At 47.8% G+C, this 127,865-nt stretch overlaps 2 protein-coding genes across 22 annotated transcripts; both read right to left on the bottom strand.

Annotated features, from left to right (window-relative positions):
• Nucleotides 1–9,602: 9,602 nt before the first annotated feature.
• On the bottom strand, nucleotides 9,603–90,689 carry EIF4G1 (eukaryotic translation initiation factor 4 gamma 1). Of its 21 annotated transcripts, none has more exons than XM_082223854.1 (35): nucleotides 90,535–90,621; nucleotides 84,613–84,656; nucleotides 71,112–71,220; nucleotides 70,601–70,690; nucleotides 70,140–70,172; nucleotides 64,077–64,097; nucleotides 62,611–62,784; nucleotides 59,516–59,615; nucleotides 50,509–50,609; nucleotides 40,369–40,461; nucleotides 39,354–39,420; nucleotides 34,283–35,155; nucleotides 33,300–33,385; nucleotides 31,855–32,026; nucleotides 30,289–30,422; nucleotides 29,302–29,421; nucleotides 28,822–28,995; nucleotides 25,622–25,819; nucleotides 24,548–24,694; nucleotides 24,134–24,370; nucleotides 23,453–23,557; nucleotides 21,627–21,786; nucleotides 20,680–20,780; nucleotides 19,844–19,946; nucleotides 19,640–19,742; nucleotides 17,741–18,006; nucleotides 17,517–17,632; nucleotides 16,454–16,626; nucleotides 16,186–16,311; nucleotides 16,009–16,090; nucleotides 14,819–14,917; nucleotides 14,517–14,651; nucleotides 13,124–13,205; nucleotides 12,239–12,379; nucleotides 9,603–10,943 (listed from the first exon to the last, which is right to left on the bottom strand). In XM_082223854.1, exons 3-35 carry the CDS (start codon nucleotides 71,184–71,186, stop codon nucleotides 10,762–10,764), a joined length of 4,869 nt encoding a protein of 1,622 aa, XP_082079980.1. In that variant the 5' UTR covers nucleotides 71,187–71,220; nucleotides 84,613–84,656; nucleotides 90,535–90,621; the 3' UTR covers nucleotides 9,603–10,761. The 21 variants fall into 21 exon arrangements, with proteins under 21 accessions (XP_082079980.1, XP_082079989.1, XP_082079983.1 ...); XM_082223863.1 differs by having other exon boundaries at nucleotides 70,601–70,687; XM_082223857.1 differs by lacking the exon at nucleotides 90,535–90,621 and adding an exon at nucleotides 82,566–82,633 and having other exon boundaries at nucleotides 84,613–84,632.
• Nucleotides 90,690–95,607: 4,918 nt separating this feature from the next.
• Nucleotides 95,608–118,153, bottom strand: PSMD2 (proteasome 26S subunit ubiquitin receptor, non-ATPase 2). The gene is made up of 21 exons (XM_082224047.1): nucleotides 117,962–118,153; nucleotides 116,297–116,353; nucleotides 115,547–115,711; nucleotides 114,972–115,093; nucleotides 113,772–113,996; nucleotides 112,066–112,224; nucleotides 111,304–111,448; nucleotides 107,835–107,895; nucleotides 106,177–106,323; nucleotides 104,961–105,067; nucleotides 104,486–104,613; nucleotides 104,316–104,403; nucleotides 102,913–103,075; nucleotides 102,688–102,789; nucleotides 102,448–102,593; nucleotides 100,971–101,054; nucleotides 99,658–99,826; nucleotides 98,624–98,718; nucleotides 97,139–97,265; nucleotides 96,134–96,252; nucleotides 95,608–95,919 (listed from the first exon to the last, which is right to left on the bottom strand). Exons 1-21 carry the CDS (start codon nucleotides 118,118–118,120, stop codon nucleotides 95,737–95,739), a joined length of 2,751 nt encoding a protein of 916 aa, XP_082080173.1. The 5' UTR covers nucleotides 118,121–118,153; the 3' UTR covers nucleotides 95,608–95,736.
• Between the last annotated feature and the right edge of the window lie 9,712 nt (nucleotides 118,154–127,865).

Genomic DNA, 127,865 nt, shown 5'->3' with positions numbered 1-127,865 from the left:
CAGTGGTTAGAAAGGGCCCCCATATCAATTCTACCTTCAGTCCCCCCGCCCCAGTGTAGGCACGCCAAGGCTGCTGGAGCTGGGCTGTCAGCCCTAAAATGGCCTTTGTCAAAAACTAGTTGCAACCTCGAAGCCTATGCACTTTCCCCTGAAATGTGGCACCCTGAACCGAAAGCAAAACAGGCCTTTGTGGCGCTGCAAAGAGAGGCACTGTTTGTTCCCGACCCTTCTGGGTACAAGCCTTCTGTTAATATGAGCGAAAAATAGTGCTGGCCTTTCCTAACACTTTGTCGCTTTGTTGACTCATGTTCAGCCTGCTAGCCAGTCTTAACCCCCTAAATGCTTCTCAGGCGAGGGATCTTGCTGCTCCACCTCTGCTGGATGCTGTGGAAAAATACAGGCTGTGGGACCCAGGCAGAAGGCTGCTAGAAACACACTCAGAATGGGAAACACTTTTTGTATGGCTGGGTGGTTAACCTGAGGCTCCCTAGAGCATGGGTAGGCAAACTAAGGCTCAGGGGCCGGATCTGGCCCAATCGCCTTCTAATTCCGGCCTGCGGACAGTCTGGGAATCAGCGTGTTTTTACATGAGTAGAATGTGCCCTTTTATTTAAAATGCATCTCTGGGTTATTTGTGGGGCCTGCCTGGTTTTTTACATGAGTAGAATGTATGCTTTTTTAAAAAATGAATCTCTGGGTTATTTGTGGGGCATAGGAATTCATTCATTCATTCATTTATTTTCAAAATATAGTCTGGCCCCCCACAAGGTCTGAGGGGCAGTGGACCGGCCCCCTGCTGAAAAAGTTTGCTGACCCCAGCCCTAGAGATTACTGAGCTACAGTTCTCATCCACCCCAGACAGCCTGGCCAGAGAAGCTGGGAGTTGTAGTTCATCAATACCCAGAGGGCCACATGTTAGCTGCCTGTGATATATGGGGCAGTGGAGGTGATGGAGGAAAGAGGGCAGGGCACCCACCCGATAGTGCGCGCACACGGCTTCAGCTCTATTCCTTAATTTAGTCCAACACTTCCCCTTTCCTCTAAAGAGCTCAAGGTGGTGATGGTTTTATTTATGCCCCAACTGAGCAAATATAATAAAATGTTACACTTTAAGATGTTTCCCTATACAGGGACTCAGCTACATTAGTAAAGAAAAAGTGTTATAACACTGTGACCCCAGTTCCATCTTTCAGCAACGCGATCTCCCATTATGAGGTTTACAATGTGTTTTCCTGAAACTTTTTTTTTTTTAATGTATCTAGATCCAGCTCAGGGTTGCCTTCAAATGACTTCTAAAGGTTATATAGTTACTCATCTCCTTGACATCTGATGGGAGGGCGTTTCACTAGGAGGGTGCCACTACTGAGAAGGCCCTCTGCCTGGTTTCTTGTAACCTCACTTCTCGCAGTGAGAGAAGCGCAAGAAGGCCCTCGGAGCTGGACCTCAGAGTCTGGGCTGAATGATGGGGGTGGAGATGCTCCTTCAGGTATGCAGAGCCAGCGGCGTGGGGGGGGTGGAGGGGCGGGCTGCCCCCAGTGCCACTCTGGGAGGGGTGACAAGATGGCCATCTGTACGCATGCCGTCTGTACGGGCTGCCTCTCGCACGGCGACCATACGGGCTGCCGCACGTGCACAGTCCGTACGGGATGCTGCCGGCACAATAATAATAATAATAGCATTCTGTATGGAGTGCGCACATGTGGGATGCCGCACATGCGCAGTCTGTACGGGCTGCGCCAGCCTGTGTGCCAGAGAGGGTTCCTCTGCCACTGTGCAGAGCCAAAGCCATTTAGGGCTTTAAAGGTCAGCACTAACCCTTTGAATTGTGCTCAGAAACGTACTGGGAGCCAATGTAGGTCTTTCAGGACCGGTGTTATATGGTTAGAACATCAGACTAGGACCTGGGAGGCCAGGGTTCAAAGCTGTACTCAGACATGTAACTCACTGCCTCTCAGCCTAACCCACCTCACAGCTTTGTTGTGGGTATGAAATGAGGGGGACTATTGCGCCTTCTTGAGCTCCTTGGAGAAATATATGAAATAACTAAATAAGTGCATGGGCCAGCCACTACAACCCTGCGAGGTAATCTAGGCTCAGGGTGAGTAGTTGGCACAAGGCAGTAAAGTGGCACATGCAACTCAAAGTAAACAAGTGTATAGCGATGCATATTAGGGCAAAATTTCCTAATTTCGCATATATACTCCTGAGGTCTGAACTACTGGCGACTGACCAGGAATGAGACCTTGCTTCTTAGTGGACAGCTCCATGAAGAAGTCAACTGACTGTGCAGCAGCAAATTCCATACTTGGAAATGTTAGGAAAGGGATTGAAAAGAAAATATGGGGTTGTGGCGCTCCTCTCACTTTTCAGGCCGAGGGAGCCGGTGTTTGTCCACAATGTGGCCAGCATGACTAAACCACTTCTGGCGGAACAGAACACCGTGACGGAAACCAGAGTGCACGGAAACACTGTTTACCTTCCCACCGTAGCTGTACCTATTTATCTACTTGCTTTTGAACTTTTAGGTTCCAGCAGGAGCTGGAACAGAGCAATGGGAGCTCACCCTGTCACACAGATTTGACCCGCCAACCTTCTGATCGGCAAGCCCAAGAGGCTCAGTGGTTTAGACCACAGCACCACCCGCGTCTAGGAAACCACCCACTAACAGTGCTTATTTCTTGTCTGGCGTAAGCTGCAGTTTACTAGCTCTCATCCAGTCCATTACCAAGAGAAGACATTGCTTCAGCTCGCGTGCAGATGCAAGGAAGCAGAGCCATTGCTGACAACGTATTCCAGAACTATGAACGACTCCATGCTGAGGTTTCATGTAGGTGCTAAACAGCATGGGGGATAAGATTGGAGTGGAACCCCATGCTAGAGCCAAACAAAGTTCCCAGGCAACCACCTGAAATTGGAAATCTAAGCAGGATGGGAACCCTACAATGGCACCCCCAGCATAGCTTTGACGCTCTTCAGCCTCGCACATAAAATGATGTTTTGGAATCTCTTATTTCACTCAGAAGCCTATTTGAATGCAACCTTTTTATTTGGCTAATTGCTAGTATGATGTCAATAGGAATGTTGCAACCAAAGAACAGTTAATTTAGGTTTAGGTTATTAATCATTCAAGTTTGCGTTGATTTCCTTGCGTAATCCCATTTTACCTCCTTTCCTCCCCCCGCCCTGGTTTCCCGTTAGGTTAAAAGTGATTCACAGGAACTTTTGTTATGTCCCAACACTCAGTTTCTTGTACCTGGAACTGCTGCTGATGCCAATTATCTTCCTTTGAAGTTCACCTTTGTAACCAATTACCTTCCTTTGAATTTACTTGCGTGCTTTGAAACCCCATCAAAGTTCTTGGAATTCTAAATGAGCCTAATTTATGACTCAAAGACCTGTTGCCATAGCTCTGGGGGCTGAGCCAGCTGTGGGGCATTCCTCTGACGCCTTGCGATGGAAGCTAAATGAGTCATGCACCTTGAGCAGGATTTGGCCCACTGGCTGCTAGTGGCAGGCAACCGAACTGGACACAGCCCAATAAAGTTTCATGGAACTGTAGGGTTGGAAGGGACCCCCAATGGACATCTAGTCCAACCCCCTGCAATGCAGGAATCTCAACTACATCATCTATGACAGATGACCATCCAACCTATGCGTAAAAGCCTCCAATGAAAGAGAGTCCACCACGTCCTGAGGAAGACTGTTCCACTGCTGAATAGCTCTTGCTGTCAGAAAATTTCTTCCTGATGTTTTGTCAGAATCTCCTCCTTTGTAACTTGAGGCCATTGGTTTGAGTTCTGCCCTCCAGAGCTGGAGAAAACAAGCTTGTTCCCTCCTCCATGTGACAGCCCTTGAGATATTTGAAGATGGCTATCCTGTCTCTTTGCAGCCTCCTCTTTTCCAAGCTAAACATATCCAGTTCCTTCAACCATTCCTCATAAGGCTTGGTTTCCAGGCCCTTGATCATCTTGGTCACCCTCCTCTGTACACCTTCCAGCTTGTCAACATTCTTCTTAAATTGGGTTGCTGAGAATGGACACAATATTCCAGATGTAGTCTGACCAAGCCATAACAGACTAGCACTATAACTTCCCTTGATCAAGACACTAACATTGAACAAGACTCCTTGAGTGGTGAGAAATGACTCCCAATAATAATAATAATTTATTATTTGTACCCCTCCCATCTGGCTGGGCTTCCCCAGCCACTCTGGGCGGCTTCCAACAAAGGTAAAAAATACATTAAAATGTCACATATTAAAAACTTCCCTGAACAGGGCTGCCTTCAGATGTCTTCTAAATGTCACGTAGTTGTTTATCTCTTTGACATCTGATGGGAGGGCGTTCCACAGGGCGGGCGCCACTACCGAAAAGGCCCTCTGCCTGGTTCCCTATAGCTTTGCTTCTTGCTGTGAGGGCAATGGGGGCAGTCTGGTGGTCTGCGTGGAAACACCTGTCAGCAGACATCCCCCCCCCGACTCCAAAGGTCCGGGGGGTCAGCAGCATGGATGCCACAATGAAATTGGGCTTGAAACAGGCACTCTGTTGTAGCCAATAAACTAGGTTGTAGGCAGGGGTGGGAGGCAAAGACAATTCTGCTCACATGTGAGGTGAATCTGCACTTCCTGAAACAATACGCAAAGCCAAGTGGCAGCCAGCTTTCAACTTTCACAATTCCCCAAATATTGCAATGCAATTCTCCAAGTAATATGTCCAAAAATGCCTACGTCGGGCAAAGCATACATTAAAAATGTATACATTACCAACAACATACCAAAATGCATTATTATTAGGGGGAATTGCTGGCCAAATTTGTACATTAAGCAGAATCACTTCCAAAAGCATGTACATTAGGAGAAATCTGATTTAAGATGCTGATGAATTCTCATGAGGACTATGAAAAAAGAATTTGCATATCGTGAAAATGTGGAGAACTTAAGGCTGGAGAAATGAGAAATCGAGATTAACAGAATCATCCACCTTTACTTGTGGGATGTGCTTGGTATTAAGAATCTTTGTGTGTGTGCCTAGGACTGTTTAGCCAGTTTGTGAATGTTCCCCAGCCACAAGCCAAAGGAACTTCTAAAGTGCGTCTAAGTTGCATTAAGAACTGGTCCTCTGCTGCTCCCTGGTGGCACCAGGTGCAAACTGCATTCTCACACGAATCTACATGCGCATCTGTGAGAGATGTTGCTAACTGCATATACCCATCATCCCAATGTCATAAAGACATACAGAGGGGAAATGGACTCTTGGCTCTCCTGAGGGAATTCAAACCATGCACCCTTCATCCACACACACACCCCATTTATGCGCAAGAATATCTATGTGCACATTGCAATACCATAGGACTGCAGGAAAGAGAGAACGGGCTTAAGGATAGGGCAGACACTGGATGCGGCAGAGCTGAGCTTCTTCCCAAGATTATGTCATACACCACAAAATAAGCTGCTAGTCCTTATTAAGGCTGTGTATACATGCTTAAATGTGGCAATACCTGACAAAATCAGGATAGCTGTTGGTGCAGATAATGCAAAGGTTGCAGGTTCAATCCCCACAAGGGAGAGCTGCATATTCCAGCACTGCAGCGGGGTGGACTAGATGACCCTCGGGGTCCTTTTCCAGCCCTACAATACCAAAGGCTTCTGATGGGCAAGGACAGGCAGTGTGGCGGCTCCTTGCTCTGCTCCATGGCCAGCTAAAATGATGCAGATGGGCTTAATTTGCCTAATCACTTGCACCAGTGACTCCAGCCTGCCAAGGCTGCACTGAACACCTTTGCTTCCCACTTTGTGTGCATCTAATGAAGCTCTTTCTTATAAAAGCTGAGGCTCAAAAGAGGCTTCAAGGGGCTGCAACTTTCTGACAGCAGCTCACCCATGAGGAATTGCTGCTCTTCTAGTCAGCAGGAATCCGCACAGACAGAATGATGTAAATGTGTTCTAGTAACTGTTAACATGAAGAACTTGCGGTTTGAACCTGCCCCCCCTTTCCTTTTTCCTCATGTGTTATATGACTTTTGAGACTCTGATCCCAAGGGCAAGGCTTGTTCGAAAAGTGAAATTTTTTGAAGCTGCTCTGTCTTCTTTTTGCTAAAATGCTGCAAATAAACAAACTTCCATAAGCGTCAGCCACTGAGCCAGCTGTGAGGTTCTTGCATTAACCTACAAAGCCTGGAACTGCCCCAAAGTACCTTGAGGACAGTAGAGTCCTTATGCTCCACCTCCATCACCCAAATCCTCCAATAATGCACTTCTGGTGGTCCCCGTCCCCCCGCCTCCCCATCTCACCTGTGGTTTGCTTGGCCCTCACCAGGGACTAAGTCTTTAGTGTGGCAGGCCTGGCCCTGTGGAACTCCCTGCCACCAGAAGTTTGGAAGGAACCAGCCTTTCTTCAGGTGCCTTTCGAAAACTATATTGTTTATGGACAGGAGCAACAGGCAGTATTCATTATCTTTTTAACCTATCAGCATTTGCAGATGGTTTAACAATGGCATCGCTGGAGCTATGGTTCTTCTTACCCAGGAGGAGCAAGGTGGGCTGCTTAGTACATTACAAGTCCTTATCATGGGCAGAGAAAGACAGAAAGATCTCCAGCTTAATACATAGGCCTATTTTTAGTTTGTGTAAATACCAGGGAAGACCATTACTCAACGTATTTCAGTAATTACAAGCCCTGCCTGGAGACTTCAGGGAATGAACCCGAAACCGTCTGCATTTAAAGCAGCCTCATGCATTTAGGAAGAATGAAAACCTGAAATGAAACCAGCAAGGAAGCCAGAACTGGAATTCCTAATCTGCTACCACTGCCCCTTTAAGATCTAAGAAGAGGCCAAAGGCTTGTCTAGTCCAGCACCCCATTCCCCAAAGATCTCAACCAGATGACACTGGGAAGCCCCCAAGTAGAAGACCACAGCCCCCTCTCTGCCACCGATATTCCCTAATACACGATAACAATCTTAGATTTGTCAAACCTTTTAGTAAGCTGTCCAAATTTTTACATCTTGTGGGAGAGAGTTCCATAGTTTAACTATAGTCATACCTCGGGTTGAAGTAGCTTCAGGATAAGTAAGGATAAGCTTCGGGATGAGTATTTTTGGGTTGCACGCTGCGGCGACCCGGAAGTAACTGAGCACGTTACCTCCGGGTTTCGCCGCTCGTGCATGCGCAGAAGCGGCAAATCACAACCCGCGGGTGTGGGTTGCGTTCGCTTCTGGATGTGAATGGGGCTCCGGAACGGAACCCGTTCGCATCCAGAGGTGCCACTGTATGTGCTGTGTGAAGCACGTTCTTTTGCCTGGCCTGAATCTCTTCACTCTCCTCCCAGGAAGTGACGTGGATGGTGCTGTGGTCTAAACCACTGGGCCTCTTGGGCTTGCCCATCAGGTTGACAGTTCGAATCCCCGTGACAGGGTGAGCTCCTGCCTCTCTGTTCCAGCTCCTGCCAACCTAGCAGCTTGAAAGCATGCCAGTGCAAGTAAATAGGTACCACTGCGGCGGCAAGGTAAATTGTGTTTCCATGTGCTCTGGTTTCCGTCACGGTGTTCCATTGCGCCAGAAGTGGTTTAGTTATGCTGACCACATGACCCAGAAAGCTGTGGACAAACGCTGGCTCCCTCGGCCTGAAAGCGAGAGGAGCGCCGCAACCCCAATCGCCTTTAACTGGACCTAACCATCCAGGGGTCCTTTACCTTTACTCTCCACTCCCAACTCACAATCGTCTTCAGAGGACAACTCTGGACAGCCTGTTTGCTCTTTTCTTCCTGAACAACAAAAAAAGCCCCCAATATTTCCTTGTGGAGGAACATCCTTCCGCAGCTGTTTCCAAACACTCGTTTTTACTTTGAGTCAGTGGGCAGACCTGTTCCAGTTTCTGCCATTTCTTGTTTTGTCCCCTTCCTGGGGAGCTCGAATGAGCTAGAAGTCAACAGCCCATGGAAATCCCTCCTTGATCCTATCCCTGGTTAAACTAGAATATGCAAATATTATATATATATATATAAAATCTGAGAGGGTGATGTTATTTCTTCTAGCATAAGTTTTCATGGACCACATCCCATGTCACTGGGCATCATCCTTGACTGGAAAGTATCCTGACATATACATTAGTCTTCATGTGCCACAATATTATTTTGTTATCAATAAATAAATATATTGTATGGTTTTATGCATACTGCTTAGAGGTTTTAATTAAGTGGTACATATTTCTTGTTAAATAAATGAGCATGTCCCTGCTCTCTTTCTCCATATTCTGCAGTCTTGAGATGCTACTCTCCAGAATTCTACAATGGTGTCTACCACCTTGTAGTGTCTTGTGAACAGATCAGCTCACAATCTGGTGATATTAAGGGTGCCAGATAATTCTACATCCCATCAGATTTCTGGAGAAGGGTTAACAAGAATTTTTAATTTAGGTACCAGAAGTCATGCAGGGCAAAAATAACCCTCATTTCCTGAGCAAGGGGTTTACTTGGTAAAGTTCCTAACTCTGGCAGTTCTTGCTCATACGCACTTTAAAAATCTTATCTGCCAGGACAAAGTGCAGAAAACTTGCCTTTTGCCCAGAAGAGGGGGTGGCAATGCCTGGAGCAAGTGGGACACTCCGTTCATGATACACCCTCCGGCACTGAAGGTGAAAACAACAGGCATCGCTTTGGGACACACAGCGGTTCAACATTTGCAAAGAAGATCCACAATGCCCCCAACACCACCGTTTCAAGAGAAGAGATGGAAGTTGCAGGAGGAAGCAGCTGTTCTGCCGTCTCCCCCATTCCAGCCCTGGAGAACTGTAGAGCAGGAAACCCTGCGAGTGGCAACACTGGATTGCAGGTCCAGCGTTTGGCTTCTTGGGAATCTCAGTTCATGCAAAGTTTCTGCCTCAGTGTGGAAAACCATGAGGGCTCAGTCACAAGAACAACGCCATGATGCTCTGCCGTTCCCCATCTCCTCCAGCGCCTCAAGGAGTCCATGAATCCTCACCGTTCCACCCACAGCAAACCCCTTTCCCTGCTAACACTGCCCATGCTTAAAAAGCATATTGAGAAATTCCAAACGCTGAATTAAGGATTCAAATTCATTCCTGGGGAAGTGAAGGTGAACCCTAGGCAAGAATTCTGTCACTGGACCACACTCTGCCACCAGATAAATGCAGCCAGCTGTTAAACGCTCCCAACTCCCATCAGCCCAGGCAGCCTGACCAATGATTAGGAGTTGTAGCCCAACATTTTCGGGGAGGGGAGGGGACACAGGTGTATTTTGTGCAGGCTCTCCAGGGCCTCAAGACTGCCTTTTGTCCCCTCTCTTCTCCCAAATCAAATTTCCTGCATTTTACAAAGCCCGCAAGGCAACAAACCCTGGAGAGCCTGCTTGCACACTTCACCCAAAGATTTGCACTAGCCCATCACCAGTGTTTGAAACACCCTCTCCTCGCAATAACCTCTCCCCCCCCTCCCCAGAGCAAATGTTTTCTGCTAAGGAAACTTCCCTGCCCCTTTTCCACAGGGTCAGGTTGGAGCAGGGGCACAGGAACTCTGGGTTCTCTCACTCTCCCGACAAGACCTGCCGAGGCGGGAGGCAGGGACGCGACAGCAGCCAACACGTCACCTTTTTTAAGCAATGTTCTTTTTTTTATTTCCAGTTTACGGTGAAAAGATGCTTTTTTGAACCTTCAATTAAATACTCCATAAAGAAAAAAAGAAAAAGAAAAGAAAAAAGTATTTACAAATTCATGTGACCGATAATTCCGAATCCTCGTTTCATTTTCGCTTTCGTTTTTTTGTTTTGTTTTCTTTCTCGCTCTCTCTCTCTCAATCACAAGAGCAGCTCCTTCTAACCATCCATCGCAGGCGAAGCAGGTCGCAAAACCGTGGCCTCAGTGTGGGCGTGGGGGGGGAGGAGACGTGAGAGGGCCCTCCCAAAGAAGGAAGCCTCCCCCCACCTCAAAACTGAAGAGCTGCAAACACATCACCCACCCCCATATTATTCCCTCTGCCAGCAACTCTCCAGCAGCTCCCAAGCAAGGCGGATGTTTGAAATGATCCCCCCCTTTATTTTAAAAAAGCAACAACATCCGTCAAGAGGCTTTTGTGTTAATTCCAGGCGGTGATCCGAGGGTGCGAGGGGGGGGGCAGTGGGATGGGGGGGCGGATGGGAACAGGAGGGCAAAGTTTGCGGACAGCAGAGTCCTATCCTCTCAAACCTCAAAAGATTTAATAAGTCTATATTTATATTTTATATATATATTTATATAATCTCTCTATATTTCAGCAATAACTGGGGAGGAGGAGGAGGAGATGGGAGGGGGGGAGCAGCAGAGGCATCAGGCTCTCCCAACCCCCAACCCCTTTCCACAGACATGTGTTTCGGGTGCTTTGCACCTGCCAAAGATTCGAGGGAGGGCCCCCGCTCATTAAAATCATCATCCTAGGTGCGCCCCGGGGCAATTGGCCTCGGGAGCTGAGCGGAGCAGCAACACTTACCGCCTCCTTCAGCATCAATTTATTATCGTCAGACACAAACCAATACAGGCTGTTAAAACAGAAACAAAAGAACAAAAAAAAAATCCCAACCAAAAAAAAAAATAATAATAAGGGGGGGAAAGAAGTCCTGTGTGGGAGGAAGGTACGGAGAGCGGCGCCCAGTTCCTGTGTATTCTTAACCCGCCACGCTGCCACCCCCACGGGAGTCCAAGGCTCTGAGGAGGGGTCAGAGCAGGCAGGCAGGCTCCGTCCGTCCATCCGCCCCACCTCCCACAACGTGGGTGCTCAGTTGTTGTCCGACTCGTCCTCCGCTTCGCGCAGCCAAGTGTAGAAGGCTGTAACGGACTTGAGCGCGACTCCCTTCCCTTGCTGTTCGGCCGGGTCTTTGCTCGACTCCCACTTGTAGAAGGCTTCCTCTTTAATCACGTCCTCATCGTACAAGGCATCAAAGAACATTCGGAGCAGATCTGGAAGCGGCAGGAGAGAGGGTGGGGGAAGGAGAGTCAAATAAAGCAGGGAGAAAAATGCAGGTCGCCAGCCGACTCGACTCGCCCCTCTTACGACCAAGCATACTTCAGAAGTGTGCATGCACACGAATGCTCATACCAAGAACTAACTTAGTTGGTCTTTAAGGTGCTACTGGAAGGATTTTTTTTATTTTGACCAACATCATATCATTGATTCCTCTCTACTCCTACGGGCAGGATCCATCCAGGAGGCACAAGAAAGCACTCCTCACCAGCCCCCCATCTCGCTGCTCCTCAAACTTGGGTCTCCACTTGTTTTTGGATGACAAATTCCACTGCCAGTTCCCTAGCTAGCAGCGATAATGGCAATTTTAGTCCAAAAACAGCTGGAGACCCAAGTTTGAGAAACACTGCTGTAACTGGCTGAGCCCAAGTTCTATTATCTATGATCAAGGGAACCAGAGAATTGTAGAGTAATCCAACCCCCTAAAATGCAGGAATCTTTTGCTCAATGTGGGGCTCGAACCCACAACCCTGAAATTGAGAGTCTCATGCTCTACCGACTGAGCTACCCCAGCTATAAGCTCAGAGCATCTGTGTTACATGCTGGACGTTCTGAGCTCTATCCCTGGCATCTCCCCGTGGAGCTGAAAGATGCTCCCAGTGGTGACAAGGCTGAGTCAGATGAGCCAGTGGTCTGACTCCGTGTAAGGCAGTGCCCTAGATGATGAAAGGAAGAACAATGCCTCTATCCACTGATATCAGCCACTGGTAACAGATGATCCTCCATGAATCTGCCTGACCCTCTTTTTAAATCAATCCAATAGAGAGGGAGTGAATGTCACAGTTTAACTATGCTCTGTGTGACAAAGTACTTTGTCTATCCCGAACAGTCCCATGTTTATCTTTCTCGGATAACTGTGGATATTACACCATGTTGTCATCCCCCACCCCACCCCCTCTTATTTGCCATTTTTCTGAACTGAAAAGCCCCCAAATGTTACAATTTTTGCTCATGGGGGAGTTCCTTCAGCCATTTTGACTGCGCTTTCCCTGAACCTATTGCACCTCTTGCCTCTCTTGATTTTACAGCAGTGTTTCCCAAACATGGGTCTCCAGCTGTTTTCTGACTACAACTCCATAGCTAGCAGGACTAGTGGTCATGGAAGATGGGAATTGCAGTCCAAAACAGCTGAAGACCCAAGCTTGGGAAACACTGATGTACAGGCAGGTCATCTCTATTGCGGCTTGGGCGTACAAGGCTAGGGGGTCGCCTTTCCAGGCAAAACACTCACTTGCTGGCTGGTCCAGCTTTACCACAAGGGCCTGTAAAGCATAGAGGGCCTGCAGCTCCTTATTTTCATCGCTCAGGTATTTCTGCAGCAGTTTGGCTCGGCTCTTGATCACGGGACTGTCCATCCGGTAAGGATTCTCGACTGCAGCGGAAGGAAGAGGGGAGGGGGGCAGGGAAGAAGGATGTTCAGAGTTAAGGATGTTGTGCAAAGACTCACTGCACCCCTAAAACAGCCAATAAGAGCCTCCTGGTCCCCTGCCTGTTGCCTCATCCGAATCCTAGAGGGTAGTTTACTCCAAGGTGGAGTTGGCCTCTGCCACAGGTCCCATTCCTCAGAAGACATCCCAGTGGCGGCCACCAAGCTCCCCCAAATAAGGAAATGGAAGGAAGGAAGATTGAATACCTGCCCTTAATCCTAAAGCCTCAGGGTGGGTTACAACAAGGTAAATAAAACAGATTAAATCCCAAATAAACTAGACTGGGAGGGGAGGAGTCTATAAAAACAGACAAACCACCAGGCCTGAATGTAATAAACAATGCTCCTATTTATCCACTGTAATCAACTAATGAGAGCTAGAAAGCTGAACAACGCCCACCACGCACGGCCTGCTCCCTGTTTGATAGGTTGTTTTCACTTGGTTTTTGTGTTTCCACACAGGTGTCACAAACGAGTTCACAGAGAAACCTTGCAATGTTGTGGGGCTGTTTTTTTGGTTTGGCAGGTCACTTACAATGGTGGGCCAAAGGCATTTTTAGGCTCTGCTCTCATCTGAGACATCAGCCCCCAGACCCAGCTCACAGGAGAGACACCCACTTCCCACTAAACCGCCACACAAATACGCAGCCACCCCCCACCCTGCCATTCCAGGCTTGCACCAATGCTTACAGACAACAGCGGAATGGCATGCCGACGTCATCAGGGCTCTGACAAACATATTGGATGAGACTTGCTGCTCACTCAGGTTTGCCTGGTGGGAAAGAAGAGGCCATGAATCAGAGGTTGGAAGCGCTTGCAGTTGCCAACCTAAGTTCAGAGGTACCTCGGGTTAAGTACTTAATTCATTCCGGAGGTCCATTCTTAACCTGAAACTGTTCTTAACCTGAAGCACCACTTTAGCTAATGGGGCCTCCTGCTGCCGCCGCGCCGCCGGAGCACAATTTCTGTTCTCACCCTGAAGAAAGGACTTAACCCGAGGTACTATTTCTGGGTTAGCGGAGTCTGTAACCTGAAGCGTATGTAACCCGAAGTGCCACTGTATCTGGGAATCCACTTAAAAAACATCCATACCAACCACACACGGAGCCTGAACTCCATCTGCAGATTTTCCCTCCTGACTGAAGCTGCTCCTTGTATGTGCCAGCAAGGGAGCCAACCCCACAGAGGCCTGACAGTTTAGCGATATACCCAGATTTCCCCAACCACCATCTAATCAATAAAGGGGGACGGGGAGGCAGCAATCCCATTCTCCGAGCAAACTCCTAGAGAAGAGGGACAAAGCTTCCTAAGAATATAAAACGGTGTGCTTCACGGAGCATCTGATGGCACGCTCAGTTCAAAGAAGCTGCTGTCAAGTCCTAAGTGGAATGGACTTTTATGACTGTGGGGCACAACTCTCCAGACAAGTCAGGAGTAGCTTGGAAGCAAGACTCCCAGTTCAGGAAGCTGCAACGTCCAGTGTGGTGGAGCGGCTAGTGTGTCAGACTAAGGGGCTGAGAAACCAGGGTTCAAATCTCCACTTGGCCATGAAGCTCACTGGGGGGCCTGAGGCCAATCACTGCCTCTCAGCCTAACCCAGCTCACAGGGTTGTTGTGGGGATTAAATGGGGGGGGGACCACCTTGAGCTCCTTGGGAGAAAAAAGTGGGATATAAAATGCAATAAAAGTGGGAGTGGGGGATCCACTCGGCAGGCCTCTTTTCTCCAGGGATTCCTATTAAGAACCTAAGAAGAGTCTGGCCCCTCTAGTCAAACATCCTTTCCTCAGCATAGCCAATCAGATGCCCATGGGAAGCCCAGAAGCAGGACCTGACAGCAACAGCACTCTCCCCAATAACTGACATGCAGAGGCATACAGCCTGCAACACAAGAGGGAGACCACAGCCACTGTGGTTAGGAGACGCCAACAGCCTTGTGCACCATGGATTTGTCTGGGCCCTTTTCCAAACCATCCAAGTTGCTGAAAGAACTTGCCCCTCCAATTATCTCCTCTTCCTCCTGGTACCTCCCAGTCCCACCTCCCACGCTCATCTGCACAGCAGCACTCGCCCTTCCCAACTCACCTCAATCCAGTCATATATTCTTTGGTTATTTGCATTTTCTTTCAATAATTTGTCTAGCTGCTTGCACAGCTCTTCCGACGTGAGCTCCTTGCGGCTGGGTGCGTCAGAGTTGTCACCCATTGTGTACTCCACTTTCTGAGGAGGAGAGAAATGGGGAGGCGAGAGTCAGGGCCAGAGGCAATGGCAATGGCAAAAGCAGGCATCCCGCTGCCTCTGCGGAGGATGCTTTGTGGGGTCAAGCCGAAGCCCCTTCCAGCTCCAGGAGCTGCCCCAACCTCCCCCACAAAGCTCATTGTGCTCACCTGCTCTGTGATGAACTTATTGACATCCTGGTCCTCGGGCAGGAATTCCTTCCAGCTAAGGCCACCTTCTCTCCACAGAGTCCCTGCCTTCTTGTGGCTCTACAGGGGAACAGGGACCACCTTAGGAACATTTCATCCAAGACACTTGAAAGCCCGGCTTCACCACTACGTCTACCCTCAATAGGGAGCTATTATTGTTTATAAAATTTGTATACCGCCCTATACCTTCAGGTGCCTGGGTGGTCACAACGTAAATTCACAATATAAAAACACAAAACAAGAAGAACCCCTCCAGCTTGTGCTTGCCATACATGGGTTTTTTTAGATGCATAATTATAACAATACAAGCGCACCTCCAGGGGTGATATGAAACTGCTCCGTTAGCAGCACCGAAGTGACCTCCCCAGGGCGCAAGACTGGGCAGTGTGCATGGAGGTTCTGGCAAGACCCCCATTCTCAGCCTCAAGCAAAGAAGAAACCACTCATTAACACATCCCTTCCAAAAGGCTGATTCAGCAATTCAATAGACATGCCAACGAACAGGAAGGAACTAATTAAAGGGGTAGCAGTTACTTAAACAAGCAAAGCCAAAGGAGGGCTGGGTGCTGCTTTGTGGTGCCTCTATCTAAAGTCATCCTGGATCTTTTTTTTTTACTTTGAAATGCTTGTTGATGTTGGAACTCTAATTGCAATTAACTACTTGATTCCCACAAACCCTTGAGTGTGTGTGTGTGTGTGTGTGTGTGTGTGATAGCAAACTACTCCTTGTGGGTGGCTATTTTTTGCACCTAAAAAATACATGATGTGCAAGTTTTCCTCTGGCCACATTTGGAAGTGAGTGTGAAGAGGAGAAGAAACAGAGGAGGCAAATTCCCTTAGCTCCAGCAGACCAGTCGCCTGCTTTTTGCTTGGCTGAGAGGCAAAGTGTCTCCATCACTCAGACCCAGAGCAGAGACCCCCACGGAATTTCTGCATCTTTGCCTTCAAGGCAACAGGAGCCAATTGCTCCAGTCCACAGCTGAGCTCCCCTGATCATGGTGGGAGACGGAATTAGCTTGTTTTTCCGTAAACAAGCAGAACCAAACATGGAAAGGCACCAATAACATTTTACGGCTGCTCACCAATCACAACATGCACTCCCTGAGGACCAACGGACAAGGTTAACCAGGGCATGAAGGAGAGCAACTTACCATCCCTTTGCAAAGCAGGCCCAGGATCTCCAGCAGCAGAGTCGTGGCCTTGCCAATAGGTACCAAAGGCTTGGCAATCTCCCTGAAAAGACCACAGGAAGGTCATTCACTGGTGGGGGGAGAGGAAAAGAGAGGAAAGCCCATGGGGAGGGAAGGAAAGATGCTCCAGCTCCTCACCTGAACAGCTCCTCCATGGGGATGCCACCTTCTCTCAGAATGGGAGTTATGATCTCTGCCAGGTACAGCCATATGTGTGGGATATCAATCTCCATGTCTTCACCAATCTCCAGGATCTCATGCAGCCTAGGGGTGGAAAAGGGAGGGAGGGGGCAGTCAGTGTGTGCAAAGGACCGAGACAGGATAGTGCAGCTGTCAGAGACCACCTTTGCGTTGTGCATGCCCGACCCCCCCCCCTCAGAAAAAAACCATAGCGGGGCTCCATTACCCTTTGTAGTACTGTTCCTTGGAGAGAATGCCTCCTTTGACCAAGTGGTAGAGCAGCAGCCCCATGTGCTCGCGGGCAATCGTGCTCCGCTCCAGCGTGGACTCGATTCCGTTCCGCACAAAGATGTAGAGCTGGGAGGGGCAGTTCAGTTCCTGGACACACTGCTGAGCCTCCTGCAAGAAGCGGGCAGAGAAGGGGGAGAGCTTAGCGCAAACATCTCATAGCAAAGGCTGCACCTTGGGCTGGTGAGATCAGGCCCAAGCCCACCCTGTTGCAGGGAGGAATCCAAGGACCTGTTAAGAGAGTTTCGGCTCATGCAGTATTTCAGGGCAACACCCCAAAACAGGAGCCGCTCTCCTTAAGAGAATGTCATGCAGAATACTGCTCCTTTGATTGAAGCGCGTGCTTATTGCAGTGATATATTACTACGCCCTTAGCTCTCCCTCTCCATCTGCCCTAATTTTACCCATGGGCTATGCTGGACTAGTAAAACACCCTCAGCCTATGATAGCTCAGTGAGCTTCATGATAAGCAGCATTTCAACCCAAGCTTCCCTTGGTCCAAGACTGACCCCCTCCAACGAACCAATCCCTTAACTTGTGAATCTGAACAGGCCCTTCCAGGGGCCTCTCTGTTAACAGGAGGCATCAATGCAGCCTGTTAGGCCCAGTGGACGGTGCTCAGCACTCCCTTCTGCCATGGCTGTGCATCCATGTTGCCCTCCAAGCATCAATGAACCACTGGTAAGCTTCCAGGAGTTAATGCGGGGGGCACAGCAGCAGTTTTGGAATTGAAAAGGCAAATGATTTGCCACCTGAAAGTTCTTTAATCTGCTATGCTTCCTATCTAAGAAAATTGCTCAATAGACAAGACTCTTAGCAGCTGAGCAGGGATTCCAACCTGCTCTTCAGAATCCTCCCCCCCCCCATCCTAGTGCCAAACCACAAACCCATATTTATCTACTGCCCTCTCATAAAATGTCAAGTATAATATCCATGTCCTGCATCCTATTCCGCAGTTTCCATTAAATGCCCTGCTCCTGCCACTTCTCTGCAGCACAAACCTTCATGTCGTTGATGTGCAGGTATTCCTCAGTGATGGCCTTTGCTTTCTTCTCCAGCTCCTCCTCGGACAAGGCAGGCTTGGCGGGGGGCTCGGGGGCCACTGGCTCACGCTTTGCTGCAAAGACGGAGGGAGCGAGAGGTCAGCACTGGCCCTGGACCAAATGGGAAAGCGGCGGGGGGAGGCCACCGCCTACTAAACCCCGCACACCTTCCCGCCACTCACCAGGTTCCCTGCTTCGGTCCCGCTCCTCAGTCATGCTGGCCACTTTGCGCACTGTCTCGAGGACCCCTTGCCGCTCTCGTTCTCGCTCCCGGCTCCTGTCATCCATCTCCTTGCTGAAGCTACGCTTGGTGACAGGGGTCCTGTTCCGGTCCGACCGCTCCGGCCTCTCTGACCGCTCGAGGCGATCGCCCCTCTCTGGCCGCTCACGCTCCAAGCGTTCCCCGCGTTCACCGCCCTTTTCTGAGCGGTCGCGGCTACTGCTGCTTCTGCAAGGAGACCACGCAAGAGTTCAGGTGAAACTGCACTGAATGCCAGACAAACACTTGCCGGGCGGCTGGGGTCTCACTCAGGACCAGCACAGAAGGAAAAACAGAAAGATGGGAAGGGAAGAAAAGGGCAAAGTTCTGTAATACCCTCCCTCAACCTAGTGCCCTCGTGATGGAGTGGATTAAAAGTTCCAGCTAGCACAGCTGGAAATTGCAGGTTGTAGCAGCTGGAGGGCAGCAGGTTAGGGAAGGCTGCCCTATGCTGACTATTGGTCTAATCCAGCCTGGTTCTGCCTACTCAAGAGGTCTTAGGTAGAAGCTCTTGCCAGGCCTATGATTCTCTGGAAACCAAGCCTGATGAGGAATGGATGAAGGAGCTGGCCATGCTTAGCTTGGAAAAGAGGGGACTGGGAGGAGATACGATATCAGGTATCTCAAGGGCTGTCACATGGAAGAGGGAACAAGCTTGTTTTCTCTTGCTCCGGAGGGTAGGACTTGCACCAATGGTTTCAAGTTACAAGAAAGGAGATTCCGACTAAACATCAGGAGGAAGTTTCTGACAGTAAGAGCTGTTGAACTCTTACTGGACTCCATTGGGAGGCTGTGGATCTCCTTCCTTGGAGGTTTTTAAGCAGAGGTTGGATGGCCATTTGTCATGACTGCTTTAGTTGAGATTTCTGCCTTGCAGGGGGTTGGATTAAATGACTCTTGGGGTTCCTCCCAACTCTATGATTCTTTAACCAGAAATGGGCAGAGTTGAGCCTGTGACCCTCTGTTTGGAGAGCACTCTAGCAGATTTATGGTCCTTCCCATAATGCCATCAATGTGTCCCAAGACTACAAAGGAAGGATGGGGAGTCTGTGGCCCTTCAGGCATTGTTGGGCTACAACTCCCATCATCCCTGACCACTGGCACTGCTGGCGGCAGAGGGTGATGAGGCAAGTGGCAGAGAGGCTGGAAGGTTGCAGGAAGAAACCTCCACATCAATTTCTATCTTGCTTCCCTGCATTCTCTCTGGATGCTCAAGTGTCCCATGTAGTTCCAAATTACATAAAATGGGGAGGCAGGAGGGAAAGTCAGAATAAAGTACATGTATCAAACTACGCAAACTTATTAGAATACTTGTATTCAAGTTGCAAGATGGGGATTTATTCCCCCATTCTGATCTACAGTGGTACCTCAGGTTAAGTACTTAATTCATTCTGGAGGTCCGTTCTTAACCTGAAACTGTTCTTAATCTGAAGCACCACTTTAGCTAATGGGGCCTTCTGCTGCGCCACCGGAGCACAATTTCTGTTCTCATCCTGAAGCAAAGTTCTTAACCCGAGGTACTATTTCTTGGTTAGCAGAGTCTGTAACCTGAAGCGTCTGTAACCTGAAGCGTATGTAACCCAAGGTACCACTGTATCTGTTTTTGGTATTCCTACCCAACATCTGCAGCCAGCCATGCCCTATTCGCACGTGAGGAGGTTTAGGAGCTCATGCGTTGGCAAAAGCCAAATACTTTCCTCCCCTTGAGCAAATGCAAAATCCAAAAATGCACCTAAGGTGCTTGGAACAGCAGGATGGACCTGGCAGGCCTGAGGAGCAAGAGTGGGGGGGGGATCTAAGTAAGAGTGGGAATGAGACGGACCTTTGCACCACACGCCGCACATCCTGGCTCTCTGCAGAAGCAGACTGCTGTAAGGCTGAGAAGCGATTCAAGGTACTTGTGGCTGGCCGGTTGGAGTCAGGCGCTGGGCAAAGAAAGGATAGGTAAGACGGCGGGTTAGAGGACCAGGGAGCTGCAAAAGAACCACTCACTTTGCAAACCCTTCGTTGTGCCAGCAGCACTTACCTGGTTCGGCAGGCTTGGCACCCGAACCACCACTGCTGCCCTTCCCCCAGCTCAGACGCCCGCCGGGTGCAAAAAGCTGGTTGCTGGAGTCGATTGAACCTGGCTGGGAGGCGGCAAGGAGAGAGGAGGAGGCAATTCATTCACCATCAGAGGCAGCCAAAGAAGCACCCAACCCATCTACTTAACAATGACAGAATGCTTTCTGAATTGCCCGACCCCTACTAGATGTCTGCCCCCATATGTATTCCTCCTTCCCTATCCCTCCATGTCAACAATAGCGCCATCAACCACCCCAGAAGTCATAAAAAAAACCTCAAATTTGCAGGGATAAACAAGGTGCTTCCATACAAAGTTAGTTAGTACAGGCTTGTAAATCAGCCCACAAATGCCACTAGCCTGATGCGGGGCTGGTAGGAGAGGTACAGGATTCCACCCCACATCTGGTAACCTGTTTGCTTTCTATGCCAGATATAGTGCACAACAATCTGCTGCTCCTCAGCCAGCCAGTCCACCCACTCATGTGTGCAATTCTATGTGCTTGCCTGCATTCAATCCTTTGTTGCCCAGAGCTTAAATACAGTCTTCCCCCAACCTGCTGCCCTACAGATATTTTAGACTATGATTCCCATCAGCCCTAGAGAGGGACACAGATCAAGCACATGAACTGAGCTGACACAGGCAGGTAGCCTTATCCCAAGTGGGTTTTTAAAATTCTCTCGTCTTTCGCAACCAATAGAAACTGTCGCTTTAAATTGAGAAAGGCCACAATTCCCTAATGCACAAAAAACAAGCACCCTCCCCTACCCCAAAAAACCCACTCCAGCCCAGCAGCTTACCTTGGTGATTTTTGTTAACCTACTGGTGTCAATCGGCCTGTTGCCCTTGCTGATGGGGACGGTGTTCCAGCCGTCATCCGAAACTTGGCTGCCCCGCCCACCTGCAGAGACAGCCGAGTCAAGGTCTATCATTTGCAACAGCCTATCCGTGGCAAACTAGCTGTGAATGCGTACACATGTCTACTGTTCCTATTGGAACAAGAGAGCCTATCAAAGGCCAGAAAGGTGTGGCAGCTTGGGGCTGGCTAAGAAAAAAAGAGAAAAAAGTCTGGCAGGATCAGCCCAAAAGCCTATTCAGTTCAGCAAGGACTGTTACACCGAGGATGGAACAAGCTTGTTTTCTCCTGATCTGGAGGGCAGGACTCAAGCCAATGGCTTCACGTTACAAGAAAGGAGATTCCAACTAAACACCAGCAAGAACTTTCTGACAGCAAGAGCTGTTTGACAGTGGAATGGTTTCCCTTGGGAGGTGGTGGGCAGAGGTTGGATGGGCAACTGTCACGGATGCTGTAGTTGTTGAGATTCCTGCATTGCAGGGGGGGTTGGACTAGATGACCTTTGGGTTCCCTTCAAAACTCCATGATTCTATGATGTTCAGTAGCATATTGCTTCTAAACTGGGAAGCTCTGTTTAACCACCACCATGGATCCGAAGTCCATAAATTTTGTTATTTCATCTTTTTGTACACCACTCTGACTTTTCTTTTTCCAATCAAGTGGTGTATAAATTTTATGAAAATGAATAAAATTAATAATTTCGCCTAATTTTTAAGGACGAGCTATGCCAGGAGCACATCTTTTGGTGGTGCCCGGCTGCTTCACGCACATAGACACACAATTAACTTGGGGCGTCCCAAAGCTGCTCTCTCTTCCAGGGGCATTAAAAGCGGGTGGCCTCCACAAGGCAGCAATGGATCCAGAAACTGGGAAGGCAACCAACCCACCCACCTGCGGACGATGGGCCTGGAGGCCCTCTCCTCTTATCTGATCCCTTGGACATCAGCTGCTGAACTTTGATGTGTTCACGGTGCTCCTCCATCTCAGCTTCTTTGTGGATCTGGTCAATGGTCTTGGGGCCCTGGTCCCCTCTCCTTGGCACCCAACTGTTCTGCAAGAGGCAAAGAGGAAAGCAAGGGGAGAGGTTACAGCACCCAGAACGCTTGGGAGGAGAGAGAGACAGTCAGCACCAGCTTCTCTGTTGGTCTAGCCAGGACCAGCCTCTGGGCTTAGGTTCCCTTCCAGAGCCAACAGCACCAGCGGCCAGTCCACCTGGTCGCTGTTCTTGCAACTGACCTCTAAACATACACCCTTTGTTCTTCCCTCCAACATCTCTTAATCTGGCCAGATGAAGGTGTTGTTAAAAACCACAGCCTCCATCATCTCCAGCCAGCGGGAGTGATGGCACTTGGCAGTCCCAGCAACATTGTAAGAAGACAAGAAGATGCCTTTTACAAAGTCAGACCATCAAGCTCCGGGGGCCTTCTGGCGGTTCCCTCCCTGTGAGAAGTGAGGTTACAGGGAACCAGGCAGAGGGCCTTCTCGGTAGTGGCGCCCGCCCTGTGGAACGCCCTCTCACCAGATGTCAAGGGGATAAACAACTACACAAATTTTAGAAGACATCTGAAAGCAGTGCTGTATCGGGAAGTTTTTAATGTTTGAGGCTTTATTTTAATGTTTTGTTGGGAGATGGCTGGGACAACCAAATCAGATGGGCAGTGGCATAATCACGATGATGATGATGATGATGCAGCAGCTCAGGGTTGTCTACGCAGACTTGCAGATGCTCCTCATGGTTTCAGGCAGGGAATCTTTCCCAGTTCTACTTGGGGATGCCAGCAATTGACCTTGGGACCTTCTGCTTTCAAAGCACATTGCTCTACCAACTAAGCGATAGCACCACCCCAAACATCTGGGGAAGGCTGCCCTGTTTCTCACGTGTTATGTCTCTGAAGATCTATGCCTGACAAGGGCAGCTCTATTTCAAACCTCTGGAAAGAGCACTTGTCCAGTAATTGCAGCAAGAGAGAATGGAACGGAAGCGAGTCCTGAGCTATCCAGGCATCAAAGTATTGTTTGGCAGGAGGCCCATGCAAGGGGAATGCTCAGCAGCCCAACATGCAAGGGGGGCTTTTCGTGTGACCCCTTCCAAGCAGGCAGCCCTTCCCCTTGCAACAGTTGAGAGCCCCTGCAGCACTTCCAATAGCCTGTCCCCTCACCCCTATAGCTTCTGTAATTCACATGCTGGAAGCAAAGCAGCCATTTGTGTGTGACACTTGGAGCTGCAATCTTAAGGCCGCTGGGTGTGAGTCAGGATTAGAGAATCTGTGACCCTCCAGGCATTGTTGGACTCCCAACTCCCAAGCCAGCATAGTCAATGGCCAGGTATAATGGGAGTCCAACAATGCCTGAACACAGGCGAGCAGCTCCTGGGCAGCACCTTCTTCCGGGGTGCAATTGAGCACATAGCACCCTTTGGTGTAGAAAAGGGCCAGCGCTGGAAACCTCCCTTCACCAAACACAGCTGCTTGCAGTATTGTCAGCCCATTGCCTAAGCCGCACAAGCCAAGGGCTGCAGGCTGCAACAGTGTCTAAGGCGCTGGGGGAGAGAGAAGTGTGTGTTGGCTCGTGCTGCCATCGTTCCCACTCAGGTTGCCCTGGGATGGAAAGGCGGGTCTTGCACCTTACCCGGAGTCAGGCCGGCCTATCCCAGGAAGGGGGCAGGGCTCTCATCTAGCCCGGAGGGGGCCATAAGGGAACAACAGTCTGCACCTTACCCGTCTGAGGTCAATCACATCCTGCAGCATGAAGCGGATACGTGAGGACGTTTTCTTCTCCTTGATTATCTTCTCCATCTGGTTGAAGTACTGATCCATCCGAGGCTGGGTGGGGAAGAGGAGAAAAGGAGAGAAGTGACGACGAACGAACAGAGACAGCAATGTGCCTACGTGCTGTGGGAGGGATGGGAGCAACCAAGGCAAGATGTTCTCCTTGAGGGCTTCCAACTCATGGTGGAAGGTGAGGTTCAAGAAAGGAAACAAGCAGCCACTGTACAAGTTCCCTGTTGAAGCCAGGGCTGGGGTAGCACGGTTCCTTGAATGTTTGTGGGCTGGGGAGAAGAGACATATTTTCCTCAGCCCATCTGTCTGGCCTCTGTCTGTCTGGGAAATATCTAGTCCTGGGCACAGCTCTCTCCACCCTGCAAAGTAGCTTGGCTGGGGGAGGCTGCTCCCTCGAAACTCTCCAAAGCTGGCACCAAAGCATGGAGACAGAACCCTGTAGGCTCTAAGCAAGAGCTGTAAAGCCAGCATCTCAACAGGGGAAGGCCAGGGGAGAAGCAGCAGCAGAGAAACCACTCTGCTGGTGCCCAACATGAAGCGAAAGGGCAGTGCAATCTGGGATGTGTATTCTTGTGTGCTATGAAAAGCTGCATTTCTGAACACTGGGCAAGTCCATACCTTGGCCTTTTCAAAGTCCAGGTCCTTGCCAATGGTGGTGAGCAGCCGGCATAAGCACTCGAGCGATTCCTCGTCGTGGTTCTTGAGCAGCTTCACCACACAGTCATGCATGATGGCTTCGGTCAACATCTTTAGCTTAAAGAGCTCCCCGATGAACTTGATGTTGCCCAGGGAGCGCCGGCGGGCCTTGTCCCGGGCGTCATCCAGCTCCTCCTTCAGACGAGCCCTCTCCTCGGGCTGCGGACGGAACAGGGGTAGAGGTCAGGAGGATCCGAGAGCTGAACTTGATTACCTCTATCTCTGTATTTGTGCATACGTATTTCACAGTTGTTACTTCCATAAATCACTGGAACCCAGGGGTGGGGAACCTTTTTCTCATACACACACCCTGCCCAAGTTTCAAGCTCAACTCACACCAGCTGTGTCATCCATCTCCTTTTGCTTCTTTTCAAAAATCTCGTCGTCGTCCTTGTCTTTCTCAAACTCTTTCTGGCACCGGTTCAGGAGTACCTTGCGGAAGTTGACCATCACGGTCGGCTTGTCAGTAGTGGGGACTTTCAGCTAGAGCAGGGACAGACACGAGTCACAATGGGAAGCGGTTTCAGACAGTTTCCAACTGGCCCTCTACTGCCAGCAGAGTGGGCTGGAAGCCCCAGTTCTGATCTCCCCCACCTCAACCCACAAGTCATAGCTCATCTTTCAACATGCACTGAGGAAACGCACAGGATCGAAAGGAAAATACATGAACAAAATGCATAGTAAGCAAATAGAAATAACTGTATCAATGCATTGCAGCCATGTAATTGTGGATAAAGGAGTGAATTCCAGACTCTTCGCATCTTTACGGCAACGAGCCAAAGGGAGAGAACAGAAACTTGAAACTGAAATCTACACCCAGGCACCTCTTTTGACACAGATTTAACAAAATCACAGATAAAGTACTGCTCAAATGGTAAGCTATGCAACCACTATTTGCAAGCGGCCCCTTGGGCCAATTTCTGACCCTACCTTGTACATATATAAAATCAAGGTGTGCTACTTTGGCTACAATTTCTTTCCATGGGAAATGAAATAGTTCAAACGTAGTAAGAAACAGAGCTATCCCAGCTTTCTAATGCTACAGCTCTGTTTCATATTCGCATGCAACCTGTAAATTCATGTGTCTGCAGCAGTTAGAGATGAGCTCATGCGCTCTAAACCAGCAAACTCCTGTGGGGCCCATCCGATTCGTAACCGGAGATCTGACTGCCCCCCGACCGCAGGCAACCATTCTTGGAGATTGGATGCAAGATCTGCCTGACAGTGTCCTCTAGCCTGGTGCTTTTCGGCCACACTGCCAGCCTCTCTCCAAAGGTCCTTTAAGGGCGGTGAGGATACAGGCTTGATAGCCAAGCCGTGGTCCTGAACGAACAGCATTTCCATGCCTCTTCCCATCCCAAGCAGGAAAACGAGGCCCTCTGCAGCCCAGAGAGAGGTGGGAGCACTCACCCCCATAAGGCAACGGCACATGTTGGCATAGGCAACAGAGAAGTTTGGCTCAGAGATGGCCTTCTCGAAGATGAGGTCGATGACGCCCTTGAGGCGCTCCTCGGTGTCGATGGACAGCTCGGTGACTTGCTTCATCAGCTGCTGGAACATCTGCGGCGTCAGCTTGTTCAGAATGCTGCGCACACGCCGGAACAGCTCCTGTGGGGAGGAAACGCCCAGGCGCCGTCAGCAAGGTAAGCTTGGCATAAACACACACAGAGACACCTGTCCTGCTCCACCCGTTCCTTCCTTCTGCAGGTGTGGACGTGGGAGCTCAGAAACCTGCCAGCCCAGCAAGCTGGTAGGGAGGGCAAGCAGCTCCTGGCTGCTCTGCTCTGCCCAGGGCTGAGTTTGCTGGAATGAACTGGGCAAGCGAAGGAGAGCACACACGAGCCCATCCCAAGCCAAGAGGAAAGCAAATCCACAGGGGCTGGAAGGTGGCAACCATCTTTCCTTTCCCCACGAGTCTCCCCGCAAGTGCTGAGGGCAGGAAAACACATGCACCCCTTCTGAATCTTGGCCACCATATCGTTTTCCTTTACCTTCTACGTTTTAATCTCGGGAGCAGCCACGTGGGTTTTCCAATAATTCTGAATTTGGGTTCTTTAAGATTTCCCCCCGATGCTCTAGAGCAGGGTTTCCTAAGCTTGGGGTCTCCAGCTGCTTTTGGACTACAATTCCTATCATCCCTAACCACTGGTGGTGCTAGCTAGGGATGATGGGCGTTGTAGTCCAAAAAATAGTCCAAGGCCCAAGTTTCAGAAACCCTGCTCTAGAGCAGTGGGTCCATAAAAAATTTGGGCCACCACCCCCTGGGTGCAATAAACACATCCCCAGTACCCCCTACCCTATAAAAGGCATTATTCAGAATAGCGATCTACACAACCCACTAAGGAAGATACTGACACATAACATTCCAAACAGTAACAATTACTTGCACATGTATTCAAAATCCAATTAGAACTATTTGCAACAAGACTGATTAACTTGTTCCTGTTGATACCAGCTTTTCGGAGTCCGAGAGTCATTTACGCCTCCAGCATCCCCGATTTCTATTACTGCTACCCCCTGTTACAGATAGGTAGCCGTGTTGGTCTGCCATAGCCAAAATAAAAAAATTCCTTCCAGTAGCACCTTAAAGACCAACTAAGTTAGTTCTTGGTATGAGCTTTTGTGTGCATGCACACTTCTTCAGATACACTGAAACAGAAGTTGCCAGATCCTTCTATATAGAGAGAAGGTGGGGAGGGGTATTACTCAGAAGGGTGGTGGGAATGAGAGATTGCCAGATAGCTGAGATGAGCCTGTTGTCGACTCTTAACGACTGTAATAGGTCTTACAGGAAAAGGCAAGGGGTGAGAAGGTGAAAAATGGCTTAAAACCATGGAGAGACCTGGTCTGAACAGAGACATTGGATTCTTATCTCATTATACATGACTAAGCCATTTCTCACCTTCTCACCCCTTGCCTTTTCCTGTAAGACCTATTGCAGTCGTTAAGAGTCGTCAACAGGCTCATCTCAGCTATCTGGCAATCTCTCATTCCCACCACCCTTCTGAGTAATACCCCTCCCCACCTTCTCACTATATAGAAGGATCTGGCAACTTCTGTTTCAGTGTATCTGAAGAAGTGTGCATGCACACAAAAGCTCATACCAAAAACTAACTTAGTTGGTCTTTAAGGTGCTACTGGAAGGAATTTTTTTATTTTGCTACCCCCTGTGTAATCCCACTGCTCCCTAGGGGCATTCACAACCACTTCTCTACAGAGTGTGCCAATTTAGCATGTTTAGTAAGCAAATCAAAGCTAAACCCTTTCAAACTGCCACACTTGCCTAAAGACTGTATTTGAAATTGCTATCTATTCATTGTTCCTTCATGAACTTAAGAAATGGACTATTTTCCACAGAAAAATAAAATGCATTGGAAATGCCTCCCAATTTCTTTTCAGGGTTTTTTTTTTTGGGGGGGGGAGCTTTTGAAATCTCTGCCACCTCAAAGGAAGAGTTCACACCCCAAAGGAAGTACAGTGGTGCCCCGCAAGACGAATGCCTCGCAAAACGAAAAACTCGCTAGACGAAAGGGTTTTTCGGTTTTTGCGTTGCTTCGCTAGACGAATTTCCCTATGGGCTTGCTTCGCAAGACGAAAACGCCTTGCGAGTTTGTTCGCTTTTTTCTTAAAGCCGCTTGAAGAGGCACAGTTGCGACGGACCGTGCTTTGCAAGACGAAAAACATCGCAAGACGAAAAGACTCGCGGAACTAATTAATTTCGTCTTGCGAGGCACCACTGCAAAGGAGACTGGAACTCCAGCAGGAACGAACCCTGTCCCAGAGGTTCAGGGAAAGGAGCCTGGAAGAAAACCACGGAGGGCATGGCTTTCTTCCCTCCAGGGAGCCAAAGCAGGCACTCACATTTTCCTCTGATGCAAGCACAGAGACTGGAGCAGGAATGTCTTCCAAAATACCAGTATCCAGATGAAGTTGTTGGTGAGCTAAAATGCAAATTACTGAATGACATCCACCACCACCCAGCTGTTTTTCACCACTTTTGTGGGGGGGTACCCTTCAGAAATAAAATGCAAAATGTAAAATGCAAAATTATTTCCCCACCTCTTTGTACCCTGGTGGTCTATTTCAGATGTAAAATTCACAGTCTCAACCACATAAATTACGGAGACACGAGCCCTTTATACAGCCTGCTGTTACCCTCATTTAGTGGTACAGTGGAACCTCGGTTTTCGAGTGTCTTGGAAACCGAACATTTCAGGACCCAAACGGCGAACTAGCCCTTTGAGCCTCAGCTGCCAAACGTTTCGGAAGTCCAACGGTCTTCCGGAATGGATTATGTTCGACAACCAAGGTTCCACTGTACATCAGCATTGGGACCAATTATAGTTATAGCTAACTACAATTGTTTAAAGCTGAGGTTTAAAACGTTGGTTAAAAATTGGTGCATGCAAATCAGGGCTTCAAGTAATTGACTTCAGCTCTGATCAGCTGGTGGGTGGCCACACCAAGCTAGGGTTTGAGCAAATCACGGAAGGAAAAAGGGGAACTTTACATATGAGAAGTGAGAGAGCATGTGAATCTATAAGCAGCTAGTAAGAGACTCACCAATCAGGAAAGTGTGAGGGTACAGATGAGGTCATGCAGGTCCTTACCTGCGTTTTTAAATTTTCAGGATCCTCTGGCTCACTTGCCCGCTTGCTGCTGGGCTTCCAGGCCTTCTCAGCCTTGTTGAGCTTGACATCTTCGTTCAGGGACGCTACAGCGATAATCTTCCGAGGCTCCTTCCTCAGGCTTTGCTGGGATCGGCGCTGCCCTGGCCCTGCAGGCTGTGGAAGCAAAGGGGGAGAAGTGATGCCAGCACTTTTCAGATGCCACCTAACCTGCCCCCCCCCCCCGCACAAAGAAGCACTGGCGTAGAGGTGGCACTGCCAGCATGATGCTAGCCTGCCTCCTAGTATGCTCGGCTCCAACAGATAGGGGAGCCAGCAGATGTGCCTGCCTGCTCAGATACTCAGTTCCATCACAGAGCATCAGTGGCCCAGACACGATGGCACTAACTTGGAGTTCATCATGCAGACAAAGCTGGCAGGGGATACATGCCAGAAGACAAGACACCGTGTGATGGTACATACCGGTCCACGGTTAGGTGGCGTTGGGCGGCCCAGGTTGGCAAAGGAGGGTGTGAAATCTGGTCCACAATTCATGGTGCTCAGGCGCACGGGGTCCAGAGGTCGCAAGGGCATCTTATTTGCCTGTTATGTCAAGGGGCAGGGAGAAAAACACACAAAAGGTAAGACAGGTTCTGAAAGTCTTACGGTTGTGCAGCTTAAAATCTTCAAAATTTTGCCTCCGAACATGCCTAAAACTCTACTTTTCAGAAATCACCACAGGTCTTGGCCTAACATGAGCTGATGCCAATGAGATTCATTCATTCATTCATTCATTGAATTTCTATACTGCCCTATACCCAGAGATATATAATATAAAAATCACAATATATAAAATAAAAAATAAAAATAATCCAATACCCCAAAGAGCCACCTTTTAAAGGGTGTAAGATGTTGATCGGTTAAGCAAAGGCCTGATTAAAAAGGAACACTTCTGCCTGGTGGCTAAAGGTGTATAGGTTGGCAGGAGCTGAGACAGAGCAACAGAAGCTCACCCCGTGGTACAGATTCGAAATGCCAACCTTCTGATTGGCAAGCCCAAGAGGATCAGTGGTTTAGACCACAGCACCACCCGCATCAACTTTGACATCAACTTTGTTGGACTGGTCATGTTGTGCAGTTGTCCAGAGAGGGCCAGTGTGGTGTAGTGGTTAAGAGCGGTGGACTCGTAATCTGGCGAACCAGGTTCGCCTCTCCGCTCTTCCACATGCAGCTGCTGGGTGACCTTGGGCCAGTCACACTTCTTTGAAGTCTCTCAGCCCCACTCACCTCACAGAGTGTTTGTTGTGGGGGAGGAAGGGGAAGGAGAATGTTTTGAGACTCCTAAAGGGGAGTGAAAGGCAGGAGATCAAATCCAAACTCTTCTTCTTCTCTGGGCACACCATGCAAAGAAAAGCAAAAGGAAGCATCTGCGGGACATCTGGTGACCCCAGCTGGAAATGGAGGACTGACCTTTTCCAAGACCACATCGCTGATATGGGGCAAACCCTCGGGTTTCTGCATGCTGGCAAAGATGAACTGGAAACCCAATAGGAACTCCCGGTCGTATCTCTTCTTCTCTTCTGGGTTCAATGGCTTCCACTGCTCTGTTAAGGAAAGGAAGGTGGAAAGCACCAAATTGAAATCACACTCACAATAGGTGAGTTCCCAGCAACAGTAGGGCAAGAAGCACCTGCATTTTCAAAGGGTGATGGTGCATCCGCAAGAATCGAGTGGGGCTCATAAATCTTGGCCAACCAAAAATGAGTTGTTGCCAAGATCACCCCTTCCACAAGGACTTGGGTCTTGCTCCTACGTCACAATGCACTTTACAGTGAGGCTAGGGACAATTCCTTGCTCCACTTCCCCTGCTGTAAGCCTGGAGCTCGGAAGGAGTAATTCTCAGCCCTCCTCTTCAACTGGGGGGGGGGGCATACCCCAGAACTGAGCTGCACTCTGGAGGGCTTCAGAAGCCCAGACACTTGCTATGGCATGCAAAATTGTGCCTCCCACCATGGTGCCTGGCAAATGCTCCTACTCAAATTTTCTTGCATCTTTCACTGTCTTCTTACCCAGAGTTCCCAATCTTCTAACACCCCCCCTCCCCGTTATCTAAATGCTGACTGCCAAATCTCTAATTTGGGACTGCCTTGCATCTCCTTTGTTGCAGTTGCTCTTTTACATTATGAGATGTTACTGTTGTTAATGGAGCAATGACATTTTCCTCCCATTCAGTAACTTTGCAGAACTGCTGTTGTTTTAAGATTAAGCTCTTAAAGATACTGCAACATTTGCATGCAAAAGGTGGAGGGGGAAGAGGGGGTGCTCTCTGTGCCCATGCTTGCTTCTGGTTCCAAGAGTCAGCACATGCCTTCCAAGGTCTTCTGGCTCACATCTCATCCTACATAATTAGCAAAGAGCTAGTTCAAAGGCACTGCACTTCAGTTTCCAAGCAGACCCAGCTCTTCCTTGCCAGAGAAAACAAGCAAGTCAGTGTAAGAGCTGCAGCTATTTCTGTGTGCTGGTGATCTGCATCTCCGTTCGTCCCATTCTAGTACAAAGCAAAAGGAACAAACCACCCAGTTATTTGCATGATCTCTTCAGCAAGGAAAAGCTGGGGGCTGCTCTGCAGGGGAGCGGCTTGCTGTGAATTAGGAGGGGGCTGCATAGCCACGAGTGCCTGTGCCTGCTGCTGGAACCATTACAGTCAGAGAAAGGCTTCTGTAAACACAGTGACTTAGCACGAAAGGGGAATGAGTGATTCGGCCCCTGCTGAGAGCAACTATTGCTTAATACTGAAGTGACTGGACACCCAGTGGAGGGGAATTCCTGCAAAGTCTTTCCCCAACAGCCCAAGACAAGCCAGCAGTTCACGGGGTCACAAGCCTGCTCAGATGCTCAGCTCCATCACAGTGTGTCAGTGGCCCAGACACGATGGCTCAAAAACGAGATCATCACAGAAGGCTCCAATAGGTAGCAGCCGCGGGGGGGGGGGGGAGAGAGAACAGAACAGAGAAAGTCATTTGGCACAAGCCTCACCTGCTGTGTAGCTGTACTTCTGGTCAGCCTGCTTGACCTTCTCAGGGTCTAGCTTATCCTCTTTCTCTTCCCACGTCTCCTCGGGCTCCTCCTGGCGAACGGGGGCAGGCTCCTCGGGCTCTGGGGCTGGCACGGGGGGCTTGTTCTCTATCTCTGAGCCACCCTCACTGGGCTAAGAGGGCAAGAAAAAAGCAAGAGCTGCAGCTCTGAGCAGAAAACATTTACAAAGGATACCACCTGGGAGGTTCTTTGGGGAAGGGTAAAACCAGAAAAAGTTGCTTTGGGGAGGGCACAGTTAACTACCACTAGTCTAGTCTGTAAAAGGTAGCTGAGATGTTATACTACGTTTTCATGCTGGACTGGCTAGTCGACAATCAATTATTGTTCTGTTCTATTTCAATCTGAGCAAACTCTTTTGAGCCCCAGTGAAGGAATCATTTTACTGTCAATGGCTTATTTGTGGTGCCATAATAGTTTATCACAGCTAAGGAGGTAGTTGTTGTGACAAAATAACAATTACGGTGATTAAGCAAGAAAAGGAGAACAAAGAGAGATTTAAGTAACAACCCAAAAGGGATATATAAATAACAATGGGGGAAGTGGAAACACATTTGCAGTCTTGTATAGATTTCTTCAAATTACTATATTAGTTTGCAGCCAATATGCATGTTGAAGTGATCAACGAAGATGAGCACAGCCTATTCCATGTGGAATGTTGATGGATTTCCTTTGGGAGAAACCACTTTTTAGTTGTTTTCAAATGGTGTCATTTTGTATTGACTTTTTTGGGATTTGCACAATGGGTTCAATACTGCTGTGCTTTCTTTTCTCCTCTTTTTTGGGGGAAGGGGTAGGGGGGAATAAATCAGTTCAACTTAAACCTCTTCTCCCTGATCACTCTGCTCTGCACCCACTGCTAGGATTTGGAGATCCCACTGGGGATCAGCAGGGTCTCAAGCCCTCCTTAGCAGCCTTTCGAACAAGCGGTTTTCAAGGTGCTGAAATCTTAAGGCTATGCCAATCTGCGCTATTCATGGTCACATTGCAGAATCCACCCTTCACTCCTTATTACTTGGTACAGTGGGACAGTGCTAAGCAGGTATGAGGACACCTGTGGGCAATATTCCTGCATTGTAGGGGACTGGACTAACAATCCTCAGGGTCCCTTCCAACACTACAATTCTATGATTCCACAATGCCACCTGCCCCAAGCCATAGTTCACAAAACACTTATTTAAGTATTATCTGTGCAAGACTGATGCTGCTACTTGCAGAGTTAACAGTTCCCCAGGTTTCCATGGGATTGCAAGGGGAAGAATCGTCAAACTATTTTAACCTGCGGGATATAGTCAGTGATGGGAAGAAGTGGTACCCAGCTAGGTGACTCTGGGTAATGGCTCAGGCTATGTTTCTCAGCTCCTGACTAGACCGTGGGGGCCACCCACCTTGAATGCATCCAGCAGGTCTCCAACAGCTTCCTTCTTGTTTAGGTCCTTCATCTTCCGCTTCTTCTTTGGCACCGATACAGCCACTAGAGAGTTGCAAAGAGGGTTGGGGAGGATGAGCCACACTAGCCAGGGACTCAGAGGAGAGCAGCCCCTGCCACAGAGTGACAGTCACCCCTGCTCCAAGGTGGCGGCGGGAGGAGGTTAACACAGAACAAGTTCCAATTAATCTTACGAAGCAAATTAAGTGATTTGCTGCAGGATGTTAACGCTTGTGACAAAACACGTTTGCTGTTACCTGCCAGGTAAATGTCCTGGCTTCTTTGCCACTTGCAGATATACTATGCTGTTGGTAGGAAAGAATCCTAGAATAATACGGCTGGGACAATCCAAGGCATCATCAAAGGCAGAAGGCTCCAAAGAAGCAGAGGAGAAAATGCTTCAGGAGACTCCAGGTCCTTTAAATGTACTGAAACTACAACCCAGAAGCCTTTGCTGTTTTCCCACCAATGCAATGAACCTAACCAGAGAATGGCATTCTGGAACTGACTGCTGGTGCCTGTTGAAGGCTCCTGAAAGGAACATGGGTCTTTTCCCAAAGGACACACAGTTCAACAGGGAACACAGAGCAAGCTCACACCTAGTTATCGGGAGCCTAGGGTTTTCTCTTACCATTTCACTGTCATCTAAATGCAGACAAAAATCCATAATCCACCAACCAGACATTTTTTTTTACTACCTAGGGCCACAGACTGACTGACTCAAAAGGAATTTCTGGAGAGAAAGAGCTACAGAGAGCTGGCTACTAAACACGGCCCTCTCTCTCTGGGAAAAACCAAAGCTGATTCCTAAAGGAAGAAAGCTGCACTGAAGAGCTACAAACAAGCAGTCAAGGCTTGCTGCACACCACTGACCTCCCCATCTCACAGATGGAGATTTGCTTGCATTTTCCCACTGGGCTCCCTCTGAAATGCCGCACTCACCTTGTGTGGCCACCTCTGCGGCCTCCAAGGGCGCAGCTGCTGGCTGGGCGCTCTGCTCTGCGGTCTCGGCCGGCTCCTCACATTCCTCCTCTTCTTCCTCCTCCTCCTCCTCCTCCGGCTCCTCCTCCTCCTCTTCGGCAGGAGGTGTGGCCAGTGGGGCCAGGGGCTCCTCGGCTTTCACCTCCTCGGGCTCGGAGATGGGGCTCATGTCTGACTCAGGCTGATCCTCGGATTCTTCGGCTGCCAGCTTCCCTGGGGTATCCAGACCATGGGACATCGCTGCCAGCTCCTCCGGCTGAGCGATGGGAGACTCAACGGTGGAATCTGGCTGGCATGTGGCAGCCTCGGGCACGGGCTCCGGCGTCTCCTCCTCCAGCACCCCGTTAGACTCCACAGCCCCCTCGGATACCTCCTCCAGGGAAGGCGGTGGGGTCGGGGGAGCCCCTGGCGGAGCCGCAGGAAGCGGTTCCTCTGGCTGAGGGGTCTCCTGCTGGACAGTCACTGTCTCCGCCGGCACCGTCTCTTCGGCCACCGGCATTTCTGCAGGAACCGGCTGGGGGGGAGGCTCCAAAATTGGGCTAGCAGCAGCCTCCTCCTGTGACTCTGTGTCCAAGACGGGGGCTTCCTGGGGGAGCACGGGGCCCCCTGGCACTGTAGTGGTGGCGCTAACGGGTTCAAATATATCGGCGGGGACCTCAGGCGGCTCCTCTGTAGTGTCCACTGCAATGGGGCTCCCTGGGCGCACCAGCGGCACGACTGGCAGCACGGACTCGGCTTCTGCTATGAGGGGCGGAGGGGGAGACGGGGAAGCCGATTTGCTCGCCTCCGAGGAAACAGGTTTAGTTACTACTGGGCCAGCCTTGGGACGATCGTCTGCACACAGAAACAAGAGGAAGAGAAGGCAGAATTTAGCACTTCGGTGAATGAGGAAAGGAATGTTTCTAACACCTGGGAGGGCAACAGAAACCACAAGACGGGCCTGCAAATAACCACGTGGCTGGTCACACATAAGGAGAAAAACTTCCCAGGGGGACCTTTTATCTGCTCACAGCAACTTTTCTGGACCTGTAAAGTTGCTCTTTAAACAAAGAGGCAAATAACCAATTCTGAAGAAAGGAAGATTTCTTTTTTGAAGCGTTCCACACACCATAGGACTGTGGTTGAACCAGGGCCTTGGCTCCAGCAAATCCCTATATACGAATCTATTCAGGCCAGGGCTCTCCAACTTGGCACCCATGAAGACCTTCACTGGTCCATCCAGGCAGGGCCCCCGAATGCTAAGCCTTCATTTTTCAAAAAAGTACTTCTCTAGCCCTCCTAGAAAGTAAGAAAGCCAGGAAGTCAACTCTGTAAGTACCTTTCTAGGTGATCTGTGTGAAATGAGCCAACCTGGCTGTTTCCACCTGTCAATGTTTTTAGCCAATGAGTAAAATCACAGCTGTTGTCATTAAGTGAGTTATATGGACACCAAGTGACAAGAATCCCATATGCCCTAAAGAGTGGTTGTTTTCTCCTCCGCTTTAGTGCACTTTTACTGATTTTCATTTATTTTCTAGTCCTAAAACCCCCTGTAGTTTCCCCCTACTTTCCCCCCTGAGCAACCAGGATGCATCTTTCCTGTGGTGGGTTCATCTGAGATCTTATGCTCTGCAAACACAACTACAAATACTATACAGAGGTACCTTGGGTTACAGACGCTTCAGGTTACAGACTCCGCTAACCCAGAAATAGTACCTTGGGTTAAGAACTTTGCTTCAGGATGAGAACAGAAATCGTGCGGTGGCAGCATGGCAGCAACGGGGGGGCCCATTAGCTTAAGAACAGTTTCAGGTTAAGAACGGACCTCCAAAACAAATTAAGTTCTTAACCAGAGGTACCACTGTAGTCCAACAACAGCTGGGGACACAAGTGTGAGAATCACTGATCTATAAACTGCATTTGTTATGCAACCTGCCCTGGGACGTTTTACAGGTAATAAATGTGCATAATTAATAAAGTATGTGAAGCTGCAAAAAACCCCGGCTTAGTCACAATTTACAACTGTAAGGGAGCACACTGAAAATGGCAAAATAATTGGATTGCACAACAGCTGCATATTAAGGAAGGGATTTGGGGGCAAGGGGTGGAGTTCTACTGATGACTTGGTTTGAAATATGGAAATCAAGAAAGAAACAAAAGCAAAATCAACCTCTGGCCTCCTAAAACATCCAGATGTACCTGGTCCTAAGAATCGAAGCTCATACTCAAACCCATCTACTCTTCTGTTGAAAGATCCTGCCTCCTAGTGCCCAGAACAGAGGATACTTAGCATCTGAGGCCATTACCTGGCAAAACTGTGAGCTATTTTTTGAGATCTTGATGGAAGGTGCTAAGTGAGGGATGGGAACTCTCCAACCCTATAGATGTTTTCGGACTACAATGCTCCTCAGCCCCGATCAGCATGGCCAGGGATGGCAGTGGCTAGGAGTCTAGCAACACATGAAAGGCCACAACATCTCCAGTGCTGATGTACGATAACCCTCTATCCCAGGTTTAGCCAATGTGCAGGGACGCGGACTTATAAAAAATATTGGGGGGGCCCGGAGAAGCTCATGAATAATAAATAAGCTCATGAATATGCAAATAAAGTGGTGCCGCCTCCTCGTGAGCGAATAGGGGAGAGCGTGCTGCGCCTATTAATCAGCTCCGGAACAGCTGATATGCGGAAAACGTGGGGCTAGCCGGAGAAGAGAGGGCGAGCCCCCTCCGCTCCGGCCCTAAACCGCTGAAACCGCCAGGAGGAAGGAAATTCCCCCCGGCAGTGCCTTGGCAGTGGTGGTGGTGCTGCGAAGCAGCGAGGCAGGAGCCCCCGCCCCCGGGGATTCCCTAATCCCGTGGGGGACGGCCGGGGCTCTCCGACTAGGGCGCGCGGCTGGCTGGCTGGCTGGCGAGGGAGCAGGTGGGGAGGAGGCGGGGGACGGCGGCGGCGCTCTGCTGGAAGGGCGCCCGAGATTATTGGGGGGGCTGAGCCCCCCCAAAAAATTTTTTGAGGGGGCTCGAGCCCCCTCAGGCCCCATTGAGTCGGCGCCTATGCCAATGTGTAACTGCTGGACTGCGAATCCCATCATTCCTGAACACTGACCATGCCTGGCTGGGCGGGATGGGAGTTGTAGTCCAATGACATCTGCTGGCCACCACATTGGCTGCTGCTTCAGCCCCAAGACACAAAGAACCGTATCATGAAATTCCAGCCTCAAAGATCAATCAACGCACAATGATTAATTGCTTGGCCTACTGATTAAGGACAATTAAAGCTTTCAGTGCTGCTAGAAGGTGGACAGTGAGCTTAAGTCCCTGAATATTATTGTTATTGTTGTTGCTGTTGTTATTATTTTTAATTTGTAGCTCTAATCATGGGTATCTTCATCCGAAGGAACAGCCTGCACAATTCCAAACCAGAAGGTTTTTCTGCTAAGTAAGGCAAGACTCTGAATGAACTAATTCAGTGACAGGCTCAACAGAGTACAGTTGTACCTCAGAAGTCTAACAGAATCCGTTCCGGCAGTCCATTTGACTTCCGAAACAGTCAACTTCCGAAGCACGACTTCTGATTGGCTGCAGGAAGCTCCTACGGCCAATCAGAAGCCCCGTCAGACATTCAGCCTCCAAAAGAACGTTCAGGAGCCAGAAAGTTTGACTCCCAAGGTGTCCGGGAGCCGAGGTATGGCTGTACAGTACTGGCTTCAATACTGAACTTGCTCAGTGACTGATTTACTCATTTTTGCAATGAACTCAGTACCTATGGAGATATCTACATCTGCTGTGAATCCACTTTTGACTTCTGTAATTGCTGAAAGGGGTGTGCAAAGGACAGGGAAGAAGTGACGCTTGCATTGCTGTTGGGACTCGAGCTGTCATCAGTCCTAGCCAGCACAGCCCACGTTCAGAGATTATTAGGAACTGCAGCCCAAGAACACCAGGAGGGCAACAGCAAAACACAGACTCTTGCACACAGAGTTAAAAGATTTAATTTGCTAATGGTGCAAATGGGACCACGCAAGAGCATTTGCTCGGTTTAAGGCAGGCCCCACTGGCTGGCCAAACGAACGGATGATGCTTAGATTTTTCAAAACCTTGAATAATTCCATCACAGAAGCAGAACAAAATTGGCAGAGCCAGGAAGGTTCTCAAAGAACCAGCTGTCGGGCCAACTGCACAGTTATCGTTTCTGAGGCCGTCTGCCAAGATTCAAAGATGTACATTTTAAGCTCCGCTTTTCTCAGATGCTGGTCTGAAAACTGAATGCCATTTGGCATCAGTCCAGCATGGCATCAAAATTATATACCCAAAGAAAAAGCTGAATTTAGCCACCTGTAGGAAATGTGCTAAGGAAGCACTTTTCATGCATCAGGCTATGCTGCATAATAAACGTAGCTCAATGCGGCCGACAAATCTGCCCCGCTTCAAAATTTCATTATAGCCACCTCAGATGAGAATTCCTAATCCTATACAGGTCAGCTCAGACATAAACCCTGCTGGGTTTGATGGGGTTACTCTCAAAACAATTATGCAGGAAGGTTATTATTTTTTAAGACCAATACAGCTACTGTTATGGAAAAGCAAGTGAAAATAATTGCTTTCTGACTTTAGTGTGCTATAGATAAGGCAAGGCATAAATGGCAGGTGACCAGTTTTGCTCTCAGACAAACTTTACCTACCCTCCAAATCAGGAAAAGAGTAAAAAATGAACAAGCAAAACTAATAGATAAAATAGTTCCCCTTCACCTCATTATAAAGTCACACACAAACAGAGTAAAGCATATTTAAAAAGCGGAAAATCAGAAGGAAACAAAACAGGAAGGCATTCTAATGGAGCAAGGCAGCTTCAAGTGGTGCTGGGAGCCACGTTAAATGAGGCTGGACCTCAGGTTGTCTTATCTGGGCTGAAAGCAAACTGAACCCCCCCCCCTGCATGACCACTCATTGTGTCCACCTCACATTAGTGAGACAGAGAGACACACACAGAAAGAGAAACCTCAGCATTCCCTTTGTCTGATTTAGCCAAACCCAAACCCTGAATTGGATTTCATACCTGGCCGGACAATAACTGCTACATGTGATGTCTCTCCGTTGGCTTGTGGTTCTGGACCACTTCCAGCCTGTAAGAGAGGGGAGGGGCGACAAAAAGTAGAACAATTTTATTATAGGATTACCTCCCCAAGTTTGCTTCAACTGACTATATTTTAGCTTAAGTTTTGGTTCCAATGTAAAGCGTTAGCTGCAAAGCCTTTCCCACAAAACTGAGGGGTTGAATTATTAAAGTTTCCCTTTCCCCTTCCCAATTATATCTTTCTCAAATATCAGCTCAGAACTGATACATAGATTTCAACATTTCATCAAATAGATGAAAGACTGACATATATAAAGAGATGGAAATAAATAAATGGCTTGTGCCATCATCACTGTGCCATGACCTTGTTTTCTTCTAAGGAAAGGAGTCTTAAAAAACTGAGTTCAGATATGTCACGTTTTCTTCACGCAATGCAACCCAGTCAACGCAGAGAGAACCTCTAACGCAAGACCCAACACCTCTACAAATATAGCTTGTGGAATTCATTTCTGCAATTCCAGGAGACAAAATTATTCCCATCCCTCCTTCAGAAAAGATTTCCAAGGCACTGTGGTTGCATTCATGAGGGAGACTAGTTATGTATGAGATTCAAAATTAGCTTTAGATCGTTTGGTAGACGATCGTTTGGTATGCTTGGAGTTCTCCTTACAATCAAACGGCATATAAACTTTGTTTGTCTGTGGAAATACTGGCATGAACCAGCATGTACTGGGAATGGCCGGTAGCTGCTTTCTGTGCTTGCAGCAATTCCCCTCGCCGCCAGCCACCACAATCACAGGAATCGCGAAGGCTGTGTGCAAACGTGTTCACATCCTCTTCCTGCACAAACTTCACTCTGAGGAGGGGGCCAGAACTGCTCACCTGCAGAGGAAATTGGTCGCGTGAACTGGCCCCAGATTTGTTGCTTCTTACATTCCTTCCCAGGGTACAAGGGCAGATGAAGAGGAATAAAGCTAAAAAAGCAGATCAACATTACCTGTGGAGGAGTGGGGGTAGAGGAAGTTCTAGCGCCAGACATTATTTCCTCTGTGATATCCTTGCCGCCTTGATTTGGATCTCGTATTCGGATCTGCCAGACAGGAAGAAAAGAGGCACTTGCTGTTAGCACTGTAAGTATAAAGATTGTGTATGTTCTGCTGCTGGAGAGAGGGCATTCCACTGTCACTTTCCTTAGGCGCTAATGACCGCCGAACCATGCCTGGTTCCCCACCCTCAAGATAACCCCAGAAGGACATCTACAATTCATTTTGGAGTCGAGTGCATGGTCTGGCCCAGCACACCCAAGCAATGCACACAACTAGGTTAACAACGTAAAATAACTGTCCTGTGCTGGATCAAAAAAAACTTGTCTACCTCGTTCTATTTCCTGTTTCCAACAGGGCCAGCCAGCTCACATGCAGGACATGAAGGCAGCAGCCTCCTGCCTTGCAAGATCAGACAGAGCTCCATCAAATTCTGCTTCCAAGACTGGCCAACGGAAGCTCCTAAGTAGCTGATGATCATCTCCTGTTGTCAGTGTTTGAAACGCCCATTACTCTAGCAGCATTTCACGACGGAATTTCATTAACGCAAGCAGTTTCTAAGCTCTAGGCCTAAGATTTCATATTAAAATTGCAGAGTGGAAAGGAACGGAAGACCTTTTTCTGCCTCCCCACTTCCAGCTACTCTCTGAAGACTGGTGATTGAGACCCTCTTAAGAATATTAGGGGTGTGAAAATGAACATAATATTTTAGCTGCAGTTCATTCATTTTCAGCCTTGTATTCTTTTTATAAAAAAGTGCGTCTAGACTTGTTGTGCCCATAACTTAGGTTTAAGGTGCCATTTAGCTCCTAGCTTTAATTTTTCAGTTTCTTTGACCCCAGCATCTGGTACTCGGAGATACGTTGCCGCTGAGCATCCATTAAGCTTTGTTAAATGACACTCGATGTAAACCTCCACCTATTTGTCTAATCTCAGAATTTCTAGCCAACTTCACACCTTATAGATCCCTGGCCCATCCAAAACCTCGCAGGTGCAGGGAACCTCAAAGGCAGAGAGCCAGAAAAGGGTCAGTCCAGCTTCCAGAGGTCTACGCGGAGGCCTAAAGTCACCCTGCAAAAACTCGTGCGTGGCAAGGACCTCAGACCACCCATATCAGGGGGGCAACTTCGCTAAAGCCAGCTGCCATGCCGTTCAAAGATTGGCGCATATCCCTTCCGACCTCCCGACCACAGGGCTGAGGCCAGGAGGAAGCCGGCTCCTCCTCCTGGCCCTGAGCGCCCAGGGTGGGTGGCTGCTGGAGGGAGCAAAGGGAAGACAGGTCCTTAGCAGCAGCTGATGAGGTCATAAGCAAGCTCTGTTTGGCAGCTCTGGACACAGCAGCTGAGCAAGGGCAAGGCTTGGGCACTAGCCCCTCTTCCAGAGTGGCCTGAGCTTGCAGCCAAGGCAGAGGCAACCCAGAGCAGCAAAATGGAGCACTGGGGGAGAACAAGACATGGGCCCTTCCCCCTCTGCCCTCTCCCCAATGCGACAGCGCCCCCCCACCCTCTACACCCCTTTCCCAATAGGACAGTCCATGCATTCTGACGTGACCTGAGTCATGTCACAATGCTCTGAGAAAGGTGCGCACTCATTGGCTAGCTCTGCCCTTAGATGCAGCAGCTACGTAATACTTCCCTCTTGTGGCTATGAGTATATTCGCAGAAGCACCACAAGCACATAGGCTCAGTCAGTGTTGAAGCTGTTAAAAATGTGCCATAGTTCACAGCTAGAGAAAATGCTTCAAATCGGGGGGGGGGCCTTCAGTCCTCCAGATGTTGTTTGACCCCAGCTCCCAACATCCCTGACTACTGGCCATGGTGATGGGGGCTAATGGGAGTTGAGATTCCAACACCTGGAGACCCAGAGCTTAACCACCTTTGTTCTACATGCACAAGCCTCACAAGTTCTGCCCTTTGCACCTCAGAAAGCAAGCCTGAGCAGCCACTACCAGATAAAGTAGACAAGAACTCATCCACCTGGGAAGGTAGCCCCTCTAGGAGAAGGAGAACTGGTCTTAAACCTCTGCTGCCTTGCAGGGTATCTTCGGGAGAAGAAAAAGCTACGGAATAAACCCTACACAAATCCAGAGTGGAGTCCCTAAGGCAATTGAGTGGTGCCTGGTATGCCTCTTCCTGCAACCAAGCTGGTCCCAAACATATTGCTCTGCTTTCCTTTGGACCACATCAGCGAGGCCAAAGGGGGGGGGTCTTGTCGCCTGGGCACCCCAGGACCTCCATACACACTGCCCACAGTCTGAACCCCAGTGAGGTCACTTTAGAGAGGCTAATGCAATGGCCTGACTTCACTCCCGAAGGCATACTCCATTCTCTCTCAAAACAGACAGATGACAATGACAACAATGGAAACAACAGAGTTTGGTTTACTAATGGTTCAGTGCAGTAGGAAGACGGTCACTTAGGCTTCATATGAACCAAAGGTCTGTTAAGGCTCAGGGAAGAGGGGTGGGAAATTAGTAGCTCCCATGCAGAAAAATAAAAATACCTTTTCTGTGAGGGAGCCAGAGTGCACCAACTGTTATTTCTAACTACATGTACAAAAGGATGCAACTTTAGGCCAAAATGGGGACATTGCTGCACACAGTTGTAGTACCATCTCCCCCCGCCCCCTCAATTTACAAAACCTTCCCCTCCTGTGAGGTCTCCAACCAAAACGAAGCCTGCCTTGATGTACCTGCAGCAGCTGGCATTTATTCCTGTTAACCTTTACCCAGTGTTAGACATTAGCCAGGCGCATTTTGCAACTGGCACAGGTCCAGTCGCAACCACATGGAGATCTCTGGATGCCAGATTGGTGACTGTGACATCATCCATCTGGCTGGCCCCTCCAGCTTTCTTAAGCAGGCAAGCAGAAGGACTTATTCATTGCCTTTATATCCCACATGGTTCTCCTCCTTCCTCAGTTAATCCCTACAACAACCCTGTGTGGTAGGTAAGAAAGCTGTGACTGGCCCTAAGTCAACTAGTGAGCTTCCTGAGTGGGGATTTGATTTCTCGCAGGTCCTAGGAAGACATCACACTGGCTTCCTATAGTTTTTCTGCCATGGGGCAGTGATATCCAATTAAGTAGGTGAATAAATATGGGGAAAGCAAAATGTCCCTTAGAAAAGGATCTGAAATATTATCCCTAAAACTTCCAATTTGTTTTATTCTGGTTTTATTTGATGCTTTAGTGAGCTGAAACCACTTTGAGATTTATTCCCCTGTAAAACATAAAGCATTATATAAATGAAATGAATAATAAAAATTCCATCGGGGGGAAATAGCTCCTAGACATTCCATAACCCAGGTTTACAATGCCATTCGGCAATTAGCTTATACATTCGAGTTTCTAACGCTGCCTTCACCTTTCCTGCTTGTTTCTGCTCCACTCCTGGAAATTAAATTGCGGTCTTCTTAGGGCAGGGACCAGCTTGTTTAATTCACTGTGTAGAGTTCAGCAGCAGCACTGATGATGCCTTGCAAATGATAATGGCACCTTGCCACAAGAGTAATGCACAGTTCCCCACAAAGCAAGCGTTTACGTGCAGTGAATTATCTCCCTCTGGTAGAACGGAACATCCGGAAGTACAGGGGAGGGACTTTGGCCTACTAAGGACAGACTGTCCATTTGCCCTGGACAACACAGGATCCCGTTTCCCCTGCAGTCTGTGCCATGGCGATATTTTCCCAACTTGCAACAACAGAGAGCTCCAGGAAGTTAACACATAAAACAGTAATTTAAAAAAGCACACACAATCAAGTTGGATTCTGAATGAGCGCACACTCTTGGCTGCAGCATCAATGTGCCAAATTCACACCAGGGCATGGCACTCCAGATGACTCAACATGAATGAGGCACTTCAGACACCCTTTCAATGCTCGCAGAGGAGCTGACGAAAGATTAAATGGGCCGGTTTTTCTCCTGCTCCTTCAACAGATGGCTGCAACCCAGACTCTGTCCGTAAAAAGACCCTAACAGTAATGCACCCAGCATTTATAAGGGGTCAGCTGAGGTGAGGTGGGAGGCGACAAGAGAGATTTCGGGGCAAAATATCTAAATTTCACATATGTATGCAGCATCTGAACTGGCAGCAACTGACCAACAAAGAGACACTTGGTTTGTGGTGGTTAGCTGACCCAGCATGTGGCAACTTGTGAAAAATGCATTGACAGGGATCATTAACAAGAGGCTCTGTAAAAACCTAAGAAATATTGTAAGAAAGAAAAATAGGTGTGGAAGGGTATGTTAAAAGGCAATAGAAAATTTAGGAAATGTGTAATTAAAAAGTCTAATTCGGACGATTGTCAGAGAGGCTGAAGGAAGTCCAAAAATGAGAAAATTTGTTAAGTTCTAATGTGGTGCGATATGTATTTTTCTTGATGGAATAAAAAATATTGGTAAAAAAAAAAGACAGGGATCATAAACAAAGGAAAGGAAAATAAATCTGCTGATATTATAATGTCGTTCTACCAACCTACAGCACAGCCACACTTTGAATACTGTGTACAGTTCTCATCACCTTGCTTCAAAAAGGTGAGCTGGGAAAGGTTTGGGAAAGGGCAAGCAAACATACGCCCCTACGAGGAAAGCTTACAACATTTGGGTTTTGGTTTGTGGTTTTTGTTGTTGTTGTTGTTTCTGTTTGTTTGTTTTTGGTTTAGAGAAAAGCTGAGTAAGATAAGGGCATAAAATACTAGAACTTGGGGGCATCCAATGAATCTGAACATTGGAAGATTTGTGACAAGATGAAATAAAGTACTTTTCCCTGCAACACATAGTTAACCTTCGGAATTCACTGCTGCAGGAGGCAGCAATGGCCACAAAGTTGGACGGCTTGAATGCGAGCAGTGTTTCTACAACTTCCATAATTTCTAGTTAGCAGGACCAGTGCTTAGGGATTGTGGGAGCTGTAGTCCAACAACAGCTGGGGATCAAAGTTTGAGAAACATTGCAACAGAGTCACAGTGACCTATGCCAGACACATGGATGCTACACCAAGCTCACACCAATCAAATCAGCTTACTCAAAAATAAAAAAATTGCTTGTTATTTTTTATTTTGCTTGTTATTTGTTAAGTGGCATTTGTATGCTGCCCCACAACTGTTGGGGTGGGAATGGCAGGATCTATCAGAGGAGAAGATCAGTAGAAAATTACGTTTCCAATTGCCAGCTGGCTATGCCAACCTCTGCTTCCATTTTGTTACTGGCTCTGCTCTTGCACCACCATTATCTGACTGGCAGGTCTCACAGACCCTCCTAGTGTCCCTATTTTCCAGGGACATTTCCAGATTTACAGAAGCCGTCCCAGTTTCTGATTTGATCCCAGAATGTCCTGCTTTTCCTTAGGATGTCCCGATTTTCATCAGAGAAATGTTGGAGGGTATGGTCTCAGTTACTTTATGACCCTCTCAACTGAGCAATGACCCTCCCAAACATCAGGAATGGTACAAATTGTGGTCCAGCTGCTTCTTGAAGGTCTCAGGCTCCCACATCCATGTTCTAGAGGAGATTTATACAAAACACTGCTTGTAAATGCTTCTCAGCAGCCAACTAAGATGGTCTTTGACTCTACACATATGTATACACTGGAAGGCAGGGATGACATGGGGAGAGAGGGACCCACCCTTTTGCCACCTTCACTGATGAATGCAAAACGGCTGCCAAAGCCCGTAAAAAGGGGCTTCATGCCTACATCATGCAGCCTCAGAAGTGAAGTTCGCATTCACATCCCCATAAACACAACCATCATCAGCCGATGGAAGAAAAGCCGACTCAGTCAACACAAGGCACACAGGCCTACACGGGCGTAACTCATTGCACGCAAATGCTACTATTTTAAGTGTCTAGCATAACTCTCTGCTCTAACAACCCCTCCTTAGTGGCTATAAACAGCTCAGGTGCTTGTTGGACACCATGCCTTACTAGGATTCACAAGACAGTTACAATGACTAGCAAAATACGGGGGTGGTGGGTGGAACACTTTCAGAAGATCCCCGCATTTTGCACAACACTTCCCCCAAAACTTTTACAGGAGGAAAAGCCCAGATGGGTCTATGGTCTGTGCGCCTCCGACAGGACATCTTTCTCTCCCCCCAGGAATATGGAATGCATCTCTTGAAACAGGACGAGCCGCATGTAGTTACATGCACACGGTCTGTGCCTCTAGGTCTACCTGTTATGTTCTGTGCAATGTGTGATGGAGAAGGAAGGCAAGATGTCCTCCAAGAATAAGCAAGCTCCAATCCCATCCATATGCTGCTATAATAATTTTTATTAATATTTATAACCCGCCCATCTGGCTGGGTTGCCCCAGTCATTCTGGGAGGCTTCCAACGCATATAAAAACATAATAAAATATCAAGTATTAATGCTAGTTCTGCCTTCGCCTACCTGGTTCCCTCTAGATGTTTTGAGACTACAATTCCCATCAGCCTCAGCATTACACATCCATGCTGTTTGGAGCTAATGGGAATTGTAGTACAAAACATCTAGAGGGCACCAGGTGGGTGTACTAGTGACATGGATGTGGCCCCTGCATGGCTGACAGCCCCCGTCAGCAAAGCATCTTTTTATTTATAGCTGCTGCAATTTTCACCCTGCTATTATGGCTCCAGAGAGGCAGCTTGAAATAAACCAAACTTCAAAAACATGATGAAAGTGCATCATCATATAGTCACCAAACTACCTAAAGCAATAGCATTAGATGGGCAGGACTAGGGTAAGCTCAAAAGTTTTCGATTAAAAGGAAAAAGAGAAACGGTCATGCCACGTCCCAACACACCTGCCAGAAGAAAATCCCCTTTGACATCCTCCTAAACAGAGAAAGTAAGGATTTACCTGCGAGGTTGGTCTAGGGACTGAGTTCTGTGATGAGGGCGTCACTACAGAGAAGGCCCCGCCCCTTGTCGCCAATCTCCTTGGCTTGGCATAAAGAAGATATCCAGAAGCACAGGGAGAAGGGGCGAGACGCTTGCAAAAGCTACTATTAAGCCAGGATCTTCCTTTGGAGAAAGGAAATCAATGCATTTGCTCTTCTCACCCGATTCTTCTCCAGAGACATTAACTGGCACAGGGTGGAAATAGACCGCGTAGAAGCATACCACACAAGTAATGGAGGATAACCAGCCACACCTAGCTGAAGCCTCAGCCTGTGCACAGCTCCAGCCTGCTCTCCCCTGCCATTTCTCAACGTTGTGCTGAGCTGCATTCCGGACTCCTGATCCCTGCTGAACTCTGACCCAGATTGCCACATGCCCCTCGGCCGGAAATTACACAAGAGCACGCGGAGGTGGGTCCTGCTCCCCTGCCCTGCGAAATCCACACAGACAAAAGTTAAATCCTTCGAAGACAGAGGTCCTCTGGCTGGGACGGGACGATATGGGATTGAGGGGGCAACTCCCATCTCTTGTGGGGGTGCAATTAGTGCCAGCACCGTCCGTTAAGAGTTTGGGTGTAATCTTCGATACCTCCCTCTCCATGGAGGCGCAGATTGCAGCTATAACAAAGGCGGCATTTTTTCATCTCCGCCAAGCTAAGCAGTTGGCTCCTTACCTCTCTCGCCCTGACCTAGCCACTGTGATCCACGCGACGGTCACCTCCAGACTGGATTATTGTAACTCGCTCTACGTGGGGCTGCCCTTGAGACTGACCCAGAAACTCCAGCGGGTGCAGAATGCCGCAGCGAGACTCCTTACGGGGTCTTCGCTGCGGGATCACATTCATCCGGTGCTATACCAGCTGCACTGGCTCCCGGTGGAGTACAGGATCAGGTTTAAGGTGCTGGTTTTAACCTTCAAAGCCCTACACGGCCTAGGACCCTCGTATCTACGGGACCGCCTCTCCTGGTATGCCCCACAGAGGAACTTACGGTCCTCAAATAAAAACATCTTGAAGGTCCCAGGCCACAGAGAGGTTAGGCTGGCCTCAACTAGAGCCAGGGCTTTTTCGGCTGCGGCTCCAACCTGGTGGAACGCTCTGTCACAAGAGACAAGGGCCCTGCAGGACTTGACATCTTTCCGCAGGGCCTGCAAGACAGAGCTGTTCCACCAGGCCTTTGGTTAGGGCACAGCCTGACTCCCTCCTTTGGCAATCTTTACAATACTTTAGTTTATGGTTGCCATCAATTTTGATTTTAATTAATTCTTATGATGTTTTTAAAATGTTGCACTATTTTAGTGTTGTTAGCCGCCCTGAGCCCGGGTTCGGCTGGGGAGGGCGGGATATAAATAAAATTTATTATTATTATTATTATTATTGAGGAAAGGTGAGCAGCTACACTTTTCCATCAGGCTTCACAGAGATTCTGAAGGTCTTTTGCACCCAACTGGGAGTGCAGCTGTGTATTTCCTATGGCGCCGTGAGTTTTGCAAGTAATTCAGCGGCAGGGGACAGGTGAAGCGAGCTCTCCGCACGAAGGCAACTTCAGATAACTGCACAAAAACCCAGCAATGGGTGTGTGTGCACGGTTAGATAGACTTCTAAAATATAATAGATTTCAAAATGCCAGTCATGACTCCACCTAGGGAGGGAGACAGTTACCAAGAGAAAGTCAACCAGGAATTAAATTTGTTCCCTGGCTGAGACAGGAAACCTCTTGCCAGTGCCAGGGCTAAACCTAGAGAATAGAGGAAACCATAAAATGGCTCCAAGTAGATGTCCTTACCACTTAAACAGCCAAGGCCAACTACCGCACCCTTCTAGAAGAAGGATTTTCTTGGCAGAGGGAATGGCTTCCTGATAGGCTCATATCAAATGCTGCCACAGACCCTGTCAGTTTACTGAGCCATATAAATAGGCATCACCTATCCTGATTGGGATGCGGGTAGCACTGAGGGTGCCTAAGACTTGCCGATCAGAAGGTCGGCGGTTCAAATCCCCACGATGGGGTGAGCTCCTGTTGCTCGGTCCCTGCTCCAGCCAACCTAGCAGTTCGAAAGCACGTCAAAGTGCAAGTAGATAAATAGGTACTGCTCCAGCGGGAAGGTAAACGGCGTTTCTGTGCACTGCTCTGGTTCGCCAGAAGCGACTTAATCGTGCTGGCCACATGACCCGGAAGCTGTACGCCGGCTCCCTCGGCCAATAAAGCGAGATGAGCGCCACAACCCCAGAGTCGTTCACGACTGGACCTAATGGTCAGGGGTCCCTTTACCTTTATCTTTTTATCCTGATTGGCAGCGGCTCTCCAAATCTCAGGTCAAAACCTGCTAGCTGAAATCTTTTCAGCTGGATTTGCCAGGATGCTGTAACCACATGCTATTCTACTGAGCTACAGTTCTTTTCCGGCACCTGAACTCCAGCATTCTCCTTTTAGAAGATCCAACTGGCCCTCATAATCTCAGTAATCAGGCTGGGCAATATATCGATATATTGTCCCAAACCGGTTTTAAGTCCGTATCATGATATCAGTATCAGAATTCTTCACTTGGTAATATATTGGGAATCACAATATGTGTGTGTGCATGCACCATGCAAAAATCACAATGCGGGAAAAACCACGAAGCCAGCCAATGCCTCTACACAGCTTCATCCTTATTTCAGACATTGTGGTATGTCAGTATATCGTGATGTTTAGCTGGTAATGTATCACAGTGTTGAAAACCAGATATCACCCAGCCCTACTCAGTAATACTACAGGCTGTGTGTGTTTTCTGTTTAACTCTGCGGTAACACATCAATTTTGCTGAAGCTGTTCCAACTCTCTTAACTTGAAGCTGAAGGCCACAAGCCCCTGAGCCCCAACTTGAGCCCAAGTCTCATTGACCTTAATGGAGCTTACTTCTAAATAAACCTATGCAAGATCCCAGTGCCTGGCACATATATTTGTGCTCACCTTTACTTTGAGCCACTTCCCTTGGAACATAAACACACAGACACGGGCTAAGTTTATAATTTGCACTTTAGATGCCAGCATCAAATTCCTAGGTTCCAGGAGAACCACAATGCCTGGGATTCTCTTTCAACAGCCTCAAACCCAAGACTAGGAAGAATTAGAGGGAGGGCGATATGAGAGGCATCAACCACCCAACAAAATGCAGTCTCTGTACAACATAAACTTTTAACTCATGCCCAGCGGCCACCCCCAACTCCCATCTTACCGTCTTGCGTTCTCGCTTTGGCGGGATCGGTGGCTGCTGATTCATGATGACCTGAGCAGCAGGGAACTGCTGCACACTCTGGGCAGGGTAATATGCACCAGCTGGAGAGGGGAGAAAAGGAGGAAAGTTAAGGAACTGCTATCCCAGAATTCCAAGGGGCAAATCATGCATCTGCAGGTGTAGTTCCTGAGCTCACCTCACAAGCTTAAAGGAATGAACCGCAGGGCAGAACCATCAGGTGATGTTGCCAAGCACCTTTTTCAGTGGGGGAAATAATCCCCCGACTAGCACTGGGGCAAGTCACTGCTCAGTTCCCCCTCCACACACGTACGAACAAGAAGAGAGAGAATGAATATCCCAGGAGGAACTCCCAAAAGAGGCAGGAGGCTCAAGGGTGGCACGTTCGCCTCTAGACCTGGTCAGGAATGTCAAAACCGGACCAACTTGTTCAGCAAGCGACACCTCAGCATTCTTTCTCCATGATCCTGAGCGTCCCTAAGCCACCCCACTTCCCCACCTGGGGCAACCCCTTGCTTTGAGGCTGCCCCATCCTAAATTAAGGCATGCTGAAGAGCTACTGCTGTAACTAGCTAAATCTATGGCCTTGTTTGCCTGGTTGCATGGAGCAAGGAGGGGAGGAATGAAAGTACGGCTGTGGTCTAGAACTGCGTGTCCCCAGAATTCCCTGGGCCACCTCCTCAGCTCTTCTCCAAACTTCCTTCCAAACCAACTCTCTCTGTAAGCAGCAAACAAGAGAGATAGGAAGACTGTACAGAAGCACGGACTGGCTCTAGGCATCTCCTCCCCCAGCCACCTTCCCAAGCTTCGTGGCCTTATCTTCTGCCCAGCATGCATGGCACCCACCTAGTCTCTCCATTGGGCAGACTATTTTGAATCCAAGACTCTGGGAGACAAAACTTAAGAGAGTCTAGGGGAGGGCAAGGAGTTCTAGAAATGAGTGGAGAAGCAATCGTGTTGAGAATTACAGGTTCCACAGAAGGGATGTGGAACCTGTGGCCTCTGCTGGTGGCTCTTGAACTACACTTCCCATCATCCCCAGCCTCTGGCCCTGCTGGCTCTGAACATCTGGGAGGCACTGGGTTCGCCATTCCTGCCCTAGAGCAAACTCAAAAGGAGAAAAGTTGCCATAAAAACTCACCAAGACACATTTTAAAACATCAATATGTAGAAAACATGAAAAACCGGTGCAAACAAATAGCAGAACTACTAAAGGGTGCACCATATAGCCAACTTCAGACAGATTCACCTCCTACAGCTTGTGGCAAAAAAAGTTTTTATGGCAACTTTTCTCCTTTTGAGTTTGCTCTAGGGCAGGAATGGCGAGCACCATACGAAGATGTACTTTCTTTCTGGCCGCCCGAAATCTGCCAGACAGACATCTTCCTGGCAGAATGAGGTATTTCAACTGTGGGCCACCCAATCCCAATGGACATTTGCAGCAAAGCCTTGAGAGGAACTATCAGGAGAATTCCAAGGTTGCTCTCCCAAACATCTCACCTGCTGATGCAAAGTGAGGAAAGCAATGGAAAAGCTTCGCCTAGTTGACCTCTGGGGCTGAGCAGACAGAAAGCCCCAAGATAAATGTGAAGCTAAGGTGTAATGATGGACAGAGTGCCTTTGCCAGGGGAGACAACCATGAAACTGGACTATGCCTGGACCAGAGCTTTGGCAAAATGATGGGAGGACAGCCTTTAACAATTGTGGTATGACAGAGCCCATGGAGAAGAGAAGGGGGGAAATAAAACAGGGACAGGGATTCTTGTCATGTTCCCCACACTTCCTTAGGCATTGAGCACCCTTACAGCTGTGTGCAATCCAGGCAATCTGGGTTGGGAGGAACCTAGACTCCAGATGGCATAGCTACCAGACACTGCTAGTGTTTACTTCCTGGCTGTCCTGCACATCCAAGGGGTTACCAACTTGATTAATAATAACAGAACAAAATGTTCCGATTTACAACTGTGCTACAAGGGAAGCTTCAAAAGCAGTTTAATTGCCGTGGTTTCCTCAAACAGAACCGGAGCAATGCAGCACAGCATGGGGGAGGGCTGAGTGATATATCAATATAGTGTCCAAAACCATTTTCAAGCCCATGCCATGATATTGGTTTCATAATTTTTGACCTGGCAATATACTGTAAATCATGATGTATGTGGGTGGGTGTACATGTGTGCTATGCAAAAATCACAATGTGGTAAAAATTGTGAAGCTAGCCAATGCCTCTACATAGCTCCATCCTTATTTCAGACATTGTAATGTATCAGTATATCACAATGCTTAGCTGGTGATATATCACAAAGCTGAAAACCAGGTATTGCCCTGCCCTAGTGTGGAGGACCTTTGTTCCGTGTCCCCCCCCCCCCGATGTTCTTCAGCTACAACTCCCATCATTTCTGACAACTGGCCATGCTTGCTAAGATGAGCAGTAGTTCTGCAACATCTGGTTCCCCACACCTTCCGCAAGGCAACTGTGGCTCAGTCCTTCCAACAACCAGGCCAAAGTGAATCAGGTATCAGGAGGAACAAGATTGGGGGTGGGAGCAAGAAACCCTTGAGGTGTGATGCATATCGTCAGAGCTAAGGCACAAAAGAAGGCATTCAAAGGATTTCTAAAGGGTGGGAGAAATTCAAAGCAAAAATGATCACGAGGTACAGAGGAAGTGTCTTTCCAGACCTCCTGTGGGACTCTCTCTCCATAGTCAAGGTGTTTCCACCCCGAATGCCCCACGTTCCACAGGTGCGCCTAAGCACCAACCCCACAGCCTGCGCATTGCCTGCATGTGCTAGACCATAGAGAGGAGCTGATGCACTGACTAGTCTAGCCTGTTCTGAGCACATGGAAGCAGCCCTCTGCCTGCGCTGAGTCATCTGGCCTAATAAACTTTATGGGTGGGGAGTGCAGTGCGGCACTTTCACAAGCTGACAGTCACCCCTGAAGCAAGCAGCCGCAGAAGCACGCAGCAAGCCGGCCGTGGCATGAGGCTGCCCAAGCAGGCAGCGATCCTGGAAAGGGAAGCCGCCAGTGCCTGTGAGAGGTGGGCAGCAGGGGAGAGGACCATCAAGCTCACCTCCTCCAACCACCGCAGGCTTGCAAGAGGAGAAACTGCGCACTGATCAACTGCTTCCTGCTACTCCAGGGCTCAAGGCACAGGAGACAGATTGGGGTCCTGAACACACAAGCTTCTCTCCTAGAGGCCCCAACTCTGCACGGAAGGGATGGGATAGGAGCAGGCAGCATATCAGGCTCAGCACACCCGCTGCAACTCAGACCTCTGAAGAAGCTGAATGCACCTACCTTTCGGGAAAGGGTGTGGGCAGGAGGGTTTGTTTTTTTGCAACCTCTGCAGCACTGAAAGAACTATGACATGCAGGACTGGGATGGGATGGAGGCCTCAGCTCACATTTCTGAGTCTGCAGGAGCAGACTGGGACAGGTCCAGGCTAAAAATAGCAATAGTGCTCAGTGATCATGTGAGCCCCATGTGGGGAAGGAAAGGAGGGAGGGAAGGAGGGAGGAAGAGGAGGACCAAACACTCAAGGCAACTTGACAGAAGAGTTTTGGGGAAATACTAAATCCTGGGGTGGTGAGGAGAGTGTGTGTACTCCAACAGCAGCAAATCTGTGCAAGACAAAGCTGAGAATGTGTTGTCTCCCCTGCTGCACATGCGCAAACCCACCCACCATTGTGGCTTGGAAACGTAAGACTAAAAGCCACTTCAGGGGTGACTGGGTCAGGGGCTCCTATCAAACCCGCAGCTCTCTTACTGTGCTGCCGCAGCAATCCAAAGCCAGGCTGAGGCTAAAGTCTGCGCAGCCACTGTCTGGGCAGTTAAAGATTAAACTGACCCCACCAGAAAGGAGAAGAGGAGAGGGGCCCCTAGAGATGAGATGAGACGGATCCTGCACCCAACCTGCCCAAGCACACAGGTTGCATGATCCAACACTCTAGTGCCGAGTCACTCTTGGAACTGTATTTTTGTGGGCTAAATTATTTCAAAGCAAATAAAAGTATTGAGACCAAACGGGAGTTGAAGAGAACAAGTGTGCACAGTTCTCAGTCACTCTGAGGGAATGTCATGCAAGATTGCTTCCCACGCCCTCTTGCCAGGGCAACCACGGCCTCGGTTTGCCATGGAACTATTGTTTCGCAGCTCAGGATCACTTCCAACAGGAGTCGGGCTTCAAAAATGTCCCATTTCTGTGACATTTAGGGGTAGCAAGACAAGAGACGAATGTGTGAACCTCCCAGGCTTACGCCATGAATGGGGACACGTGTGCCCATCCAGATATTTTCTGGACTCCAACTCCCATCATCCCTGATCGTCAGCCATGCTGACTGGGACTGATGGGAGTTGGAGTCCAACAACACCTGGAAGGCCACAAGCTCCCCATCCCTGCGGCCATCGGTCCAGAACCAGCAGAGGAAATCTGGACCAAACCATTTGGGTGGGTGGGTGCCTAAGGACTTTTAAGTATCCCTAAGGCAATAGTAGGATTGGAAAGAAAATCTGCACCAAGAAAGCTGGCAATTGGGAAATTGACATGGGAGCTTGGCTCTGGATTTTTCCATTCTTCGGCCATTCCACTGCATGTTTTCTTTTATTTATTTGAATGTGCAGCTCAGGGCTGGCTTAACACTTCCTCCCTGTTAGGCTTCACCCTTCCACCTCGCTCTGAATATATATCCTTACCTGCTCACTCTGACTCTCCCAATAATCTCTGCTTTGCAATTAACCAAACACCTACCCGAGTTTCTAGACCAGAAATGGAGAAACTGAGAGCATCCACACAGGTGTTGCTGGTCTACAGTTGCCATCCTCCCTGGCCGCTGAGCCATCTTGTGAGCAGATGGGGGGTGGAACATTTTAAGGCCACCCGTGTTCTTAACAGTACCACCAGGAGGCCTCTAAGAGAAGTCCCATGTGGTGGGGTTTCTTATTCTCACATTGCTACCCGTTTCTCTGGCCTAGTTCTTGCTGTGGTAGCTAACCTGGGTAGCAGCTGTACATTTTCAGACTGCAGGTGAGGGTTCCCATGATTTAACAATCGTCCATACAATGAAATCCCCCACCAGCTCCAAAAATGCATGCAACGTCTTGTAAGAACATACATCTGATCACCTGAGCCCACACATGCAGTCTGAAGTGATGCAGCCCAGACACAGGCTTGCCACCCCAGCAAGAGCCAAGGCTCTACTTGTCTCTCTCTCTCTCTCTCTCTCTCTCTCTCTCTCTCTCACACACACACACACACACTGTTATCTTACTGTAGTATGAAAAACTTTAATAAAAATCTTATTACTGGGACTGCATGCTCCCTTCCTTGAAGTGTGAGAATCAGTGCATCTAGTAAAAAGCAAGAGGGCGAGAGGAAATTAAACTGGAAATCGATCAGTTTTAGACTAGGCCTCCTTCCAGTACATGCAACCCCCCCCCTTATGTTTATCTTTATCAAACATGTATTTATTTAATAAAATTTATACACTGCTTGATTGTAAAAAAAAAAGAAAAATCAAAGTCCCCCAAGCAATAAAGGTAAAACAAGAAAATCAAGGAAAAAAGGCAACCGCATTTTAGAACATACAGAATACTAAAGCAAATTAAAACTGTCTCAACTTTCTAAGCACCTGAGTAGGCTCGATTAAACAAGGTGGTTTTTAGCAGGCGCCAAAATGAGTCAAGTCAAGTCACCTGCTCGAAGTCAAAGCACAGGGAGTTCCAAAGCGTAGCCGCTGCCACACTAAATGACTGAGCTCTTACAAATGTGGAATGGGTATTCTGCGGCACCTGTAGTAGTGCCAATTCCGTGTGGCCTGCTCCTATAAACACTTCAAAATCGCAGTGGAAGATCATACATTTTTCAAACACGTTTCCAATACAAAGAGCTCCCTGTGTGTAGTGTGAACTAGCACATACAGAAGTTTTTTTCTGGGGTACGCATACCCCTAAACATTTTGTGAATCCTTGTACAGTGGTACCTCGCAAGACGAACGCCTCGCAAGACGGAAAACCCGCTAGACGAAAGGGTTTTCCGTTTTGGAGGCGCTTCGCAAGACGAATTTCCCTATGGGCTTGCTTCGCAAGACGACAGCCCATAGGGAAATATCCGGGACAGCGGGGGAGCGCAGCGCGTCTTCCCCACTGTCCTCGGACCTCCTCCGAGGCCGGGCGGTGGGGCGGGAACGCCTCCTCCCGCCGAACACCTGCCCCCCCCCGCCCGCCCGGCTTCGGAACGCTGCTCCGAAGCCGGGCGGCGGGGCGGAAACACCTTCTGAAGGCGGGCGGGGGGCAAAAGTCTTTGTCCCCCCTGCCTGCCTTCCCAGGGGCTTTTAAATCGCCCCAGACAGCGGAGAAGTCCTCCACTGTCCCGGGGCGATTTTAAAATGCCGCCCGCCAGCATTTTAAGATCGCCCGGATAGCGGAGAAGTCCTCTGCTGTCCCGGGGTTTTTTAAAATGCTGGGGGTGGGAAGAAAAGCCCTTGTCCCTCCCCCCCCCAGCCTTCAGAAGGGTCTGAAGGCGGTTTCCCTAGGAACGCATTAATTGATTTTCAATGCATTCCTATGGGAAACCGTGCATCGCAAGACGAAAAACTCGCAAGACGAAGAGACTTGCGGAACGAATTAATTTCGTCTTGCGAGGCACCACTGTACTTTTGTCCATTTACTGTATTTATTTTTTCCTGTTTGAACTATAAAATTGTGATTTTCTTGAGTCAAAACATTTTTTGTTTAGGAAAAAAGGACTGCATAAACACACCCGCCCCACCCTGCACTCTTTCAAGTCCTGGTATCAGGGCCAGCATACAACGAATACCAGTTTCTGGGGGGCAACTGTGGAAGAGAAAGCCACTGCCTTCATAACCAGCTGATAGGACTCCCAAGGTGCATCTGGCAAGCAGCTGTAGGCAAGAGAATGCTGGACTAGAAAGCCCTTTGCTCAGACCTTTTTGTGACCTTAAATGGTGCTGTCCAGAACTCCATCAGACCGGATCATCTCACAGTTAAGTCTGCTTTTATGGGGAAAGTGCTAAGAGTTTTCTGAACTTTTACATCAATTCATGTACAGTGGTACCTCGCAAGACGAATGCCTCGCAAGACAAAAAACTCGCTAGACGAAAGGGTTTTTTTGTTTTTTGAGCTGCTTCGCAAGACGATTTTCCCTATGGGCTTGCTTCGCAAGACGGAAACACGTCTTGCAAGTTTGTTTCCTTTTTCTTAACACCGTTAATACAGTTGCGACTTGACTTCGAGGAGCAACTCATAGAACGCGGTGTGGTGGCCTTTTTTGAGGTTTTTAAAGACTTTGGTGATTTTTGAAACTTTTCCAAAACTTTCCCGACACCGTGCTTCGCAAGATGACAAAACTCGCAGAACGAATTAATTTCGTCTTGCGAGGCACCACTGTACCTTATATCTCAGCGATCCTTACAATGGCCCTTTAACGTAGGCCACTATTCTACCCCCTTGCCCTGTAAAAAGGCAGGGAGGCTGACAGCAAAAAACGGCAGCTTGCCTCAGGCTATCTGCTATCTAGCAAGTTTATGGCTGAGACGACATCTGAACAGGGCAACTTGCTGTCTCATAGCTCAATCCCTTAATAACTATGCTGCAGCCTTTCCTTTCATACTAGCAAAGGTCTCTTTGACACACACACACACACACACACACACACGGAGGTTCTCATCTGCCCTCCCCAGAACCCTGTTCTTAAGGCCCTTAATTCTCATCCCCTACTGAAAGTGGAACAATGACACACCTATTTGCAACTGCATCTACTGTGTAATCTTGAGCCAATATACTCTCCTTCTACAGCGTCTTTGTCTAACCTTGCAACTAATTGGGATAGTGAGCACAGCCTACAATCGTGCGCAGCCTACAATCTTGTCAAAAATCATAGGCTCAACCTCCTGGAACAAAAATCTCTTGCACCACTCAGTTTGCTTGTTTCTTAGCTAGATTTCCAGAGCACAGCCACAGAAAGGGAATAGAGGCTAGCAGCCCAGAGGTAAGAATCCAACTACATGGGACTCCCCCAGTCTCTTCTGAAAACATCTTTTGCTCAGTGATTAGATACTCCTGCACTTCCATATTCTAGTCTGAAGGGAGTGAGGGGCAGAGGAGAATCACTTGGAAAACACACTCTCTCTCTCACACACACACACACACACACACGTGCAAATCAACAATCAGGAAGAACAGAAGCTATTTTGAATCAGGCTGTAACTGAACTAGCTTTATATTAATTTTCCAATCAGAACACTGGGTTGCTATTCAGTGAATTTGCAAAACTAGAAAACTAGAATTTTGGGCCAAATGTTTAGTATAAATACTTTTTATTGAAGGTCCCTCCTAGATAAGGACTTGAATTAGTTTCCTTGGTTCTGTGTTTTATTTAAGAGTTGGTCCCTAACCCGGGTAACAAACAGTGATGTAGAAGTAAATTCTTAACAACGCTCAATTGGAGGCTTTCCGCAATTGAGACCCTCCTTTCATTTTGTAGTTTAAGAGCTAAGTCAAACTAGACTTCTCTCCCTCCCACAACATCCTCTCTCCCCACGCCACCCCACCCCAGATTTTCTTGACTGTGTGTGACACAGAATGACTGCGGCAAAAGGAATTCTAACTTAATCAAGCAGGGAGAACATCAGTTGCCTTCCACGCTTTCACAGCAAGTAAAGCCACTGCTCAAGGCTAAACTGCAAAGGTGACTTGAGCCCAGAGACATCTTGTACATAGATGGAACTTGCAGAACCGGATCAAGAGCAGAAACACACTGGATGCCATCAGCGCTCAGTCAGGCAAAGAAAAAGCTGCTTCCACCCTGCAATTTTACGCACCACCAAAATCACAGGATCTTAAAACTGGAAGGGATCCCAATGGAACTGGAAGTTCAACCCCCTGCAACGCTTCAAACAGAACATGTAGTGATATATTCCTCTCCCCACACACACACACACCACACAATGACAGTCATACCCGTCCCCTTACCATAGGTGCCAAATTCTGTGGGGCTGGCTCCAGGGTAAAAGCTGGGGGCACCTGGCTGAACAGGATACTGCTGAGTCGGAACAACGTATGTGGAGCGGCCCTGGGTCAGAGAGGAAAAGGAAGAAAAGGATAGCAAGTAAGTTCCCGAGATTAAGCTTGGAGGAGGAAGACTTGACACAAATGGGGCAGGGGCTGCAGTAATGCCCCAGTAACATGCACCAGATCAAGAGGAGCAGAACGGCAGGCCATAAGCAAGGCCGCAATAAACACAGAGAATAAGAATAAGAATTTATTATTTATACCCCGCCCATCTGGCTGGGCTTCCCCAGCCACTCTGGGCGGCTTCCAAAAGAATATTAAAATACTGTGATACATACAGAACAAAAGATACCAACAACCCCACTAAGGGGCTCGTGAACCTGGGGACACCAAGCTATGGCTTTCCAAAGCTTACATCCAATCTCCCTAGAGGTGGTGAAGGCATTTTCTAACTAAAGGGAACGTTTCCAAATTCTGCCTCTTTTGCATCCGCTTTAATGAGTCACGAAGCACCTGCTCATTCATCCCTTATCCAGTACTACATAACTCTATGCCCCATCCTAGATAAGGGTTGACACAGAAGCTGCCTGATACCATTTGTCTACAGCCTTTCTGATCCTCCGCAGCTTCTCCCCACCAGCTTAAAAGCAGCCATAGACACGCAGCTTTCATGTTCTCTCCCTCTTTTTATACTCTACATTTGACTTCAGATTGTTTTATTGATATTTTAATATTCTATAAACCACTTTGAGATTTTTCTTGAAAATATAAAGCAGTATAGAAATGAAATGAAATAAATAATGCTGCATTTAATCTGCGTGCCATGGCAGTGAGCTCCACCAGCCATGTCTGGGTACTATCTCAAAAACTGGATCATTGCCCCTCTCAACCCCCTGACTTTGGGGCAGCGGGAGGCTCACAGTGACAGAAAATCAAGAACCTGTGGTCTAGCATTGTGGAATCTGCTTTTGAATAAAACCTCAGATGGCACTGATGCTCTGGGTACCTTACCCTAGACATCAGACAAGGCAATCAGGGAGATTCCTTCCCACTTTTATGATGGATGCTGGCATAAAGCGGGGCTGGAAGGTATCCAGTAGCTGGATACCCATCACCTGAAAGAATTACATGTGCAGCCTACTCACACACATATTCGACAACAACACCCCCAGATCATTACCCCTCTCCACTCCAGCATCTGGGGTGAAAATGTGGGAGTGGAAGGATCCATGGCCTTTTAAAACGTAGAGGGAGCAGGAGTTGTTTTCGTTTGTTCCTATGCTTTTTGTGGTTTTATACCGTAAACCATCCTGTGATCCCTGGACGAAGGGCGGCATAGAAATTAAATAAATAGTAGACACATAGACAAGGAGAGCTTAGGGCTGCAAGTGGATCAGAACTCAAATTGATAAAAACAGTACGAGTGAAATAAATTGTCAACATCCTCTCTGTATACATTTTCCACAAGAATACACACCAGTTCAAAAGGAAACAGCAGCACGGTTAGTTTGTTTTATGGTGTGCCCAGGAGTTGCTGCAGGCATCACCAATGAGAGATCTCACCTGCCTTCCTGTAAAAGTTAATGCTTTCTGAAAAACAAGGCTTGCCCTTTGCAGCTTTTGAAAAGACTTGTATTAAAACCAACCAGTAAGTCAGTAAGACTTGATTTAAATCATTTTTTTACACAAAGACTCACTCTTGCTGGTATAATCTTAATATTTACAACCAGATGAAGCTTTCATTTTTGGAATAATAAAATTTCAGGGTAGTTTTTACCGTTATATAAAAAATTACTGATTTGGTTTTACTATTAGAAATACATAGACAGGTAATTATGGAAATTGTGAGGTTTAATAAGTTAACTGTTTATATTTGGACAACTTTTCTACTGTACTTTATTGGAAGGAGAAAAATAACCATTTCATTAATAACAAATTAAACAATTTATTTAACTCAAACAATAACATTATAGTATATGTATCCATGTTTGTTAACTGATGTGGTTAAACAATCTTTTTTTAAAAAAACGTAAGACTGAGTTTTAGCACACATGAAAAACTTAAGACAAATCCTTATTTCCTGATTAACAGCCTTTGGACTATAACGTAACTTAAATAGAAAACTATCTTTAGAAAGATTTTTCCTCCAAAAGCATTTTATTTTAAAAATTCAATTTAAATTATAAAAGCCAATTTTTAAAAAATCCATTTTTTTAATCATTGATTTTTATCCACCCTGAAAGCAACATTACATTTTAGATCCGCTACCTGACAAAATCAGGGGTCACTTTTTTGTTTTTTTAGTTGATCAAAATGGTTTAAACTGATTAAACTTCGCAGCCCATACAGACATCATAGGTGCATCAAACCAGCCTGAAAGCGTGCACACACACAAAAATGTTCTCAGTGGTCATCCCTCAGTTCTGGGTGACTCACCCATGCCCGGCCTTTCATGGTTTCCTTAAATGGTGCAAGATGCTATTTATTCAAACTCATTTGGGGTGAATGAGGAGGGAGAGGGCAGCATAATTAGCAGGTTACCCACCCCAAGCCCTTGGGATAGTGTGGGTTATGCGTCACATGAAGTAAATAGTTCACACGCAGGGTTGTAAGAGCAGTTTCGCTACCTCTTAAGCTCCTACCGCTCAATAAGCGGGACATGGATCACATCAGACATGCCAAATCTCTGCAACTGCCCCCTCCCATCAGGACTGGGGACATTTCCCTTCTGCTCCCAGGGCTTGCCGAAGCCCTGTTTCTGACCAGCACATTTGCCAGGAATATGTGCACATGCATAAGCGGGGTTACCATTAATCTTATTTTACGAAACAAGACAGCAGTGCCCATAGATAACCACAGGAAACGTTGGAGGCAGGAGGAGAGTGCTGGGGGTTAACAGGTGAGGGTGCCAGGAGCGAGGGTCTGAAGCCTGACCCACAACTCTATCAAGAGGCCCGAGGAAAAACAAGCCAGCAGCAGGCTCCCGGAGACAAGGCTCACTTGGGAAAGTGCAAACAGCTCTCCAGGTCTGCCCTCAGCCCCATTCTAGCCCTCACCTGCTGTCCAGGGATGTAGTAGCCTTGCGAAGCAGGGTAGGAGATCTGTGAGGGGATCATCATCACCTGGGAAGCAGCTGGATAAACATGAGTGGGTGGGCCAGGCCGAGCCGACGTATTACTCTGCACCCGGGAAGCACTTGTCGGAGGCTGGGCCCTGTTCTGGTAGAAATGCTTCAAGAAAGAGAGAGAGGGAGGGAGAGAGAAGAGAGAGGGGCATGCTTGGTTAGCAAGGCCTGGCCTGAGGAAACCCCAGAGACACAGCTGCCAGTCCCGTGTCCACCTCCCAAAGACTCTGGCTGTGGATACGTGGAGAAGGTGGCACACAAGAATCTGCCTGTACCCATAAAAGCATGGCACAGGGACTGCCAATGCCAAACCTGGATTCTCTGCAAACCAAGCTTTCGTTTTTATTTCAAAGAAGGAAAGCAAGTTTCGGTACCTGGAAGGCTGCAGAGAAATACAAATGGCCAATTTCCACATGCCATGCTCTAGTCTTCCAGACGGAAGGTTACAGGGTCTCTATATTAAGATGGCAGAGGCCACAATCCTCCAGCCGCCCTAGGCGGCAACCTAGTTTACCTGTGAGAAGCAGGAGAATGGTGGTGGGTTGGCACTTCCACCTCTTATGAGTGGCCCACCACTTTGTCCACAAATATAACTGAAGGGGCAGAGAAAACGGTTCAATTTAGCCTGGGGTCTCCTGTTGCAGACCCTCAATGCTATACTGTTCTATGTGTGTAGGTCCTCCTTAGTCAAATAAGCATAACCAAAACTCAACAAAACAAACTCAATGCAAGATGTGCAGAGAGGATACATGATGCAAATTACCTTGACTACAAATGGGTCAAGTTTCTTCAAAACTCAAGATCAAATGATAGTTGACTACATCCAACAGGAACTGGCAACACTAGGCAATTCCAAACCTGGGTTCCTGGGTTGCCTCTCTTGAATTTCACAGAACTAACACATGAAGCTCATCTGCAGCCAACCTGGGGTTTCTAGAGGTGCTACGGCATATGCATACAAGCCCCAGGATGCAACGCAACATCACATGGGCAAGGCAAGGTAGCGGGTGGGGGGGGGATAGAAGACAGGAGCAGTGAATTCTGCAACCCACAGAGCAAATACTTTTTAAGAAATTACACAAGAGCAAGAGGATGTTCCAGAGGCAGCCAGATCAGTACGGAACATCTCCACCCCTTGCCAAGATGCAAAGGAAGCCCGTTATGGATCATGCTGATTCACGTGACTCTCTTTCTCAGCCCTCTGCACAATGAAAGTGGTACTCTAGCCAAGGAGTTGTGCTTCTCCCCATTCCCACAAAGACTGACCCTATATATTGACTTTTGTTTTAGTTGCGCACTGAGCTACGGATTGGAGACTAGAGTGGGCTCCAAGTGACTTGCACCAATGCTCGGACCCTCCCGCTCCCAACCAGAGTAGGGTTATAGAAAAGGCATTACCTGAAGAGACCTGAATCCTCCCTGTTAGCAAGCACGCACGCGCACACACGCACACAAGGAGAAAAGGGAGAGAGAAGAGAGAGACACAGAGAAAGAGACAGGAGTTACCTACAGCCAGACAAGTTACGAGGCTCGGGGGAACAGCTGAATGCTCAGCAGGAAAGCAACAGCAGCGCCATGAGAAGGAAACTGGAATTGGGGGAGGGGAAAGGAGGAGGAGGCTCAAGGGAGAAAAGGGAAATAGGCTGGGATGCATGACCAGAGGCAAGAAAATGCCATCCTGGGGAACAACTCTGCTTGCAAAGTCCTTATACCACTTCCCACCAAGGGTTCAATGAAACTCTGGACCTAACTGCAGAAAAGTGTGTGTGTGTGTTTTGGGGAGGGTGTTGTTTGTCAAGCAGCTGGGCAGGCCAGAATGTGCAGCTGTGCTGTGTTCAGAACAGCTCGTGAGTCACAAATGGTGCCGGCCTCCTTTACATCGACTGACATGCTCTGCATTTAACTTGCAAGTGGTCCAGCCCTCACTTGCAACGCGTTCTCCATCTCTGCATTCTGACTCGTCTTCCCTCCCCTTGCCTCTTTCCCACTGGCTACCAAGCTCATCTATATAATCTGCCTCCTTCTCACACTCACGTCCTAGCATCTCCTGCTCCAGCCTTTGGGCAGAGACTGTCACAGCGCCCAAAACACTGCTGGCCCTGAGTAAGAACTCTGAACTAGGGATTCATCCGCAGTGTCTCCCATACTAGAGGCAACAAATCCTGTAACCTAGAAAAGAAGATATTGCAGTTTTTGCTGTTCTTATTACGGTTTTGTTTTCATTTTGGATTTTTAATGCTGTTAAATTGCCCTGTGATGTTTGGGTGAAGGTCAGTGTGAATTTACTACTACTACTACTACTACTACTACTAATAATAATAATAATAATAATAATAATAATAACAACAACAACTATTTATGTCTTTATTGGAGACACAGGGAAAGAGGAAGGGGGAAATGGCACATGTCACCTATGGCATCAGTTAATTGACTTGGAACACATCCTTGGGAACTTCAATGTAAGATGGGCGCCTGGCAGCACTCAAGAGTCATGGAAGTTGCTGAAAACATTAATCAAAAGTGTTCTTTACAAGTCCTACAAGAATATGTATCTGGGTGTAGCACCCCAGCACAACGCTCTATGTGGGGCTTCCCTAGTGCTTGATCCAGAAGCTGCAGTTGGTGCAGAGTGCTGCAGCACAATTGCTGACAAGAATGGGGCCTTGTCAGCACGTAACAACTGTGTCCAGAGACCTGCACTGGCTGCCCATTTGATACTGAGCCAAGTTCAAGGTGTTAGTATCAGCACATAAAGCCCGTAACAACTTGGGACCAGTTTGTCTATGAGATCGGCTTACACCACATATCCACGCAATCGCTTCGATGGCTGGAATTGGCACTATTGCAGATGCCACATAATATCCGTTCCACATTTGTAAGAACTTGATTGTTTACTGTGATAGCACCTATGTTTTAGAACTCACTGCCTATTGATACCTTTGCTGTACTCTTTTTGGCACCTGCTAAAAACATTATTTAGATAAGGCTACACAGATGCTTAGAAAGTTGGGTAATTTTAATCTAGCATTTTAACATTTGCATGTTTTTAAGTACTGTACATTTCTCTTGATTTTTAAAAAATCTATTTGTAGAACTGCTCTGAAAGGTTCATTTAATTTTTGAACTTTCTATTTCTGCTGAACTGTGCAAATACGGTTTTCCTCTTTATGTGATCTAACACTGTTTGCTCTCATTGACTGGAATTTGCACAACACTGGAAAGTGATCTTTGCACCAGGAAAAAGTGATTGCTTAAGGAAGTGATGGGATTTGTTTATTTTGGTTAGGCCAGCAGATACAGTATGAAAACGTAAGGAGATGTTTGCAGTTCAACTGCGCATTATATAATGACAGCACTGCTGGAAATAGATGTATACAGATTTGAACGCAAGGTTCCTTTTCTTTGCATATGATTGGATATTTGCACGAATACTTTCAATTTCGTAATGAATAAATGGGAATAAATGATGGCACCTTGTACACCTCCTTCCAGCAACTGCTGCAGCCAAGCTGGTGCCAAACATTTTGCTCTGCTTTCCTTTGAACCACATCAGAGTCCAATAGAGGGGTCTTGTCATCTGGGCAGCCCAGGACCTCCAGACACTCTGCCCAGGCTTCCACCCCAGGGAGATCATTTTGGTGCTGCCAACACAGTGGTTTGATTTCACCCCAGAGGTGCACTCCATTGTCTCTTGAGACAGACGGATGCCAACAAATGGGAAGGGGGACAGAAAGAGGAGAAGCCAATAAAAGCCTTAACTGCTTCTACCTGAAGTGTCCCCATGACTAAAATGTAAGAACGTAGGAAGAGCCTTGCAGGGTCAGACCACAGAGCCATATAGTCCAGCATCCTGTTCCTACATTGGCCAACCAATGGGAAACCTGCAACCAGGTGGAATCGCACTATCCCTAAAATCTTTACCAGCAACTAGGATTCAGAGGCATATTGTCTCCAACAGTGTAGGCAGAATGCAGCCAATGAGCCCAATAACCATTGGCAGTCTTATCCTCCATGAATGAGCAGGTCTTCCTTGATGGAACCCATGCCCCATTTCTGAAGGAAAGAAACACCTTTCATCTGCCGTGCTCCCTGCATCATCATCATCATCATTTATTATTTATACCCCGCCCATCTGGCTGGGTTTCCCCAGCCACTCTGGGCGGCTTCCAACAGAATATTAAAATACAATAATAAAAGCTTCCCTAAACGGGGCTGCCTTCAGATGTCTTCTAAAAGTCTGGTAGTTGTTTTTCTCTTTGACATCTGGTGGGAGGGCGTTCCAAAGGGCGGGTGCCACTACCGAGAAGGCCCTCTGCCTGGTTCCCTGTAATTTGGCTTCTTGCAGTGAGGGAACCGCCAGAAGGCTCTCGGCATTGGACCTCAGTGTCCGGGCAGAACAATGGAGGTGGAGACGCTCCTTCGGGTATACTGGACAGAGGCCGTATAGGGCTTTAAAGGTCAGCACCAACACTTTGAATTGAATTGTAGCAGAAGAGGAGATCACAGATGGGAGTGGGCTACCAGTGACCCACCAGCACATCTCGCCGTGACAAGGAACCTCTCGCCGAGCTACTTCTCGTGGGCTTCATTAGCAACAGCTAGATCCATAGTGACGTCCCCAGAGGGCGGGGGGCAGACGTGAAGAATGGTAACAGCCCTGCTGCATCAGACCAAAGGCCACTCTAACCTGCCCTCCGGTTTCCCAAAGAGGTCAACCATTGGGAAGCCACAAGTAGGACATGAGCACGATAGCTCTTGATCCCTAGCAGCTGGTATTCAGGAGCCAAATGCCTCTGATACTGGAGCTGCTATGCAGACATCCAGATTTTCAGCCACTTGTTCTCCACGGATTTTGTCCAATCCGCTCTAAAGCCATCCAAGCTTTGAGGACAAGGGTTAGTCTAGATCAGTGTTTCCCAACCGGTGTTCCGCGGCACACTACTGTGCCGTGAGACGTTGGCTGGTGTGCCGTGGGAGGGAGGCGGGCGAGTCGGGCGGTGAGAGGCGGCGGCGGCGAGGATCCGCGTTGAGCCGGGGGCGGCTCCGCGGTGGTGGTGCCGAGCGGCGGGGCAGCGCGTGCAAAAGGGAGGAGCGCGAGACAGCGGAGGAGGAGGAGGCCGGCATGTCCGGGCAGCAGCAGCAACAACAGCAGCAGCAACTCCCGGCGACGGCTCCTCAAGCCCCGCCGCCGCCCCCTCCTCCGCCCGCTATCGCCGCCATCACCACAACAGCCGCCGCCGCCTCAGTTGCCACCGTCCCTCAGTCCCTCGCTCTGCTGCTGCCTCCCACCCCCAAAGCTTGGAGGTTCCCCGGCAAGGGGGAGGGAAAAAACTTTCACTTTCGTGCGTCCCTCCCGGCGTGACGCTGACGCTGACGTCACGGGGCTGTAATGGTGGTGTGCCGCGAGATTTTTTTCAGTAAACAGGTGTGCCGTTGCCCAAAAAAGTTTGGGAAACACTGGTCTAGATAGTCATCAACGTAGATGTCAGGTGGAGCTGCCTCCCCCTGCATCATCAACTTGCCACCTTGGGGCAGTCCCCTCTATGCACCCAGAAGGTGCTCTTTACTCTGCAGTTCCTTAAGATACTGGGCATGCAAACTGGAAAACTGCTAGAATGTGTAATTTAACACAGTGAATCAGTTCTGAACTAAGGGAACTAGTATTGAGTAGCAATAATTCTTAACAGGTCATCTTCAGAAATTGAACTGTGGAACAGAAGTATTCCCAGCTATTTATTTTTTTTAAAACCGCACTCACTCTGACAACAGTACTGTAATACAGGCCAATATCATCTTCTCTGGAAGGCTGATATTGACAGGTGGTGGCTTCCTAAAGTCACACACTGAGATCATGGCAGAGGTGAAACCTGAAGTCCAGATTTCCTCATTCCCAGCCCAGTATTTTAGCAAGAGACACAGTAGGCCAATGTTTCTCAAACTTGGGTCTCCTGCTGTTGTTGGACTACAACTCCCACCATCCTTGACCACTGGTCCTACTAGCTAGGAATGATGGGAGCTGTAGTCCAGCAGCTGCTGGGGACCCATGTTTGAGAAACACTGTAGTAGGGGATCTGAAGCAGTCCACAGATTCTCTACTGAAAAACCATGCTCCATGTTTTGTCCACTGTGGGTGTGTATGACACCCACGCAGCCAAGGGCTGACTCAAGGAGTCAGGAGTTCTGACTAGGCACTGGAACACCAGCTTCAAATGAGGTCCAGCAAGGTTAGCACAGGGGCAGCCAGGATACAAATCTCTTCGGTTAGCATTACAGGTGCTATTTGACCAAAAGTGGATTGGGCTCTTCAGAGTGAACCAATGAGGAGGAACGAGACCAGACTCAAAATCCTAGGTGACACCTTTTAAAAACTCCTAACCAAGCATGTAGGGTTACAGGAAACAGTTCCTGAATGTGTAACTTCTGGGAATGAGTGAATCTATGGCTCTACATATTTTGCTGGACTAAAACTCCCATCACCCCCAATGAATGGGCCCTGATACGAGGGAACTACAACTATGTCTGGTGGTCCAGAGGTTCCCCACCCCTGGAATAAGACCTCCAACCTTTTTTGGGTCAGATCCCCTCCAAGTTAACAGTAACTGAAGCTTTCGAGAGAATGTCTGGGGGGCAACACTATGAAGCCTCGTCATCTCTACATGGCACCCGAAAGGGCAACTGGGGGGGCGGGCCGAGAAAGGAAAGCAAGCCGACAGTTTTGAAATGGTCCTAAAACCAATCTCAGGGCACAGACAGGCAGCTTGTTCCACAGGAAGTGAAGGGGTGGCACAGAACAAGGAAGAAACGCAAGCAGAAGTAGTAGCAGCAGCAGCAGGGAAGCAGCTGTCATGAGTCAGCATGTCATGCAAGTCACATGGGAAGGGGAGAGAGTCCTCTGCCTTGGACACTGCAGTCAAACAGACCCTAGCAGCCCGGTCACCCCTGGGATCAGCAGACACAGCCGAGCACCTGAGATATAGTTTTGCCTTCCCATGTTTCATTTTCCTATTTGACTTAATTCATTTTCTCTCTGTATGCTTTAAAATACTTCTCTTTAGGAATGTAATTCATCCAGCACTTCAGAACATCCGGAACACCTCACGTCTATTATCGTGTGATCACTGCAACACCCCTGGTAAGGTGTGGCTGGTGTCATTATCCTCATACTGAGGGCAGAGAGGTGAGGGCAAGTGAGCGCAGCTTGCCTTGGGCCACCTGACGACCTCAGGCAGCAGCCAAAAATTTTGGACCAGGGGCTTCACAGCTTATGTCTTTTACAGTATGTGCACCACACATCTTGGGCTGTTCTTGCCTTGCCAGCCAGGACAAACGACCAGCAGCCTCTACACTTCTCCAACCAGGTTCCCTGCAGTGTCCAAGGAAACCCCCTCCCCAACGTAGATCCAGCCCAGCCCCGGATTGCATACACAGCATGCGGTGAAGGGAGTAGAGAAGGGTTAGTACCTGCTGATGTAAAGCACGAGGCCCTGCTGGAAACTAAGACAGGAAAGAGCGAGGGGAGAGGAGACAAGAGCAAAACATCACTAACAGAAACAAGCATCCCCCCGCCACCGCCACCAACTCACTCCTCGGAGTTATCTAGTCACCCTACCTGCCTTCCCAGAACCCCCACAACCCCCCACTGTGCAAGGACCAAGGATAGGGCAATTTCCACCACGCCTCTGCCTTCATGGCTGTCTCAGCTGCGCTCACCCAAACAGACATATCCACCCAGCATGCACTGCAGATGAACTCCTGAGTCAGCGGCGCCTGCAGATGGAGTGAACCTCCAGGGCTCCCTTTGCCCGGCAATCCCCGAGCCACATGGAAGAACCTGTTTGGCAGCCCCTCAGAGAAGGCCTGGCTACCACCCCAGAGATCTCGCGGCCGAAGAGCAGCAGTGACAAGAGCAGCCACCCCCTTACCTGTCGAGGCTGGGAAGGCGTATTCATTTGGGTAGCTTGCGCTGGGTTAAAAACCACAGGTGCCGTCTGGCCAGGAGGAAATGCTGACTGCTGGGGGAGGGGGAGAAGGGAGGAAGAGGACGTTAGCAGCTTCCGTAGCTGCCCCCAACCCACACCCAAAACCCACCCTCTAGAGAGCAAGATTGGGGCGCGCGGAGAATTTGTGCGAACACTCGGCGCACGCAGAGAGCCTAAGGCAAACTTTGCAAAGGGGGCTCAAGAGGGTCGTCCAATCAAATCCCGCCTTGCAAGGCTGTTTTGACCCACAGTGCAGAACTGACCCACAAGCAAAAGGCAAGAGAAATGCAGAAAGGTGTGCATGTGTGTGGGGGACAACTTGTGTTGAAGAGGAGCCACCAGAGAAGACAAAGCAGCCAATGGAGGTTGCGAACGGGGAAAAGATGAGATAGTTTTTATTACATATTATAGAACAGAGGGGGACAAGGCAGCTTGGGAGGGAGAATCATTTTACCTGTGGAAGTCCAGGAGAGGGGGAGGGGTGTGGGGCTGATGGGGTTCCTCCTGAGGGCTGTGGAGTTTTGTTCATTTCACGTGGTGCTGCATAAGGATCCCCTTGCTACCTGTTGAGTTAGAGAAAAAGAGGCATGGTAAAAACAAGCATGGAAGGAACGCAATACAACTAGAGGCACAGCGGAAAATTCCAAGCTAAAACTGGACCCCACAGCAGAATGGCAGGGCAAACAGAAGCAGCCCAAACAAGGATGGATGGTCAGCCCTCCAGACCACACTTCTAAGTAGCATGAGTGCCATTTCATGGACGGATCTCATAGTGCCGCATGACGATTGGACCAGAGAAGAAATGGAGCAGCAGCAACTTCAGGCAAAATTCAGGGGAGGGGCTATAATGGATGTTGCCAATGTGAGTCCCAGAGGACTCCTAGGCAAGTGCATCTTTTGGTACCAAGATAAATAGCCACCCCATGTACCTTTATGCTTGTACGCACTTTTTTAGTGGTGCAGCCCCCACTGCAGACTCGCTCCCTAACCTTATGCCTGTGCATCCTTAGGCAGCTTGATGTTCATCTAGCGCAGAGTGCCTTGGCTTAAATTTCACCTGAAGATTCTCTGTATTGCTACAGAGACACCCACATGGGCCTCCAGCGGCCACACACCTGGTTCCTGCATCTGTTTTAGTGTACAACTTCCATCAGTTGTGCTGCTTGGGGCTGATTGGAGGGCACCTAGGAAGTGCAGGTATCCATTTGCAACTAAAACATTATAATATATGCATATAGATATATATAAAAAATCAAGTTTCTAGCCACCATGCCTGCAACAACTATGAATGAGGAAGGGGGACCTTCTGAACCCTCATTAGTACCCATAATTCCCAGAGAAACATAGGGCTATCTGATGAATGGCTTCTGTCTTCCTTTCTTCTATGTCTCCTGCTTCTTAAGAAGCTTTTTAAAAAAGTTATCATCTCCCACCTGCCCAAACACAGTATCTGGGGGAAAATAGTGACTTTTAAAAAATTCTGGGCACAAAACCTTGCCAGCTTGCATTCAGCCATAAGTTAATCATCTCTCTCAAAAAAACCCAACAACTCTCAGATGAAAAGTTGCTGCGGTAGTGTCAAAAGGGTCTCAAATTGGCTGTAAACTGCACTCTTCTACCCCAATTCACCTGAAAGGCATCCAGCAGAGAAGCTGAGATCAATCCCACCCAGTTCTTGAAGGCAAAGCAGCACCACACAATGAAAGAGTCACATTAAAGCGCATCAAAGAGGCACCCAATGAAAAGATGCACTTAGAGATGTGCAATATGCAGAATGCCTTTGGACCAATGTCGGAGCCAAGTCTCTCTGGGTAAGCTGAAGGATGGAGGTTATCCAAGACCCCCGTATGTCTTGAATGCAACTGCTAAGGTGCCGCAGTTTGTTCCACTGATCTATATGGGATATGGATGCATGGGGCTATCAGGGCAGCTATCTTGCATGTCTCTGGCCCCACCTGCGGCCACAGTAAGAAACCATTTTGAGAACCACTCACCTAACACCCAGACTCTGAATCGACACAAACTCTACTCCCTATCAACTCTTGCTGGCCATTAGACTGTATACAAATAATGCGAGGAAGTCAGCCCATTTTCACAGCCTTGGCCTTTGCTCTGGGGCCTTCCACCATACAGGCATCCCTCCAACTCCCGTGTGATTGCATATACACATGGTGCCAGGAAATAAATAAATAGAATACCAGGAAATGGTGAGAGAGAGCTGGAGAGTCCTCGGGGTTAATCAGGAGACCCTCTCTGGAGCCCAGCGAGGGTGGGGGAAGCCCCAAGGAGAATGGAGGCACACAGAGACTTTGTTTACACTGTTCATTCTCCCCGCCCAACAGCTCACACACGGGGTGGTGCAGCAGCACCCACCACTTCCCCACACAGCCTCCAGCCAACCCCAGACCTTCAACTCTAGATATTTTGGCTGGCCGGCCAAGGACTTCCACAGCGTTTTCTGTCTCCAAACCAAACACACAAATCCAATGCACCATGATGATCGCCACTACCCTCTCGCAACACGTCCTCCCCATTTTCTCGGTCACTACAAGGGGCAAGTGAGAGCCCCTCACACATTTCCTGCAGAGGTAGCATGCCAGCTCTTCTTGCTATTGTGCTCCCTAGTGCAATAGGCCAAGTCAAAAAGGAACCGTGTTGCAAGCCCACCCAGCATATTATATGACAAAGCAGCTAAATTCACCTGGGTGGGAATGAGGAGGAAACATCTGAGCAGCCAGTTCCAACAAAGGACAAGAAAAGACCCCCGTCCCATCCCAGGTTTGCTCCACCAAGTGCCTGCTTGGGCTAAGGTGGGTTTAGAAGCCTCCTAATGGTCTACAGCATGGACCGGATCCGACCCAACCGCCTTCTAAATCCAGCCCACGGATGGTCCAGGAATCAGTGTGTTTTTACATGAGTTGAATGTATCCTTTTATTTAAAATGCATCTCTGGGTTATTTGTGGGGCCTAGGAATTTGTTCATCCCCTCCCCAAAATATAGTCCAGCCCCCCACAAGGTCTGAGGGACAGTGGACCAGCCCCCTGCTGAAAAAGTTTGCTGACCCCTGGTCTACAGGCCTCAGCCCAAGCAAGGGCTAACTGGCTGCGGTTTTCACAAGCACACGCAGATGGGTGAAGGTGCATAGGCCAGGGTGGCAAGGCAGAGGGAACGTCTTTCAGGACGCCAGGCAGTAAACAGTCCTACAGCTGCCCTGTGGAACCTTATGGGAATAGGATCCCTTTGGTCTGGACAGGGGCAGTGCCCTCTCCAGCACAAAGCAAGGTAGAGCCACTCTACCCAAACAGACCCAGAGACCTGGCGCAACCTGACCCTTGGGCTGCTGCTGTCAGCGTTTCAGGCGACTAAAGACTTTGGGAGAGAGGAGGAAACGTACGCAATGCAAAGGAGGCAAAAAACCAAGACAGGATCAGGAGGCTTCTGCAGGGCTCCAGTTCAGCACACAAGAACAGCGTGGCCAGATATTTGTGGGGGGCCTCGCCAAGGGCACCCTAACAAGCCTTTTGATTCTGAAATTTTCCCAGGGCATTGGCAACAACAACAATAAAAAACTTAAGTATATGTGGTGGTCCTGGGTGTGGGTGGCACATCAGCACCAATTTCTTCACCTCTGCTCAGAATTAGAGCCACCAGTTCTCATAATTCCCTTCTCCCCAGTATCCTCAGCCCTTACTAAAACGGGATACGTTTTTTTAAAGGACCATAATTTAGTACATACTACGTTTCTGTGTATGTGTGTGTGCGCACACACACAGATTTAGGAGAGGGGGAGCAGCTGAAGCTGCACAGACCACAACTGCACAGTTTGCAACAATTATCCCCCCCCCCTTTGAGCATCTAGACACAGTGTGGTGCAGCATCACGCAGACAGGCAAGGAGGGAGCATGCAGCAGCCCTTCCTATAGGAAGCAGCTCCACACAGCCTGATGGGGCACGTCTACCAGGAGACACCACCCCAAACAGTTCTGAATTTTCCAGACATAGAAACAGAAGCACCCCCCCCACCTCTTGCAAAACCAAACTGCAGGGACAGCCATGCTCCCAGAAAGAAAAGGGGCCAGCCCAAAAAAACTGAAGCCAGAGGCCCCAGGAGGTGTAGGGAGCTGGATCGTTGCTTTAGGGGAGGCCCAGCCGAGGTAGCTAGTCTCCCCTGAAAAGCCCACGCGAAGTTTTGCAGACAGTCAGCACCACCCCAAGGTCTGGGGAGAGGCAACTGCGAGCATGAGTCGTTTCCCCAGCACTCCAAATATGCCCAGTTAATTCTTTAGGCAGGCCAGCTCCCGTGCCAAGCACCCTTTCCTCCCCAAGCCGAGGCATTCTCAAAGAGTAGGCCCAACCCTAACCAACGCCGGCAACGAAGAAAAGATATTTGCTATGCAATTCCTTTCCTCCACCCACCCTGCTCCATGACACCCCCTTCCCAAAACGGGGGCAAGCAGAAAGTCGAGGTCTCAATGTGGAACAGCCTCCCCACCTCACCCCGCCATCCTCAAAACATGCACAGAAAAGATGCAAAATACTCACCCCTAAGTAGGCAAAACCCCGGGCCAGTTTTGCAAGCAGCTGAGACTTTTCATCTGCCAGACTTTGAGAAAACGACAGAGGGTGGTTGGGTGGAGTTGGGGGGGGGGAGAATATCAGCCTGCAAACCTGCTGGTGAGCGGCATGGAGGGTCGGGCTTGCCAAACATGGGCAAGGCAGGGGACAGCCCCCCACCCCCACCCTGGGAAGGCCAGGAACATGAGTGCCGGGAGCTGCCGGTGGTGTCAGATCGCAGAGTCTGCTGCACTGCAGAGACACCGAGACAGGGAGAGGAGAGAGGCAGGCTGAAGAGAACCAGGGAGCACCCAAAACCCCACCCACAGTCATAGCCATTCGGCCCCAGCACTGCCCAAACCAGTCGGAGAAAATCCCACGCCTACACGCCTGAGTCACTCGCGTTGCACAGGCAAGAGGAGGAAGGAGGCAGGCTCCTGGCCCAGCCCAGCCCAGCCTCTTCCCTCTTGGCAGGACCAAGCAACCAGGCACCCACCTGTGCTGCCAATGCAGGCACGAGACAGACAGCAGAGGAAGTCTGGGTGCTGCGCCATTTCGCGGTGCCCACACCCACAGGAAGCCTCCCTGCGCCCGGGAAGGCGCCCTGCCTCACCCCCATCCCGAAGTGCAGAAGACGCAGGCCAAGGAGAGGGAACTGCGCACCCGTCAGACTCTGCCCTTCAAAATCAGCAAGAGCAGCAGTGGCTGGAATGGGGAGGGGGCAGCAAGAGGCAGCCACACTTGCCTTAAGAGGGAGAGGAGTAAAGCAGCTAAGGGGATTTGCAAAGCAGCAGCCCTAGTGGGGGGGGGGGATTGACTGGAAAGACACTGGTGCAGCTCCTGTCTCAGTACTTCACTAGCTGGGCCTGGGACACTTGGGGTTGCGTGTCCCACGACAACTATAAACACAGCGTGGTTTCAGGCGAGGATCACCCCCAGACTCAGTTCCCCATCTGAAAACTGGGAACAGCAGCGACCCATGCGCCGGCTTGCACAACAGAAGACTGTCGTACACTCTGAGAACTTAAAGGAATCACTTAAGCAATCACCAGAAGGTACCATTTTCTCAGTGCCTTCTCTCAAACAACCTTGTCCCACCAACAGATGGCTTCTTGTAGCCAAGCAGGCTTCATGAATCTACCTGTAAATAACAGTTCAAGACCAGGTGCATAGTCTGGGAATCATTTTGGACTCACAGCTGTCCATGGAGGCACAAGTCACTTCTATGTCCAGGGCCAGCTCCATCAGAGACCCTACCTGCCTATGCACTGTCTCACCAGAGTGGTACATGCTCTGACTATCCCTTGTTTGGACTACTGCAATGCACTCCATGCAGGGCTACCCTCGCAGGCGATTTGGAAACTACAACTAATCCAGAATGCGACAGCTAGACTGGTGACTAGGAACATGCGCTGGGACCATATAACAGCAGCTTGAAAGATCTACACTGGCTCCCAGTATGTTTCTGAGCAAAATTCAAAGTATTGGTGCTGACCTTTAAAGCCTTAAATGGCCTTGGCCTTGTATACCTGAAGCAGCGCCTCCAACCCCATTGTTCAGCCCAGAATCACACTGAGATCCACCTCAGAGGGCCTTCTGGCAGTCCCCTCACTGCAAGAAGTGAGGTTACAGGGAACCAGGCAGAGGGCTTCTCGGCAGTGGTGCCCTCCCTATGGAAACTCCGCAAAACCGGAAGTGGTGTCCCAGTTTGCAAACTTTACCTCAGTCTAAGAACGGAATATGAACGGTGGAAGAGCACCGGCGGCAGGAGGCCTCATTAGGGAAAGTGCGCCTCGGTTTAAGAATGATTTTGGTTTAAGAAAGGACTTCTGGTTTTGCGCAGTTTGTAAACTGAATAGTTCGTAAACAGGGCTGTTCTTAAATCGAGGTACCACTGTATAGGGAAGTTTTTACTGTGTTTGATGTTTTGATTTGTTGGAATCTGTTCAGATTGGCTGGGACAACCCAGTCAGATGGGCAACATATTATTATTATTATTATTATTATTATTATTATTACTATTACTATTATTATTATTAGATGCACAAGGAAAGACTGAAAGCCGCATTCCCATGTTCAAATTCCTACAGAAAACCTGAGAACCCGATGCCTTACAGAGGCAAACTCTCTTCACATGAGACAGAAGACCTCCCCTCTTTCACACACACACACACACACAAAGGGAAAAGCCAACAGCAGAATCAACATTGCCTGCTTTAGGCCTGAACCTAACACAGAATGCATGAAACAGACAGCACCACACACTGCACACATGCACAGAACTACAGCCCAAGCCGCAACTGAAGTATTGACAACAATGCTCTTTTTCTCCCCAATGGCCAGTCACCACTTCTTTCTTTGGTCCCATCGAATGGGCCAATGCTTCTCAAACAAGGCCAAGAAGGGGACTTTGGGGAAGGTGGGGAAGGTAGCTCAGTCAATAAAGAACGAGACTCTTAGTCTCAGGGTGCTGGGTTTGAGCCCCACATTGCGCAAAAAGATTCCTGCATTGCAGAGGGTTGGACCACATGATCCTTGTGGTGCCTCCTAACTCAGCAACTCTGCGATCATGGTTCTTCATTAGCGTATCTTAAGGTATTCCAAAGTTTGGGTTGCAACCACACTGAGTCCCTGCTTAAGACATCTCAGGTCTAGAGAACTCAAGCTCCACATGGAAGGGTGCAAGGCAAAAAACTCAGGAGCGGCAAGAGACAGTACACTAAATAAATTTTCGAAAGTGAGGACCTGTGTCTGGAAGATGGAGGTTCTGTGGGTGGGTGGTTCCTGTGTCCGGGAATTAGGCAGGCAACCAGTTATGAGAGGAGTTGCACAACCCTGAAGGAACAGGTTTGTAGCCTGGGAGAATTCATGGATTCCAACATGTTACTGGAGTCTCAAGTGGCTTCTGTGGTTAGGAGTGCTTATGCCCAACTTAGGTTGTTTCACCAGCTATGGAAGTTCCTGGACCAGCCCAATCTCAGGTGACCTCCCACCTGAACCACTGCATTGCACTCTATATGGGGCTGCCCCACGTCCAGAGACTGCAGCCAGCATAGAGTGTGACTGCCAGGTTGGCAAGTGGTCCAACCTGTTGGGATCCCTTGCCACCAGTCCTCCACTGCCTACCAATGAGCTACCGTGTTAGCACTAAAAGGTTTTGGACTCAAGTTCTTTAAAGAGCGGCTGCCCCAGTATCACCCACTTTGGGGCCCTACACTTGGCAGGGGAAGCCAACTTGGTGGTGGCATGCGGTTGCCATTGACCAGTGGCAGGGCCTTCTTGGTGGCACTTCTCCATTTGGGGAGTGCCCTTCCTGGTGAGGTGTGTAGGTATTCCTTATTAGTCACATCTAGGAGGAATTTTAAAGCGCTCCAGTCTACTTAGGCATTTAATGGCTAAAAGATAACATTCCCAGCAACCCTGAAATTATCAGCTGTGAGATTAGGCGACCGTTTTCAACTATGCTTTTATTTTTTAACTGTTTTATCGCTGCTGTGTTTGCAGCCCTGATATCCTTTGAAGGAAGGGCATGATATAAATGGAAAAAGTTGTCTAAAATATTGCAGGGTTGGGAGGAGAAGAAAAGGCTCCGCTACCATTACCAAGGGTAACCATTAAGGTGTTAGCACCAATCCACAAAGATCACTGCCGTCAAAGGGATACGCAGGTCATATTTTTGAAGGGAGCTATTCCAGGACTTTGACCCAACTGCTACCCCAAGCAGTGGGTCCTCCTCTCTCCTGTATTGGAAGGAAAAGACACACTGCTCCCCACAAAAGCCGGCCAGCTGGCTGCTGGCGAATTCACAAGCACCCAAGACTTCAGCAACTCAAGGTCTGCCGGCATATCGATTAGCATGGCCAAGCCCATTAAACAAACACCTCAAAGGTTAAAGAGTGCCAAAGCAAGGAGGCGGAGACTTAAGAGAGGCAGCTCCCTTGTGCTCCAGGGTCCATTAGCACATCAAGGAACAAATGGGAGGAGCAGATAACCATTCCCTCCCCAGCCCCCTTTTTCAGCTGTGAATGCTTTTCTCCACCCAGCTTCACCACACCCATGACTGGAGCTCACCTACTTCCTAACAAGCTTTGGAATTAAGAACTCTACTTGCCACATCCCCCCTCTTTATTCCTTGTCAACATCCTGGCTCTTCCTGTCCAGTTAAGACCAGCAATAGCTCAGTCAGTAGGGCACAAGCATGAGACCCTTTAATCTCAGGGTTGTGGGTTTGAGCCTCACATTGGGCATTGCAGGGGGTTGGACTAGATGACCCTCATGGTGCCTTCTACAATTCTCTGATTCCCCCTCTTCTGTCTCCAGATGCTGGCCCTTCCCTGCAAGGGCAGCACAGGGACTAAGCAGCAGCGGACCTTATTGCCACCAGATCCAAATCACACCCGTGCCAGGAATTTGTTGCGTTTTCTGCAAGTCCTCCCATCAGCCACGCATTGGTAGTAATTCTGGCCTACCTTGACAGGATTGCCGCAAAATTGCTGAGGTGCTGAATGCAAAACACCTTTTCAAAATTCTAAACTTTTACAAAAATGCTAAGGTTTGCTGTTGGTGTTGATCCCCTTCCTTTAAAAAACAAAAACCCAAACCCTAATTGCCAACCAAAGCAAAGCAGCAAGTGAGGCAACACCGAAAAGGAAACTTCCCCGACCTGTTTGTCAGAGTTGGGGTCCAATGATGATGCAAGCACCTCTGGGAAGAGACCACAGTGGCACTGGTTATTTCACTGGCAAAAATCAATAGCCACTCTGACCTTAGGCTGCCCAAATGCTCCCAAACTTGTGAAATCAAAAGCAGGTCAGTCTGCATGGACTAGGTCACCAGCCATCACAAACGACACCCCATTTGGGGGCGGACATGGTTGACAGGCACATTAGAATCTTCTTCTGCCAAATGAACTGTGAGGTTCCAAAATTCACCTTGATATATCATGATCAGTACTTGCCGATCGAAGGGAAGCGGTGCAAGGCATCTCCGATCTTGCTCCGGGGGGGCTTGTCTTTATGCTTCAATGGACAGAACTATGATCCCCAGGAGAAAAGGCTATTTTCAGTAAAACGGTATGGGAATTTCCCACTTATGTTTTCAGAAACTGAGAGCAAGGCTCTATGAAGGTGGTAGAGCACAGTCAACATAAAAGTTTAGGAACAGTGATACAGACTCCTCCCTTTTAAAAATAAAAAAGAGGGGCACATTTCTCTGATCTTTCCTCACTTTGAATTCCTTTCTCAGGGTTATTGAGAGTGGCTGGGGAAACCCAGCCAGATGGGTGGGGTATGTATAAATAAATAAATATCATCATATCATCACCATGTTACACAGCTCTCAGGCACATAAAAACATGTGGAAGAAACACATCTGCTACACTAGCGTTCTACATTTTCAGGTGCACAAGCAAGAAGTCTCGGGTGGAAAGTGGGGCTCAGAGAGAACAGTACATGACCTAAAGCACACTAAGGAGGCCTGTAGTGGTTGCAACGCCCAACCCGAAACTTGGGGAGGTTTCTGAGGGGAACAAGGAAATGAATTCCATCTTTAACAGCAAGGACGGACAGAAGGTCTTGATGCTCCCTCAGAAAGGACTTAGGTTTTGGAAGGGGTGGGGACTGTGATGTCCAGGGCAATTGGCTTCACCAGGATCTGTAAGAAACAGCAAGCAACCCATCTATTGAGGATTGACACCAATGCACTGCAAATGCTCAGGAGATATGGCATGGCTTCCTTCTCAACCCCTCCACCCTGGTGAAAGTTTTATTTTGGGAATAATTTGTTACAGGGTGCCCTCTGATAAACACCTCCTGCCAGGCCTACTTGGGGTGGCACCCTTTTGATTTGTCACCAGGCTGCCACCATTTTAATTTTTCATGATGCTCTTGATTTAGAATTACTCCAGGCCATTTCAAGGATTTTACATGGTGGTCACCAGTATAGAACACAAAGGGAGAGCATTAAGAGGGTCCCTGGGGACGTTAAGGGTGACAGGCCATGCCAGGGCCCTGGGGCCCATGCCAGCTGCCCAAGGATGCTGCATGGGAACACTGAATTAGCTCACTTGCTTGGCTCATCTGGGCTGTGCTAAAACCGAGCAGACAGCAAATTCAATCTTGCTTCACACCCATGCAATGTAGGTTAACGTGGGGTTGGCATGTTGAGAGTTCTGCCTCAAAGCACTGAAAATGGGCAATAAGGAACAGGTATAATAGGAGTTTAGGAAACGAGGCTGCAGAAATTAATCCAACTGCAGAATTTCCATTTGCGGGTGAACATGCCACAAATGGAAAATGGCCGATGGAGAATGTAAGATGCCCACGACTTCGTAAGTAGCATTTGACAAAGCAGGAATTGTACTCTTTGTTTTGTGGCTGCTTACAGCAGTTTCCTATTCACTGGTTCAATAAAACTTCTTCCACAGGTGCTCAGGCAGGCACTGCAACTGCCCTGACTAGTCTATCTTCCTACAAATCTCCTCTCAAAGAAATACCTTTCTCCATTGAAGCCAACTGCTTAACACAGCCTTCCTTAGCCTGGAGTGCTCCAGATATTTAGGACTACAGGTAACTCACAATCTTAGATTATTTTACTTGTGTTCACAGCTTTGTGTGGGTGGGGGAAATTAAAAATAAAATGGAGCGCGGAGGAAACCCATTCTTCATTTTATTTATTCCCTGCCCACCATTACGGGCTTACCAGGCAGCCCAGAGCCCTCGACAGCAAAGGGAGGCTCCAGACTTTGGGGAGGTGGTGCAACGTCTCTGGCATGGTTCTAGATGCCTCCTCCCCAAAGCTGGGCAAGCACTTACTAGGCTTTGAGAAGGAGGTGGGAGGATTCTAGGATCCTGCCAAAACCCTCACAACAAAGCGGCCACGGAAGGGCTCTGGGACACTGCCAGAGCCCTTTCCGCCTATTTCCTGAAGTTGGGCAAGAGGTCCTCCACCATGCAGGGAGCCTGGTTCCGGAAATTCCTGGCAGTACGCATTTATATACATGGACCCCCAGAACCTAAACCCTGCGTAAGATATGAGATACGTGCACTGCTATCAGGAGCAGATGGGAGCTACAGTTCAAAACCTCTACAAGGCAACAAGTTGGAAAAAGCTGGGTTAACACCATAACTCCTATCCTAACAAAAATAAAGCCCAAGCACATTTAATCAAATGTGCTCCCCACTGTTCCTTTTCAGACCTTGCTTGTCTCCCTTTCCTTTGACGCCTCCAACATAAAACTTTTGATCGACCACATCATGATAGGGAAGGGCTCCTAGCTTACTGTGCTTTATTGAGAATGAGCAGCATGGTGCCCTGCTGCCACTGAGAGAAACAAGGCAGGAAGAAACAATTTACCTTGGGTTCTTGCGATGTCTGGACAGGCACCCTGCTTATTTTGCTCCTTCGTTGTTCGCTTGTAAATCCTGTTAAGGGAGCAACAAATTTTTGCCTAATTCTGGAGGGGCATGACTTAGTCCTTAAGAGTTGTGGTATTGCGCTCTCTAATGCTAAGTCTAAGTGCTGCTTACAACCAAAACCAGAAGTCACACACATATTCTGGGTGTCGAAGAGAATGAGAGGCGATATGATAGCCATCTTCAAATATCTAAAAGGCTGTCACATGGAAGATGGAGCAAGCTTGTTTTCTCCTGCTCCAAAAGGTAGGACCCAAACCAATGGCTTCAAGTTACAAGAAAGGAGATTCTGACTAAACTTCAGGAAGAACTCTCTGAGTGAGAGCTGTCTGAGAGTGGAACAGACTCTCATGAAAGGTGGTGGACTCTCCTTCCTTGGGAGGATTTTAAGGAGAGGTTGGATGGCCATTTGTCACATATGAACAAGTTGAGATGCCTACACTGCAGGGGGGATTGGACTAGATGACCCTTGGAGTCCCTTCCAACTCTACAATTCAACGATTCCAACCCATTATTCTTAAACCTTTCATATCTTCCGTCACTTAACGAAAGTATAACAAGAGGGTGCCCTTTTATGCAACTTCTCAGCAGATGCCCAACTGGCCTTCGACAAAAGCACTCCAAAAAGCAGCCTGCTCCAGATCTAAACAGACTTAGGCCCCATCTCCTAACATCTAAGTCCTTTCCCCTAGATCCCCATTTCAAAAGGGACTGATGATATGGGAATCCCAAAGCAATGCTCTGTCCTCGTGTTCATTTAATGCAGTTCAGTTACTCTGCCAACTGTGCTGTTGTTTTCCCAGCAAAAGCAGATATTCTCCCATCCTTTCAAAGAATGTTTATGGGCAAAACAAGGATCTAGGAGTATTGTTGTGTTCTGGTGACTGCAGATATGAAACCTCAAGCTGCTTGTTTTATCTGCACTGATGTAAAAACATCTAGGCACTTCTCATACATTACCTTAAGTGACCCTGGCAACTGTTAGGTTAGTTATCACACCGCAAATTGCAGATATACAATCAAGAGGACGGCACAAATTAAGGGAGGATGGGCCTATCTCTGGCTATTAGTTATCATTGCTATATGAAACCTGCATCTGAACACTCAAGGCTGTCAAACTTGTAGGCACTGGAAGAATCCAGTTGGCCAGGGTGAGAACAAAATGCTGGATTTGAAGATCGTTCACTCGTTTGGGGTTGAGGGGAGGCTAATACTGGCTTGTGTAAGTTTTGAATCTGGGACTTCCTGGCTCACACTTCTACTCTCAACGCTTCACAACTTCTCAAGGTAGCTAAAGTTAATATTCCAGATTAACAAAAATTACAAGGGAGCGCTCTTGTGCCTCTTGCCTGTGGCAGTATCATCGTTTCCTGAAATGCCTTCTCCAACAAGGGATTTGGGAAGATAAAAGAAACCTGGAAAGGCAGGATTCTCTCCAGATGACGAAGTGGGGAAAGGGAAAGAGGAAGCATTTTGCACCTCCACCCTGTCATTAGTCCCTTCCTTGCACTGCTCCTGAAGGCAGAACTTTGTTCCTTCTTCTCTGTGACAGGAAGTGAGCATGGAACAGAGTGCAACAGGCACCATTTCTGAGGGAAGTTAATTGAGGGAGGACCTTTCTGGGTGAAAGGGAAAGTCTTGAGAATATAAACTGCTCTTCTGAACTGCTTAAGGGTGTTTTAGGACTTCTGTATAGGGAATTCTACAGACATCACTGCATGCAATGAGCAGTTGTGTACTCCACCAGTATAGAGACTGACCAATTCAGGCTTTTTGCTGCATTCAGATTCAATAAAAAACAAAACTTGACCATTTAACACACACACACCACTATGTGCCGGGGTACATACAATTCTCTACACAGAAACTACTGTCCATTACAAGTCTTTATCTCGGATGAATTGCAGGTAGCGTGGTTAAAATGAACAAACTTGTATCCTTGGATTCAGAAGACCTGGGCTGAAAACCCAGCTTGGCCACAAACTCACCAAATGGCCTTGGGGAAGTCACACTCTCAGCCTCAGCTCCTAAACTGCGTAATGAAAACAATAATATTTAGTATTTATGTAGCACCTTTCCACATTTTATCTCAGTATTTTTCAAAAATAGCAACAATGTAAGGTAGGTTAGCATTATCCACAAATGTCTGAGGCTTGACAAAGGCCTCCCCTGCAAGCGACTATGTATTACATTCATATTCTGCCTTTCGTCCATCATGGAATAGGGTAGATGAGGGACTTTCAGGTGGCCCTCCATCCAAGAACTGATACAGATCTGCCTTCAGAAAGGCATCCTGTGCCTTTTAAGATTGTGCAGAGTGAGATTTGAACCAGGACCTTCATGGGTCACAGCTTAATCCTGTAACCACTTGCAAATGCCAACATTGAAAGAAGATAAGCACAGGGGACATGTAACATGCTAGACAACAAGGGGAAACCGCTTTGGATAGAGGGGAAACTGCTTCCCAGAGGACAAGGCCAGCAGCTGCCCCACAGTATAGCCCCAGAAGTACAATGGAGACATCAAACTAGGAAACCCCTCAGTTTGACTTGTGATTCTCACATTTGCCCAGTGATAGGGTGGGGAAACATGGTGGTAGTTCCTCTGCATTTTGACACTTCCTGCTCCTGGGCAGAGCTGGCTCCTATTTTTTTATTTTTATTTTTTATTCTAGAGCTTAGGAATTTGAAATATTTTCCTAGCCCTACTTTTGAGGGACACACCCTTGTGTTCTGCAATTATAAGTAAGAAGAGCCACAGTATTCCTCCATTACAGAAGGTCCTACACTCAACTATGCAGAAAAGTGAAGCAAGCCTTCCGATGTGAACTGAGCACCCTTATTCCCTGACTCCCCTCACCCTTTCACTTAACACAAGCACACTCCCAGACAAAATAGCAGAGAATTCCACCCACCACCATTGCCAGAAGCAACCCAATGAAACGCTGTTTAGCACGAAATGCGAACGTGGACTGTTACGATACAAGCCTTCCACCCTCCCCTGTAGGGCAAACTACATAAAACCAGGAAATGTGCAATCGAGGTTCAAGATGTCCTCCCTCTCCCACACTTTCAGAGACAGTTGGTGTTACTCCACACAGTAAGATCTCCTTTAATCACCATCCAAACCCACCATGACAGCAAGCCGCCTTCCTAAAAGGAAAATGCGCAAACAAGTGGCAGCCTTTCAGGGACTGAACAAACAGATTAATATGGGTTGTTGTTGTTCTCAAAATAAAAACCCAACAACTCAACACAACAAAATCTGAAAGTTTAGATGTGCACAAGTAAAACTGGGTTGCTTAAGAAATTGCTGAGTAATTTTTAACGTCTGTTCTGGGCGGTAAGAGGACTAACATATGTTTGGGGGAAACAAGGCACAACCAATGTGCGCGGGCGTGGGGAGGGGGGAACACACGCAAAAACTAACAGAGGGCACAAGACAAAGGAGATGCAAAGGTTTATTTACCCTCCGCATTTATTTTATTTTGTACAAAGGGCCGGAAGGCAAGCATGAAGAGCCATCCATTGGGGAAAGGGCAGCAGCCGGCGAATAAGGGCGGGCCAGGCAATATTTCAGAGAAGGGGGTGCCTTAAATACAAAGCACCAAGATCCCCCACCACCCCAAGCCCTTTCCCCTCTCTTCTGCTCTGCAAAGCCCCAAACCCAGCCGCAACCGGAAAGCGAGGGGTAAAGGGAATTTGGGTCGGGGGTTGGAGAGAGAAAGGACCCGGACGCACCTCGGCCGGTGGCACATGGGCGCAAAAAAAGAGAACCCCAAACCTCGAGACCTTCCTCCTCCGGGGGTGGAGGGTGGCGTTTCTTCCCCTCCGAGGTTCCCCCGCGCGTCGCGCCGGCCAGGATGGCAAGCAGGAAGCCAGGCCCCGGCCCGCCTGCTCCAAGGACACGTGTCCTAGCCGGGCGGCCCCGCAGGGGAAGGAGGGAGCCGCGGCCCACGCGGTGGCGACTGCCGGGCGCCCTGCGCGCTGGCCGCAAGAGCGCCCGCAGCGGGCGGCGAGAGAAAGGCAGGCGGGCGTAGCGCGGCCGGGCCCCGTCCCCGCACCGCCGCCGCTTCCGACCGTACCCGAGTTGCGCCGCAAGCACGTGGGGCTGGCCCGGTAGTCGGAGGCGGACGCCAAGCACCGGCGCGGTAGCAGCCACAGCCAGCGAGGGAGGAGGTGGAGGGAGCGGAGGAGGTGGAGCCGCAGCAGGGCCAGCCCCGACGGCGGCCTAGGGCTGGGCGAAGTGAGCAAGGAAGGAAGGAAGAGGCGAACACGTGGGCCCAGCGGGATGCAGGCACCGGGCGGGCTTCGGGCCTACAAGCGGGGTGGGAAAGGCCGATCCGGCGCCGCAGGGTCCCTGCGCGCGGCGAGTGCTCCGCAGATGTGGGCGCGCAGCTGCAGAGCAGCCATCGCCCGGATTCCGCCCCGTTCCCACGTGCGCAGAGGCCACGGAAGGGGAGACCCTACCGGGTGCGGCTGCTTGGAATTTTAGAGGGTGTACCCACGCCCCAATACCAATACAGAACGGGGCGATCCTAAGCTTCCCGGCTTCGCCTAAAAGCGGGCAGCTGCTGCGCCGATGAGCCCCGTTAAGGCGTGCACCCACCCGCAGCACCCCTAATATGTTTGGATGCAAGAGTGAAGATCTACATTTCCCAGCGTGTTCCATAAATTCAGACCCCGCAGGCCCTATGCACTTACGGCAGGACCATTCCGAACTGAACGGGGTGTTTACCTATGCCAAATGAACCAAAACACTGCATACGAAGCACAACAGTACTTAGGTACCACAGGTTATGCGGGGTCGAGAGCCCTGCAGGTTTCAAACGCGGGGTGGGGTGAGAGGAGTGCCACATTTTATGAGCTCGTATACTGGGACTGGAAACTCCGGGGGCGGTCGGGGAGGGGGGGTCGCAGTTATCGGCAGATCTGAGCCCGTTTCAAAGCATATGGAGCGGGGTACAGGATTCAGGAATCTAAATACACCACCACGTTGAAAACCTCTACAGAGGAACGCAGGCAGGCCTTGTAAGTAAATTACTGAGCTCAATGGGTTTTACTTCCAAGGAAATGTATATACAATCAGCAGGCACATCACAGCCTTATATGGGGCAGGCGCATTTCAGAGGAGTGGCTGTTTTGTTGCATAATATCAGCCTTCTCCAACATGGGCAAACATCACTGTAGTCCAACACATCCAGGAGGTGACTGGTCCTCTCGATAAAGGTATTCTGTCTGGGGACATTCAGTCCTATATATGCACAATAGGAGACTGGAATGTCACAAGCATGTACCAAAACAATTGATTCCTGCCTATATGTACTAAGGAGAACAAAAGCTTATGTGCCAGAAGATCTTCAGATGTCCACTCAAGGTTATGCAGCTTTCACCTCCCTTTTATTCAGGTTCATTAATGAAGTTATTTTAATCCATGTTACTTTACAGAGTTCAGAAAAGAGCTAGGTGATGGATTAAACTACCAAAAAGGCACAGTGATAAATATAAGGACACCCCGTAGCTACCTTGAACTCTATAAGGAAAAGTGGAGTAGAAACGTTTTAATAAGTTGTGGGAAAATGATTGCTTAAGTGATACCAACAAAACTATTGTGGAAAGAAAGAGAGGAGGGTGTTAAAAGATTTGTCAGGGACAAAGTTACAATTCAGTGAAAAGCAGGATCGGACCCTCCAGATGCAGTCTAAATGGCTCAGATGTAAAGGAACTCAAATCATAAGGAAATGAAATAATCTATAAGTATAAGAACCTTATAAAGGTCCAGTCTTGTATTTTAATAGTCCAAATAGGATGGGGGCTAGTTGAAGATATTAAATTTCAGGCCTCAGAAGAGCATAATCTCATAAAATACAAGCTGCCAGTACATTTTGGGACAGACCTCGTTTGTCTCATGGCTACTGGCCAAGAAGGGAACCTGGTTTAAGACCTCAAGCTATTTAAACTCAAGTCGCATAAAATTAAAGCTCAGTCTTCATCAAATGCTACGAATATCATAAATATGGCATATAGGGGTAGCTGGAGGCCTTAGAAGCGCCTTCTAAATTGTGGAAATGGTGCCCTAAATACTGTGTGTGCTATATACTGGGCTCTATAGATAAGCAGGGAGGGGACTTTAACAAGGTCTAACTGTACAGAAATGAGTTGGTTGATAGTTTCAGCAGCAAGTAGAATTATATGAGATAGCAGCTGGTCTCAACTTTAGACATTGTAGTACTGTGCTAGCATGCCAAAGTTGTCATGCAACTAAGCTCTAGAAGGCCCCTTTGGTTTCAGGTATCCTTTCAGAAAATGTGATTTCATGTCTTAAACAGTGCACAATTCATGGGAAGAAGGGATTTGTTGACCCCATACTTTGTGGGAGAGAATTGATTGTGGAGCTGGAAATTCTGTTTCTTCAGTAATTTTGATTAACACTTTCAGAGTGCAAAATTATTTAAAGTCATGTTTTATTCATGGCACACTGGCTTCAGACTTTGTTCACACTGTACTTATCTAGAGTTAACTATACGTATAGCAGAAACCCTGAAGAAGCTTGCATAGAAAGGCCTTGGGCTCCATAAATATTATACAGATTGAGCATCAGAGGGGTCTGTTTATTATAGTGTTTGCCCATTGGAAAGACACTGTTTTGAGTTCCTACTGATAGTTATGCAAGACTGGCTATGCTTCCAGAGCACAGGCCTCTCTTCCGGGCTCATATGCAGTTTGAGAGAGGCCTAGTACCTGTACTAAGGCCCTACAACAGCAGCACATATAAAGGGCTCGTTTTAGGGTCAAAATCCTCGTCAGTACCTAGATAGATAAGGAAAGGCTCCTCTAAGTTTCAGGGCGTTCTCCGAAAGGAGGCTGGCTATGGGGGTGGACCTTTGTCCCCCACTACTGGCCTGTGCCAAGGGCATATTTGCTTGGAAAGCTCTCGTTCTTAAAACACAGCTTGAGTAAGATGCAGGGCAAAAAATAAATTTACTTCTTATTAAAATACAGGCACCACAGCCATGACCTACAGGATACTTGGCTGCCTTGTGGAGTCTGCATTTGGGGTGGGGAGCGAGAGAAAGGGCTCGAATTCAGGACCGAAAAACCTCACATCTGTTCCAGGTGCGGAGACGTTTTAAAAACAAGATACTGGCGTTATGTGAAAGAAAGGTTGGTTTGTTGGAGCAGACAGAGCCTCAGCATGAGAGGCGTAGCTACGAGGGGGCTAGCCAGGCTTTTTTGGCCCGGGTGAAGCCCCCCCCCCCCCCAGGGGAGCTATTGAGGCACACACAGCCCGCGTAGAGATACCAAACTGGGTCTTTGAAACGGGTGAAATGGGAGCCCAGTTTCGCCCCTGCTCGGAAACACCCTTTCCGTAACCTTGCGCTTCGCAGGCACGCGAGGAAGCCGAGAGAGAAGCGCCGTCTGCACGCGCCCAGGAGCACCCTGCGCAGGCCGAAGGAAGCGGGAGCACAAAGGCCGGCTCCACGCTCCCAGAGAAAGCCTAGTCAGCGGGAGGAGGAGGGGGAGGAGGAACCGGGGAGAGGCCGGGTCTCTCTCCTGGCAGCCGCCCTTCAACCGGGCGCGGGGACCACGAGGCCTATCCCGGCCGGCGTCTCCTTCCTTCCTCCTCCCGCCCCACGTGGTGCTCAGGCGAGGCCTCCGAGGGCCAGGCAGGCGGCCGGGTAGGCGAGGGGGCAATGGCGGCCGGAGCCCAGTCAGGGCGCGACGAGAGGCTGGGGGTGAGGGGGGGGAATGCCCTCGTCGCGGGAGGGGGGCAGCAGGGGGAGGAGACCGGCGAGGCCCCGCCTCTCTCCTCCCACCCCACCCCCACCGCGCCAACCGCGGCCTACTCTGGCTTTCTCTCTCGCGCCCCCCCCCGCGCCGCACCTTCCCCCCTCCCCCCGCCGCGGTTACCTTCAGTCTCCTTCAGTCCGGGGAGCGGGGCCCGACGCAGCCGCAGCGCAGCCCAGCACGACCATTTCCGGAGCCGCTCTCCGAGGGGAGGGGCGGGGCAAGAGGAAGGGAGGAGGGTCGGTCACGGGGCGAGGGAGGACGGCGCCGAGGGGGCGGGGCTCGCCTGAAGCCTCTCAGGGGGAAGGGAGGGAGGTGGGGGCGAATTGGGAGGGGTGGATTGAGCTGCCGCCCCGCCTTCGTCACGTGGACCGCGCCATGCTCTGGTATTGGGGGACGGAGGGGAGAGAAAGAAAAGAGGCGGTCAGGTGACCCCCGCGCGGTCGGCGCGGCCTTTTGGGCACGTGACCTCCACGCGAGGCAGGGAGGCGGGCGGGCTGGCCGGCCGGCGCGCGCACCTGCGTCACGTGGCGGGGAGAGGAGCTTCCGTTTCCCCTTGTCGAAAAGCGTTCTTGCCGCCGCCCGGTGCCACTCTATGGTCGTGACACGTGTGGGTGGTGGGGGAGGGGATCGGGCCCGGAGTAGTTTCCTCGCTCTTCTTAATGAATAAGCACAGGGAAATCAATATATATGTGTGTTTGTATATATGTACATTATAAACACACGCACAACAGTAATTTCGGAGAGAAATAATGTTTTTATTCTATTAATGCTTAGTTGTTTTTAATAATTTTTTTCTCCATATACGCCGCCTCGAGACCTGATGGGGGAAAGCTGTGATATAAATAAATGCACAATAATTATACTAAACATCCCAGTGTTCCAATAGGACTGGCCCTACCAGCATACGTAGTAACAGGAGCTGCTGGTGGCTTCAGGCTTCCAAGGGCGGCGTCAGCTCATTCTTCTCTTCCACCTGGTTCAGAATGCGATGCTCCCAGCCAATGATTGACTGACATTCTGTCGGTGGTCCCTGCTGTTCCCTTACAGCCTCCACCCCGCCTCTGGATTTCCTCATGGCACCTTGGTATCAAGTTTAACCCACAAGAGCTAAATGGAACTTCTAGGTTCAGAGGCACTCTGATCCCAGATTGCAGGTCTTGGATGATAAAAACATATAGAGGGTGCCTCTGAAGTATGTCTGAAAACTTCAGTTGGCAAAGAATGTGGCAGCAAGGGTGCAAGTGGGTGCTTGGGCACGGGAGCTCATTATACCTATCTTACAGCAGCTGCACTCATTGGTTGGCAGTTTGTAAATGGGCTTAATTCATGCTGGTCATTACTTCTAAAGTTCTAAATGGCTTGAGTGCATGCTGACTGAGCAGCCATCTCCTTCTGTTGCCAACTGTTCACTCTTAACACCTTCCCTCCAAATATTGCTTCTTTCTAAATCGGTTTGTTCCTCGATCCCCCCTCTCCCTGGCCCTATTCAAAAACACATAATCTCAAGGGGTATTTTCTCACTTTTCCCTCAACTCACCTCTATGACTTGGGCTCACAAGGACTAAGCTCCAACTAATAATAAACTGCATGGTGATTTAAAAGTGAGTAAATTATGTACTTATTGACTGACCCTAGACAACAAGATTGCATGAAGATACTCTGCAAATATGCTGGTTTAAAAATAATGATTGTTTCCTATGAAAGATCTACCTACCTGTCAAAATGGCGTAATGAAGCAGACAGTAATGAAAAACATCAACTGACAGTGCCCTGCAGATATTATGCTGGCCTTTGCTTGCAGATGTTGAAAAGTGCCCTCTCTTGGACGTAAGTTTGTACGCAGAGGAAAGGAAAGGCCATGAACCTGCCTGAACCCAAAGCCATCAAATGTTCTTTTAGACACTTGTGGAATTTGAACAAGCTAGAGTCAGAAAGGACACTTTTTAAATAACATAGTACATCCATATCTTGAATTCTGGCTTTGATCAGCAGTTGAATCTAATTGTCAAGAGATGCTTCAAAATCACATTGTTGGTTAGTCAGCAAGCAAGATAATTGCTAAATGTTGCTTATGGTGACAGATAACGATGCAGACACTCTGCAGTAGTCATCTCACCCCACCATCCTCTCACAAAATGAGCCTGAATGAATGAGCTGAAGTGTTTCTTTCATATGAGATCATGCTTATTCACCATCACCCAGTGTTCAAGTCAGGAGGGACGGTTAGTCTTTTCTGTAGCACTGACTCATGTAATTCCCTTTTCTTCCCTTCAGCCACCCATACTACCTCTGCAAAAAACCTAGCCCAGAGTCAGATAAGAAACCCACTCACTCCTCTGCCGTGCCTTTCTGTTCCCTTTTAATTTGTAAGGTTTGTGTTCTGTCCCCAACCACTAAAAACTCCTCCTTTCTTGTCATTCACTACATGAGGGGTGGGGAACCTTTTTTTCTAAAGAGGGACACATTTCCACAGGGGCCGGGTAGGCAGCGTCAGAAGTAGACGTGACTTTTCTTTCTGCCACCTTTGTATTTTTTTCTACCATTCCTTTCCTCCCTGTTAGCAGTGCTGCCAGAGATTGCTCTTACAAGAGATCTGAACTCATTGCCTAAGCTGCAGTATACAGATGCTCAAGAAAACTCCTTGCCAACATCAGGACCCCTAAGAACTGAGATAAAACAGGAAACACAGGCTATGTCAGAATCTGCAGACTGTCTGGTGAACTCGTCAAACAAAAGACGAGGAAAAAGTAAGATTTCTAGCAGTTATGCCTGCTCCTCTTTTCACCTCCCTGGCCAGCACACACAAATGTAAATTTGAATAAGCTCACCACAGGGTCCCCAAAAAATGAGTGTCTACCATTTAATTGTCCCAACATTTGGTTTCTTACATGCCAAATTTCTGGCTTTTGCATTGCTCTATAGCAAGTGATTCTTAAGCCTTGGCATGATGTCCTCCCGAATTTGCTTTTTTTAAAAAAAAGAAATGTAGACACCCAAGGTATATAATAGCACTGAGATAGTCAGTATCAGGATTTAAGGAAAGGAAGTAGAAAATAAATCCCCCAGCCCCACGGCCATGAGGGGAATAATAGAGGAGATTCCATCTGCTTACTTTCTAATCAGTACAATGCATATAGCTGTGTGGTTAGCAAGGATGACGTATCTTGTGACCTACAGCTATTTAAAAAAATGCCTCAGTTGATGTATTTCTAATAGTGAAATAAAGGTACAATTTGGCTATTTAGGAGAATGGTGCAATGCATCCTTTTGCGCTTTCTGAAAAGTACTTACAGCCACAATGGGGTGTGTGTGTGTGTGTGATTATATATATATATACACACACATACATATACATGTTTTAAATAGTATTCCCTGATCAAATGAATCTACAACATATTAAACTTGAAAGGTGCAGCGCTGGAAAAGGTGCAGGGAAGAACAACCAAAATACTCACAAGCCGTGCAGCAACTTCCCCTGCAAGGAGAACTTAAAACATTTGGGGGCTATTTTGTTTAGGGGGAAAAGGCAAGGGAGGGGGAGACACAATAGAAGTGTATGGCATGGAGAAAGTAGCTTTTTCTCCCTCTTCCAAAGCTAGAATCTAGTACAGCAGAATGGTGGGAGATGCAGGACAGACAGAAGGAATTACTTCTTCACATGGTGCAGTTAAACTCTGGTATTCTCAAAGATGTGGTGGTGGCCACCCATTTACATTGTCTAATCCAGACATGGCCAAACCACTGGTCCTGTTAGCTAGGGATGATGCGAGTTGTAGTCCCAAAACATCTGGAGGGCCAAGTTTGGCCAATCTGCTGCCAAGGAGTGTGGTGGAGTCTCCTCCTTTGGAGGTCTTTAAGCAGAGGCTTGACAACCATATGTCAGGAGTGCTCTGATGGTGTTTCCTGCTTGGCAGGGGGTTGGACTCGATGGCCCTTGTGGTCTCTTCCAACTCTATGATTCTATGTTTAAAACTAACTCACCAAATTAGTTTTATAAATGGCTATATGATGCTTGTAGACTCAGAGACAGCATCTGTCTCAACCTCAGAGGGGCTGGAGGACCCAACACACATCTAACCAATGTCCAGGGGGCACAGCAGCATTTATGTGATGTGCCATCTTGCATCAGCTTGCCTTTATCAGCCTCCCAAGATGCCAGCTTCCACCCACTGCACTCTGCCCTCATTTTGACACCTGTGCTGTTAATGCTGGGACAAGCCGATGCCAAATCAGCCTCTCAACACTTCTCTAGTGAATTAATGTGGAGATGGGGATGCCATAGGCTACAGAGGCAACCAAGGGCCAGGCAAGACCTTTAGGCTTTGTGCTCAGGAGTCCTGCTGTAGTCCAGCACATTTTGAGTTGAAACATTTCTTCAGGCAAACCTACTTCATCTGATTCTGTAAAAATGTAGGACAGCACAGCAGCACCATATGATTATCATATGAAGATTCCCTTGAGTTTCTATCCAGCACACAAAAGATTACAGCAGTTTACTAGCTCACCCATACATGGTCTCCCATTGTTTCTTCCAGCTCCTCAGCCCCAAATACCTTTCCGTGGTTGGAAATGTGATTCTGCCGTTCTGTATCTCTTTGATTATTCATGTTAGAAGGATCTGGCAGTATTCTGTGAATTAATACTGGGTAGTGTGGGAGCCACAGCAGAACAATTTCTGCAAAAGTCTTGCATTTTTAAAGACCTGCGCTTACCACCAAGCTAGAAGGCATGCTGGCAATGTGGAGTGACCCTGTAATCAAAGCAGGGGGACAGGATATGACACAGTAAGAATTGGAATCTTCCAATGGCTAGGGGCCTTCAGCCCTCTGCCCAGTTTGTTGTAATCTATAAACCTCTGTAGCCTGTGTTCTCGAGGGAATACTTTCTTTTCAAGCATTACAATCTTCGCCAAATAGTTTTCCGGCTGTCAAAACCACCTAAGTTCTCCTTGCCCTTTTCAAGTGTAGTGATGAATATGAGACACTTTGTTCAGTCATCAATAGATGTCAGCTACACAAACCTCTTAATAACAGTGTCCAGGTTGCAGCTGCTCCTGGGAGACTACAGGCAGCCTATGCACAGCCCAACAAGTTTACAACCTACCTTCCCTATTCCTAAGTAAAGGCCAAGGGATTTCTGGTTACCGCCATTCTACAGATAGGAAGATCAGAAGAGAACAAACGGGAAGCCAAATTAACTCCGGTCAATTTATTTTCCTAAGAAGAGCTCCTTCTGTAACAAAAAAGATGGAGGAGGCTAGTCCCTCCTCACAGTGCCTCATCCTACTCCCCACTCCCACCCCACCCCAAAACCTCAGGCAATTCAGACATCATAGTTGGGATTCTTGCGAAGAATAACAAAGCCCTCCAGGATGGGTGTCACTGGCAAGTGCTCCTCTGTGGCCAGCTCTGCCCGCTCACCATGGGCCAGCAGCACTGGTGTTGTGTGGGTCTGGAAGCCAGTGATAGTCTTCGGTTTGCCTGCCTGGCCTACCACATCCACCGCCTGAGAGGAAGGCCAGAGGTTAGTGCTAGTGAACAGGAAAGTTGTTCCCCCAACCCTCTGGTCCTCAAGCCTTCAGGGAAGCCAGGAAATGAAAGAGCCCCAGATCCCCATTCTCCACTAAGGCTACCCATAGTAACTCATGAACAGCCAAAGTCCCCATGGGATCCCCAAGCAAAGCAGGGACCCTCCCAGCTACTGTTCAGAGCCTACTTACCTGCCCCACTCTCACAGACACTGGCAGGGGGCGCAACTCCTCGTCAAAGGTCACAAGCATGCGTGGCTGCATGGCAGCCACAAGGCCATACAGTACATAGTGGGACTTCCCCAAAATTACTAGGAGAGAAAGGAAAACATAAGTCAAGGCCTGCAGAGACTGGTACACTAAGGAAGTTTCCCTTATCCAATCCAAAGCTGCCCTCATACTTGATTAAATCTGTTCACCAGTAGAAGGCAGAGACAGAATTCAAGGGATCAATGAACCACATTAAAAAAAAAAATTTGTCTGTCTATTGATTCAGCCACCATTTTGATGCACAGTAATATAGAACAGAAATATCATTATCGTCCTTTGATCATCAACAGCACTTTCTCACTTTTTATTTAACTAGAACACAAAAAGGACATGGTCCTCATCAGCCAAGCAAGCTCTTTTCAGCAAAAGACAAAGGAGAGCACTTATCTTATTTCTCTGTCTTTTTCCAAGTGGCAATTTAAATGTGCATGTGCTATTCTCTACTGCCACTGGGCACATGAATTTTGCTCTTTGTCATCTATACTCCAGTACAAAACCAAAGCAGGATTATGGCCCGGACGCCTAGGCTCAGACACATACGAAGGAATCCTTTATGTATGTCAGAACAATGACCCACCGAACTGGATAACTGTTAAGCCTGACTTACAGGATCTCACGCTAAAGAGAAAGGAGAATTCTAGGAGCACTGAATTAAGGATCTTGTGTACTAAGGCTTCTCCCTTGAAGCTTTGTGGATCTCTAGAGGAAAGGAGTTCCAGAATTAAGACACCTAGAACTCCTCCACTTACTCTCAACTGTTCACATCTGAATGATGGCTGAAAAACGGGGGCCAAAAACATTAATGATGGCACCTGCCTCCAGTGAAAATGAAATAGTCTCTTAACCACTGAAAAGTAATTAATTCCAGAGTTCATCATTAGAGGGGCCAGCCAATTATACTCCCCAACTCCAGGGGCCAATACTTACTGTTACGGACATCAAGGAAGGACACCAGCACAGTCAACAAGCCTGCCACGGCCACCTGGCTCATGAGCTGCCGATCACTGTGGTAAGGACAGAGAGTGAGGGTCCCTTTCCCGAGGTGTGTTAGGCCCTGCATAGCAAGCAGAAAATATATTGGTGATGGGAAAATCCATGGCTGGGACCAAAGCACCACTCGCAAGCAGTCTTGAGGTTCATTCAACTTAAATGTGGGATATAAACCTAACATTTAATAAACACCAAACATTTGGCTATTCGGAACTTGCTGTCACTATGTGAGGAGTGTAAGGAGTCAGCAGTGTGTATGCATTATCATTCCAAACTGCTACCATAGATCTGCTCCGAGTACCCGGCGGTGGTGCTTCACCAAGCCTTACAGACCTGCTCCCTTTCCCTCCACCCTCTCTCCTAGCTTTCCTTTCTTCTACAGGAAGACAACCCTCCTCACCATGACAGAGATACAGGTCACAGCAGGGACTGTTTGGAAATGCAGGTCCCAAGACTCCAAATAATTTTCACAGACTGAAAACCTTTCATGTGGTACTATAGTGCATCATTATTATTATTTTTGCAAAGCCCCAAATCCCATTTCTTTCTCAGAAAGTTGATAAGCTGATTGAGTTCTAATTGCTCATTTCTATACATCCCCCTAAACTCCCATTCAGGGTTGCAAATGCATCATGATCCTGTAAGTGCTTGATGCATGGGCAATGTTTGTGGAAATCTTGAAAGACTGAAGGGTGTAGCTGAATATGGTCCCCAGGATTCAGAGCAGGGGCTTTGGTGCTCTGCATAGCCCCTTGCTCCACCCAATAACGAGCATAAGCAGATTACACAGTGCAAAAATACTGTAAATCTGCCCAATCTGCATAATTTTTTACAAATCACAGGCTGCCTCGATGCATTATTATTATTTTATTGCCTTTTCTTGCAGTTACTCTTTAAAATGCCATGGGCACTGACAGCATTGGAGAAATATTATTTGGAAAACAGGACAGAGGCAAAACTGAGGGGGGGGGATTTTCAAATACATTTCTCTCCTCTGAGGGAAAAAAAATGCATCTGTCTTCTGGTAATATTTAGTGGGGATAGAAGCACACCAAGGGGAATGAAAATCAGCACAGCAAAACACACAACAATCCCATACAGACACCCCCTGAACACACACCTCTGCAACCCCCCTTCCGCCACTGCTGCAAAACCCTGCAGCCGTACTTCAAAGCAAGCCCATTAGCAACCCTAACCTAGTCCTGCTGCTGTGAAATCTCTGCCTAGGAATAGTGGCACAGTACAAAAGCAGAACAAAAACCCACCTATACTAAATTTCAAAAGTCACTATTTCTGCTGAGAATGTTAATCACAGATACAGCCTAATAATAATATTTGGCATATTAATCTAGCTGTTTAACAACTCTAAAGTTAACAATGCTACCCTCTAGCTTGGGGCAGAGTTTAAGCTGAGCCACTTACCTGGGCCAATCGCACCATGAAGAGGTTATTGGGATCCTTGGCATGATATTGTGCCAACTGTCGAAGCATCGCAGCCAGGCGGGCATTATTGGTACCTGTGAGGTCCGGAAAGGAGGGATCAGGAAGCAACTAAAAAAGTCCAAGCTCCCACAATCACATTCTGGGTAGGACAGGACTGCTGTTGTGAACAAGGGGGATTCCTCCCACCACTAGACAAAATGAAAAGGTATGCACGGGGATGTTCCATAGGGAGTGCAACTTAGGGCATGTAAAGGAGCCTGCAGGGTGGTACAGCCCTTAATCTCCCATCGCAGAAAGATCCAAAAGATTTTAGCTTTGTTATTGCACATATTTTAACTCATGCTTAATGGGGGAGAAGAAAAACTGAAGTGAATGTATAGAGGGGCACTGTGGTCCACATATTTTCAGTTTTCATTTTAGTTTGTTTTCGCATGCAAGAGCCCGGCATCTGCAGGTATGGCCAGGAGAGACCTCCACCTGAAACCCTGCAGAGTCACTGCCAGCCAGAGCAGACAAGACCAAGCCAGGTGGGCCAATGGTCTGACCATGTGTACAGCAGCTTCCTATGATGCCGTACCAAAATAAATTCTTAGGTTTTTAAAGTGCCACAAAATACTACCTCCCGCTTTCTCCGAAATAGACTTAACACTGTGTCAGAAGCGAGCCAACAGTAAATCACACCATTCAAAGTTGGAGTTAATTCTTTATCAGCAAGAACACGATCTGCACAGACTGGGTGGGTTGTCGTGCCTAATGAGCACAGTGGTTCCTCCCTTGCCCCATGGAACAGTTGCCAAGACTGAAAGTCCCCACCTCCCTATAGCCACCTAGGGCTTTCCCCGAAGCAATTGGAGACTGCGCCTGCATGAATCCAACCTCTCCTCTGCACTTGTCAATGCTGTATTCTAAACACCAGAGCATTCTGGATCGTCAGAAGGCATTTCAGACCAACTGCAGGGATTTCCCATTGGCCCATGGCCTGCACAGTCACCCAAAATTCTGAACATGCTTACCGCTGCCTACCATGCCCATGGCAAAGATAGAGTTGTAGGACACTTCTGGGTCAGCATCGTGGGAAAACTTGCTGAGGGTGTCAAGTATGTTGAGGCGGGGATTAGAGACAGAGATGAGGGCCAGGGCTAAGGGGACAGCTCGGCGAAGAGTGGGTTCCCCATACCGCAACTGTAGAAGGAAGAGGAGAAGGTGAGGCCAGGATTGAATGACACACGCAACCAGAGACAAAAATGCAGCCCTTCTGAAGGTTGCAGCAGCAGTCCAAGAGGCATAAAGCATCCACCAGCTGCCAGAGTAACAAAAAGTAACTCCAAACTCTTAGCAGAAGGGCTTCACAGACAATATGTAGCAACCATCCAGTTTATCCACAGAGAAAGCAAAGCTAAAGTCTCAACAAACCCTAAAACAACATCTGTTAGATGCAAAGCTTTGTAGTTTCAAACTGCAACTCCTGCTCCTCCTAAATTCTCAGGAATGCAATGTTCATTTAGGTTCACAGCTCACACCCTGCATGCGGCTGGCAGACCAGGGGTGGGAGCAGTGCAGCTCACAGGGGCAGCAGCAGCAGTATTTCCTTGGCTGAGGTCACCCTCCCTTTACAGTGGTGCACCAGAGTGCAAACCACCCAACAAGCCTGTATAAATTGTGATGTGAACCAGGGCCAAGAAATGTTTTGGAACACATGGAATGTAGACCTTGGAACTTGCAGGCAATGAACAGGATAGGACAGACTTTCACTTTGTTCCCCAGTGTCAGTGCAGTCCCTTAGGAGACACATTTCTAGTTCAGAATTCTTCTCTCACGGTAGAACTGATATATCTAGCTGTATTACACACAAACACCAAAAAAGGGCATGTTGAAGCAACTAGGGACATTCCAGAGACCTAGTCTGATCTGCATTATTCACACAAGACAGATTTTTTTTAAGTCAAAAGGCTCTCCTCTACCCCACCCTTCCAACAAACAGTATTTCCCTTGTCATGACTTAATGGTAGGTGCTGCTCAAATTTAATAGCAGACCAATCCCTTATTTGTAGGGCTAAATGAAGAACATGGCTTGTAATCCTGGAAGGTCTTCTCTCTTTTCCATTAGTCCTGCAAAACTATTTCAAAATTGTGGCAAACTTGGCTTCACTGAGAAAGGAATTCAGACGAGGGGTTGGAACAGCAGGCAAGTTTATTCTGTTTTTCAGTTCAGACTACGGCAGGGCTGGCCAATGACACAGAACGATCCCTGGCTGCACACTGGATCCCAAGTGGCAATTTTTGCCCCCAGATGGAGAGAGCATATCCCCCACACCATCTTACTCACCAAGTGACCAAAGGTGCGCAGAGCCATCTCGGCCCCAATCTCTTCCCCCATAGCGATGAGTGCAATCCCCAGAACAGCTACGCCCTGCAGAGGGAAATACAAATTCTGAAACCACAGGATACCTTGTGACATGGATGAAACACATTTTCCCCAAAGCTAAATGTGGCATCCCAACTTCCTCAAGGAAGGCCACCCTAAGACTGCCTCAGAGCTTTTTATTGTGAGAGTAAGAAAGAAAAAAAGGTTTCCCAGGCTTGTACTAGCTTTACACTCAAATCTGTCAGTCCAGTTCTGACTCATTGCTGTTCATTGGTTTAGTTCAGGACTCTTTATTCCACAGTTGCACAAACACCCAAGTTGCAATATGCAGTGCAATATCCAGAGAATCTCAGAATTAAAGGTTACCTAGGCAACACACCATATAGTATTGGGTCCCAAGGAGGAGCTTCTGGTGATAGGGGAGAGTCTTCAGTGCCCCATATGGCCCTCCCCATGACTAGCAGAATTAAATCACATTTCGCCAAACAGGAAGGCAACACCATCCAATTGGGCAATAAAATATTAGCAGCTAGTATTTTGAAGAAAGGCTATGGCTCAGTGGTAAAGCACCTGTTTACATACAAGCTCAATCCATGGATCTCCCAACTGGGGCTGGTAGTGTCCCCAGTTTCAAATCCTGGAGTCACTGCCAGTGTGTGTCAACACCCAGTATAATGCAGTTTGCTATATTCCTACAATCATGACCAAGTGCTTTCAAATACTCCATGGAGTGAAAGAGCGCCCTTGTGCTGATTTCAAGATAAGGAAAGGACATAATTGAGGACATTACAACCAGCTGATGATGCAAATTATCAGCAACTGCTCCTTAGTTAGGAACAAGGACCCACACTTCTGGGCTGGTACAACCAAAACTGCATTTTAAGACCAGCTTTTGGTGGTGATTGTTACCATGCATATACAATTATACAACCCTACAAGCAAATAACCAATGGCATTTGTTCAGGATTTTTTTTTTTCATCATTTCTGAACATATCACTAAGCTGGTGGTTTCATTTCAAGCACAAACCTAAGGCAACAATTTAAAATTGTTTAAACAGACTTTTTGTTGTTGTTGTCTTGTTGCACAGTCAATCCCAATGCCAAGGAGCAGAATCACCTTTGTCTATGCAGCTCTCAGCCCATCTGTCTAGGTTGGGAGCACAAGAATCAACCGTATACCAAGGCCAAACTGTTTGAACAACCAAGTAGAATCAGTTCCAACAGGCAGTGGCTTTCCAGGGTCTCAGGCAGAGGCTCTATCCTATCACTGACTATTTGATGTTTCGAGTAAAGATGCCAGGGATTGAGCCTGGGAACCTCTGCACACACAGCACATGCCACATGTTTGCCTTGCCCACAAGCTCCTGTTCTCTCACTCACAGCATCCAAGAGAGAGAGACCTCTCACCTTTTCTTAGACCCGGAACCTTTACCCTACCTGATGAGCCCCCATGTCGGCAGAGTTCTCTTTTTTCTCCTTGTCCTTTTTCTCTTTCTTCTCTTTCTCTTCTTCCTTCTCTTTGGAGTCAAAATGCTCACTACAGATGTGGAGAAGCTGTTGCACCTTCAGCACATTGCCGGATCCTGGAGGAAAAACCCAAGACCACAAGTAAAATGGGACTGGGGCCTCCAACACCCAGTTCACAAGCAGCCAGAACAATGCTGAGCCCAGACTCACCTGCATAGGCACAGATGTCTACCAGCGTGTTGGCAAAGCTGCGGAAAGGCTCCGACACGACCTGCAGTGCTGCCAGGATTGCTTCAATGGCCTCACCCTTTCCTGTAGGAAACATCAGAACAGCAGCTCAAGAAAAGCCCAAATATTTCTGACCAGAGACCCTTCCTCCTCCTACACAAGTGTGTGCCTGAGACCCACAGACCTGGCCATAGTGAATGCGCTTACCAAGGTGGTTCAAGCCCAGGCCAAGAGGTAGCCATCTGGCATAAGTGTCCTTCAGCTCCGTCTCAGATTTCTCCATGATGGTTTGGAGGATGGTGGAGGTAACATCTCCATTGCATGAGCCCACAGCAATCATTCCGCAAGCCAGGGCTGTCACACCGGCCACCTGGGGAGAAAAGAAAGTGTCACACCAAAATCCTTGCAGCTGGAAAATACACTAAGGGCCTACAGCATCCTGTTTTCACAGTGGCCAACCAGATGCCTGTGGGAAGCCTCAAAGCAGGACCTGAGCGCAACAGCCCTCCCCCAGCCTATGATTCTCAACAACTGGAATTCAGACACATACTGCTTCTGACAGAGGCATATTGTAAGCAGCATCCTGAAGGAGACCACAGAGTGAAAGCTATCCACCAGATTCCTGCAAAACAGTGCTACTTCCAAGAACCAAATCACTGAAACACCTGCTTATTTATATTTTCCTGCAGCACACAAAGGGAAGAATATGCATGGCAACATTCCCCTTTTTCCAAGTGATAGCCACCAATCTATCAAGGTAAGGTCTGAAGCAACCATTAAAACTAGTCACACTTTACTAGACTGAGCAGTTGAAACCAGGAAACACATCATTTCACGGGTTCAGCATTCCCTGGTTTCCTCAAGGTTTATACAAACCACTACAGATGGGATTTCAGGTAGCCAAGAACTCTGACCCATTCTCACGTGAGAAGAAGAGTGTCAAGATCATCTTTCAAACCTAGGCTTGACATATATTGGCATTCAGAACCTCAAGGTTACACAACTCCTAGGTTGGCCTTGAGCATTGTTTGCCCACTACCTACTGCATGGCAAAAACGTTTAAGTGGCTTGCGATGACATCCACACTTCAGGGTCTGTGTTTCTGCAAACTTAAGAAATGGATAAACCTTTTCACTAATCCTTCCAAGCCAAGAGAGTCAAGCAGAAGGCTCTCCACAGGGATGCTTTTGGAGTCCTGTGCATCTTTAAAGTTGTACTAACTTCCTATCAAAATTGGATTTTGCTGGGCGACATGCTGAGGGCATTGGGATATGAACCTCCCCCTTCCCAAGGTCACTTGGAGAGGTCTTGGTCCACCTGCCTTCTCATTATCAATAGGTTAGACCAACAGGCTTTTACTAGGTTACTTACTTTTTAGATCCAACATTCTGTTTTGGACTCTGGGAAGAACACACCCCAATATTACAACATAAAAGTCTGAGTCAGCTAAATGGCCCTCAGCCATTCACACAAAAACAAACTCCAAGCTAGAGCACAGAAACTCTGCTTCTAATTGCCTTCTACACTCCATGAAAGGCACAGCCCCATCCATCCACCCCTGGGCAAGCAGCTGACCGAAGCACCAGATGGCTGTGGCGCTGTTCCCTCACCTCCATGTTGGACTTGGAATCTCCCATTACAGGAAGAAGCAAGGTCAGGACATCTTCTCGATTGGAACCAGCATACGCCAACCCCAGCCTGCAAGAGAATACCATGTCACTTAGAGTGATATATGCGATGCTCTGCGGAGAGGGAAATGGAAGCCAAGGCAGGTCCTCACCCAAAGATGGCGCCGATCCTCATGGTGTTGCTATTGTGGAGGACATAGTCCGAGAGCAATGCAAGGGCAGGGTCACACTCGTTCCTCACGCCAGAGTTCACAATACCACAAGCCAGAAGAGCCCCCGACTATAGGACACAAAATAGGAAGTGGGGAGGCACTGTCAAGTACAACGAATGTCATGACAAGCCTATACAGTATCTAGTAAGCTAAAAGGGCTAAATTAACTGTTGGGTGGCATTATGTTAAATACTTGAGTTATGTAGTCCTAGCCCGGATGAATCAGGGCAGATGACCTGTCACTCGGATGCCACACATGCCAACCTGATAACAAGAGTCAATGTGGAGATAGATGGACTAGTCGTCTCAGTGTAAAGAAACTTCCTATACTTTTAAAAAGAGTCTGTCTTGTTATTTTGATATGACTGGATTGCTGTGAGCAGTTAACACTCAGGCTGAAAGGAAGGTCACCCACCTTGATGTAGTCTTCTGAGGAGTACAGGTACTTGTCAATCTGTGTAAGCCCCCCATCCACATCCCACAACAGGATCATCCCCAGCGAAGCTGCAGCACTCAGCATCCCTATAAAATAAATGTAAAAGCTGCTTAGGGTGAAGATGGACACTCTTATAAGAGAATGAGAGGATGCATGTCTTGTTGGGGTTATGGGAATTTACACCGTGGAGGAAGAAGAAAGGGATTCAGGACAACTAGGAGGGGCAAGCAGCAAAGGCTGCTTAACAGATGATAGCAGTAACCAAAAATATTCCAGGCTTTCAGAGAACACCTTGTGTTAAAGTCAAAGAGCCTTAAAGGTCAAGAGACTAGCCCTTATTTCAAAGCTAGGTGTTTCACATCAAGACACTGCTTGGCACAGTAATGAGATGTCTTTCAGATGAGACATCATCTAACTCAAATACTCTCAGCTGTGCAAAGTCAAACCAACCCCACATCAAATGGTGAGGGTTTCACACTCTGAAGAACTAACCCAGAGGAAAACATGGCTCACGCCTGGGTTGGAGTGAGCAATCTTGGCAAGGCAGCAGCAATCTCATTCGTTTATACCTTTCCTGTTCACATATAAAGTAGGGGGAGGGGTCTTAAGTCTTAAAATGAAAAGGTGTGAGGCACCATCACGCACCATCTTCAGAGGTCCAGGCTGGGGAAGTAAAGTGCCTGATGTGACAGAGGATGGGGAGACAAAGCAGGGGATGCTTCCACACCTATGCACACATTTCTTTGTAAAAAATTGCTTCCCACCCTCTGCTTTATGCCAGATCAATCTATAATTAAAAGCAATTCCTGGGCTACCTATCATCCATGCAGATGCCACAAATAAAATATAAAAATAAACAAAGGTGGCTAACCCCTCACCCCTAGTTTGGCCCGAAGCAACCAATTTAACTGAGCGAATGTCACACATGCAGCATTCCCAGTACCAATGAACGAAATGTCCCAAGCCCATAACAGCCAAAAGAATTCAAACCTCAGGAATGAAGTCCTTGGCCAAGAGCACCAAGTTAGAAAGTATAACATACAAAAGTATCACCAGGCCCTTGTCAAAAAGGTCATTCAGTCAAATTTTGCCACAGAAAAATAGTAGGGGAGAGCTCTCTGACCACCATCCCCCCCCCACCCCCACAATGTTCTCCCAAGCAGACCAGCTGCTGCCTGCTCCTCTTCTGACTCACCATGGTCCTTGTTCTTGTACAGCCACTTGTTGCCGTCGTCTGTCAGCAGCTTGTCCTGCCCAAAAGCAGCATTCACAAAACCGTTAACAAAGGATGAGGCCAAGTTCATGCGAGCCGAATCCACTTGAGAGCCGCTGCCGCCAAACCCTGAAGGAGCAGAGTGCACAAGACGGAACCAGTTGAGGATGACAGACTCCGGTGTCAGCCTAGAACTACTCAAACAGGTCCTCCTCTCAGCCAGCGCTCCATTCACACTTCTCCCATTCATCTCACGTGGCAGGCAAGGAAAGACAGCATTTTTGCAGGATGAGTAGTCGCCAGCTATTAAAGACACCTACACTTTCTAGCTGAATGATTGCTTGATTAATATAGAAAACTGCATGCAACAATGAAGACAAGACACAGCATTTTGCAGTAAAGCACAAGTAATTTGGTGAGCCTAAGAGCTCCGGCAGAACTACTTATTTATCAGCTTGGACTATCATAATACCTTGCATGTGGTCAAACCTTGAAAAGTTTGGAATACCCCAGCTCTTACATATAACAATACCAGATCATCCCTGTAAACTAAGCAGGCAAGACATCGCTCCAGGTTCCACCACTGCCTGCAGTTAATTCTTAAGTTTGTTTTATTCCAAACCCACAGTCGTCGCAAAATAAATGTGCAAATATTACAGCAAGCAGCAGTTGGCAGCTTAATCATACTATTCCTGACAACCCCAAGATCACTGGATAAAGTTATGTTTTTAAATGAATCTGCTTTTAAATGTTTTAAACTGTTTTAGAGTAGACTGTTTTTCTTTTTAAATTGTGGGTGTGTTTGCCATCCTGGGCTCCTTTGGGAGGAAGGGCAGGATATAAACTCAATGAACAGTAGCAGCAGCTAAACTCAGCTAGACTATCTGCTTACAGTTAGCCTCTACTTAAGAACAGAGATATTTCAGCAGTGGTATCTGTGTGGTGGAATTCGCTCCCAAGGGAAGTTTGCCAGGCCCACTCTTCTAAGAGCTTCAGAAGCATGCCTATTTCATAAGGTCTCTTCTAGCTCTGATAAAAGCTCACTGATTTGATGCCGTGTAATAGATGCTACATATTACAATGTGTGAATTTTAGAAATTGCTATGATGATCAAGATATCAGTCTCAATATGCTATAGATATTGGTATATAAGCTGCTTTGAGTGCCTAAAGACAATAGCAGTATACAAATGAAAATGTACACATTAGCATGTACTTTATTCGTATAAGTACATGCTAATGTGTATATTTTCATTCAAAATCTAATACAGTGGTACCTCAGGTTAAGTACTTAATTTGTACCAGAGGTCAGTTCTTAACCTGAAACTGTTCTTAACCTGAAGCACCACTTTAGCTAATGGGGCGTCCTGCTGCCACCGCACCGCCAGAGCACGATTTCTGTTCACATCCTGAAGCAAAGTTCTTAACTTGAGGTACTATTTCTGGGTTAGCAGAGTCTGTAACCTGAAGCGTATGTAACCCGAGGTACCACTGTAGATATGTAACATAGCATGAAACCATTTTTATTTACTTTATAAGTGAAATTCCTTTACTGTAACTTGTATAAACTTTGGTTCTGCCATCAGGACCCTGATGAAGCTGCCTGGATGGCTACCCCACTGCTCTGAGTAGAACACTTACGGTTGTTTTCTAGATGGGTTTTGTAAATATCATCTGGCACTTTTGGCTCCATGATGTCCAGCTGGAAGGAAAAGAAGAGGTTATTCTTCTTAGCCATATGATGCCGGAGCACCATAACATGGCTTTCCTAACTTTACAGGAAAGCATTACAGTGGTACCTTGGTACTTGAATGGCTTGGCTCCTGAACAAATCGGCTCCTGAATGCCGCAAACCCAGAAGTGTTCTTGTTTGCAAATGTTTTTCAGAAGCTGAACACCCAACACGGCTTCTGATTGAGTGCAGGAAGCTCCTGCAGCCAATCAGAAGCCGCGCCTTGGTTTTCAAACCGTTTTGGGAGTTGAACAGACTCCTGGAACGGATTATGTTCGAGAACCAAGGTACCACTGTATAGCTCATCTCCACTGGGGACCAATCAGCTGCCATAATACACATTTTGCAAAAAAGGCTGTATGCCATTTTTCAGAAGCTATGTTCCAGGTCAGCCCACCCCACTCCACCCAAGCAAACTTTCACTTGACCTCCCAAGTTGTCAGTCCTTTAACCCCAGTCGCTCTGCAGTGCAAGCAACCTACTTGCAAGCCTGTCTTAGCCTTCTCTTCCTCCTCAAGACACCACAGCAAAACCTCCAATCCAGAGACCAAGGTATGTAAAAAGGATTGAATCATAGAGTTGGAAGAGACCACAAGGGCCATCGAGTCCAACCCCCTGCCAAGCAGGAAACACCATCAGAGCACTCCTGACATATGGTTGTCAAGCCTCTGCTTAAAGATCTCCAAAGGAGGAGACTCCACCACACTCCTTCTCTGGAGCAGCAGAAAACAACCTTTCTCCCTCCTCTATGTGACATCCTTTTATATATTTGAACATGGCTATCATATCACCCCTTAACCTCCTCTTCTCCAGGCTAAACATGCCCAGCTCCCTTAGCCGTTCCTCATAAGGCATCGTTTCCAGGCCTTGGACCATTTTGGTTGCCCTCCTCTGGACACGTTCCAGTTTGTCAGTGTCCTTCTTGGAACTGTGGTGCCCAGAACAGGACACAGTACTCCAGGTGAGGTCTGACCAGAGCAGAATACAGTGGCACTATTACTTCCCTTGATCTAGATGCTATACTCCTATTGATGCAGCCCAGAATTGCATTGGCTTTTTTAGCTGCCGCGTCACACTGTTGGCTCATGTCAAGTTTGTGGTCAACCAAGACTCCTAGATCCTTTTCACATGTACTGCTCTCAAGCCAGGTGTCACCCATCTTGTATTTGTGCATTTTTTTTGCCCAAGTGCAATACTTTACATTTCTCCCTGTTAAAATTCATCTTGTTTGTTTTGGCCCAGTTCTCTAATCTGTTAAGGCCGTTTTGAAGTGTGATCCTGTCCTCTGGGGTGTTAGCCACCCCTCCCAGTTTGGTGTCATCTGCAAATTTGATCAGGATGCCCTTGAGTCCATCATCCAAGTCGTTGATAAAGATGTTGAATAAGACCGGGCCCAAGACAGAACCCTGTGGCACCCCACTAGTCACTCTTCTCCAGGATGAAGAGGAACCATTGATGAGCACCCTTTGGGTTCGGTCAGTCAGCCAGTTACAAATCCACTGAGTGGTAGCATAGTCAAGACCGCATTTTACCAGCTTCTTTACAAGAATATCATGGGGCACCTTGTCAAATGCCTTGCTGAAATCAAGGTAGGCTACATCCACTGTGTTCCCTTCATCTACCAGGCTTGTAATTCTGTCAAAAAACGAGATCAGGTTAGTCTGACATGACTTATTTTTCAGAAATCCATGCTGACTATTGGTGATCACAGCATTCCTTTCTAGGTGATCACAGACTGTTTGCTTAATGATCTGCTCCAGAATCTTCCCTGGTATTGATGTCAGACTGACTGGGCGGTAATTATTTGGGTCCTCTCTTTTCCCCTTTTTGAAAATAGGGACAACATTTGTCCTCCTCCAGTCTGCCGGGACTTCGCCTGTTCTCCAGGAATTCTCAAAGATGACTGCCAGTGGTTTCCTTTGCTGAATCATTTGCTTCAAATTCTTCAGGCCGGGCATTGTTTTCTTTATCGGAGAAGACTGAGGCAAAGAAGGCATTGAGGAGTTCAGCCCTTTTTGTGCCCCCTGTTTGCATTTCACCATCTTCTCCTCTGAGTGACCCCACTTTTTCTTTGTTCTTCCTTTTGCTACGAACATACCCATAAAAACCTTTTTTGTTGCTTTTAACCTCTCTAGCAAGCCTGAGTTCATTCTGTGCTTTAGCTTTTCTGACTTTGTGCCTACACGTGCTGGCTATTTGTTTGAATTCCTCTTTGGTGGTTCCCCCCTTTTCCATTTTTTGTACACATCCTTTTTTAATCTTAATTCAGTTAAAAGTTCTTTAGATAGCCACCCTGGCTTCTTTAGGCACCTTCCATGTTTCCGTCTCATTGGTATTGCCTGACGTTGTGCTTTTAGTATCTCCCTCTTAACAAACTCCCAGCCATCATGAACTCCCTTTCCTTTTAGTATTGTTGTCCATGGGATCTCACCCAGCACTTCCCTAAGTTTTATGAAGTCGGCTTTCTTAAAGTCAAGAAATTGAGTCCTAGTATGCTTGGCTGCTCCTTTCCGCTGTATAGTAAACTTCAGAAGAGCATGATCACTCGCGCCTAATGATCCTTCCACTTCTACCCCACTAACCAGGTCATCAACATTGGTTAGGACCAGATCTAAAATGGCTGTTCCTCTTGTTGCTTCTCCCACTTTCTGGACAATGAAGTTCTCTGCAATGAAGTTGTCTGCCTCTGAGAAGAAAGATTTCTGCCTCTAATGAGCTTGGGTCCCTGAAGTTGACTTCTGCATCCCATCCCAGCCCACACAGCACTGCAGCCCATGCTGCATTATTATCATTACCATAATTATTATCCTCAAATTATTAACTGCCTTCTAAGCAACAATCTCAAAGTGATGTACATTGAAAATAACTAAAAACATAAAACAAATAATGTTATTCCACAGAACAGGGTAAGCCACACTAGAAGCCCTGCTCTGAGTTACTGCAGAACAGGCTCCTGAAACCTTAGAAGCTTGCAGGAGAAACTCTCCCACAGATCACAGCAATCTATTGGGAGTTTAAGGGATAAGGTGGTCTCTCAAGCAACACACCCCTAGTCACAGGGGATAACTGAATAGCCTATGAGGCACTTGGCCCTTAATTAAGAGGCATTTCATCTCAAGAACAATAACTTTCAATTTTTGGTTGCAAAAGACAAAGGAAACAAAGTTTCAGATGGTTTTCTGTTAAATTAAACCTCACTGCCTCGGTAAGTATTCCCAGACATTTCTAATAAATTTGGTATTTCCAATCAATGTTCACCAATCCGCTCCATTCTAAATGTGTCTTCTGCAAATCACCAGATACAACTGCTTCCCTACATGATCCAATGGTCACTTTCATCCATGAGTGTGAGCTCACAGCAGTCTGCAGGGCACTCACCTCCCTGGCCAGGGCCAGAAAGTTGCTGTTGAGTTGGACATTAGACATGATTTCTGTGAGATCCTCATACTCTTCTACATCCTCACTTAGCTCCAGAAAGACTCCATGGCGACCCAGCATGAAGGCCATTTGCTTTTGAACAACCCTGCAGTAAAGGGCAGAAAATGCAAGTATGTGAGCACAAGGAACCGTGCATGCAACATTCCATTCCTCACATAACAAGGCTTGCAGAAACCTCACTAGTATCTTCCTAGATTTCAGCCAAAAAAAGAACTATAGACCAGGTTTAGAGCAAGTAATTTGTGTATTTAAGGCATCAAGGAGATGCCAGGAATGGAACGAGTGAATTTCTGCATGCAAATCAGTTACTCTACCATTAAACTATGACCTTTCAGATGTGGCCAGTTTAAGTGGTCATGGCCAATTTTTATTTTTAAAAAAATCAAATTCTGGAAGAACTTTGAGGGGGAGGTTCACAAAAACCCTTTGGCATCACAAAATCACAGCAGGGGACAAATGTCAGCGGTCAGCAAAAAAGAAAACATTTTGGGAACCCAGATGTGGCCTGTGGGATGCAGTTCATCCACTCCTTGCTTATGAGTTCTAAGGCCATTCCCCACCCTGACCTGTGATTTAAGTGAGAATAACCACACCAGCCTTGCTCACTGCATCTGGCCTTCTCACTACTTATCTGCTCTCCTTATCCTCCAACAACCTGGACCTCTGTGACAACACCCAGCCCTAGACAAGGTCCCCACATACACATCTTTGCAGGAGATGAAGATGTTCTCTGCCAGTTCCATGTCATTCAGCATGAGAGCCAGGCGCAGGGCTTCTGGGTAGCGATTGAATTTTCGGAAGATGCTGAGGGCACAGCGGAGGAGGGCAGAGTTTTCCGGCTCAGGGACATAGCTAACACAGCTGCAAGAGACAGGGAGGGAGATGATGAAGTTTGGGTGGTATCAACATGGTGGGCAAACCCTTTCCTCAGTAATGGATGCGAAGGCAATCGCTACAACATTTGGGGGGAACACCGTACCTGTATGCACAGCAAAATATTTGCCATCACACACACACACACACCCATTGTTGAAGCAGCCAGAAATCTCAATGGCTAGTAAATAAGATCCACGTTTATGAGTGTTACCAGACTCAAGGGGCATCCCAGTTCAAATTGTGACAATAAAACACTTTACTTAAAGATGGATTAGCTACACCACAGTGAATATTCAACAAGAACTTCAGTTCTGTGAGCCAAGACAAGAGATCAATTCACTCTGCAGACACTCTAAGGCCAAAGCTACACATTATTTGCCAGCTTACATTTCCTATTGTTTAACTGTAACTTTTCCACTGCAAGGTGGTGATGGCACAATTTACAAGAGGGTGAAGCAGTGAATGGGAGAAAGGTATTTAACCCTGCCTCCACTCATCACCTTTCCACAAGTCCCCCATTGGGATTTTATTGCCAACAATAAAATTGTTAAAATAAAAAAAATTCCTTCCAGTAGCACCTTAAAGACCAACTAAGTTAGTTCTTGGTATGAGCTTTCGTGTGCATGCACACTTCAGTATCTGAAGAAGTGTGCATGCACACGAAAGCTCATACCAAGAACTAACTTAGTTGGTCTTTAAGGTGCTACTGGAAGGAATTTTTTTTATTTTGACTATGGCAGACCAACACGGCTACCTATCTACTAATAAAATTGTTGGAAGCTCAACTGTAGAGAATAGAATGAACTGCACAGGAAAAGAGGTAAGCAAGGGTTAAACCCCCTCCTCCAATTGCCCTTTTAGTCCTGTAAATTGTCCCCTACCAAATGATACATTGCAAAGGTGGAGAGATGGGTGGGTATTTGGAAACACAAGCTAGCCCATGTGGTTCCAGCCTTCGTTTGAAGTGCACTGCAGTGTCATAATCAAAACTGGAATGCAAAGTTCAGTTGATTGTGAAGTAACAGAACAATACCTCCACTTTCAAAGCTCTCCATCTTGTACTCTCTTAAACCTTTACACTTCCCACCCTGCTCAAGCTCATCTCCTTTTAGCCCTCAGCTGCTGTTTTTCAGAATGTTCTTCTCTGGCCTCTATACCTGCAAATATACTATACCCGCCACTCTTCATCAGGCTGCTCCCCTCCATTTTCCAAGTCCTTCTGTGTGATCCTACAGGGTCTTTGGCTATTATTTGTTGCCATACCAGGTGCCTCTCATGCAGTTACACCTCAAGATCCAAAGGCTGGCTTTCTTAGTTCCACAGATATTTTTTTAAAAGCTAGGTATCCTCTACGTTACCAAACCAAAGAACTAGATCTAATTATTGCTGTCCTCCACTTAATAGCCTCTGTGGAGACAAGAAGGTTCTGAATACACCAACTTCCTTAAGCCCAAGTCTCCATCCTAGCTCAGCAGAGCAGTTCACACACACACACACACACACCACAGAACCAAACACCACACTTCCCTCACCTTATCAGATAGAGGCAGACTTTGGCATAGGCGTTGTCATCAATATACTCCTCCAGCATGTCCATCTGCTCAATCTCCATAAGCAAGTCACAGGCCTCGTGCTCTGCATTGTGTGCCATGTTGTATGGCACAATCTCCTTCACTAGGGTCAGAAGAGTGTCCTTCTGGGTCTTGTCTGCCTCATCTATTTCTTGCCATTCCTTGGCCACCTCACCAGCCAAGTGTCTGTAGAGTGGGAAGAGTCACAACAGAAGCAATATTTATTCATCTCTTTTCCGGCAGGTTCATCTTGTTTCTGGCAGGATTTATAACCTACGTTTGACCAGCTGTTCTCAAAGCAGGTTGCAAATGAAGCAAAACTGCCAATATAATTATAGCAATAGGAACAATAATAAAAAATATTATTGTAAAAAATCATATTGTTTAGCGTGGCGACACCTACCCTTTGGAACTCCCTGCCTATCGAGATCAAGGAGGTGCCTTCATTTTACACTTTCTGGCACCTACTAAAGATTCCCAGGTGCTTAGAAAGTTCAGTTAATTTTAATCTGCTTTAGCATTTTAGCTTTTGTACGTTTTAAAGTAGCGCAAATTTATCTTGATTTTATTGTCTTATCTTTTCAATAAACTGCTTTTGAGCATGTTTTACAATCAAGCAATGTATAAATTTTATAATTAAATAATTACCGTATTTTTTGCTCTATAAGCCTCACTTTTTCCCTCCTAAAAAGTAAGGGGAAATGTGTGTGCGTCTTATAGAGCGAATGTAGGCTGCGCAGCTATCCCAGAAGCCAGAACAGCAAGAGGGATTGCTGCTTTCACTGCACAGCGATCCCTCTTGCTGTTCTGGCTTCTGAGATTCAGAATATTTTTTTTCTTGTTTTCCTCCTCCAAAAACTAGGTGCGTCTTGTGGTCTGGTGCGTCTTATAGAGTGAAAAATACGGTAATTCTTTGAGCTGATAAAAGCATATTAGCTTGGCAATGGAAAACAGCACTGAGCTGCTGTAAGAATTTGATGAAGCAGTTCTGTGGAAGCTAAGCTGGTCCACCTAGTTCCTGGATGGGAGATCTCACCTGGGAACCCTATGCATACCTCCTGGAGTTACCCAGAAGGTGGCATTTCAGTTAATAATAATTAAAATACAAAAAAATACACCCCAGAGTTTCAGTAAAGTCAAATATCTCCATTTGTTGCTTACCTGACATATTCATGCCCCCACGAGGCCAAGGGTTCCTGGGATCCTACCAGCCGGTACTTTAGACACTCTCGCTCTCCACTCATTGTCATGGCCAAAACTGAGATTATGTCAGCGGCAAATCGCTGTGGGCAGAAAGCAAGTGTTAGAGATGCATCATATGGTCAACCATGAATATGGTTGGTATAAATTGAAGAACAGCAGAACTGAAAACAATATTATAATTTGCATCTTCCCCAGTTCAAAATATGTCTCCCTGAATCAGACCAAAGCTGCATCTAATACAGTACTCTGTTCTCATAGGGGCCAACCAAATACCTAAGGCACAATGCTTCAAGGTAAAGATTGTTCACTTCTTTCCAAAGAACAAACAACAGCACCAACTCCACTAAATACTAGTCCTCCCACTGCAAAGACAGGAAGTGGGCTTGCAATCCATAGCAGAAGGGCATCTTTCTTTCTTTTCAAATAAATTTAATGCACTTGCAATCCACATTCGCTTTTGCAGCATTGGGAGAGAAGAAAGCAAGACTTGAGATGACATCTAACACTTTCTCAGGCCAAACAATGTTACATACCTTGTTCTCCCCAGCAGCCATAGCCTCATAGATCTCCTTCAGCTTCCCATAATGCGGCCGCAGAAACTTCAGGGGTTTGGGTACAGAAGTCATGGAGGTTGTGGAAGAACGGATCTGCCTGCGTAGCTCTTCCAGTGCAGGTCGATAGAGAGCGGTGTCATGCTCCTACAATAAATCAGTTGGTATCAGGAGTGGGAGGGGATCAAACAACAACACCCAAACACCACTTCCAAGACCGCCTCTTTATATCTAATAGTGTCAATGTGAGTCAACATACATCTTTGCCACCAGAAACCCACATACAGTTACTGGAAACAGACACAGGTAACTTTTTGCAGACAATAACCTTCTTAAGAACCTGCCCAAGCCCTGAGATCTTCATCAGACTCTCTCCTGGTGTCCCAGGTGGCAACCAAGGAAAGCTTTTTCTTTCTTTTTTTGTAACGATACCACACTTATGGAATATAGTAGCTAGGAAACAAACAAACCCCACACACAATTTCAAAGGCCATACATTGTTTAATTAGCCGAAGGCCTGGGAGAAGAGAAGAGTAGAGAATTTGTTTTGACTGGTGGAGGTAGAGTGGGGAAAATGAGGACTGTTACCAACACAGCCTGCAGACTCCACCATGCACTCTACCTTTCCAGAGAGTGACTGCACCACACAGTGATCTATACTACTGATGTAGAAAAGCATAATGCTTTACCGTTTAACTTCCGCATGCTCCCAGTCAAGAACAGGGAACTTACCCCCAAGCGCTCCACAAGCATCTCCAGCTCATCCTGTAACTGTTTGTCTTCTTCAGACTGTAAAGAATTAAGGAAAGATGTGAAACTTCAGGCCTCTTGGAAAACCTGTACTGTTGGCGACCATTTTGCACATGTCCAATTGACAATGTGCGGATCCTTTTGGACCCGGAAGAGCGCAGAACAGGGGCAAGCTTCTGCATGCTCTACCAACATGTGGAGGGGCCAGGAACAACACCCCCATGCAAAATCTTATCCTGTACTAGAAAATCAACTAGACCTTTCAGTTGCTCTGAAGTGCAACTGATGTTTGCAGCAATATGCAGTGGGAGGTGGTGCTCGCTTTCTCCCAGCCCAAAAGATCCTCAGCTGTTGGGCAAAACTGCTGATAAACATTTTCAGAAAATGGGGGGAAGTGACAGGAAACACCGAGACTGCCTAAAACACCTAGGAAGGTAGTTAAACAGATTTGTCGCCAGCACTGGACTAGACTAACTACCAACTTGAGGAGGCTTTCATTTAAGTTAGATGAAGGACCAGTCTTAATTCTGTGCAATTCCCTTCCCTATTAAGGAATAATGCCATATCTAACCCATTTTCATTTTGCTCACCTAGGAAGAAACCATCAGATCCTAAACTCTTAACACACCCGCTCAGGTTCATTTGCCCAGATACAACCTTCCTGCCCCTAGGAACAGAAGGAGGGCCTCCCAATCATAATATTCTCAGCAGAGGGAGGGCAAGTCCACTTCTTACCGTGGCAGACATAACCCATCCCAAAGTATTGCCAAATACGTACCACTAATTATTGTCATTAGAAATTTTTATTACCTCACCTACTAGCTCCACTGAGCAAGTGGTCTCATTTGGCATACCAGGAAAACCCAGGTTGTGAGTGCCCGCAGAAACAACACTACAGTGGTACCTTGGGTTAAGTACTTAATTCGTTCCGGAGGTCCGTTCTTAACCTGAAACTGTTCTTAACCTGAAGCACCACTTTAGCTAATGGGGCCTCCTGTTGCTGCCGCGCCACCGGAGCATGATTTCTGTTCTCATCCTGAAGCAAAGTTCTTAACCCGAGGTACTATTTCTGGGTTAGCAAAGTCTGTAACCTGAAGCGTATGTAACCCGAGGTACCACTGTATTTATTTTTAGTTTGTTTGTTTGTCGCCCATCTGACTGGGTTGCCCCAGTCTATCTAGGCAGCTCAAAACAAAACAAAAAAAGCCGTAAAAGCACAATATAAACATCACACACTAAATACTGGAGAGGGGAGGAAATCCACATCCCGCTAAGCCCAGCTGTGGCTGCCAGAGGCAACCCCCCCCCCCGAAAAAAGCATTCCGCACATGTTCAGAAGCACTCGCCTCTGTGAGGAACTCTGCACATGCTCAGAAGCAGTAGGCTTGCCAGAGAGCTCTCTCTGCACATGCTCCTTCGGCTCTTCCCACATTCCGGAGCTGACATTCCCCTGGCTATCAATCACTGCCCACAAGGGAATTAACTGCGCGGGGGAGGGGGGGTTGCGGGGGTTTTATGTGGCCCACCCGCCCCCTCGCGAGATCGGGGCCCGACGTCACGCTCCGCCGAGGCGACGGCCGTCCCCGCTAACTCCCGGCTCGGGGCCTGGCGGTGACTCAGCTCGGCTCCCTCCGGCGCAGCGCTCACCAGCTCCTGCTCCTTGTCCGCCACCGAGGCGTTGGGGTCCTTCTTGTCCTTGCTCCACAGCGCCGCCGGCTTGTCGTCCCCGCCGCCGGGGCCCGACCCTCCTCCCGACTGAGACCGCCTCTGGCAACTGCTGCTCCCTCCGCCGCCGCCGTCCTCCATCGCCGAACGCTTCCTCTGAGGGGGGGACGGGAGGGGAGCTGCGCAGGCGCGAGGGGGGAGGGAGGGGCCTAGGCGGGCCAATCCGCAGCGCGGTAAAGTAAAAAAAATGGAAAAGAGCGGCGGGGCGCGCGGCCGAGTGACGCGTTACGTTACGAGGCAGAAAAGCCGGGAGAAGTAAGGCGGGGAAGGGGAGGAGCCTGGCTAGCGGGGATCAGGAGGCGGGGCGACGGCGAAGACCACGTGGAGATAGTTCCATACCTCCAGGGGGCCGCCCGCTTCCAATTGGCTAAAATTAGAGAACAGTATTTTTTAAAAAACACGTGGTGCGTTTTGTATAATCAGGGTTGCCAATTTTCAAAAATGAAGTTTTTGAGATAATTTTTAGGAAATTCGCCCCAAAAAGCATGGGTTGCCATACGCCCGGGTTTTCAAGGACAGTGTAACCGACTTTCGGGAAATCCTCCCGGGCGCTGTTTTCGACGGGCGAATACCTTATGTGTCCGGGAAATTCTCGACGTACGGCAGCCTATTTGCGTAAATATGCATATGTGCAAAGAAAAAATTCTTTCATTTAGAAGGTATAAAAGATGTATACTGTATATATTTGCCCACAAGAAGTTTGACATAAAAATACTCATTCATTACATTAATACGTCGCCCTTGAAATGAGGTTCATAGGGGAGTGTATAGTGTAAAAACACATGTGTTTGTTTATTTAATAAAATTTATACACCATTTGTAAACAAAGGAAACTCTCAAAGTGGTTTACAAAAAGATACAAAAAAATCAAGAAAAAATTCACAACCCTTTTTTAAAATACACAAACGTTAAAATACTAAAACAGATTAAGATTGTCTCGACTTTCTAAGCATCTGGACAGGCTTGTCTAAACAAGAATGTTTTTAACGGGCGCCAGAAAAAGTACAGTGAAGGGCAGCTGCTTGATCTCAATAGGCAGGGAGTTCCAAGGTGTAGGCACTGCCACACTAAACAACTGAGTTCTTACAAATGTGGAATGGGTATCATGTGTCACCTATAGTAGTGCCAATTTCGCCAATCGAAGCAGTTGAGAGGGCACATGTGGGATAAGACTCTCGTGGGTGACCTGGGCCCAAACTGTTAATGAATGAAACAGTAAATCACTCACAGCTTTAAAGCCCATTCTTTGTTTAATTGTAGCCAAAGGACTCCAGAGATGATCTCAATCCCAGTATCCTGGGCAGCCAGGTGCACCTGGAAAGCCCACAGGTGACTGGTATCCGGAGAGTGATTCCTGGAGGTAGCAAACAGCCAGGACTGGCCCAAGACATTTTGGCACCTGAGGCAGATCCCAAAATGGCATCCCCCTCCCCACCAGGGAAGAAGGGGTGAGAGAAGATTTACTTCAGGAATAAGGGGGGGGGGAGAGAGAGAGAGAAAGATTGACAACAGGATTTGCTGCCCCTGTAGATCCTGCTGCTTGAGGCAGTTGCCTCACCTTGTCTCATGGGTGAGCCCACCCTGTGTACAGCTATCACAAAGCCATGGATATGTTCCATGCTGAATGTTATAGCTGTAAAGGGCCAGCCCTACCGTTAGCCAGAAAGCAGCACCTGTCACAGGTGGCAGATGCTTTGGGGGCGGGGGCAGCATCGACCCCCATAATGTTCCTCCTAAAACAGAGTTGTTATTGATATTGAAGTGTCTGGGAACCATTGTACATGAGAAGCTACTGGTGTGCATTGACTTCCCACTTTGGACAGCCAAGTTTAATCTTCCCAAAGAAACTTTTCAGGAAAATCTGGATGAATGAAGAAATGATTGAAATAAGCAAGAGGCATTATCAGAGTTCAATCATACATTTCAGGCAGGCAAAAGCAAAGCAGATTCCCCAAGGCTATTCCCCGAGAATCCCAGGATTCACCTTCTATATATTCAAGTTCAAATCTCCCTGCCTGCTTTATAACCCCTCTGTGTCCACCATCCTATGACTCTTGGACCCCAAACTCCTGCTTTCTGGGGTTGGTTTCCCCCAGCTCCTCCCTTGCAAGCCCTTACTTTTGACTTGGCTTCCCGAGACACTGTTACATAGCACTGGCATTCTTTTTCTGCTGCTGGCTCGGCTGTTTGGCTCTGCTGCACTTATTAATTGGCTGTCACCCCAGCCTTGGCAGCTTGTATTGATGGACTCATGAAATAGATCTGGCAAACGCTTACTTTCCTGGCCTTGATCCGACAAAGGCCATTCACATCTTCTCCTTGACCGCTCCATTGTTAATCGTCCTGGTGCCTTTAAATGCTCCAAGGCAGGATCCTGTAGGCCAGGTCTGTTGGCCAGGCATTGTTGGAATACAACTCCCATCAGCCCTGAGTCCCATTGGCCAGACCAGCTGAGGATGATGGAGCAACATCTGGAGGGCCAGAGGTTCCCTAGCCCTGGTCTATAACCAGCACCAGGAGTCAGAATGCTTTCTATGGCCTTGGTTTGGGTGGGGGAGGTAATATATTTCATACGGGCTGTGATAGCCAATTTTTATCAGGAAAGAGGCTTATTTATAAAGCCAGACTGGTGCACCTATAGCCCTCCAGATTTGCTAGACTTCATCTCCTAGTTCCCCTAATTATTGACCATGCTGGCTGGGGGTGGCAGCATCTGAAGCCCACTAACATCTGCAGTGGCATTTTGCATGCCAGAGTGGTACATACAAAAGTGATTATGTCAGTGTGTAGCACCCTACTTGCGGTTAACGCTTAGCTGGAATGAAATATTCAACGCAGCAATAGAGAAATTAAAATAATAATTTATTTGTCAGACAAATAAATGAGAGATACAGTGGTATATGGATACCAAAGCTCTGCCCCTCCAGCCCTGATGGCCAGCACTTATATTCCCTCAGCCCAGCCCCCTTGCTCCTCCTTTGGCTGCCTCTGTCCAATCAGCCTGGTTGAAATTCCTATTGGCTGTTTGCTAGAACCAATCATAAAAGATACACCCATTTCCTATTACCTTTTATGGGAGACAAAGAGCTATATTTCCTTCTATCTATAAATGGCAGACAAGTAGCCATATATCTTACATTTACCTCGACCAGGCACCTTAATTACCAGATAACCTTTGGCCCCTGTTGCCCTATTCACTGCAAAACAGATGGCTAAAGCAGATGGTGCATGGTTTTTAATTTTTATCTTAAAGAGATCTTGGGTTCACCTTCTCACACACCATCTATGAAATAAGAATCTAACATAAGAATCTAACATTTCTTACTTTCTAAATCCTTTGCATAATTACATTTAAGCCAATATATTTCATACATTAACATAGATAGATTTTTAGAAGGAAAGGAAAGGCCTTTTCAAAAAAGGAATTTAGTAAAAGCTAAGTTCTCTAAGTTCTCTGAAGCTTCAAAGCAGCTTCAGAGAGAAGCCTCTTTCCTTAGCCAGCTGCTGTTTCTATTAGCTCTTGCCCTTTTAACCTTATGAAAATGTGGCTCAAGTTTAATGGGAGGCACAATAATTCTTACTATTTACCAACTCTTAATTGTGTTTTTGCAGCTTGATTGTATTCTGTAATTTGTATGGTCAGTGTGACCTTTTGCTCCTAGCCTGTAATTTCCTTTTACAACCCTGAGGCACTCGTCTCCTGCTAATGCTAATACAAATCAGAGGGGCCCTGTTTAGGAAGATAAACATCTGCCAAAGCACCCAGCTGGTTTCTGCCTGGCATTGAAGGGGAAAACATTTACAAATATATTTTTAAAGCTCATTTTAAAAATGCAGGTCTTCATCAGATGCCTCAAGTGAGAATGCTAGACTAGGACTTTTCTCTCTGACATGCTCCTTTGTATGTGCACAAGGTTTTATATACTGCAGAGCATTAAAATATGCAACTTCTCCCTCCCCCCCATGGCGTAGCTCAGTAAAATCTGAATTATATGTGTATAATTTAATAAACATCTTACCTACTGGTTTGCAAAAAAAGAAAAGCATTTCTAAAGCCTAATGCCTGTACTTTTCCACATACACCTCCCCAGTCCCCTGCTTCTATAATTTCACTACCATTTTGCCTCAAAGTACCTTCCACGGTCATGTTCTCCACCACTCAATCCTGGTTTGCTGATCCAACACACATTAACTGGAACATAATGAAAGTAGCATTAACATTTCAGTCCCTATCAATGCTTGTTTGGAATTAGGACTCACTGTTTAAGACTGCAGCCTAAGAATGAAGAATTTAAGAAGGAGTGTCTTTTGACACTATTTCATGTTGAGGCGGTAAAATGCAGGCTTCCTCGGTTCAATAACTCTTCCGAGCATCCAAAGCTTCCTTGCTCCTGCTACAGCCCCAGGTATTGAACACTTTTAAAAATTAAAGGTTATAACAATAGCTGGATAAGGTTGTTCTGCTTAGTATTTGCCACTGTTGCTTCAAACCCTTCAAGTGTCCCTATTTTCCAGTGACGTCCCTGATTTAGAGAAGCAATCCCGGTTTCTGATTTGATCCCAGAATTTCCTTAGGATGTCCCTATTTTCATTGGATAAATGTTGGAGGGTATGGAGTTATCCAACCCCCAAGCTGTCTGAAGGAAATCCTGTATAGGAAAGGTGTGTTTTTTAACGTTTCAAGTTTTATTATATTTTTATATATATTGGAAGCTGCTCAGAGTGGCTGGGGCAACCCAGTAAGATGTGTAGGGTATAGATACTAAAATTATCATTATGGAATGGGACTTCCCTGTCAGATAAATGTTGGAGGATATGCTGCTTTACTCATCTCATATAACACGAGTAGCTGAGTTGAGAGCAGTAAAGCAAAAACTGCAGTAAAATTACAGACATGTCCTGTGGCTTTAAAATTAAAATTGTGACTTTAAAATTAAGGGTTGCATTATGCTTGCCTGATGGAACAATCTCCTATCTTCTTCCCCATGCATGCTGTTTGGGGACTTATCTTGTCTCTCCAGAACAGTTTTGGCAAGGGGGGGAGTCTTGTTTCACTAGCAGACATCATTCCACTGACTTCTGCTAGTGTGGTTATTTACTTTTGTCTAGTCCGCTTTGAATTATGGTGCTGGAGGAGACTCTTGAGAGTCCCATGGACTGCAAGAAGATCAAACCTATCCATTCTGAAGGAAATCAGCCCTGAGTGCTCACTGGAAGGACAGACCCTGAAGCTGAGGCTCCAATACTTTGGCCACCTCATGAGAAGAGAAGACTCCCTGGAAAAGACCCTGATGTTGGGAAAGATGGAGGGCACAAGGAGAAGGGGACGATAGAGGACGAGATGGTTGGACAGTGTTCTTGAAGCTACCAACATGACTCTGATCAAGCTGCGGGAGGCAGTGGGAGACAGGAGTGCCTGGCGTGCTCTGGTCCATGGGGTCACGAAGAGTCGGACATGACTAAACGACTAAATAACAGCAACAACAAAAGTCTGCAAGAGCCTTTTGCCTCAATAAATCTGGAGGGCTTTGAGGTGCCACGGGAGTTATTTGCCATGTATGGTTCCACTAGAAGCTTTCCCATGTTCTTGGCTCAGCTATTTTATGTGTCCTCAACGATGCTCTGCTCTACAACACAATCTGCTTCTGTTTACCCGCAGCTCCACCAGATGGCACTCATCAAGCTTCCCAGCTGATGACAGGCAAAAAATGCTGCAGCTCAAACCTCCCTCCCAGCTATTATTTACATCTGGGCTACTGCCTGAGTCACACAACCATTTTAAAGAGGGGGACAGTTGTCAGCTAGAATTATTGATGTTTTGTTGGTGCTTTTATGCATCTCGTTGATTTTATTACTCTTGTATGTTGGTACTCTGCCTTGCTATATATTTATGGAAGTGCAGATTATAAATTTGTAAATAAATGGTGCACTTAAATTTTTTCCTTCCTCCCCTCGGGGTGTGACAAGGCTGCCTGCAACTACTTAATCCTGTGCCCATTTTGATTTTTTTTAAAAAAGTGCAGCCACATTCCATTGCAGCACTCGTGCCCAAAAGTCATAACCTTGTGACTTCTCTGGTCATCATCTGTGTCGCGATCCTAAAGTCCAGCAGCGAACAGGACACTAAGCTGAGAATACAGTGTCATCAGCTAAGGAGTCAAACTATGTTCTTGCTTATCAGAGGACCACTGAACCCAAGGCTGGCTGGCAGAAACCTACTGAATCAGATACCACAGCACCAGAGTCCATAAAACCAAACCAGGATAAACATGTGTGTCTTCCCTCGGAAATGCTTCCCAAAGTACCTTGCTAGCCCAACAGTGTAGGAAGCATCCAACTCAGGAGCCCATGGAGTGCAGGAGAAGTGGAATAGAAGCAGAGTGTCACAGACTGGTTGGGTGCAGAGGAATGTTGGGAAGAACTGGCTGGGGATCCCCCAAGGGAAGAAGGCTCAGAGCCCAGGGAGTGGTGGTAGGTGATCATGAGTGGTCAGAGGGAGAAGACTGGGAGGAGGAGGTGTCGGAAGCTGAAAAGGAAACAGGGCATAGTTAGCGGGAGGAGTCTGTGTCAGAGAGAAGTCCAGAATCAGAGGCATAAGGTGACACAGGGAGGAGGGAGGCCAAGAGGCAGAGACGAATCCAGCTGGTGTCTCCCCCTCCTACGGTGACAAGCTCCCCTCCCTCCTGGTCTCCCAGAAACAGAAGAGGTATGAAGAGAGTGGAGAAGTTGGCTTCACTCAGGCACAGTCTCAGATTGCTTGGAGAATCATAGAATCATAGAGTTGGAAGAGACCACAAGGGCCATCGAGTCCAACCCCCTGCCAAGCAGGAAACACCATCAGAGCACTCCTGACATATGGTTGTCAAGCCTCTGCTTAAAGACCTCCAAAGTAGGAGACTCCACCACACTCCTTGGCAGCAAATTCCACTGTCAAACAGCTCTTACTGTCAGGAAGTTCTTCCTAATGTTTAGGTGGAATCTTCTTTATTGTAGTTTGGATCCATTGCTCCGTGTACGCTTGTCTGGAGCAGCAGAAAACAACCTTTCTCCCTCCTCTATGTGACATCCTTTTATATATTTGAACATGGCTATCATATCACCCCTTAACCTCCTCTTCTCCAGGCTAAACATGCCCAGCTCCCTTAGCCGTTCCTCATAAGGCATCGTTTCCAGGCCTTTGACCATTTTGGTTGCCCTCCTCTGGACACGTTCCAGTTTGTCAGTGTCCTTCTTGAATTGTGGTGCCCAGAACTGGACACAGTACTCCAGGTGAGGTCTGACTGGAGCAGAATACAGTGGCACTATTACTTCCCTTGATCTAAATGCTATACTCCTATTGATGCAGCCCAGAATTGCATTGGCTTTTTTAGCTGCCGCGTCACACTGTTGGCTCATGTCAAGTTTGTGGTCAACCAAGACTCCTAGATCCTTTTCACATGTACTGCTCTCAAGCCAGGTGTCACCCATCTTGTATTTGTGCCTCTCATTTTTTTTGCCCAAGTGCAATACTTTACATTTCTCCCTGTTAAAATTCATCTTGTTTGTTTTGGCCCAGTTCTCTAATCTGTCAAGGTCGTTTTGAAGTGTGATCCTGTCCTCTGGGGTGTTAGCCACCCCTCCCAGTTTGGAAAACCCTGAAGAGGCAGGGACTTAGGCAGCTGTGGGGAGGTGGGGACCTTTAGTCTTCGCATGTGTTTCATGGGGGCAAGACCTGCCAGAGAAGAGCTGTTGTGCTCAGTAGGCCTGGCACTCCTGTGTAGGTCCTATTTAAGCTAATAAAGAGCTGATGCCAACTTTCTCAGTGTGGTTTCCTGCTGGCTCCCTCCTGTCACAGAGGCTGCAGCTCAGTGATACAGCCTATGCTTTGCATGCAGAAGGTCCCAGGTTCAACCTCCAGCATTGTCAGGTAGGGCTGGGAGAAACTGCTGCCTGAAACTCTGGACAGCCTCTGCCAGTCATTGAAGGTAATGGTCTGATTTGCTCTAAGGCAGCTTCCTGTGTTCTTATGCAGAGGCTCAAAATACTTCAGTTCATTTCCAAGCCTTGTCAAAAGCAAGTTGCTCACTAGGAACTCTCCCTGGTGCTGAGCAACAGGCTTGCCTTGTCCTGTGGGCACCGGAGCAGATTTTGGAAGCATTTCTTAAGTCTGCCCAACCTCTGAGGTTAGGTGGGAGGTGACGGGAGAAAGGGCTTTTTCACTTGTCCCACCCCACACATTTGGAATGCCCCTCCTAGAGAGACGTTCCTGGGGCTAAGTCGGTTGGCTGAACTTTCAGCATCATGCATAGAGACTTCGTTCTTATTTGCCTAGGCCTTGTTTGTTAAATTTATTGAACAGACTAGCATTCTGCATTTTAGGAAAGTAGCTTCACAAAGCAGCTGTTATACAATCTGAACAACAGCCAATAACCAAAATAAAAGTACACTGTTAAAGCTTACAGAAGCACCCCAATCCTTTAAAAAATAATGCCTTCTAGCTGAACCTCTCAGAAGCTTGATATCCCTGACCCAGGACTCCAGGCAAGCTGTTAATTTTGCAGGAAGAAAAGTGGTTACAGGATACACAAACAGTGAACTACTAGGAATGAGATGATGGTGAAGAGATCATTGTGCACCTGACAGAGTGGTCCCTAGTCCACACTAGCTTCTGCCAAAATCAACCAGGGCCTCTCCATATGGCATTTATATTGTGCATTCATGACTATTTGTGCACATGATGGTATTGGGAAGGTTATACACAATCCCGCTTTCAGTACCGTTTGCAACGTTTTGGGGTGGTCATTCTGCTTTGTTTGCAATCAGAACATCTCCCAAAGCTTCCTACTGAAGTCCTGGGAGAGGAATTACCGGGACAGTTGTGTACCAGGCACTCTGAGAGCTGTGCATGGAGTGTGCCAGAAGGGGTGTGGCAAGGCCACACGCTGGAAAAAAAGAGTAGCAGGGTAAACCGGCAACTATTAAGTGTGTCAGAGAGAGGTCCCAGGAAGGGAAAGGTTGGAGGGGAAGGAGTGGAGATTGGCAGAATTGGTAGTGAGAGGCTCCCAGAAGCAGAGACATAAATACAGAGGAAAGCAGACAAGGAAAGAGAGAAAGGAGGAAGACAGAGCAGGAAGGCCAAGAGGAATTGGCAAGCGTTTCCCCAGAGGAGCCATAAAAGGCAAGGTAGATGAAAGGAAGGGGTTTGAGAAACTTCCTTAGCAGGAGAGCTGCTGTTAGCAAGGACTCGGAACTTGTGTACAATAGTGTCTGCTGGAGACATTGTAAAATCTTGCTAAATATGAGAACTTGGGACTTTTTGCAAAGGATGTGATTTACCACCTAGCTGTGGCATCTCCCAAAGGCCAGGTGGGCAGGGTGGAAGCAGCCTAAATCAACAAGCCCCAAAGCCTTTGGCTTAGTCAAAACCTCAGAAGATAAGAGACACCATGACAGTCTGAGGATCCTTGGGACCTGAGGAGAAAGGCTTGGAGAAGTTAACTTCCTGCAACTTTTTACCCCTCAAAGGTTCCAGGTTGTGGTTTGTTTGTTGTAGAGCAAGAGTGCCCCTCCATGTAGCAATAATGCATTGGGGAAGCATCACAGAACAAGTACTAAAGATTAATGGTGTGTGGTCCAGTCCAGTATAAGCCAAGCACTAAGGCAAAATTATTGCCATCTGTCTGCCTTGAGAGACAATGGAAGAGTGCATCATTGGGGGTGAAGTCAAGCTGTTGGAGAGTTACAGCATCTGCTGTGGCTGTAGAGACCAAAAAATGCACAATTATATGTTGCAGAAAACACCCAGATGGGGGAGGGGAGAAACACCAGTCTAGATGGGTCTTTGGTC

This window comes from Podarcis vaucheri, assembly GCF_965113315.1.
Source record: "Podarcis vaucheri genome assembly, chromosome: 5".
Classification (NCBI taxonomy): domain Eukaryota; kingdom Metazoa; phylum Chordata; class Lepidosauria; order Squamata; family Lacertidae; genus Podarcis; species Podarcis vaucheri.
The sequence above is the reverse complement of the archived record's forward strand: the minus strand, read 5'-3'. Positions and strand labels throughout refer to the sequence as shown.

Bases quoted from the DNA above. Each gene is read 5' to 3' on its own strand.
- EIF4G1 (XM_082223843.1), bottom strand. From the start codon at position 71,186: ATGAACAAAACTCCACAGCCCTCAGGAGGAACCCCATCAGCCCCACAC. The intron at 62,785-64,076 runs GTAATGCCTTTT...TCTTTCTTGAAG, and splicing joins GAGGATTCAGGTCTCTTCAG to CATTTCTACCAGAACAGGGC. The intron at 19,743-19,843 runs GTAAGTGCTGCT...TTCTTTGCCCAG, and splicing joins TGCCAAGCCTGCCGAACCAG to CGCCTGACTCCAACCGGCCA.
- PSMD2 (XM_082224047.1), bottom strand. From the start codon at position 118,120: ATGGAGGACGGCGGCGGCGGAGGGAGCAGCAGTTGCCAGAGGCGGTCT. The intron at 113,997-114,971 runs GTAAGCAACAAA...CCCACTCTACAG, and splicing joins TGGGGGCATGAATATGTCAG to ACACTTGGCTGGTGAGGTGG. The intron at 107,896-111,303 runs GTGAGTGCCCTG...TTTTCCTTCCAG, and splicing joins TTCTGGCCCTGGCCAGGGAG to CTGGACATCATGGAGCCAAA.